This window comes from Dioscorea cayenensis, chromosome 15, assembly GCF_009730915.1.
Source record: "Dioscorea cayenensis subsp. rotundata cultivar TDr96_F1 chromosome 15, TDr96_F1_v2_PseudoChromosome.rev07_lg8_w22 25.fasta, whole genome shotgun sequence".
In the NCBI taxonomy this organism is placed as follows: Eukaryota; Viridiplantae; Streptophyta; class Magnoliopsida; order Dioscoreales; family Dioscoreaceae; genus Dioscorea; species Dioscorea cayenensis.
In genome coordinates this window covers 12,671,202-12,815,380 of record NC_052485.1, presented here as the reverse complement: position 1 = coordinate 12,815,380, position 144,179 = coordinate 12,671,202, and the positions used below count along the sequence as shown (strand labels likewise).

Genomic DNA, 144,179 nt, shown 5'->3' with positions numbered 1-144,179 from the left:
AGCTTGAATACATAAGGCCCAGGCCTTTCATTGACACTATTATCAACAAGTCCACCAAGTGAAGTAAATTGGAAAAGTGAGTTGAATTTCTTACTCCACCATTACCATCAAATAATTGGAACACATATTAAATTTTGGATTTGAAGTAGATTTGGATACGCCAATTCTTTCATCATACCACATGAATGCATTGCCAAATAGGCATTTAAAATCATTGGTTTATTAGCACCTTTAGGCACACTTTTAATTCTTTTATTATTTATACTATGCATTCTTTTAGCCTTTATAATATCCATTCGTCTTATTCTGTTGCATACAACCTTTGATCTACTTACCACTAGTTACAAATCCGTCTTTTTAATATGACTAGGCTTAGTCATTTTTTGAATTCTGCATTAATTTTTTGTAACATAACTGGAGTAAGATGATCAACAAGAAATAAAAAAAAAAATTTAGTATGATACTAACTTTACACAGTATACCGGCTCACAACAAACCTGAAGAAGTGCACACAGGAAATTCTTACCTCAAAAGAAGTTTGCAAACATTGAAATCAGCTTACCACTTCAAATCAAGCTTTTTAATCTGCATGACATGAATGCATTAAGAAATAAATCATCAAATTTGTAATGTAAACACAATAGCATAATTTGATTAAATTATTCTTTATTTAAATACAAAAGGATGCCATATTAACTGAATAAATATATAAATGCATTTTTACATTAATATATTAACATGAATAATAATATTATTAACAATAGGAATAATAATAATAATAATAATAATAATAATAATAATGCATGCATGCATGCATAGCATCATACAACTAAGTATAAATGAGTTAACATAAGGTAAATTATCAAACCTTATCTTCTCTCTCTCTCTCTCTCTCTCTCTCTCTCTCTCTCTCTCTCTTAAAAGAAGTTTTTTTATAAATAACCTATACATCACAAAATTATAATTATTTATCACATTATTACTAAATATATTAAGATAGATAATATGATAATCATTTTTTAATTTAGTCATCATATAAAAAAAATTGTAATATATTATTTATCAATCATAAATATTGTAGGATATTTATTTCTTCATGAGATTCATATTTTATCAGATTTCATGTATCTAATGACATAGAAAATTTCAATTAATGATGTTCTTTCTTTATCAAGTGAGTATTCTCTTTCATCAATAATATTAAATTGTTTGAGAATATAGCTAGTGACATTGAACATTTTTATTATATTGTGCATTTATAATATGTGAAATCCGATTTTACTTACTTAAATGTTATGTAATGATGAGAGAAAGGGAATAACATTTTTATAAAAAGAATTGTTTTTATAGATAACCTATATGTCACAAAATTATAATCATTTGTCACATTATTAAATACATTAAAATGGATAATATGATAATCATTCATTAATTTAGTTATTATTTTAAAAAATTTTGTAGTATATTATTTATCAATCATAAATATTATAGGATATTTATTTCTTCATGAGATTCATATTTTATTAGATTCAATGTATCTAATGACATAGGAAATGTCAATTAATGATGAATTTTCTTTATCAAGCGAGTATTCTCTTAACAATAAAATTACATTCTCAAAATTTTCTTTATCAATTCTCCATCACAATCAAAACCAACCACGTAACATCAACGGAAATAACCATTTTACTATTTATAAACACAATCTACTATTCATGCTATTCTCAAAACCGTTGGAATGAAATCCAACGGTTCATCACGATCGTTTGTAATTGATGCGGCCTCTCTCTCTCTATATATATATATTGTAATTTATTCTTCTTAGTTTTAAATATACAATAATAATAATATAATAATAATTAATAATTACAAGATGATGGCAAAAAATTTCACTCTCAATACTCAATTGTGTTTTGTTATTCCCTGGTAAAAAAATGGGACTTTGAGTCTATTTTCTCTTTAAGTAATTTATTAAATTTTTGAAATGACATTTTTTAAGAAAGGAATATTAATTTTGTCATAAAAAATATCAGAGTATGCAAATAAAATTTAAAAAAATCAACATAGACAAAAGTGCACGCCATTACAAAGTTTATATATCAGGCGGTAATTGTAAAACATTGCTTGAATAAATCTATATATTATAGATTTTGAATGAAAGACAATTATCTTTACAAATTACGTTATATTTTTTAAATCTATTAAAAAGGTATTAATTTTTTTTAATTACTAAAAATCTCTATAATCACCAAACTTAATTAGCATTCAATTATTTGAAGGAAAGAATTCATTTTGGTTCAAATGAAGGTTTTTTTTAAATTTAAAACTATAGATAAGTAATAGATTTATACTACATTCGTAATCTTGAGAGAAAAATAAAACTTTGGGTCCTACTATTTCTACATCTATAACCACTTGTTCTGATTTAAGGTTCATTGAAATCTATAACTTTAAATGGAAAATTAATTATTTTTGTCATGTTTGGTTTTATAATGTGTCCGTAGCCAATGATATGTGTTCGGATGAAGCCAATTATGTGTGTGCACATAATTTTGGTGGTACAGTTCAAATAATAAGTAAAGAGTTGGTCCACTTTACATTGTCAAGAGTAATGGTAATAAATATATGTAAATAAGCCATCTACTTTCATATTAATATGTAAAAAATATTTTAATTACTTAATTGTTATGTAATGGTAAGAGAAAGGGAATAGCTTTTTCATTTTTTTCCATAATATTTCTAAACAAATTATTGTATGTTATGAAACATTAATTAAAGTGGATTCCTATTAATGTATATCTCTTCATCTCTTCAAACTCTCAAACCTCTTCATCTTCTAAACTCCTAAAACTCCTATGACTTTTCATCTTCTCATGTCTCTTTATCTTCCCATATTTATGAGAAAGTCTAATAGATGTGATTTTTCATATTCCTCTCAGCCTATAAATAGAAGATTTGTAATCTTGTATAACATACAGATGGGATACATGTGATAAAGAAGGAAGTGAATAAAAAGTTACCTATTTCTCTTCTCTCCACTTTGGTATGGTTTTTATTTGTTTTCTTTTGTTTGCTTTCTTAATTTTATAACACATTATCAGCACGAAACCTCTATGTTTTCAGCTTCAAGGTAAATTATTTTGATCTTAGTTGTCATAGATCTCCTAATAACAAATAATAGATTATAAATGCTTTTTATATTCATATTTGTTTTCACATGAATTCAATTTTCATGATATTTGATATTATTGGGCTCATCTTATATTTGTGATAATATCCATATGTCGAATCTTGTAAAACTTGAATTTGTGGCTCTTGACATTACGGGGAAGAAGTATTTATCATGGGCGTTAGATGTTGAAATTCATTTGGATGCAAACGTTCCTAAAGACACAATCAAAGAAAGGAATAAAACATCTAACCAAGATAATTCCAAAGCCATGATCTTTCTTCGCCACCATCTCCCTGAAGGAGTGAAAATTGAATACCTTACTATAAAAGACCCACTTATTCTTTGGAATAATCTAAAAGAAAGATATGTTAGAGAAAAAAATTCTTCATTTTTCATGCATCCAACGTGCTCCTACAGCAGCAATACCATGAAAAAAGGGTTTGAAGAAATACTATGAATTAATTTCTTGACTTCTCGTTATTGAACGAAATAACGAGTTGCTAATAAGAAATCATGAGTCTCATCCTACAGGTTCGACTCCATCCCTTGAAGTGAATGTGACGATACTCAATAATTACAATTATAGGCAAACTAGTAATCATATGAATAATCCATGCTATCATTGTAGTGGCAAAGGTCATTGGTCACGTACTTGTCGTGCGCCAAAAAATCTTGTTGATTTTTAACAAGAATTCCTCAAAACAAAGAGAAAAAGATCGACACAAAATGCTCTGATAGAGATGATCTTAATCATATTGATGATACTCATTTGGATATTTCTAACTTCCTGGTCGATCCTGAAGAGAAGATTAATCATTTAATTGGTTATGGGAAATGAGTATCAATTTGGTTAACAACAACATCAATGATGAAAATGTGTCTTGTTGATAGGAGAACAACTCACATCATCCTTAAAGATTAAAAATACTTCTCTTATTTAGTGATGCAAGAAGCCAAGTTAGTATTATATCAAGTAGTACAAAGTTAATCAAAGGCTCTGAAAGAGCTAATTTGTCATTACCTAGAGTAACAAAATTTTACAATGCATTATATTTTCCCAAAGAAACTTGCTAAGTTTCAAGGATATCCGCCGAAATGGATATCATATTAAGGCAACAAATGAGGGAAATATTAAATATCTTTATATTACAAGTTTGATCTCAGGTAAAGAATGCATATTGAAAAAATTACATGAATTTTCCTCTGCTTTGTACTACACATATATTAGCATAATTGAAACATATTCTATCATAAATCACGAGCTTACAAATATATTTATTATATGGCATGACCGGTTGGGCCATCCCGGATCAATTATGATGCAAAAAATATGGATATTTGTTAAAGAACCAGAAGATTCTTCAATATAAAGATTTTACATGTGCTGCTTGTTCCCAAGGAAAGTTGATTATTCGACTATCTCCAGCGAAAATTAGAAATACGTCTCTTATAATTTTGGATCGTATGCAAGTTGATATTTGGGGGCCAGTAGGCCCACAATGAGGACCATTTAGATATTTTATGGTTTTAATTGATGCATCAACTACATGGTCCCATGTATTTTTATTATCAAAACACAACTAAGCATTTGCTAGATTTCTTACTCAATTAATTCAAATACGAGCATAATTTCCTAACTATCCAAGTAAGAAAATATGCTTTGATAATGCTGGTGAATTTATTCCTCAAATTGGAATTGATGTTGAACATCCTGTAGCACATGTTCATACACAAAATGGTCTTGTAGAATCTCTTAACAAGCATTTGCAATTAATTGCAATGCCATTGCTTATGAGAACAAAACTTTCAATTTCTTGAAAGGGACATGCTATTTTGCAAGCAGCAGCTTTAATTCGCATCAAGTAAACAAGTTATCATAAGTACTCCCCTTTACAATTGGTTTTTGGTCAAGAACCTAATATTTTCCATCTAAGAATTTTTGGATGCGCAGTTTATGTTCCAATTGCTCCACCACAATGCGCTAAGATAGGCCCTCAAAGGAGGTTAGGAATTTAAGTTGGATATAAATAGGTGACTTATTCAAAGCGTGATTTGTTGATTGTCATTTTGATGAAGTAGTTTTTCTCAACATTAGGGGGAGAAAATAAACAACTGGTAAAAGAGATTAGTTGGAATGGATTATCATTATCTTGATCCTTATACTAAATAATGTGAACTAGAAGTTTAAAAGATAATTTATTTAAAATGTTTAGATGAACAACTGTCAGACTAAATGTCAAATGCATTTATTGACCCAAAGAAAGTGACTAAATCACATATACCAGTTATTAATGCTCCAATCAAAATTGATGTCCCTGTAGGATAAATTAATATCGGAAATGAATCCAAAGCACGCATGAAATGTGGCAGGCCTGTTAGTTCCATTGATAAAAATCTTCGAAAATAAAAGGAGCTAAGAATCTAGATGGTTAAATCGAGGATGTAATAACTTTAGAAGAGTCTTTAGAACAGTCTCCAATAATGAACAATATTTTAATTCCACAAGAAACTCAGGTACCTAAAATTTATGAAAGGAAAGAGATCTCAATTATGTTCTAAATGGAATAAAATGGAACAAAAATGAAGTCAATATTGACAATAGTTTACATATAGTATAGCGCTAAATGCGATAAATAATGCGGATCATGAGCCAAAGTTTGCAGACAAAAAAATGACTAGCCAAAAAAAGAAAAAGATGCAATAGAGTCAGAATTAAACTTAACTCAGAAAATGAAAAGTTTTTGGACTTGTAGTCCATATACCTAAAAGTGTAAAGCCAGTTATATACAAATCGGTATTTGTACGAAAAAAAAATGAGAAAAGTGGAATTATAAGATATAAGGCACGACTTGTGGCTCAAGGATTTTCGCAAAGACCTAGCATTGACGATGATGAAATATACTCACTTATGGTGGATGCAAGTACTTTTCGATACTTAATTAGTCTGGCAGTATATGAAGGACTCAATTTGCATTTGATGGATGTTGTTACAACTTATTTATAGGAATCCCTTGATAGTGAAATATATAAGAAACTCCCTAAAGGATTTAAAATGCCTGAAGCATGATATTCAATTTCTCGAGAACATTATTTAATCAAATTAAATAAGTTATTGTACAATTTGGACGCATGTGGTATATCCGACTGACTGAATATTTGTCCAAAGAAACACGGAAATAATGAATTTGTTATAATTACAGTTTATATTGACGTCTTAAATATTATTAGAACTCCAAAAGAGATTTAAAAGGCAGTAAATTACTTGAGATAAGGATCTTGGAAGAACAAAGTTTTGCTTAGGGTTGTAAATTGAACATTTGAAAAATGGGATTTTTTGTGCATCAAGAAGTTTACATTGTAAAAGTGTTGAAACAATTTTATATGGATAAATTACATATGTTGACTACCTCGATGATCATAAAACCCTCTTGGACCTTGAGCAAATGATGAGGAACTACTTGGTCCTGAAGTACCATATCTTAGTGCAATCAGAATACTAATGTATCTTGTTGGTCACACAAGACCTGATATATCATTTGTGTTAATTCATTAGCAAGATATAGTTCTTCTCCCACACGAAGACATTGGAATGGAGTAAAACATATACTTCGCTACCTTTGAGGAACAATGGGATGTTTGTTTATATGTGGTAATATGGTCATTTCATGGCGATTTATAAAACAAACTATAGCTGCTACTTCTTCAAATAATGGAGAAATCTTTGAATTCATAAAACAAGTCATGAATGTATTTGGTTAAGATCAATGACACACTATATTCAAGAAACTTATGACTTGGTGTCCCAGCAGGACACACCAACAATATTATATAAAGACAATGCAACTTGTATAGCTCAATTGAAAGGAGGATACATCAAAGGTGACAGAACAAAATATAACACTGAAGTTATTTTTCACACATAATTTGAGGAAAATGACAATATCCATATTCAAAAAATACAATCCAGTGAAAATCCTGCAGATTTATTTACTAAGGCATTGCCTACAAATTTTGAAAAGTTTGTTTGTAAGATTGGGATGCGTTACCTCAGCAATCTTCAATAATGTTCTCTTCAAAGGAAGTTATATACGCGCTGTACTCTTTTTCTTTGTCATGGTTTTGTCCCATTGGGTTTTCCTGGCAAGGTTTTAATGAGGCAGCTCATGAAGTGTATACTAATATTTAACAAATCCAGTAGATTTGTTTACCAAGGCACTTTTCTACTACAATATTTGAAAAGTTAGCCTGTAATATTGTAGTTTATTAACTCAAAGATCTTAACTGATATTATCATGAGGGGGAGTCAATGCGTGTTGCACTCTTTTTCCCTTAACCATGGTTTTTCCCATTGGGTTTTTTTGGTAAGGTTTTTAATGAGGCAACAATTATAGTGTATATTAAGGATAATGTACTCTTTTTCCTTCACTAGATTTTTATCCCATTGGGTTTTTTCTTTTACTAGGCGTCCAAGGGGGAGTGTTATGAAACATTAATTAAAGTGGATGCCTATTAATGTATATCCCTTCGTCTTTTCAAACTCCCAAACCTCTTCATCTTCTAAACTCCTAAAACTTGTATGACTTTTCGTCTTCTCATGTCTCTTCATCTTCCCATATTTATGAGGAAGTTTAATAGATGTGACTTTTCATATTCCTCTAAGCCTATAAATTGAGGCTTTATAATCTTGTATAACATACATATGAGATACATGTGATAAAGAAGAAAGTGAATAAGAAGTTGGCTATTTCTCTTCTCTCCACTTTGGTATGGTTTTTATTTGTTTTCTTTTGTTTTTTCTTAATTTTATAACATTGTAATTATAATATTTATAAACAAAGAATTTTCCATTCGTTAATTGTATAATTTTACAAAAACATATTTGTTGTATATTACTTAGTTACTATGAATATTAAATGTATCCAATGATATGGACAGATTGTGTGAATGATGAATTCTCATCAGTATTCCTCATCAATGAAATAATTATTCATCAATAATATATACTATTTAAGAATATATATATATATATTGGATTTTTTTAATATCAAATTATAATATGTGGGTAACATTTCTATTACTTAATTGTTAAATAATGAGGGAAGGAGCATAAAATATTTTCAATTTTAGGTAATATTTAGAGACTAAGCATTGTATTTTCTAAAAAATTATGACAGTATTATGCGACAAAAACAATCATGTCATCAATTATAAAATGTGTAACATTGTTGTTTTATTAAAAGGGGAAAATACCATTGTATTACAAATATTTAGATCATAATATTTAATTGCAAAGTAATTAGCTTAAAGTCATTCCATTAAAAACAGACAAAAACTATATTAGTGATTAAAATATGCCATTTTTTAAAATATTAAAATCTAAATGTAACATAAATTAAGTAGAAGATTTATATAAAAATATATGAAAACCTTATCATAAGATCGTTATTTAGACATTATAAGTAGAATATAAAGATAATATAGACATGAAAAAGGAGAAAATATTCTTACCTCAAACAGATATGGTAAACATTTGAATTAGCTCACCCATGTTTTTTTAAGCATATGAAACAATAGCAAATGAGATACAATTTCAAGATAATAAAATATTTGTTAATGATATTTTGATAGGAAACTAGATTCATGTTTATTACTGCAATATATATATATATATGATATTTATTATTATTAATTTATAATTTGATGTATATGATATATAATAAATGATATTAAATTTGTGTATATACTAAATATTAATTAAAAAAATCTTAATTTATTAAGTTTGATATGATGTTTATCGTTATTAAATTTATAAGTTTAGTTATTAAAAATAATCAATTTGTATTCTAAAACAAAATAGTTATATATACATATATATATATATATATATATATCTTATATTATATAGTATTTGTATTTAATATTATAATAGTTTTTTATATATGTTTTGCATGGGAAATATTATATAAGAACTTAACATGTAGCACTTTACTTATATATTTAATATAATTTATTCTTATATGATTAATTAACACATATATAAAAATAGTAGCATCTATCTAATAATAATAACATATATAGTGATAGTGTCATACATATAAATGAGGAAGGAATACAAAACACACCTTTTATTACATATTTAATATAATTACTATTGCATTGAAATACTAAACATATCACATTTATACTAAATTAAAATTTATTTTAATAACTAAGAAAACTGTTTTTTTTAACCCACATCCAAGAAAAAAACATGTATTGAAGAATTTTTTTTTTCTGTCAAATCATAAATAAAGCTTGATTACTTTCAGATTATTCTGCTTTATTCAGTCTAATCCTGACCTGCAGCTCTTCCAACTCATTAGAAAGCATTGCAAGACTTTCTGATAATATTTCGATAGCATCCTTTAATTCTTGTAATTCATCTTTAAGCTCAAACAATTCTCTTGATTCACATCTTTAATAATAATATTATAAATATTTTTAAGGTGTTTATAGCATGTCAAGCATCATTATTTTCAGCTATTTTTTGGTATATGCTTCTGATCCACAACTATCTTCAAATATGATTTATGATCTAGTCCATATTTTTCACATTCATAAATTGAAGGTGGTAATATTAATTTTTCCAAAAGTTCTTTAAGTATTATATTAAATTGTACAACAACAACAATATGCCCATCGTCTTCCATTTTTTCCACTTGTTCTGATTTATTTAAGACAAGTAAAAGTTTTAATTAATATAACACGGAAAATATATAATTTTTAAATGGACCAAACTTTATGGGCTATTTAGTGGATAGGATAGCCTTTTATGGGCTAATTCCATATCAGCCCAATTACTTTCACAGGAATAAAATCTACTATGTCAAAGATTTTTTTTACATATCTACTTGTTCTATGTAAAGCATAAATATTATAACAAAATATATTAAAACATGTATTAATTATTTTCACAATTTATCTGATTTAGTCGAAAGGGGTATAAATATCTTTTTACTTGTTTTATGTAAAGCACAAATATTATGACAAAATATATAAAAACATGTATTAATTATTTTCACAATTTATCTTATCTATTTGAAAGGTGTATAAATATCTTTTGCATTCATTTTGATAATAATGGAATAAAAAATAATAGCATTAACTCAACAATATGATTTTTTCATATGCAATGGAAAAAACTCAATATCATTCTTATAAAATAAAACACACAACAAAATATAAACTTTGAGAATGTAATTTTGCTTAACAAATTCACTTTTTGAATTTCATTGATGGATTCAAACAAAGATTAATAAAAAAAACATTTAAATCTATGAACTGTACAAATAATTAAAAAAAAAAGGAGTGCTAAATTTTGCAAGTATTTAAATGGTTATTTTCATGAATTTGAATTATCATAAGCAACAAATAACATTATCTTAACTTCTATAAAAAAGATTTTTTTTTTATTTATCACCATCTTTCTATAACCATTATATTATATTACATTATCTTAACTTCTATACAAAAATTTATAGAAGTTCTATTAAAAAATTATTTTTTTTTGAAAAAATTATATCAACCAGTTGTATAATAATAATAATAATAATAATAATAATAATAATAATAATAATAATAATAATAATAATAATAAACAGCGGGTTTATATGCACCAATGTTCTCTTTGCATTGCTTTAACAAACAAATTCTTTTTTTTTTTGGTTAAACGTGCCGAAGTCGTAATAAACAAATTTCAAATTTTTGGTGGAATAAAATATTATAAGATATTAACCAACAATTGTGGTTATTTTAGCATAATCAACAATTGTGGTTATTTTAGCATAATCAACAATTGTGGCAGATATTTGTCCAAAAGTGGGGCGTTGTAAAATGAATTCACATAGGACATCAAATTAAAATCAATTAAATAAATAAAAAAGGAGTAGATTTTCAAAGATACCTGATTGATTTCTTATTAAAAGTGTACTACCCTATTAACGTGTCGATTCTATCCAGTTCGTGTAATTCAACTTCATACTTTACAAATAGAAATAAATAAATAAATAAAAACAAACCTAACTCCATATGAGGTCACACCCTTGTGCATAAGTGCATGTAATGGTCCCATTAGACGTACTTTGGTTATACAATATACATATATCTAGAAAATCAAAATTCAAACAAAGATCTCTTATCAATTATTCCAGATAGCTAAACACAGCTAACTACTGACATAGAAAAAGAGATATTTGGAGATTTCTTAAGAAGCATAAATTGAAACACTCTCTTACTAATTATTGTTCATGCTTTCATATGATCTACACTTCTAAATACAATGGCACCTAAAAGATTTCTATATTACTTGGCTTTGATAAATCTTATGCCATTAATTGAAAAATGAGTAACATGTCTCTCAAAAAATTTAATTAAGAAAATCAGTACCCAAAAATCCAATATGTGTCAATGTGTGCTTTTCATAAGTGAAAACACAGGAGATTATGGCAATTAAACCAAATAAAAAAAATTATATGCTAACTGGCCTCCATATCACAATACAGTATAGAGTCCATTAGGAGTCTGCTGAGTTTATTATCATATCTGTACACATATACACATGATAAAAAAACATATACAACATATAAAGACATACATCTTAACAACTAATTAGACGTACCAATTTTTGGAGCTCTTTTACCTTAAGGGTCCGTTTGGTTCACGGTAATGTAGAAAGATTACCACGTGTTACGTGGTAATCTAAAAATATTACCACATTTGGCATTGCACATGTGGTAATCTGAATGGTAGTATCATATTACTAACTTATAAATATTACCAAGAATGTTGTTAATCCTATTACCACTAAATTTGGTGTCTATCTTGGATTACCATGGTAATCTTATAACTTTTTATATTTTAGCAAATTATTTACCATGACAACCAAACACTGCACTAAACTATTCCCGGTAATAAGAGTTCCCAACCAAACATGGTTATATCAAATTACCGCAATATTTCCAACCATATAATATTCCCACTCATATTACCATGGTAATCTTGTTATGTGGTAATATGTCGTTACCATGAACCAAACGGCCCCTAAATTCTTCATATCGAGGTTTCTTTTCAGCTCATCTCCATATGAAATAACAACAGAGTCAAACAATGCTTTCCATGAGCTTGCCACTAGTTTTCTACGTGGCCCAGAGTTCCATGAGCTTGTCCCGCCAGTAAGCTGAAGCACATCATTTGTACAACTTTCAAACAGCAAAGATAACTCAAAAAACCAAACAGATAATAGTAAACCACTAAAGAATAGCAAAGCAAACCAAATCAAAACTAAAAACACTATGATTACCTTGGGACAACATTATGTAATGCAACCCTCCTCATCTTTCTTTATTGGTTTTATTCTATGCACTATAACTCGAGGACCATATATATCCACACAATCCTACATTCAGAAAATCACAGCTATAACTAAAATACATTAACAAAAAAAGGTAGCATTTTGGACAAAATATCACTATTTAACAATTGACTTTCACTATACTACATTCAACGGAATTTCATGAGTTATAATATAAAACTATGTATACATATAATATTTGAAGGTTGTTTGATATAACGCAGCTGCGTCATGTTTGGCTCCAGAGGGGAAACTTAGAGAGAACCTGGTTCAAGGAACAAGATTCGGGTTCGAACATCCCGGGCTCTCAGTTCCATCCTGACCTCAGCGGAACCCTTAGATGCATGAACACAACCGCCACCACTGCCTTCAGAGCTGGCTAGAGTTATGGTTCGCTGACTCTCTTCTTTGAGAAACAGCCGGCCGCCTCCCTCGTCTGCAAGCGATGGCTCAACCTCCTTGACTGCCTACGCCGCTGCCTCATCCTCCTTGAATAGTCTTCTCTCCCATGCATCCCTGGTTATTTCCCAGTTCATCTGACGGCTTCACATTGAGAGCTAGGGTTAGAGGAGCAAAAACAACAAAAACAACTCAAAATTAGCGGCGAAAGCTGTGATAGTGGAGTGGCAAAGAGGAAAAGAACAAGGAGAGATGGAGAGCGAGAGAGGAAGGAGGAAATTGAAAAATACTTTAGAGCAAAGTATGTTAATTTGTTGATAACGAGCGTATAGATAAATTGGCATGTGCATACATGGAGAAACAGGTCAACGAAAGCTGTGATAGTGAATTGGCATGTGCATGCAAGGGTATTTTGGTAATTTGGTGGGCGACGGGATTTTATGGTTCTACTGGGTCCAATTGATGGGAAACGGGTCAAGGAACACAAGTCATGAGTGATGCGGATTTTGGCCAAATTCATTCGTTTAGGCCCCGAAAACATTGATTTTTCTATTTTTAGTAATAATTGATTTGGTTATAACTTTGGCTAGTAATCCCTGATTGAGTCTCCGTCTTCGGCAATAGTCTTATTTTGTTAAGTTTTTTATTTTCTTCTGTTATTTGGAAATTTGCCATTTTTGATAAATTTTTCGAATCTTTTAGTATTTTGAATAAGTCTATTGATTGTAAGCCTGAAGGGGGGGGGCCAAGAAAGGACAGTTTTTGAATGAAATGTTATTCTTGAGTAAAACTTGACTCTCATTCTTCCTTCCTGGCTATCTTTGATCAACAGGTTGGAAGGCTTCTGACTGGCATCTACTCTCGGATCAACAGTCTAAAATACACCGCTGCATCATGTGTATTAGCGCACTTTTCAAAAAGTTCAAAAGGTCAGACGAACACCAGAAGATCCACTGAATTGTTCAATCTACCGAGTATGCTCACTCGTGGGCAAAGTATGTTAATGTGTATCAGCGCACTTTTCAAAAAGTCCAAAAGGTCAAACGAACATTAGAACATCCACCAGAAGATCATATACATACATATCAATTGCATGGGTTCCCCACAACCAGCTAATTAAACCCAGCCTTGTAACATCACAATCAATTCTCCATCTAACGGACCAATAAAAGTCTGCTACATATATACTCGTGCATTTGTGTTTCCATGTTTGGATCGGCACACAAGATCCCCTTGGGCGTTTCTCTCTGCATGCTTTCATATGCTCTTTGTTTTTACAACCTTTTTCTTTCATAATTTGAAAATTTTAAAACCAAATCTTCCAATCAGCGTAAGCCAAACGTCTATTAGAAAGAAGGCTTGCAAATGCAAGATCTTTGGGGGATAACTTTTAGTTTTCACACCTTTTTTTCTTTCTTAATTTGAAAATTTTAAAACTAAATCTTCCAATCATAGTATACCACCCAATCAAAGTGAGCTACATGTCCATCAGAAAGAAGGCTTGAGAATGTAAGACCTTTGGATTTTAAAACCAAATCTTCCAATCAGAGTAAGCCAAATGTCCATCAGAAAGAAGGCTTGAGAATACAAGATCTTTGGGGATAACTTTAAAGGGTTGTTTGGTTTACAGTAATGTAGAAAGATTATCATATTACGCGGTAATATGAAAATATTACTATATTTTTCCATTGCACTCCCAATTATATAACTTTCCATCTATATTACCATGGTAATTTCATTACGTGGTAATGTGCCATTATCACGAACTAAATGCCCAAGTATATATTTTAAAGTAGAATCTTACAAGAATAAGCCACTCAATTAAAGTAAGCCATATATTTAGAAAAAAATGCTTGAGAATGCAAGATTTTTTTATTTTAAAACAAAATATGCCAGTCAGAGTAAGCGGAATGTCCATCAGATAGAAGGCTTGAGAATGCAAGATCTTTGGGGGATAATTTTAATAAAATCTTCAAATTAGAGTAAGCCAAATGTCCATCAAATAGAAGGCTTGAGAATGCAAGATCTCGAGGAGATAATTTTAAAAGGAAATATATAGTTCACAGTTTCTCTCAATATTCAAAACAATTAAAATAAAAAAAAGGGAAAACTACTGTTCACCTCTCGTAATTTTCAAAACTTCCCAAAAACCCCCTCCTACTTTTACACACCCCGGACAGCCCTTCCGTTAGTGTTTAACTTCCCTTTTACCCCCTACCGTTCACTTCAAATGGGTCCATGTTGTGAAATCTCATTTTTGGCCTTGAAAATGGTGGGAAAGGAAAGCGCCAAATCACATCATGTTCAACTTTTTCAAGGGCTTTCTGCTTGGTTTCTGATACACAATGCCTAGGAGTTGCATTACATCTTGTTGTTCTCCTCATTTCTCCTCATTTGAGTTGTTCGACTTCAGTTCTGCCGGTTTCGTAATACAGTGAGAATCTCTTCGTTGCTATCAGTTTGACCATTCCGCAGGTGTTTATTATGGCAACTCATTTGTGGTAGTCTGGGTGAAGTTTATTATACCCGAAATATATAAATCGGTTTCTCCAACAGAAAATGAAGTTGATTTCCATCGGATTGGTCAAGTGCACTCCATCTTCAAATGAGCTGTAGTCGATTTTATTTTCGAGGCAGAGCATGTGCCATTGTCGTCTCCGTTTGAAAACGAGTTCATTTCGTTGTAAAGTTCTTCTTGGTTACGGTTATCTATTTGTATATTTTAAATACTGTTTGACTATTTGCTATTATCCGTTTAAATATATTACCAATATGTTTAATAATTGTCATCTCCGTTTAATAATTGTCATCTCCGTTTAACTTTATCTTTACATGTATAACTATTCATATTAACGTGTAAATTCTCAAAGTCTCTGCGTAAAACGGTGATCTTTTTCGTTTGATCTGAATTGTTGGCAGGTGGCATGTGGCAGGTGGCAAGGTTATGGTATCTTGTGCATAAGAATTAATGTATTAATTCTTATGCACGGTAACATAAATATCCGAACACCCGTTCGTTGTCATCAGTCAATGTCGGTCCACTGTGTGTTTAACTTTATTCTCGGATATGAAGAGTCAGCCTGCTTGTGGACTTCACACCATAAATAACCAGGAAGAACCCTTCCCATGGACAACCACTCCTCGTCGCCCTCATCATCCTCCTCCTCCTCCTCTTCTTCCTCCTCATCATCTGCTTCCTGTGTATGATATTCGCTGGAGTCAGACGAAAGTTCGAAGATCAACTCTATCTGAAAGGATGTCTCGTGATCCTCCTTATCTTGAGAATTAATCAGCCGTAATCACGCAACAAGTTAAACTATCTTTTTCTGCCCAAGTCGAAATACTCGCATAATTGCCTGAATGCAGAGGATTCTCCAGCGGTGGATGACGGGCAAGCAATTAAGCGAGCATTTCGACTTGGGTAAAAAAACAAAGTTTTCACTTATTGCGTGATTGCGGAGGATTCTCTAGAGGAGGGAGATCAGGAAACATCCTTTAAGACGGATTTGATATTTATCACTTGAGACTTTTTGTTACCGTTTAAGAACATTACGTCAGTGTATAACTATTACATTCTGTATTTAACTATCAGGATCTTCGCTTAAGTCCGACCATGACACATTGATTAATAGTCATTTTCATGAATGTGTTTGTTTAACCTTTTTTAATGTTGTACGTTGTGCAGGTTCAAGTTGATGCGCATGTTATGCAACCGCTGTGAGTATTCGAATGTACAGACACTTGTTTCGTTCTACGAGGGTCGAGTCGTGAGTGTCCAAAGTCCGAGAGGACGTTGTAAATGTTGTAAATGTTTTATAAATAAAACGAAACAAGCTTATTTGAATGTGAACTTCTGAAATTTAAACAGAGACCTAGTAAAAACAATGTGGGAAACAAAAGAACGTCATTGTAAACAATAGAAAAAGTTAAACAATACTCAAGTTACTCTTTAAACAATGACAACAGTGTTTAAGAAAATACGTAAAAATGTTTAAACAGTGACCCAGGAGGTACCCATCTTCAACGCGATGTCAGTGAAAACATTCAATTTAAACAATAACATATATTTTAAACAGTTAAATCACTATATTTAAACGGTTTACGTATTATTTACATGATATAGACTTTATTTAAACCAGTAATCATTATTTTAAACACTATATGTATCTGTTTAAAGATAAAAAGCTTGACGTTTAAACAGATACTCATGTCGAGCGATACAATATGTCTTCATCGCGACAGTGACATATATTTCCCTTTTTGCCCTTGGGATGGAGGGAAAAATACCGCCCAATCACATCACGTGTAGTCTAACCTCTATGCACTTTTTTGTCTTCATCGCGACAATGATATATATATATTATGCACTTTTTTTGTTTGCCTATCTGACTGTTGTTTGTTGTTTACATCTTCTTCTTCTACTTCTTCTTCGGCTTATTTTTGTTCTTCATTTTATTTGGTTTGTACGATTTGGTTTTCGGCCGATATATTATGGAGAGTTTTTGTGGTATTGCTAGATTCAACGGGGAGGGAATAGTGCTAATGTTCACGGCTCAGACTTCTTGGGAGTTGGTGTTAGCTGAGATATGTGAGCGATGGGGTCTCGAAGTTTCTCTTGTCAGGGTTAAGTTCATCACACCAGATGGATATAAAACAGTTTGTCCAATAGAAAACGATGTTGACTTCCAGCGAATGTGTCACTTGCACTCCATCTTCAAATGTGCTGTAGTTGATCTTGTTGTCGAAACAGAAGATGTGCCATTGTCAAATCCTAATGAAAACGAGTTTTACTCGTTGTAAGTTCCTTCTCTTTTAATTATTCCAGTTGTCTGGGGTCATTAGTGTTTAAATATGTCCGTCACTGGTTAACATCTTGTACTAGTCGTTTATGTTATTCGTTAACTGCTTAAGTATTTAATTTAACGTTTAAATATTGTCATTATCACTTAAACATTATATTCTCCGCTTAACATATTGATCTTTTCATTTGATCAAGTGTTGGCGAAATTCGGGATTACTGCGAGTGCTCCCGCTCATCCCCATGGTGACCCTCACGGTGTGGGATGTCTTCCTTCCTCGTCAGATCATTCTGAAGTGCTGTCGTTGGATATTGGACAACGTTTTGACGGTGTCAAACATTTTCGAGGATGTACTTCAAATCATGCAATCAAACGGAATTTTTGACTTCAAATTCATAAAGAGCGAAAAAAACATCGGGGCGATCGTGGAATGCGCTGCCCGGAGTGGTTGTCGTTGAGCGCCTTCATGCATCAAAAGAGTGTAACAAAAATACTTTCAAAATCAAGACAATCAACCCGTCACACACTTGCGGTGGTGGCATAGGTTCGGCGTCACATCCGAAGCGTCCAAAAAATGGGTTAGCGCACGAGTAATTCAGAAGCTCAAGGACCGTCCTTTGTACAAGGCCATCGACATTCATAAGGACATGTTGCGGGAACATGGTGTCCACATACCATACAAGCAGGCTTGGTTGGGAAAAGAGCATGCCTGGGTGGTCCTCGACGGCAGTGACATCTCCGACTACGATCGCTTTGCTTTGGTATGTGGATAAGGTGGTCGAGACAAATCCGAGCGGCGTTGCGATCGTGGAAAGAGACGATGATCGTTTTAAAGCGTGCATTTTTCTTTCGTAGCGTGTATTGTGGGATTCAAGAGGGCTTGCGGGGCCGCATCGCTTTCTCGATGGTACTCACATCCTTGGAAAATATTGGGGTACACTCATCGGGTGCCACAGGGAAAGATGGAAACAATGGTTTTTTCCACGTCGCCTTCGGTATAGTCGACAACGAGACCGATGGCAATTGGACTTGGTTCATATCTAAGTTAGGCGATGCTTTATACGAGGATGGAGATTATCATGAGATAATTACCTTCGTGTCGGACAGTCCAAGGGCCTTGTGAGCGCAATTGCGAGAGTCTTCCCTTCTTCGCCACATGCATCACGTCTTCGACATTTGGAGGCCAATTTTATGAAAGCCAATGTCAGACTTGGGAAGGCATTGAGGGAGGAGTGCTGGTCTATATGATTCCACATTGCGTGGGCATCCACGGCTAAAGATTTCGATGATACCGTGAATGAACTGCAGGCCACATCACCCGAAGCTCATCACCTGGTTGATTAATAAATCGGATATGGCACATTGGTCGAATTATCCGTTCGAGAGGTGATCGTTGGGGTGAGATGTATTCAAACGTCGCGGAGTCGTTCAATGCTTGGATCAAGGAAGCTGCGTCATTTACGGTGACGAAAATGGTCGACTCCATAAGGTCTGCAGAATGTTGGTTTACACTTAACATTTAGTGTTACCCTTTAAACATTCTCAATCTTTGTTTAATTACACTTGTCTGACTTTAAATATTAATACTTTCGTTTAAATATTTACAATAATGTTTAAACATGTTTACGAATTATTTAACCATCATCGTCTTTTGTTTAACCTTATTTGCCGGGTTCAAGTTGATGTGCATGTTATGTAACCGGGCGTGAGAAAGCGAACAAATGGGAGACCCTACTTATGCCCAGACATACATTCGAAGGTAGAGATCATTGTTGAGGACAGCCGAAATCTTCGTGTTGGTCATTGTGTCGATGATCGTTACGAAGTGATCGACCAGTGCAGCAACTCTGTAGATCTCGCCATCAGAACTTGTTCATGTCGAAGGTGGCAAGTTTATGGTATCCCTTGTAAACACTCTTGCGCTACAATAATGCAGACAGACACCAACGTATATCGATTTATTAGCGGGTACTTCACCGTCGACAATTATAAAAGCTCATGTACAAGGAAGCTATATTCCCCATACCGACGATGACAGCCTTCGGACGGAAATCGTGAGCTTTTATTTTGCGACCGCTGTGGCGAGAAGGCAGCTGGGCGGCCCTAGGCGAAAGAGGCACAGCGTTTGATGTCCATGAGTTACATTCACGGCACGCCATGGATCCGGTCACAATCGTAGATCTTGCAATGAAACTGTCGCCGACTAGGCATTGTAAATAAGCGATGACGATGGCGAAACATTGTGTATTGATGGGCAACTTTCCATATTTAAACTCTTACTCTTTCTGATGAATGCATTTATTTAAAGCAGAGACAATGTTATTTTAAGCGGATACTATCGTAATTTTGAAATATTTCAATTGATGTTTAAACGATATATGGTATATTTAAACAATGAAACGGAAATGTACACAATTACAACGTAAATTAAACAATGAAATGAAACTGAATGGAATTTAACCTGCCTTACAATTGAAAACAAACAAAATTTACATTGAGATATACAAGTCATGTTCTTCCAAAACGAAAACAATGAATTGAATGTCTAGGTTTACATTCAAAAACAAAATTGACATTGAGATATACAAGACATGTTCTTCGGTCACAAAATTTAACCCGCTTGTGATGACCCCCCTTTCTCATGGACGCCGGCTGCCCTCCCCTCCTTAAGTATGCGGGTAACATATCTTAATCTGAGGTAAGGAACGTCTGTCTGCGGTAGCCGTAACTTCTCACCCCAAAGTAATTGCTCGATAAATCGCATGACGTAGACGGCGTAATCGACGCTTCCTTGTTTCTGGCGTGGGGTTTCCATGTCGTGCACGAGTGGGTACTTTGCCGTCGCCGACTCGCCGAACTCCATATCGACACAATTGTCGAATAGATTCTGCTGTCGAGATATGCAAGTTGAGATTAGAATACCGATTAAATACCAAACACTATTAATCGGACATAATTAAAGAACTTACCATGTCCAACGCGTCTTTATCGTACCCCGGACATGAAGAATAATGCCTGTATTCTTGTTTATCATTGTCGGGAGGATGACATGGAAGTGGCCATTCATGATTATCGGGAGGATGACAATTTGAACTTTGTGCAGGTTGCGCACAGCATCCCCGACCATAGCCATAATTGTTTCGTATGCGTCGTCCCCGCTTTGGCATAAACAGATGAAGCGGTCCGAGTGATGGAGGCGCTTCTTGTAAGGATATGGCTCTTTGCTCAACGACTTTTGTATTATGCATACGAAAGCGTCCACATCATCTGTGACCATCTCCTTCCCCTCAAGCATCGTGTACAATTTGTCCCGTGTGATGCTGACAGCGTCATTCTTCCACACGACAGTGTTGAGGTTAAACGATAACAGATATAATAAGACCATATTGTAAATATTTAAATGATATTATCAATTGTTAAATGATATTATATATAATTAAACGTTAAGTAGACAAATTAAATGATAACATAAAGACATTAAACACTATTAGAAAATCGTTAAACATTATAATAAAAACTTTAAACACTATCATAAAAACTTTAGACTTACCCGTCCATAGAGCAGTTGAGGAAGATCCTCATCAACTCCTGCTCATATTTGTTAAGACGAGACAGGCAGCATCTTCCTTCGATGCGAGGACAACGGCGACAGCATCAACTGCAGACACATCCTTACATGGTTGTTCTTGTTGTGGGATTGTGCACGGCTCGATGCGAGACGACGGCGACAACATCAGCTCCGGACACATCCTTACATGGTTCTAGTTGTGGTGGGATTGTGTCCTGCTTCGATGTGGTATCGTTGGCAGCGGCCACTGCGACCACGCATGATTCAGCGATCTTCTCAACCGTGGCCACGACGGCGAGCATCATTGGGAGACACACCGTTAGCTTGTTCTTGATCTGCGAGGATTGTGTCCATCTTTGATGCCGCTGATCTCGGCGACGGTTCCACCGGGTCCATCGATTCATTAAGAAGAGTTAACGACCTTCTCAGCTGCCAGCAACGGCCACATCATCTACGATGTCCTCCACGCGTCACTGACCATGTTATCAACGGCGAGCAGACTCGATAGACATCGGATCGACCGATGGTGTTGCTATTGTTTCATCGTCGTACGCCGGTGGAGACGAGGCGATATTCTCCCTCTTTTCGCAAGTCTCTTTGAATGTGTCGTCTTGGAATGACCTTCCCGGATGATGTCGTCGTCGTCAAATTCCGACGCCTCGCTCGTCCCGGGTGCTCGAGTTCTTTGGAGGGATGGCGCGATCGATGTGAACGTCCCTTCCGGTGCCTCAACATGAAGCGACAAGCCGAGGAAACTTCGGTCGTCAATATCGGCATGCTCGCATAAGAGTTGCGGTGACATCTTCGCCTAATGTCGCCGGTTGGGCTGCCACCGTCGGGGGGGCTGCCACAATCGAGGGTACTATCGTTGTCGTGGTAGGGGGGTTGTTGCAATCTGCCGGGGTGGGGGAGGGCTTCTCCGGCGTCGAGGATTGCGTGCGCGTGGTGGAATGGAAGTAGGAGAACTGCGTCGAGCGCGACGATGAGGTCGCCCTCTCATCCCTCGCCTGAGCAAGTGGTTCCCGGGAGCGATAGCATCCATCCGTCGGTTGGCCCCAATAAATATTTCTTCTTGACGATTCACGGAACCGATTCGAGAAACTAACATATGTAAACCAAACAATTTCAGTGAAATCATTCATTTTTAAACTATAAAAACTATATTTAAAGCAGGTGGTTATATATTTAAACGTTATAGAATATATTTAAAGCGGAGAACAAAATATTTAAAACCCGAGTATGAATAAGTTTTTAAGCAGTAAATACTAAAGTTAAACACTAAATAATATGTTTAAACATTAAAGACTTATGTTAAAATTGTCCATGATTTATTACCTCTTTCCCATCGAGTGATGACAAGCTGGTTTCTACCGTCGCTTGCTTCCGTAAAAGTACTTTTCACCGTAGTACAGACATCCTTGGGATCTTGCCAAAAGCGGACTTTCTTCCCCTGCTCGGCCATTTACAGAAACCAGGGCGTTAAGCGTGACCGAGCAACCCTTAATGTACCCTCGTGTTGGTCTTTTTTTCCCGGCGCATCTATCTTGCACTCGGGCTCCCCGCATGGAATATCCTCCATAAGCCACTTGTGCGTCGCTCGCGCCCGTGCAGTATCGCCCTCATGGGTCGGTAGATCATCGACATAATCAACGATCCGGGTTCGGAACCGAGCATGATGTATTTGGGAAGAGGGACTGCACCCATGAGGTACACCATCGGGAGTTTGACAAAATTATCTTCTTCTCCCTCCGTCGAACAAGTTCGCACTAGAATGCTCTTGATGGAGTCTCTGTGTCTATCGTAGGTTTTTAATAGATACCGCCCTTGAACGCTGACTCGGGTTTTCTTCTTCGAAAGGCAGTGCGTCGCCATCGCAACGCGAGACCAAGAACGAGGGCCACATCTTGAGGTCTCGAAACTCAGCGAGGCTTTCCCCGATCCCGAATTTGTTGGTGCGACCATCGTACCTTTTGCAAAAAGAGAATCAAGAAGGGCCCTCTCTTGGTATATAGCTTCCACTCAGATGAACGCTACTAAAGCGGTGTCCTTCGAATAATCTCCCGATAGTCGAGGGGTCGTGTTATCTTTCAATTCGACTAAGGTCTCCACAACCCGGTGTCAAATAGCATCGCCCATTAACTAGGTTGACCGCTATAATCACAAGCTTGCGACAATAACAACACATTCAACATGCAGTATTGACAAAAGTTTAAGCGGAAATATAAGGTTTTAAACGGTACCTCTCAGTTATTAAACAGAGATATCAAATGTTAAACAGAGACCCATTTTCTTAAACAGAGACGAGAATACTTAAACAGAGACAACAAATTTTAAACTGTAACATTTCATTTCTTAAACGTTAACCTCATTTGTAAAACTGCAACCATATTAAACGAAAGGGGAATGTACATTATAAATATTACACAAATCATAACAATCGAAAAAACTATTTCGATAGTGTATACATACGAAAATGCAAAACAAAACAAAACCTTAGCCGAGAAATCTCCCTGCAGACTAACAAAACCCCAACCGAGAAATCCCCCTGCAGACTTCAATATCTTCCAACAAAAAAGCAGAGCACAAAAACAAAACCGAAAAAAATCTTTCTTTTAGTAATGAACAATTAACATAAAACCATACTCAATACCTTAGATTACAAACTGATGAAATGACAACTAGTTGCGCGGGGGACTTCTCCTTCGAGATACTCGGGTGGAAAGGGAAAAAAAGCGATGAAATGCTAATTACTGGAGGCTTGCAGGTAGAGACAATTTCGGAGACGACTTGAAATGGAAAAAGTCGAAGACGAGAGTTGAGAAAAAAAGCAAGTAAACGGCTCCAATAAATTGTCTCTTGGGGTTACCTTACTGAAACCCACCCCACTTCCTCTCAAACCGCCGAGATGGGCTGCAGCTACGACTCCCCACTGCAAGGGCATTTTTCGTCCATAAAATTTGAAACTCACTCCGCTGACATCCGTTATAGACTTTGGGGGTTTGAAAAACATAAAGTTTTAAAAGGAGGGGTTTTAGGGATTCAAAACTAGCGGGTGTTTTTGACAATTTTACAAACTTAGAGGATGGCAATTTCCACTAAAAAAAAATGATCAAAATCAGCAACCATGGGAGCATCACTCGCAGAATGGGCATGGCAACTCTGACCTCTCTTCATTCCGTTCCTTTACCTTCGTCCACCTCTCCCAGAAAACCACCTTCTACTTCTCTCTCTTCCTCCAGATTCACCAGGCGTACAAGCTCAATTGCTCTTCTCGCTTCTCCTCTTCTCTTCATCAGCGATAACAATGCCAAGGCCGAAGAGAAGAAGGACGAATTCCAGCCAGATGAGGAGGAACGAGTAGTTCGCATCTTCGAGGAGACCTCTCCGTCGGTAGTCTTCATCAAAGACCTGGAGCTGCCAGCAAGAAATCGAGAAGCTGATGGTGAGGACGAATTCAGGGACGCCAAAGTCGAAGGCACTGGTTCTGGGTTCGTGTGGGACAAAATGGGGCACATTGTAAGGATTTCATGGTGATTTTTAGTTGTCAAAATGCCCTATTTGTTTCTGAAATGTTGTTCTTGGATGTTGCCCTATTAGGTTACCAATTATCATGTTGTGGAAAAATTGGCCAATGATAGATCAGGCCTTCAGCGTTGTCAGGTTTGATTGCAGTTGGTGTTTTGGATTGATTTTTATTGTGTTGTTTTGCTTAATTGTGGGGTTGATTCTTGATGTTGCTGTCAGGTATTTTTTGAAGATATGAATGGCAATACCTTTTCCAGAGAAGGGAAGCTTGTAGGGTATGATCCAGCGTATGACCTTGCAGTCTTGAAGGTTGTTTCTTTTGCTGGTTCAGACTAATAGGCATGGTTATATGATGATATCTACTATTGCTGGGCATAGGTTGATGTTGAGGGGGACAAGTTAAGGCCAGCATCGATTGGTAGTTCACGTTCTTTGCTGGTGGGTCAGAGCTGTTTTGCCATTGGAAATCCTTATGGATATGATCACACTTTGACTACAGGGGTATTCTCTTCAAGATTAAATTTTATGTTTTGATACTTTGTTAGTTTGTCAAATATCTCTTGTGATTTCTAGAGCAGATTAGTTTGTAAGATACTGAACTTGTACCTTGGTGAGGAATGTGAATCACACTCTTTAGGACATGTTATTCTTTTTTTCATTGATCACCTTGAAAAAAAATTGTAGGTTGTGAGTGGGCTTGGCAGAGAGATACCATCACCAAATGGAAGAGCAATTCGGGGAGCGATACAGACAGATGCTGCTATTAACGCTGGTAAGCTGCTGCAATCTTCTGTTTATTTCTTTATGAAATATCTTGTTAGATAGGGCAACAAATACATATGGTCTCTAGCATTTCACTACATTAGACAACGTCGCTTTCTTATTTACATTGACATACATAACATGGCACCGCTTTCTACATCTGCAACTCTCCCTACATGTAAAAGATTGCTTTTAAACATCAGAATTATTTCAAGTCCTGTTAATATTTATCAAACTAATGAGATGCTCATCATGAAAGATATATTTTGATGCAATGCTGGATAATAGAGTCCTAGAATAATGCTTAATGAAAAATATAAATCCTTTTTAAGGCCTACTTGGTGAATTAAAGGCATTATACATTGATGCCCATCTCTATTGTTTTGTTAAATATTTGGAAATGAAAGTTTGGAAAAGTTTTTTAGATTCTTTTCTCAAGGGATGTACCTATTATTCCTATGTCAGCTTACCATGAGAAACAAAAATTCACTTCCCTTTACATGATATGCTGACATGAGACACTGCTTCCTGGGAAGGATACTGGACTCATTGATTTCTCTAGTTTGAATTCAAGTGCAAATTTTTCATTTTTGCAATACATATGCAATTTCAGCTTGTGCATTTAAGCCCTTCACTTGATTGAAATGGTTCAAAAGGTGTAACGATCAGTATTTACTAGTATCATTGATTGCTTTATTTGTACGTCCTTGTTTGTTGATCAAACTTATGCAAAATTAAATGATGATGAATAAAATTGGAAATTTGCCCTTGTTCTTAAACCAATATGAATCAGACTTAAAAAATTTTCTGAAATAATCTTGAAATACCTCTCCTATATAACCTTGTTTTGGTCCAAACTGAAATGATAATCAAACCTAGGATTATTGATGTTAATTGCGAGTAAAACATAGATCTCAATCAAGGTGATGAAATTTGGCTGTTGAATTCGTAACTTCTTAGGCACCATTTAGTGATCTATGCAGCTATATTGTAGAAACAAATAAAATAGAACATTGAAAATGCTGTATAAGAATTCCAAAACCAATTTGAAGTTATATACGGAAAACTACTTCGGCAAATTGAGATATTCAGCCTATTGAATGCCTCTTCCTCTTGAACTCAGTGGGCAACAATCTATATCAGCAGTCATCTAGTGTTCTGGGCTGTTGATTAGTACGTCAGTATTTTCATGATTAATCAGCTAATGCCTAGGCTGTTAGCATCTGCTCAAAATTTTGAATGCAGGTGCTTTTAACAGTACTAATCTCAATGTTCTCATAGTGACCTTTTTGGAGCTGTGTAGAGTTGTCTTGATGCTTATATATGCTGGAGTGCTTGAACATGGAACATTGGAGCTAAGGACAGCATGCCTTTGTGATTTGAAAATTTTGGCTTCTTTGTTATGATATCAGCATCTGAAGCATGGTTCTTTATGTGCTGTCTCTTGAGATGCTTGTATTTTGTTACCCAATAAAAAAAAAAAAGAATAGTGTGATCTTTGAGATTAGCTTTTTATTAAAAAAAATAAGCTAACTGAATGACTTTCTGATACATTCTATTGGATGGAGCTGAAAGTGGTATATTGGTATTGTATTTTTCAAAGATGGAAAAGAAGGAAGTGAAACTTATTGTTACTTCTTCTTTGGCGTTGGACTGGTGTCATGGCTTTGGGATTTTTTGACTGTTTAGATGAAAGAATGAATGCCTTTGGCTTGAAATGTAAACATTGTTAAACTATTTTATAAAATAAAATGAAAGTCAAGCGACTAATGAAGCTCATAATGCATTTTTCTCTTTTAGCATTCTGATGTATGGAGTTCAGTGATCAGGGATTTTTGATTTCTGCACACCTTAATTAGAACAATGATCAAATGATCGTGACATATTAGGCTTCCCTTTTCTTTGAGAAGCAGCGTAGAAATGTTTGTATCTTTCTTGAACATAATGTGAGTCCTCAACTAGATTGTATGCAGAACATTTCCTTTTTTACTCATTAGTTTACATAAACATGTCTTTCTTTTAGAGCTACTTGGATGGAGGAATAAGAGGGCTCCTTATTCCTTCTAATTTTCTAAAACTTTGTCGAACACCCCTTGTAAGGCTTAATCCTCTCCTGAAAAAATAACGAGGCTGAATCCAGATTAAGCTACTCCCATCCCACCCTAGGAGTAAATAATTTTGGATTAAAGGATATAGTAAATAATTACCTTTGAACCCTTCTCATATCACATCCTTTTTCTTCTATTTTTAATTATTTTTGAAATAATAAAAATTTGTAAGATTGAAAACTTTTATAATAATTAAAATATTAATACTATTCATAGTAATAATAAAGATATTAAAGACAATGTGGGTAAAAATATCAACTTCGAAGAAAAAATCTCTTTAACCCAAATCCCTACCTCCCTCCTTTCCCAATCACCCATTTCTTATTCCTTCATTTTTCTTCTTTCCATCTAAGACACCAAGAGGAACAAAGGAAGAGAATACAGCCGTTTGATGTTTTAACCTAATACACAATTATTCCTTGTACAAACATTCCCTTGGAATTTAATACAATAAATATTACTTTCTTGTGCTTAAATGAGAAGAAAAATTTCTCTAATGCATTTCTGCATTCCTATTTCACTTGGTTTGCCGGTATGGATAATTTGCATTGGTAAAAGCTGCCATAAACTTGTTTGGCTGATCCTTCATTAGTAGAGATGTTGAAAATTGATTTCCTATAAATAGCATTCCCAAAAAGCGTTTATTTGGAACTTCTATAAAAATTTATATTTCCAGCTTATTTGAATCTAGAATAATTTTTGGTTTTCTAAATATCTGTAAATGTACTTAGCACCACCAAACATGAAAAAGGCGAAACGCACCCTAAGAGAAATCAATTATTTATGTTGGTGGTATACAGTTTACTGTCAATTTACTTTCATTGCATTAAATATCTTGGATGCAAACAATTCTAAACTAAAATTTCTTGTTGATTGTTAAAAAAGGAAATTCTGGCGGACCACTTATTGACTCTTATGGCCATGTCATTGGAGTTAACACAGCCACTTTTACTCGGAAAGGTATTGTGCTTTTCAGAAGCCTAAATGATTTAATAAATACCAATAATTATGCAATATTTATGATCTTCACCAATAAAAATACTTTTCTGATACCTTCACATACCTATGAAAATTCAATATTTCCCTTTCCTTTGTTTTTTTACATGTTTCAGAAGTATTGAACATTGATGTGAATAATGGGATTTTCATCCACTTCTGTTTTCTTCTAGATTCATTTAGACAATGGCTATGTGGTGCAGTTAGCATGTTCAATTTAATATATAATTATGTGTCTTTTTCCCGGTTGGTTTTAAATCTTGTTTTGAAATGATGAGGATATATTTTATTTTCTGGACAGAGGTTCTAAGAATAGATTATCATTTTGGGTAAGACTTAAATTCCTTATATTTAGAAGCTTTTTTGAATTAGGAATTGATGCAAAATGGAACCATCCTTTGAAGACTCATCAAAGGAGAGAGTGATCAAAGACCAAAACCCATGCTTGTGACTTTTGGTTTCCAGTCAAAGTAAAAGTCTATTAATTGTCTTAGAAGTTTTTAAATATTTATTAGGGTGTTTAAGTTTGTTGGTTTCCACGTGCATCTCTTCGGTTCTTGTGAGAATTTATGAGTGTTGGTTTTAGTTCATGTAGTCTATAAAAGGATCACTAATGAAAGAAGGAAGCAATGAGTACTTTCTGAAATATTATCTTCATGTCTTGGTTTTGTGAGATGGAAACCAAGTTTAGGTGTGATGCCTATGAACTTTAGGAGTTATTCCTAAAGTTTTGCTAGTGTGATGCTAGCAATCTATCTCCAACCTAAAGGTCTTTTTAGCCTGCGGTCCTGGATCCGGAATCTTGGCTAGGCCTATTTAACTTGTGAGTTACTCATGCTACAATGCCAAGAAGATTAGTTTGTATTTGATAATATTTCAGCTGTTATCATTTTTCTTTCAATGGGTGATTTTTGTTAGTGAGGGGCCAAGAAGCAAGGTTAGTGTAGCATTCATTGATAGCAAGAGGCTATGTAGATTGTATCCCAGTTATGCTTCTATTACTACATTATCAAAGTCCCCCCTGTTAGATGATGCTTGGAATAATGAGGTATCCGACACTTTATATGTGGTCAATGTCACTAGGACATGGATATGGATGTTGAGTATCCAAGTATCGGAGAGCATTGACGCTTGAATTTCATGAATACCTGATAACTGGGCACGGCTATATACATATTTGTTTATAGACACTATGAACCATATTGTTTTTTGAAAGGTAGAGAACATTGTAGCAAAATAAGTTGTTTTTAGAAAAATTGCACTTAGGACAAGGGATTTCAATCATATCAAAATTTAAGTTATAGTAAGGTAGGATTTTAAAATAATGACAAAGATAACAATCAATTTATAAAGATAAATATATGCAATTTTAAAAGATAAACAAGAGAATTAAAGAAAATAGAAGATTTAAAAAGTAAAGGGAAAAATTAAGATGGTGAGTGAAATGATAAAGAGGTAAGTGATACCAAAACTATGTTTTTCAAACAAACAAGGTAAGATTGGATCACCTGGGTAACATGTAATCTATAAACGTATCCCCAACTTATTATAACATATCTAAAGAAAAGATACCTGTCTTCATATGGATAATGTGGTCATATTTTAGAGTTCATAGTGCCTTTTATATTTGATGCTGGTTTAATCTTATCGCCAAGACTCATGCCTGATTTTGTCCATGTTTTATCTGAATTATAAAACAAGAAAATTATATAACTAGGAAGATTCATGTTTTGATAAAAAAGTACTCGCATTAATGAAGTAGATAATTTTTAAGCCATGGCTCCTTGATGACTTTTGCATATTTTCATCATGGTTTGAACCTAAGGCTAGTCAATCAACTTTCTTTGAAGATGCTGTCATATTCTTCTCAGAAATGATTTTTTTTTTCATTGCCCCACAAAATCTATTTGTGACCACCTTGCCTTTTATTTTAGTGGTTGTGCACCTTGGTTCATAACAAAATTTTGGCATGGATCAAGGCCATCAAGCTCCTTTTCTCTTTGAAGTGCAATGGTCAGTATTGCGACTCACTCCTTGGAATCTTTGGAGTTTGATGCTGACTTGGTATGTTACCATCACACAGCACGCTCAAGCCAAAAGAAAACCATAATATGCATGGTGGGAGAAAAATAACTATGTCTTAAGTTAATAATTTGTGTCATAGATGAGGTTTCTCCGTGACAACTTTCAATACTTCTCTTTTCTGCCCAAAGTGTGCGCTTTTTTGGCATTACTACATACTCCACTAAAACTAAACATTTTCTTGATACACTTGACATGTCTTTTGGCACTGTGCAATGACCGTAAAGTTGATGAGATACTTTTATTTATTTTATCTTTTTTAGTTCTTTCAGCTATTATAGTTAAATTCAACCAATGACACTAGCCAAGTTTCAATTCATCTTCTTGTCTTATTCAAATGACCTCCATGGACTATGTATATACTCTAATTGACCTTTCATGTGCTCCACATTAATAACTGAGACAATTAAAGGATACAATAATACAAGAGTTATGATATAAATTTAGGAGCCACTCTTTGACCTTAACTGGTTGCTTGCATGACCTTGTTCGATGGGGCTTATGAAGGTCTTTGATATTGGTCTTTGATATTGGCATCAAACGATAGTAAAAATTGATGAGATCCTGTTCTGTCTAGTATGTTCAGCTATCTCTGTTAAATTCAACCAAAATTTTCCCTATGCATGTAGAATGAACCCTATGCATACTGTCCATGTTCTTAACCTTTTGAAGTATGAGTAAGGAGGGACATCTCACTTATTGTACATGTAAATTCTTTACTTTACATTTTGAATTGACTTTAGAAATTCTTCACAATAATCTGTGCTCTTCACAAATTTAACGACTAGTCCGCATTTTCAGTCCGGAGCTCCTCACCGTTTTGTTATACTTTATTGCATTAAATGTTTGATGTCTTAACAATTTCATATAGAGCAAGTTGTGTTGATTTAATTTACATGTTTGATGGAACTCCTGTCTCTGAGTGGAGGCTGGTTTATTTGAGCTAAGCCTTACCCAATTATGGCTGTAAAGGCTTATCAAGATATTGTATATGGTAATTTCATCTATATGTGTTTTTATCAAGATGATATTTATTGTACTCCCATATCATATGCGACCAAACTAGCATGGCATCGCTATCCTCATAAAGCTTGAGAAGCTCCTGTAATGAAATTCTAATCTGTTCAAATTGATGCAGGATCTGGAATTTCATCTGGTGTCAACTTTGCCATCCCAATCGATATTGTTTGCCAAACAGTTCCTTATTTAATAGTCTATGGAACCCCCTTTAATAATCGCTTCTGATTTTGTTATTTGCTATTCCAGTAGAGGTAAGTAACCTGATAATTTAAGTTGAATGGTGGGGGATTTTTGTGCCTGTTAATCCTAATTTAGTCATCTCTAGAATGCTTATTTTTATTTTTTGAGAAATTTGAAATTGTAAATAATGATGATTGTAAGCTTGTTTTTTTGGGATGTTTTTTTGTTTCCAAATTAGATAAACAAGATTAGCTTGACATACAGATACTTCAATTATAGAAGTTGCGGTTAGGATCACACTAGGGGAACATTTAGAATTATATCAAGAATTAATATATATATATATATATATATAAGAAGTTTTTTAGAATAAAATTTGTTTGCATATTTAAGGAGCTAACTAATAAAGGGCAATTGACAAATGGATTAGAAGTAGTCACCCAGATAATTGGTTTCATGTAGAATCGTAATATGAATAGAAATAATGGAACGAGATTAAAGTGCAATAGTTTTTCACTTTGTCAGTCCAATAGTATATAAAGAAAATTAATTAATTGAATTCTCCTCAGACTCTAGAGTCAGTATTCATGCACTGTTCATTGGGCTTTAGTAATGTAAAGCACTGTTTATTAGGGCATGGTCTGGGTCTCATGTGGGAGAGGTCGTATTATCTACTCCTCTAACGTTGTATGATGAGAATTTATTATTGTGGGTTTATACTCTCTCTGATATATTATTTTGGGTGTATGTGATTGTTCTTCATTGGCCGTGTGTTATCTTATTTCTCATACTAAATTTTTAGGGGATTGTTAAGCCACTGAAATTGGTGCACCTCTGAAGTTCATTTGATGGTGCTTGTTGCTAAAAAGAATCGATGTAAATAAGCACTCATACGTATATGGTATTTTAATTAATAATAATCTTAAAATTGTTTGGGTTATTTAATGAAATAATAAGGATTAATTATCGAAATATTCCTTGTACCTTTATTTCTCTTCCCTTTGGTCCTTGCACTTCAGATTCCTTCTATTGGGTCTTTTAAATTGAGTAAATCAAGTCCAAATTGTAGATTCCTTCTATTGGGTCCATACACTTTTAAATTGGGTAAATCAAGTCCAAATTGTTGTAGTGATGTCTATTTTAATTAATGTGGTTTTTTTTACAATAAAATGTTATAAATAGTTAGACAGTAATATAAAAACTTAAGTTTCTCCATTCTCCTCCTTCGTCGATGTCCTCCGTTGGCTCGAGCACCGTCTTATCCTTCTCCATCGCTCTGTTGTGTTGGCGTCTTCTTTTTTTTCATTTCGAGAACAAAAGAAAGATAGAAATAGGAGTTGCAAGAACAATCCTCTGATGAGGGTTTAGTTATATATATATATATATACCTATATATCCACATATATTATATTCAAGCTCTCTTTGAGAGAGAGAAAGGGAGGAAAATCATTTTGATTGTTATTTAGAGATGGCAATCTGTATTCTACTCGATAGGTATATTTGTACTTGTTACCATCTTTGACCGGGTACGGGTAAGGGCATTACCCGTTATTTTTTGAGTGGGTATGGGTCGGGTGGGTATGAACCTACCATACTTATATCCTTACCTGTATTCTTACCCATTGAAGAGGGTACCTGTACCCATACCCGTACTTGTACCTTCATATATATATATATATATATAAATTATACATAGATGAGTTACTAAGTTTAGAAACTTAGGGATTTTCTTAAAACTTAATTTTCTAAACTCAGTAACTCATCTATATATATATATATATATATATATATATAATTTTTTATTACTTGTTATGTAATTTTGAATTTATGGACATGTCTTTAAACATGTTATTGTAGTGGATTATGAATTTTTTTTTTTATTATTAGTATTTAAATTTAATTTAGCACTTTGAATAACGTGTAACAAGTGAGATTTTGAAATTAGGATTACTGAGCCTTGACGTGAGTTGGGTATAGGGTGAAGTATTCCCCATAGTTGTCGCGACGGTTGCCACATGCCTAGTTAAGGTTGGGGCGTGGCATTTTTTTTCTAAATATTTTCTTAATGGTGTACAAGTATATACATTGTGCAATCAAAATATAAGATAACATCAAGCTAACTAATGTGATAACAAGAAGTTATCTAAATACTAGCCAACATCTAATTATGAAAAGGTTAAATATAACTATTATATAGGAAATGATAAAGATAAGAGTAACAAAATAATGGGTGTAAGATTATCATCCTATCATGCTATCATCCTAACACCCCCTTGTAACTCCTTGCTGATCAAGAAGTGAAGTTGCTTGCAAAGAGACTAAAAACACTTGAGAGACAAGGGCTTGGTGAATAGATTTCCCAGCTCGTCCTCAAAAGACATCGAAACAAATTGAAGCTTTCCACTTTTACTCTTTCATGGGCAAAATGAAAGTCCAACTCTATATGTTTAGTTTGGGTATAGAAAATAGGATTTGAAGTAAGGTAAATAGCCTAAATATTGCTACAATGTAGCCGAGATTGATGGATAGGAAAACCAAGTTCTTGAGGCAATGATTGAATGCGAATTAATTCAGAAGTGGCATTGGCTATTGCCTTATATTCACTTTCGTTTGAAGGCTGAGCAACAGTCGCTTGTTTCTTTCCTAACCAAGAGATTAATCAATTAGCCAAAACTATAGCAAAACCACTAGTGTACCATCTATCATCAGAATTACCACCCCAATCACTATCTACATAACAATTTAAGTGCAATGACTTTGTATAAGAGAAAAGCAATCCCATACAAGCAGTTTCATTGAGATAGTGGAACAACCTTTTAAGTGATTTCCAATGAACATTACTAGGAAAATGCTTAAGTTGATAGACATAAAAAGCAATGTTAGTCCTAGTTATGGTTGCTGAGAAAATTGGGATGGTGCACTGGATGTCTTTGACTATTGTGGAGTGATAGGCATTGGTGTGAAACATGGGTTAGGTGCTAGTAAACCAGTTTGTACTAACTAATCCCGAATGTACTTAGATTGAGATAAGAGAATTCCTTTCGATGTATGAGTAACCTCAATACCAATAAAGTAAGATAATTATTCAATATCTTTGATTGGAAACTTGGTGCATATAATTTTCATTCAATTATGTAGGCTTTTCTTTTACTCGTGATGAATGAATGTGAATTATTTTGAAATAATTTTATTTATAATCTTATTGTTATTATATTGTAGGATAGGAAGAGAATGATTTGAAGAAAAAACAAATTAAAAGCAAAAAATTGGAGAAAAGAGGGTTAAGTTCAATAAAGAGTGAACAAGACAAACAGAAAATGTAGCGTCTAAGCGCTAGTATGTAGCGCCTAGGCGCTACAACATTAAGAGGTACAAAATAGAAAGTATAGCGCTTAGGCGCTATCTTGATATTCATGTTATAAAAAAGACTAGGGTTTGAGACAAAAAGAGGAGATTTTCAGAGATTAAAAGGCCGAGAGCGAAGATTCGGTGAAGATTCACCGTTAAGCTTTAGTTTTTAATTATTCTTTATTTATTTGATTATGAATGTTATTAATATGTCGAGTTTTGCAATTATCATGTTCTAAATAGTTACCACGTAATTCGTTAGAGAGAAAGTGACTGGAATTTATAAGGTTGACGTAGTCCTAACCTTGGCAGCCTAAGTGGAGGCATTGAACAAGAAGTTGGATACTTTGCCTTTGCCAAGAGTGGCTGCAATCACCAATTGTTATGTTGCGGTAGAGGACATAGCCAGTAGATTGGCCTATCTTAATTGTCACTTCAACACCTGTTGAGCAGGTTGATTTTGTGGGGAATGCATTGAGAGTATAATGTTGTTGGGATCTTATCACTCTAATAAGGGAATTATCATGCGAAAAATACATACCAAAATGCAGTGGATAACAATGTTTTTAACGACAAGTAAACACGATAAAACCCTAACACATGCCAGAACTAGGATTAAATTCTAAATAAATAGATAATTAAAACTTATACCTTTCTTTTGATGGCGATTTTGCACGCACTCTTGTTTCCCTGAAATCGAAAGGGACTGCAAATCGCGACTCCCCTCTACTATCACGTACACATGAACGCTTTTAAGAATCAAGCAGGTATGCTAGTATCTCAAGAAACAACACTTGTTTCTTAGTTTGAATAGCAAGCACCCGAGATTCAAGAGAAAAGGGGCTGTAGGCGTGGTAACGGTGGGTTCCGGCGGCGGGATCCGACGGCGGCGGCCAAGGGTGAAGAGTGGGTGGCGGCTAAGGTTTTTTAAGAGACAATATCTCAATCACTCTATCTTTTTTTTTTTTCATATTAGGGTTAGACCATCTATTTATATTGGAAACCCAAAACCCTAATTTATGAAAAAACCCTTCACTCATAATCAAATTAGGAATCTCTTCTTTACTTGATTAATTAAACTATTTTAATTAACTAAATTGATTAGATTTGATTGACACTTAATAAGATCCAACCCGAATAAGCTATTCGCTCCACCTAATTTAGGGTTTTCACCAAAACCCTAAATAGGTGGTCCAATAAGTAACAAATACTGAACCTTGATCCGGGCATTTTTAGTGTACGATCCTATAGGTCCATTTAACATTGGTAATGAGCTTAAACAATTTTAACGCTCATAAATGATAATTATTTTCTAGCAAGATAATACGATTATCCAATATTACATGAAGGTCAATTTTCGAGAATTAACGGAACCCATCGCAACCTTATACAATCTTTTGCTATTGAATATCTTAATTAGCATAAGGCATGGAGTGAGTCATCCTTATTTTGATGCTAATTAATTTCTTGACTTCTTAGTGAACTGACTAGGTCAAGTAAATGATAACTCTTATCATTTCCCTTGGGCATGGCTACGTACTACTCAGTCTCACTAATCAAGTGGCCGGTGATATTCACTCTCTACAGAAAGGGACAATCCCTTCACTTCACCCATGTCTCTCAGCATGAACCACGACATGCCCAAACATACCCGTACTTGCCACTCTGTTACGAATAACGTTAGGTGTAAGTCAAAGCATGTAAAGATTCATCCGAGATCCATAGTGATTTCAGGTCGACGGATTTGAGTACAAGAATTGCTTGAGAAAAACACTTATGACTTTATAACCATGTAGTGTTCTCAAGAGCGGATCGATCCAGGTACACTGTTCCCTAACATGTATTTATGTCCTTTGATTGATATTACATATCCTATGACCCGTAAAACAAGGTCATCTCACGAAAGATATACTAGTCTTAATTTATTTTTATTCCCATGAAAATAATCGACTGGGGACATTTAGAATATTGTTTTAATTTATGCTTCAAGGTTTTATTATCCAAATCACGCTTTTGATAACTTGAGCAGAATCAATATTTAAGGATATTTTATCTTATTAACTATGCACGCAAATAATATATAAAACGATGCCTCATAATATTTATCCAAATAATAAGAGTTCATACAATGTATTAGGGCTAGGGCTTACACTAACAAATGCAACCCCTATAGTAATACATACAATCAAGGATTGAGGGACCATCTTAACTTTTTGTGGAACAACGAAGGGTCACAAATGCAAGCCACCTTGTCTGGATTTCAACAACCGCCGTTTTCAGAGAGGGTTTTGGAGTCAGAGAAGGTTTTGGCCAAGTTTATTCAGTCGATTGATACTAGATTTTAGAATATAAAGGTGATATTCAGCAATCACACCGTTTCACTGCATAATTTGGAGAAATCAAGTTGGTCACATAGTGAAGACGTTGCCAGAGAGACCCCAAGGTAGCTTGCCAAGCAACACCAAGACTAACTCATGGGAACATGTAAAGGCAATTACTTTAAAAAGTGGTTGAGAGCTTGAAGGGAGACTCCTCACTAAAAAAGCTTTAGAAATACTTTAAGAGAAGCCAAAGGATAAGGTAGAAGACAAAGAGAAGGAGGCAGTTGTAGCACCTCCTACATTTGCACCAAGAATTCTTTATTTGGCGTGTTTAAAGAAGGACGAAACTGATGAACAACAAAAGAAGTTTTAGGATCTATTCAAGCAACTACGCATTAATATCCCATTCGTGGAGGCACTGTCACAAATGTCTTGGTATGCGAAATTCTTGAAGGATCTCTTAACCAACAAAAGGAAAAGAGAAGAGAGTGCAACTGTGGTACTTGATGGAAGTTGCTCTGCCATACTCCAGAAAAGTCTGCCGAGTATGTTGAAAGATCATAGAAGCTTCATCATTCCTTGTGTAATAGAAGTTTTGGGAGAATAGAAGGCACTAGCCGATTCGGGAGCCAGCATTAATTTAATGCCGTACAAATTCTTATAGAAATTGGGGATATGAGAACTAAGGTTGACCCGAATGACATTACAGTTAGCTGATCATTTAGTTCATCATTTAAAAGATATAATAGAGGATATTTTGGTAAAGGTTGATAAGTATATTTTTCTTGCAGACTTTATAGTGCTTGACAGTGATGAGGATGTGGATTTACTACTAATTCTTGGGAGACTATTTCTACGAACTTCCAAGGTACTCATTGATATGGACGGAGGTGAGATGATATTGCGCATTGAAGATGAGAAGCTCGCATACTACCTCACTGAAGTCATGAAGCATTCTCTTAACTTTGATGATACATGTTATTATTTGGATGTTACTAATAAGATTGTTGATGAGTATATGTAGGAATTTTTCCATCCTGTTCCATTTGAGGGGTGGCCTAATATTGAGCAGGAGGAGATGGGCCCACATGTAGCTTAACCAACTTCGGGAATTCAAAAATGAATTTTCTGTCAGATGACAAAGTCGAGATGTTATAGTAAAAAGTACTCTAACACTTTGGGAGATTAGCACACACGAGTAGAGAGCGATACTCCCTCTTTTAGTAACATGCTCAATCACTTTCCTTTGAATCTGCAAAATTTTTATTCATCATGCATGAATATTGCAGGTAAGGAAGTATTCCACCTTTATTAACCTCAATGAAATAAGGAACAAGTACGTCAAGCTAGTGATGTAAAACCATCGTTTTTTGGAAGCAACCAAAGTGTTTGTATTAGTTTTAGCTTAGTTCTGATTTCTTTAGAAATAAATTGCATGAGTGGATATTAGTTTTCATTTTTTGCGAATGTTGAGTTTTTCGTGGTGATTTTTGGTGTTTCTCTGTGTTTACATGGGGGTGCCATGAATTAGGATGTTATTCATGTGTTTAGTAGAGAAATTAGCCATGGAGTTGGGGAATCCATGAATTTTTTATGTACAAATAGCCTGACACATGGGGGTGTGAATCCCTTTATGCCTTCTAAAATTTATAGAAATTAGGAACTTGCGAGCCACCAGGGTACCCACATGGGCGGGTGGATACCTATGTGGCCATACGGCCTTGTGGCCAACTCTACATGACCATGTGACCCAAAAACTTAGATTTTCCAAGTTCCCTGAGAGCCACAGAGGCACTCACACGCCCCTGTAGTTCCCTGTGAACTTTTCCCAGCCACACGAGCACTTAACGCCGTGTGAGTGATGTGCCCTTCTGGCATTTAGAGGCAGCGAGGCACAAGTGCTGACATACCCCTTTGTCCCCATCTGGTTAAGTAAGCCACACGAGCGTGTGAAAATTCCACACTCCCGTGTACAATACCCACATGGATATTTGGCTTGGCCACACACCCATATGGGGTACTTAAACATGAAAGGGGCTACTTTTCATTTTCTTAAATTTCACGCCAATTCACTTTCAACGCCTCACTCTAAGAGATATGTTAGACTTCCGAAACCATTTCTTTGGCTATGTAAGGGGTTTGGAGAGTTTTTCATGTCATTACATCGATTATCCCTCACCAATTCTCACTGGTTAGCTCACGCCCCCTCCTACTCTTGACATACTTTCTAGATTTGTTGGTTTTTTTTAGCATGTTTTATTTATAGAAACCATCATCTCATGTTTTATTAGGGATTTAGGAAGTTTTCGCAAGCTATGGTGACCCAACAATGGTGATTTTGCCATGGTTGGGAGTCCACATAGCTGTATTGATTTCTGCACATGCTGTTTTAATGTTGGATTGAGTTTCTCCTTTTTTTTTTTATTGCAGGAATGACACTATACCAAGAAAGTGGCTTAGAAGCACTCGCTCAGTTTGTGACCCATCTTCGCTTGAAGAGTTGGAGGTTGTGATGCCAGAGCCCAGCAGCGGTTCTAACGCCTTCGAAACCTCAAGTTCGGTCAAAACTGACTTATCGATTGGAAGGTGCTTGATGAAATTTATTTGTCTAATGGGGTTTGAGAGCTTATTGCCATAGAAGGATGGGACCATCTTATTTCTATTCGGGATCCCGTTTATCGTGATATGACTTAGGAGGTCCTTGCATCGTTTGATTTTGATCGATCACACTCTAACTTCGGGAACCTTTCGAGCTTTTGACTAGTACCATGGTATGAGCTTGGTTCACTTCCCTATTTTGATTGGATCTACACAGAGGAATATGCAAAGTTACTTGATTATCCTCCCGGACTTACCCTGAGCCGTTCGTATTGGACAATATGCCCTGGACTCCATTAAGGCCGTAGATCGTCTAAGGCCACCATACTCAGCTGTCCAACCTAAGGTATATTCATGCTATTTTTAGCATGATAATCACGGGCACGCGCGATAGTACCAGAGTGCTTATCTAACTAGACTTTCTCTATTTGTATACCATGATTCAGAGCGAGCATGACGTACCCAAGGTGGGTGAGCTCGCTCTAAATCATAGTGTGCAAATAGAGAAAGTCGAGTTGGCTGGGCACTCTGGTACTATCATTGTGCCCCGTGATGTTCTTGCTATGGATAACATGAATATACCTGCAGGTTGGACGACTGAGTATGGTGGCCTTGGACGATCCATCTTGTGATGGAGTCCACATCACATGGTTTAGTACGTATAGCTTGGGGTGAGTCCTGGAGGATAATCAATAAGTAACTGTGTGCACTTTGTGTGGATATAATCTTTGTTATATAGTCCAAACAAAACAGATAACTAAGTGAAGCTCATATCGTGGTATTGGCCGAAAGCTCGAAAGCGTATAGTGTCCTTGCCGAAGTCGGAGTGTGATCGATTAAAATCAAATGATGAAAGAACTTTTAAGGTCAGATTACGGTAGATGGGATCTCGAATAAAAAGAAGACGGTCCTATTCTTCAGTGGTAATGAGCTCCCCTAAATATCGTTAAACAAATTAATCTCGTCAAGCACTTTCCAATCATTGAGTCGGTTCTGACCGAACTTGAAGTTTCTAAGGCGTTCGAGCCGCTGCTTGTGCTCCGGCGCCTCAACTCTAACTCTTTGAGCGGAGATGGTTCACAAATTGAGCATGGGCGCTTTTGAGCCACTTTCTTGGTGCGTTGCACCATTCTTGCAAAAAGAGAATGGAGAAAAATTCGATTTGGCATTAAAACAGCATGTACATAAATCAACATGGTCATGTGGATCTGGCGGTGTGGCTCATGTTGGGGATGTCTCTAGCCCACACTGCAGTCTCTAAGGTCTACATAGCAAAATTGCCATAGTTTGGCCACCATGGCTTGCAAAAACATCTTAAAGGCCCTAATAAAATATGAGATGATGATTTCCATGAATAAAACATGCTAAAAACACCAATAAATCTAGAAGAAGAAAGCATGGAAAGAGTAGGAAGGGATGTGAGCTTACCAGTGAGAATCTGTTAGGGATAATCAATGTGATGCATGAAAAATTCTTTAAACCCCTTAAATATCCGAAGAAATGGTTTTGGAAGTCCAAGGAATTTGTCTCTTGGAGTGAGACGCTGAAGATGAAATGACGCACAGTTTGGGAAAATGAAAATCAGCCCTTTTATGTTTAAGTAGCACACATGGGTGTGTGGATAAGCTACATACCATGTGGGTGTTGTACACAGGCATGTGGAATTTTCACACGCCCGTGTGACTTACTTAGCTTCACAGGAGCACAGAGGTATGTCTCAACCCTTGTGCTTCCTTGCCTCAAAGTTCTAAAGGTGCACATGGGCACTTACACCGTGGTTGGGAAAAGTCCACAAGGAGTTACATGGGTGGTGGCCGTCCTTGTGGCTCTTAGGAAATTTGGAAAATCCAAGTTTTTGGGTCACATGGGTGTGTGGGCTTCGTGGAAGGCCACATGCGTATCCACACGTTCGTGTGGGTTCTCCTGTGGCTCCCAGGTTCCTAATTTCTGTAATTTTCAGTAAGGTATAGGAGCACTCACACCCCCATCTGCCAAGCCATGTGTACATGCAGAAACTTATGAATTTTCCAACTTCATGACCGATTTTTCGACTAAACACATGAATAACATCCTAAATCATGCCACACTCATGTAAACACAGAGAAACAATGAAAATCACCTTGAAAAACTCAATAACTACAAAAAATTACAATCAACATCCTTTTATGTCACTAGCAGGAGAAATCAGAACTAGACTAAAACTAATGCAAACACTTGAGTTGCTTCCCAAGAAGCACTCTTTTTATGTCACTAGCTGTTTACTTTTTGGAGGCTCATAAAAGTGGAACACCTTCTTACCTGCAATCTTCATGCATGATGAAGAAAAATTCTATAGATTCAAAGGAAAGTGATTGAGCATGTTACCAAAAGAGGGGGTATTACTCTCTACACTTGTGTGCTTATCCCCTATAGTGTTGAGGTGTTTTTTACGGTGACGTGTTGACCTTGTTATTCGATGGAAAAATTCTTATCCAAATTCTCGAAGTTGGTTGGCCACCTATGGGCTCATCATCTTTCTCAATATCATGGCACTTCTCAAATGGTTTAGGGTGGAGAAATTTTGGCATATACTCATTAATAATCTCATCAGTAACATCCAAATAATAAAACGTATCATCAAAGTCAAGAAAATGTTTCATGGCTTCGACGAGGCAGTTTGTGAGCTTCTGAGCACCTTGGAAATTTGTAGAAGTGGTCTTCCAAGAATAAACGGTGCATCCACATCTCATCAATGCCAATCACCACAAATTCTACAGAAAAAATGTACTTACCAACCTTTACCAAAGAATATTCTAATATACTTCTTGCATGACGAATTGAACGACCAGCTTACTGTAATGTTATTTGGGCCGGCCTTGGCTCTCCTCGCCCCATTTTTGAATGAATTTTTACGGTATCAAATTGATGTTGGCACTGAAATTAGCTAATGCCTTCTCTTCTCCAAAACCTCCGATTGCATAAGGAATGATGAAGCTTCTGGAAATCTTTTATCTTATTCGATAGACTTTTCTGGAGTGTGGTTGAGCAACTTCCATCAAATATTATAGTTGCACTCTTTTATTTTCTTATTATTGGTTAAGAGACCTTTTAGGAATTTCGCATATTGGGGCATTTGTGACAATGCCTCCATGAATGAAATATTAATGTGCAGCTACTTGAATAGATCTAGAAACTTCTTGCATCGTTCATCGATTTGATCTTTCTTCAAACGTGTTGGATAAGGAATTCTTGGTGTAAATGCAGGAGGTGCTACAACTACCTTCTTCTCCTTATCATATACTTTATCCTTTGGTTTCTCTTGAGTTATTTCAGCAACCTTTTTAGTGGAGAGATTGCTTTCAAACTCTCGACCACTTCTCAAAGTGATCGCCTTTACATGTTTCTGATGTTGCTTGGCAAGCTACCTTATGGTCTCTCTACCAACGTCTTCGCTATTTGACCAACTTGATTCTCCTAATTATGCAATGAAGCGGTGTGATTGCGGAGTGTTGCCTCTACATTATGAAATCTAGCATTAGTCATCTAAATAAACTTGGTCAAAACCTTCTCTGACTCCAAAAATATCTCCGGAAATGGTGGCCGTTGAAATCCTGGTAGGGTGGCTGGCTTCTGCTGCCCTTTGTTGTTCCACAAAAAGTTAGGATGGTTCTTCCTTCCTTGATTGTATGTATTGCTGTAAGGGTTGCCTTGTCTCATTGCATTCCCCATGAAATCAACATGCTCAACAAGTGTTGAAGTGACAACTAGGATAGGGTAATATGCTTGGTTGTCTCCCCAGTGCAACTATCGCAATTGGTTATTGCGGGTATTCTTGGCAAAGTCAAGGTATCCAACTTCTTGCTCAATGCCTCCACTTAGGCTGCCAAGGCTGGAACAGTTTCAACCTCATGCATTCCGACTACTTTCTTTTTCAATCTTGAGTTTTATTGGTAGCTGTTCATGGTTATGTCTTCAATAAGCTGTAGGGTAGCTTCTGGGGTCTTCTTTGCCAAAGTTCGTCTTGTGGCGGCATCTAACATCTGTCTCGTGCTCGGATTAAACCTATTATAGAAAGTGTGAACTATCATCCACTTAGAAAATCCATATTAAGTGCACCTCCGCAAAAGGTCATTAAACCTTTCCCATGTCTCAAAGAGAGACTCTAACTTTGACTGCACATAAGAGGAAATCTATTTCGGAGTTTCGCTGATTTCTCGGGACGAAAGTATCTGGCAAGAAAAGCTTCTACCATCTTCTTCTGTGTCGTAATAGATGCTCTCGGTGATGATTGGAGCCATTGCTTGGAAATCTCCTTGAGAGAATTTAAAGGTTCTCATTCGTATGGCATTTTTCGTAACTCCGTTAATTTTGTGCATGCCGCACACCTTAAAAAAGTTCTCAGTATGGTTGTTTGGATCTTTGTTGGCCAACCCATTAAATTGCTGCTTAAGCTCAAAATTTAGGCCGCAATGGCAGCCTAACAATGCTCGATTGTGTACTATGAGGTGCAGACCTTGCAAAATCTGGAAGTGTCCTTTGCTGCTTGTTTCGTTATACTATATTTTTAGACTCTTTAACGTCTATCTTAATTGAATAATCATGTTCTTGTTTAGGTTGCTTACCTTTTTTTTATGAAATTTGTGTTTACTTTCAGGATCTTCTTCAACCAATGTGGAAGGATTCCCTCAGATCATAACTTGTAGCCATAATCAATCAAAGAAAACATATAAGAACGATGGAGGAAAAAGAGTGTGAATTAGATAAAAAAAACAATGAAAAAGGCAAATGGATAAAGTAACAAAGTCTTAGTGTTCCGAATATCTTATTCCATGACAACGACACCAAAAACTTAACACAACCCTTGCATGTTCAAAAGTGCATGGTCGTTTGGTAATAACTATACCTAACGGATAGGGTAGTCGAATACACAGAAAACAAAAGTACTAGTATTAGCTGCTTTTCTGTTATCTAGCCTAATGAATGGGATGAACTAACGAGCAAGTAAATGAATGACAAAGATGAATATGCAAGGGTAAAATAGGGAAAAGTCTCAATTAGCAAAAGTGGGGCATCTAGGTGATGCTCTCCCTAGGATTTAGGTATTAGGCACTAGACTTGCAAAGTGTTTCTAGAATGATTAGGTTGAGTCGTGGGAATCCAAAGGTATATTGGTTCCTCCCTCCAGACTACCGATAAATAGTCCCCTACGAGGTCCCGGCGCAGGATTCTCTTGACGCCACTCACACCACATATGACTGCATAGCACTCTAGGGAACCCATAAGATATATCTGATTCCTAAATATAGATCTAATCCTGCCTCGGTGAAAGATCTATAAACCCCTACGAGGCCATGGCGGGGAATTCTCTCAACACTTGTCACCACATATGGTTACTTAGAGCTTAGGCAATACGGAGATATGATACATTAATCGGAAAGTAAAAGGGACACTTCACTATCTCATGGCTTACCATCTCAACTCTTTTCAATCTCGGTAATTCTAGCCCTAATGATGATCTATCTCGTCACTAAGGCGAATAGAACATGTAAACCAATCAACTATAAAGTCAAGAGAGCAAGCAAGTATTAGAAACACAAGATTAAAACTCAACTAAACTTGGATTAATTATAAACACAATGCAAACTGATAAAAGATTAGATTCCTAGGGTTTACATGTCTAAATACCCTTTAGAGGTTTAGCTCTCCATGGAGTGATATATAAAACAAGTAATCAATGAGTAAAAATATTTAAAAACCATAAAAATAAACCCCCTTATATATGTGATGAGACCCCTTATATCTGTGATGATGGTCTTGATGGGTAGTCTCAACGTTTTGATGGAATCCACTTCGAAGCTAAGGTCGCCGATGGTTTCCCTGATGCTACGACGGAGGAGGAATCAATAAAAGTTGGTGAAGAAATGTCCCCTTAGCCTCAATGACCTCTTATACAAACCCTAGCTGCTTTGACTCTCAAGAGCCACTCAAAAGATCATTAAAAATCTTGTAAAGCGACCTTTTATAATCTGAAATCAGGGGCTCACATGGCCGTGTAATGTTCACATGGCCATGTGAAAATTTCACATGCCTCGTGTATGGTAAATTTTCTACGGTAATGTACGTACAGTAATTTTACAGGATTTCTTCTACGAGGCTACATGGTCAGGCACATCCTTGTGTGATAGGGCCTATGGCTTTTTATCGGCTAAAAATATTGAGAATTCTCTTGAAATCTTTACACAAGCTAGAACTTAGGTGACCACCCTTGTGCCCTTCCGGCTCATTAATTGGCTCAAAAATCTTCAGAAGGTGGTATACGCACTCATGTATGTGAATAACCCATGTCTTAATCTTTATATCATGTAAAAGAATCCCAAAATGTGCCTCCACGCCCTATCTTTGTTTTATTCTCTCTACAGACCTTCACAACCTTGTTTGCTAAAAATAAAATACACTCTATAAGCGATAAAATCTGATAAAAGTGATACTCAATGTATGTAAAACCTATGAAAAAATATTTATATTCAATTAATTGTTAATGAGTCGTACACTTGCAGATTAGTGTATTACGATCACACAAACAGATCATTGCTCTCTTTGTATTCCAAAGTGGCAACCTTGTAATCATCATCTTAAGTTCTTCTATCACTCTATTTCTCTGTTTTTTAATTTCCTCTGTAGCTTTACTATGCTTTTCATCGATCTCCTTAATAAGATTTTCAAGGCTATTACTATCATGCTTCTTGCTATTATTCACCATTAATGCTAAGACCAAGCTCTAATACCAATGTTACTAATGAAAACAAGAATGGAGGAAAAAGAAGAAGAAGAAAGGTAAAGAAAAAGAAGAAGAAGAAGAAGAAGAAGAAGAAGAAGAGTTTCATTTATTTGTTGTTCAAAACTAACATTACATTGGTTACATTCCTCCTTTTCTACAAACAATGAATGGCCAAGAATAAATCATGAAGTGGGTTGTCCAACTTAATAGAAATCTACAGCCAAGATCGTGTAGCCTCTATTGAATTGTTACTTACTTCTCATCCAGTTGAGCTTCACCTGGTTGCTAACTTAGCTAGCTACTTACCTGACATTCAAATGTCTGGGAAAATAACTAGAGCTCTTCAGAACCAGCACCTTTTGTTCTTTAGGTACTCATCAAAGATTGTTAGAAACAACTTACTAGATGGTAAAAATAGTTGAATTTTAGTTTCTATTAAAGACACTTTGGTTGTTCCGTTATTAAAGAGAAAGGTTTTTTATTGCTTGCAAATTCACACGTAATTCAATTTTTAATTCAACAGGGGTTTTAGAATGCTTTATTTGTAAATTTATCTTTTTAATTAAATAAAGGTTTTGGTTTGTTTTATTTATATTTTTACCCTTTCGTATAATATATATCCATCTGCATGATAATTCTTCTAGTTTGTGTAACTTTAAGTTAAATTTTTTTTAATAAGTTGTTATTATTTTAGAATAATATTTTGACTATGTTATCTTTTATTATCATGTTTAAATATAATTCAAATATTATATACTTAAAACTTATATCTCATAAGTCTAGGTATTTAAATTTTTGTTGGTAATATTTTTTGCCCGTTTAGAACAATTTTTTTCTATCAAGATCCATACATGCAATGAAACTATTGTATTGATAAGTTCATTGTTTGGTAGGATGCTTAGATTGGTGAACAGAAAACATGAAATATTACGAACTGGTATAATTTTGCTATTCTATCGATATTTAGTTGATACGTTTGGTAGTAATATTTAATTTGTTGTTGTTACCTCCACATGAGTTCAATTTTTGATTGTTGATGGACTCTAGCATTTAATGATCACTTTTATGGACCATTTAAGAAATCCATAGTAATATTGCTCTTATGGTTTTCTTCAGCTTTAAGCATGCCTCAATACTTTGTTATTTTGTAGCTTAATGGGGTGTATCACAAAAATTGGGTTCAATATCTCATGAAGATTTGACAATTATGATATTGGACTTGTAATAAAAACCTTAATTCAAATTATCACTCCATATTAAAGAATATTACATGGTCTTGCATGTGCCTATAAATATGCTCGTGTTTTGTAAGTGCAACATGCATAGCCACGTATATTCTCGTGTTTGCACTATTGTATTATTATTTATGTAATTATGATCTTTTTTATTGTGAGCATAATTATACAAAATTTATGTAAATTTGATCAATATTCTTTTTAGAGTTGGTATGATTTGATATTTATTGTTGCATTAATGATAATTATACCCATTGGTGTAGTATTATCAATATAATTTTATTGATGTTGCATTACAATATTGGTTTTTGGATTAATGTCAATTATGTTTTCATATACCCCATCGGTACCAAAAATTTAAAGTTATTGACTTGTGATCACATGTGCATTATTGTTCTATAGTATGCTTCTTATGTTTGGGATCCATATGCCAGATCATAATAGATAAGAAATCTAGGTATATGACTATTGTTCGTTAGGCATATGAATCATATATTTGTGATTGCATGTTAATAAATTTTGTTTATATGCATATTAAATGATTTTTTGTTGCTTTCTTGGCCCAGTATGTTTTCAAAAAGTCCTTTGATGCTTGGGGTTAGTGGGAATCTAAATATCTTTTCCATTGTTGCATCATTATGATATACTTGATATTTTGTTTGGTTTTACACATGCAACTTATTATTATTATTATTATTATTATTATTATTATTATTATTATATAAAGTATGAGCATTTTAAAATGTATAATTTTTATTCCTATTGAATATGATTTCTACAGTGCTAAATGCTTTACTCCTTTTTGGTTTGCTACTTTAAATAGGTGTTTTAGCGATAATTAATATTCTCAATTATGATAATTCTTTTTTAATTGTAATAATTAACTAATGCTATTCAAGTGGGAGATTTTTGAATAATTTGTGGCAAGCATTCTTTATTATTACTATTATTAATTATGGATATTATTTTGATATGTAACACATAAACAACTAATGGATATTGTATTGGGCTCTGATTTAAACCCATTATGACCAGTTAAATAATAATGATATTTAGGCCGAATAGATAGGTCGAATTGATAGTTCAATTGACGTGAATGCCAAGTTAGCATTTATACTGCCAACGACCAAATAGTCTATTGGTATACGGGTCGCCGATAGAGCTCTTCACCTAGTGGTGAGAGTTCGATTCTCAGCTGAGGGCATATTTCTGGGAGATGTGAGGTGGTTTTGTGCGGGTGGTTCCCGCGCCCATGTGTGCGCGGGCCCCGTCTCCACTTGCTCTACCGAGGCTTGTGCACGCCCCAGACGGTTTAGCTGGGCCTTTGGGCTGTCTGTTCCTCTTGTCAAAAAAATTAGCATTTATACTAGCATCCATGTCATTTTTTCTAGCTCTCATTCTTCTTTTTTATAAAAAAAACTTGGTTTCTCTTTATCATTCAAATCTTAATATAAATAGTAAACTAGAAACCCCCTCTCTAAACTTTAAATAGTAAATAACAAATCACGGTTTACTGTTAAGGGTTTAGTGCTTAGGACTTACGATTTATGTTTTTTGAATTTTGAGTATAAGATTTTATAATATTTGTGTTTAAGATTTTTGGGTATCAAGAGTTTAGAGTTTAGTTTAAATCCCTAAGCTTTAAAAATTATAAACATTAACAATTTAGATTATAAAAAGAAATTAAATTTTTTTTCAAAAAATAGATAAATAAAGAATGACGTTGATACTGACATGGATGCCAACTTGGCATCCACGTCATTTGGACTTTTAACTCAGCTTTAATAGCATTATTCTTATATAAAAGTCATCTCTATTTCTTAATCTAATCTTTTGATGGATGAAATGATTTATGAGATGAGCTCTATGTCACAAAATAAAGTATGGTGCCTAGTACAATGGTTGTAGATCTATTGGTTGCAAATGGGTTTTCACAATTAATCGAGATTTATCTAAAGGTCAATTGGAGCAAGTACATATTTTTAGTAATATATGTTGATGACATCGTGTTTGCTTTTAATAACATTGATCTATTGTTTGAGACAAATCAAATGTTGTTAGCCATTTTGACATGAAAGAATTTAGTGATGTATCTTATGATATGGGTATAAAAAATTTTCACAATAGGGATAATGGTATTCTTAGATTATCTCAAAGGACTTACATTGATCGAATACTAAAAGGGTTTAACATGTAGTCTTATTCTTCTATAAAGACTTCATTTGTGAAGAGTGACAAGTTTTCCAAATCCCAATGTCCTAAGAGTGATGTTAGGAGAGATTAGATGAAAATTGTTCCTTAAGCTATTGTTGTTCATAGTCTGATGTATACTCTATTATGCACACATCTTACTTGAACAGAAACTGAAGAAGAAATAAAAGTTTTTTTTTTTTTGTTATACTGGATCCTGATTTGAATCTCAGGCCTCATTAGACATTTGTGCATGTATTATGGGTAAAATAGTCATTTAGCATTATTGGCATTTTTGCATATTCACACAACAGCTTTGGTGTAAAATTCAACCAAAGCCACTTATATTTCCACTAAATTCAACCCTAAGATTTAGAACACAACCAAATTTAAACCTACAACAACATGTCATAATAGACAATCTCTGTGCTAATCGACATGAACAAAAAAACCTCATCCTTTAACTACAATCTATAGCCAAACTATTCCATCAAACCAATGAAAAATTCCAACATGCCCCACTACCACCTTCATTGGAAAAGCCCAGCATTAATTTTTCCTTGAAAACCCAAACCCTAGACGACATGGTTGATCAAAGAAAAAGGATTAAAAATCTACAATCATAAATTTTTCTAAAATTTGAAGAAGTTATAAAGATCAAAGCTCAGTTTAAGAAAATTACTAACGAAGCAGAATAAATGAAGCAAGTAATTTTAGAAAAAAGGAGACAGAAGATAGAAAAACTGGAATAATATTCAGAACTTATTCCAGAAGTAAAACAAATTATATTTAAATAAGTAATGTCATCTCAATACCAACAATTCATCTCTAAACAAGATGTATTGAAACAATTAGGAAAAGAAGAAACACTTCCTGCAGGATTTGCAATAGCAGAAAATGTATACAGAGAATTAGAACATAAAGATGTAGGGTGCTATTGTGAAGAAGGACTCACAGTTTTAAAATGCTCATTAGACATGTCTCAATGGAAAGATCAAGAAATCAAAGGTGTCTAGATGAAAGCTATAGATCTTCTTAGACATGGATATCTGACCTGACTCATTTTAACCAATCTAGAGCAAGCAAACATTTTAAATGACTATTAGCAACTAATCTATCTTCTTTACAAATTCTTTAAGGGTCTTGGGCCACATATATGATAAGTATGTAAATTTGGTATTAAATTTTATCCCTCAATGTTATGATGAAGGCTGTCCTGATGAAGGAAGATATCATATCAAGATAACTCCTCTTCGTGATTGGAAGATGTCAAATAGCAAATTAAACTATGGAGAGCATATGCACTTTCTACTGATTGGAAGAGGTTAGGCCCTAATATTATTGATAATCAGAGATGGCTGATGGTAGTAGAAATAAAGGTAATGAAGGTATATGTAGATCAGTGTATGTTTCGCATGTATTGTCCGTTTCCAATTTTACAGATGCCAGCCACGGAATATCATATGAAGAAAATTTACTCAGGGGCAAGAAAAAACAGATTTTGAGACTACTCTCGGCTGATTACACCCTCTGAAGTCTTAATAATACCAAGCTTGGAAGACTCTTCAAAATGTTTAGATGACATTGCTGAATGAAATGTAGACAATATGATGGAAGGGCAAGGAGCAACTTGTAACATAACACATCTTGACGAATTGAACATTGCCCATCTCCTACAAAATGAAGAGCTCTTTGTTTTTTTTTTTTTTTAAGTATGCGAAATAGGCTTGTAAACATGTGAGTCTCTGTACGAACATCTGTAGTAGTACTGTAGATAGTGGATAATATATATCCTCCCTATCATATTGATAACTGCTTGTGTGATAAGAATACGAATTGTTCTTTCCTTGTGTTGAGCATTACTTTTCTCGGGTTTTAACGCTAATATGTGTGTATTTATGTTACTTTCATGCAGATAGGGTTGTGAGACCGATTATGAGAGAAAGAAGCCAATATAGGTCGTAATGCACCAATTTGAAGGAAATCTTGCTAAGGTTCAAACGCGAAGACATAGGTCGGGTTTGAGATGCAGGAATGTGTACTAATCTCCTCGTATTCGAGTTAGCACAACTATTTGGAGGGGCACAAGGGCAGTCACATTCAAGCATTCCGATTTGTGCATATAGAACAAGATCTCCATCAACATGTCCGTTATTGAAGAAGCAAAGCGATCCACGACGTAAACGTGTGCCCGTTTGCGTTACCTCGATGAAAGCATGGATTCAGGAGTATTTCGGGCGGTACTGTAGTAGGATATTGTACTGTAGCAGTACTGTTCACAGCCGCCCGAGAAAACAGGAAAACAGAGAATCCATATGGGCGTGTGGAAATTCCACACACTCTTGTGAAAAATCCACAAGGGCGCTCACACGGGCATGTGAATTTCCGATTCCAGCCCTTTAAAAGCCGATTTCAACATTTTTTTTCTCCATCTTTTCCCCAACTTGAGAAAGAGCGGCGGCTAGGGTTTTGAGAGGTATTGGCTAGGGCTTTGGAGAGGTTCTACGGCTCCGACATCGCGCGCCCTTTGGAAGAAGGTTAGTAGGAGAGCTTTCGTCGCACCGATCCGGCGAGGTGTATCCTAGGCCGGACAAAGGAACCCTTGCGACGAGTAGAGGACTCTCGACAAGACCATCACCATGACTAACGAGGGGGTTTTCTATGGATGCTTTGTTTTTACATTCGATTTCATTAATTGTATCTAGCTCCATGTAGAGCTAAACCCCTAGTGGATACTTGGATATTTGTGAACACTAGGATGTATTCCTTTCATTGAATCTTTTTATTATGCTTTCAATTAATTGATGTTTATTGTGAGTTCCAATCTTGTATGTTTGATTGTATGAATAGTCCCCTAGAGTGACACTAGGGTTGAGAGTTCTTGTTGGTAACCCTTCTGAGTGAGTGACACATCATGAAAGTTAGACAAAGCTAGATTGGAGAGGGTTAAGAGGGTGAGTCGAGAGGTAGCGGAGTGTCCCCTTTCCCCTCCGTTGTGATCTATCCTACTTCCACGTTCCAAGAGTTCTTTGCAGCCATAGTAGAGTGAATGGGCTAAGGGATGACCTTTCGCTGCGGCTTAGTTGCGAGTGCAATGGAGTGAAGCGTTGAGGTGATTTTAGCACCTAGGGCTTAATTGTGGCTAGGGATCTTCCACCTGGACCAAAGGGTTAGGTCTATACATAGGAATATGGTTTATCACTTGGAATCCCTAGATCTCATTGCAATTCTATGCGAGTGCGAGGTTGAGAGGTTATTTAATCTCTCCTCCGGGACATGTATGGAGTCAGGCATGGTTAACCTTAGATTTGGGATCATGTAATTAAGGATTTCCACGACTCATAGTTTCATCAATTAGGAAGTATAATAGAGGGTTCTTGCACTTGAAACGATTATCCTAGGCGGATCAATATCCAGGTACCCAATCTTTATCGATTGCCTTACCTTCTCCTTTACTTGTGCTCTCTATCTTGTTACTTTTATTTTCGTTATTTCATATTTTGTCACACATATCACTATTCATCTTCTACATTAGTTAAGAAACAACTTAAGTGTCTTTATTCCCTACTCTCTGTGGATACAATACCCACTCATATGGGATTATTACTTCGACACCTGTGCACTTGTGGTTTACACGCATATTCGGACGTGTCACATATCAATCAAGTCAGGGTCGGCAACTTGGTTGTTTCTTCCCAAAGCAACCTTGAGCCTTATCCAAGTCCCCTCTTTATCTATATAAGGGGCCTTAGTATGTTTGTAAGGACTCACGACTTATAGTAAGGGTTTAATCACTTAGTATAAGTGAAGTAAAATTAAGGGTTTAATCACTTTGTTCTCTCATCCCGAGTTTGAAGTAAATTCCCTTGGATCTCACTTAGTATAAGTCGTGAGTCCTTAAAACACACTAAGGCCCCTTATATAGACAAGGAGGGGGTTTGGATAAGGCTGAAGGTTACTTTGAGGAGAAGCAACCAAGTGGCCGACACCAACTTGATTGACAAGATAGGGAGGACATATATATTCTCCACTATCTGCAGTACTACTGCAGTTGTCCATACAAAAACTCAAATGTTTACAAGATTGTTTTACATACTTAAAAAAACAAATATTGCTTATTTTACACACTAAAAAAAACAAAGAGCACTTCAGTATTGCAGATCGCCAATGTTTAATTCTTAAAGATGTGTCGTTTTGTTATAAGTTGCTCCTTACCCTTCCATCATATTGTCTACATTTGATTCAGCAATGTCATCTAGACCTTCTGGAGAGTCTTCCAAGCTTGGTATTGCTAAGGCTTCAGAGGGTATACTCAGCCGAAAGTAGTCTTCAAATTTGTATTCTCTTGCCTGTGAGTAGATTTTATTCATATGATATTCCATGGCTAGCATCTGTGAAATTAAATTTGGAAACGAACAATACATGGGAAACAAGTATTGATCTACAAATACCTTTATTACCTTTGTTTCTAGTACCATCTGGCATCTCTGATTATCAATAATATTAGGACCTGACGTCTTCCAATCAATAGGAAGTGCACATGCTCTCTATAGTTTTATTTGTTGTTTGACATCTCCTTGGATGATCACATATTCCAATCTAATATGAGTTATCTTTTCTTGATTAGGCTTATGACGTTTGAAAAAGTAGAGAGACTATTTAGAGAATTAAGACCACTATAAAAATGAAAGGAGAAATTTGGAAAACAAAGTAAAAACTTGTGGGTATTGAAGTAGTTCCATGGACTTCGACATCCTTTTTCAACTTATGAAAGATCCCGAAGTCATTTTTCTTTTTTACAGCCGGGGTTATGAAGCACTTCTCATATTGGAAATTATGAGTTCAAATTGGAAATTTACCCATATATATTTATGAAAAAAAAAACAAAAAACGTGTTAATTTATATATACCCATGGGTCCTAAGCATTGTTCAAGCCAAAAAAAAAAATTATCTAGAGTTAAATAATGCTATTTTCAATTTTATTTGAGAGACAGAATATTTGATAATTGGAAAAAAGATTTGAGAAACTAAAAAATTGAAAGAGAAATACATGATGAGAACTATATCAGTGTTGTTATGCTATTAAAACATAAAACATTAGGGTTTGATTTAGCTTTTGCATCTTTGAGGGTTAGATTTTTAATGCTAGATTTAATAGAGTGAGTTAGATTTTTTATTTTTTATTTTTTATGTTTTTAACAAAGTCGAGAAGCTACAAAACAAAAGACAAACAGATATAGAGGTGCACCAGTTACGGTGGCTCAATTGACCTTTTAAGGATAACCCCTAAACCCCCGGCCATGCAACCTTAGATAGAAGAAAGAGAGATATTCCTCACACAGAACTCCCACAAAGAACCCAGAGAAAATGAATTGTAATATGAGAGGCTTTATAACCACGAGTAATTATCACTAGAAAAATCTAATATTAATATTTCCTCAACTGACCACCTAGGGATATTTAAAAAGATTTTTTCAACTTGGCTAAAAATCTAATATTTTGGCATCATAAGTTCAAATTGGAAAATAAACAATCTCATTTGAATTCAAAATAAGTTTACAGAATCCTCCAAAAATGATTTACTCAACCTACAATTCCACATTGGGACATCCTCAAATGAAATTGACTGAACTAAAGAAATTTAACTTATTTGATGGAATTAAGGTCTGATGACTCCTTAAACTAGCGCATCAAAACAAGATACACAATTCCAAATTAGCCAAAAAGATAGTTTGATTTTCATCATTCACATGCTTCATAAACATTTGGTTCCCTTCCAGCTGATTTGAGCAACTCTTTTAATCCATGCAACACTTGATAAATGTCTGGTGTCTTGCAATGCCTTGCATCAAACGAGCAAAATTCAACCACTTGAAATCCTACTTCAACAAAGCTACACCCTGGTAACTTTGCATTGCCAGTATTTCTTGTCAAACATTTGAGTCCGGCAACTTCTCTCCACATTCCTGCCGTCCCATATATATTTGAAAGCACCACATAATTAGTAACATCCTCCGGCTTGAGTTTTATTATCTTATTCATTACAAGTTTAGCTAAATGAACATCATTGTGAACTTGACACACTCCCAACAAAGCACTCCATATCACAGAGTCCGGTTTCATTGGCATCCTCCTTGTAAATTCGATCGCCTCATTGAGCAACCCAGCCCTTCCAAGGAGGTCTACCATACACCCATAATGCTCAATCCAAGGAGTGATCAAGTAATCCTCAGTCATTAATCTAAAATACGAATAACCCTTCTCAACCATTCCTGCATGCACACATGCAGATAAAGCTCCAACAAATGTAATACCATCAGGCCTTTCTCCTTCTTGGAGCATCTGATCGAATAGCTCCAGTGCCTCCAAACCACGGCCATGTGTTGCCAATCCTCCGATCATCGCATTCATAGTTACGACATCTTTAGTTTCCATGCTTCTAAAGATCAGCATTGCATCCATTATGCAACCGCATTTTGAATACATATCTATAAGGCCATTTCCAACATAAAGATTTGCACCAAATCCACTAGTTTCAGCAAAGACATGAATCCATCTCCCTATATTAACAGCACCCAACTTTGCACAAGCAGATAAAACAGCAACAAGAGTAGCATCATTTAGCGTGGCAGTGGGTGATCTCAACATTCGATCAAAAACGCATAAAACCTTGAGAAACCATCCACGGCGCATGTACCCTCCAATCAATCCATTCCACGAGAACACATTCTTCTCCGGTATTTCCTCAAAGAACCTCTCACAAGCCTCAATATCACCGCTATTTGAATAGCCTAGCAGAACAGTGTTCCAAGTCATTACATCTCTGTCATTACCCGGCATTTGATCAAACAACTCCCTTGCTGCCTCCATGTTTCCGCGCTCAATATACCCACATATCATAGAGTTCCAAAGAATTGCGTCCCGTTCATTTGCCCACTCGAAAACAACCTGTGCGATTTCCAAGTCACCAATGGAGATGTAAGCAGAAACCATACTAGTCCAAGCAACAACATTTCTCTCAGGCATTTCACAGAACACCTTACGCGCAGATTCAATAACCCCAACACTCGAGTACATATCTATCAATGTGGTGCCAACAAAGCCATTGGACTCATACCCAGTTTTGATAGCAATGCAATGCACCTCTTCTCCCACTCTCCATCTCAATGTTCTTGCACAAGACTTGATGACAAATGTGAAAGTGTACTCATTGGGCACCACATCTCTCTTTCTCATGCAAACAAAGAGTCGCAGGGTTTCTGCATGGAGCTCAATCTCGGTGTAGCCTTTGAACATGACATTCCAGAGGACTGCATTGGGTTGTTGAATTTGTTGGAAGGATTGAAGTGCAAGGTTGGGTTTTTGTAAGTGAAAGAAGGCAATGATGATCTTGGGAGCAAGAAAAGGGCTCTGGAAGAAGCCATGGGTGATACTCTGGGCTTGAATTTGGTGAAGTTTTTCAAGGTTCCTGCATGACTGTACAAGAGAGATGAATCTTTCTTCAATCTGCCTTTGAGTTTGAGTTTGCAAGAGTTTTGGAGCCAGACTTGCTATTGATTTAGATTGGAAGTACATCAAAGATAGAGAAAAAGGCAGGGAAAACTGATTTGAAATATCAAGAGAAAGCTAAGCTGTGGTCGGATCGCCATTGAATTTCTAGCACAGTGACGAGGAATCGGCGGTGTAAAAACAGGTGAGCTTAATAGAGTTGAGCTCCACTCAGGCGAAATGAGCCAGTGTGCTGTCTCAAAAACCTAGAGAAAAAACATCGAAATTTTTTTAAATAATAATAATAATAATAATAATAATAAAGAAGCATCTGCCTGAGTAAATTTTTTTTTTGTTTAAAGGTGTTTTGCCACTGATTTTTTACAAGTGACATGTTTCAAACCAATTTAGAAAAATTGATAACAGCCAAGTACTATAAGATTGTAGAGGTTGTTTGGTTTGTTGTAAATGAAATAACAGTATAAGTGAAATTACATATAAATAAAAATATTGTATTTAAATTACATAATTATTGTTTGGTTTGCTATAATTTGAAATGTTATATTTACTTTTTATTATTTAGTTTAATGTAAGTTGAGCGATATAGCTAGAATAGTAAAATTTACCCTTATTATTTATTATTAACAATAGTAATTTAATATTATTTTTAAAATCTTTTAATTACCTAATATACTTTAATTTTACATTTAAAGGTAATTAATTAATTTAACAGTTATTCATTAATTTCCAAAATATATAATATCTTTTAAATTTATGTCAAAAAAATAAGTAATTGATTTAACTCTCACTATCTACTATTTAAAAAAAAAGAAAGAGAAATAATTAATTGTTTAATTTAATGATTATTTATTAAATTAAATACGTAACATTTCTTAATTCTATGCCAAAAAATATTTTCATAATTAAAATTAAATCATAACTGTAATTTTTTAAATACAATATTAAATTACATATAATATAAATAACTATATTTTTAATTATATTAATAATTGATAACCATGCATTTTTTCCTATACTTTTGATACATAATGTGAGAAAGGAAGAATAGTGATTTTAAACCTAATATTTTATATTTACTTTAACTTGAAATACTGTCAAAAGAATTAAACTGTAAAACTTTTGACATGTAAAACTCTTTTCATAACAAACAAAACAATAATTTATATGTAAAATTTGTTACATTATAGCTACTTATATGTAATTAAACAACCCCTAAATGCATTCTCATATGTATTTAATCTCTTGTAGTATATAAATTTTTTTATAATATTCACGAATTCAAACTTGAACCACTTATTCAAGCAATCTAAGTTTTTACCATTTCACCGACACTTTTGTTTATGGAAGAATAATTAATCCAATAAGAATTACATTTATAAAGTACTTTATATAATGATATTTGCAATTTACACAAAAGAAATTAATTTCAAACATTTTTTTAAAGTAAATCTATTGTGTATTAAGGATTAATTTTATAATTATAGTTAAATCTGCAATAAAAAAATTATAATTTTACAATATATTTAAACGGCCATTTTCATTTTTTTATGAAAATTAATAATAACATAATATAATGTTCATATTGATATGAAAAATAAGACCAACCAAAAAAAATTCACAAAACAATTCCAAAGAAGAAATAAATAAAAAAAAAAATTGTTCCTTTGTAGTGTGATGAAATATATTTCTTATCAATGTTTATCAATTTTTAATGCAACTTTTCTTGCAGAGTCTTATGGTGAATAACTTAATAGCAGTTGAAAATATCAAAAATAATTTTATTCATTTTGAATCTTATTCTATTAAAACATTAATATATATTTTGATTAGATTTAATGATGAATGATATAAATATAATTTTCACATATGTTTTTTAAATAAATTTAATATTTTTTTATAAAAAGTGTAGTTTCAAATTATGATTCATAAATTAATTTAAAAGCAGATATTCCTTTGTAGGCAACAGGAGAGTAGTAAGAGAGTGACCAATGTCGTATTTAAAAAATTTAAGTATTTAAAAACTAGTTAGGAAATCATAATAAACACATAAAATAGGAGTTATGAAACAGAGTTGCATACATTAATTATTTGCTAAAGTAATGTTAAGTATAAATAAGAAAATTATATGATGTGAACAAAACGCAAACAAAAGGTATAACGGGCACTATCCTTTTAACTACTTCCACCAGCACTCTAGGTGGAACTTTTGGTTACCCCGCAACCGCCATTGCTCCTTCTTCTGGCAAGGCCTTTTCCCGTCACTGGAGGCTTTTAAAGCATGTATTCACTCCTCAGTTGGGAACAGTAACTCTACACTGTTTTGGTTAGATAATTGGTATAACGGGCAAGCTCCTAAGTACCGCTGGTGGGAGGAGTTCCTGTCGACTACTTCCCCTTTCGTGACGGTTAGGGATATGCTCTTGGAACTCCCCTCTGTTGCTATGAGGGGAGATCCTCTGTTGATTGAGCTTAGCTCCAGAATCACCTCTGTGATTGGGGATCTCCCGGATCATAAAACTTGGAAGCCAACTTCTGATGGATTTTTCTCGGTGAAGTCTTTTTATAAATTCCTTATCGACAGGGGGCTGAGATGTAGTATCACACCGATGATCTTCAAGCAGTTTGTGCCACGGAAAATAGTTGCTTTCATGTGGCTGGTCTGGGACAGGAAAATCCCCATGCTTGACACCCTTTTTGCCCGTGGTTGCAACAAACTCCCTACGGCAACCTGCCTCCTGTGTTGCTTTACTACTGAGTCGATTGATCACCTGTTTTTTAGGTGCCCTTTGGCTCGAGACATCTGGGACCGCCTTTCTCTTCCTTTTTCCTTCCCACGTGCCCCCTTGTCCCGTTCGGACTTATGGGGACTGTGGTATCGAGAGCTTAGCCCTCGTCTCAAACTGCCCTGCTCTTTGGTTGCTAGAGTGGTTTTGTTGCAAATTTGGCTTGCTAGAAATAACTGTGTTTTTAGTTCAGTGTTTATTTCTTTGGCTGCTTTATTTTTGAAAATTTGTTACATGTACCTCTCTTGGATTCCAGTGGTTCCTGCTAGGGAGATGCACAAGTTTGAGGAGTCTATTGTTGCTATTCGACGCTGTATCCAGTTTTCAAGCCTCCCTCGAGAGGAGCCGGATCCCGACAGGCATGACGAGTTTTCCGGCTAGTTGTCCTCTTGATTTGCTGCTGTGTCTTGGAGGAGTCCCTCTCTTCTCCTCCCTGTGTTTCAGTGCGCTGTCTCGTCTCTTAGTGTTTGTTTTCCATATTGTGTGCTTTTGTTTCCACTTCTAGTGGAGTTGTTTGTCTATTTTGCTTTCTTTGTACTATTTTCCTCTCTTTTTAATGCAATTGTGGTTTATCCACTTTATCAAAAAAAAAAAAAACACTCAAACAAAAAATATTTATTTAACTAAACATTTTTTTAAAAACACTTCTAAAATCTATTTATGTAATTTCTCATGAGGTTACAATTTCATCAATGAAACATATGAAACATGACGTCTTTCACAAATATAAAAGTATTTCTGATATATTTAAATATAAACACCTTAACTTAGTCAAAGAACGCTTTTAAGCGAAGGCTTCTAGTAAACTTAATGTGTATATATATATATATATATATATATATATTAACAAGCTAATCGAAACAGGCTTTTATTATACAATTTTATTATTGTTTTATTATTTTCAAGTAGTTTAGGTGATCAAGTCCATTACTGCTGAAGATTGCACACGTCTTGGTTTAAGCTTCAAATTAGAATTGGTTTAATAATCTGAATAGTCCCTCTACTTTTTCAAACATGTTTTTTGAGTTTTTATACTTTAAATTGTATGACTCAATTTAAGCAGTATTGGGACTAAAAAGTTACAGGGCTAACATGACTCAATTTAAGCAGTAATAGGACTAAAAAATTACAGTTTAAAATATAAAGATCTAAATGACACGTTTGAAAAAGTAGAGAGACTATTTAGATTAGAATTCAATGTTTTATTTACTGAACTTTGAGCAAGGAACAATGTGATGTACATATATAAAGCTTGCAAATATGACTATAAGAAATAAAAATGATTTATTTATTTATTTTTAAATGCAACAAGCACAACTCTATTAAAAATTTTTTCAAGAACAGATAGATATGGTAGTGCACAAGTTACGGTGATTTATCAATAATTTAAAATTTTATTAACCAGACAAACATCATATGGGGAAACAAAACTCATGCCACATGTACATCTAAAATTTTTTTAGGAAACAAACATAGCTAATAAATTCTCCCATACAATACAATTCTAAAGGAGGGATATAACGTCACCTACAAGAATTTACTAGGCTCATTTACAATTCTAAAAGGAGGGATATAAGGTCACCAACGAGAATTTACTAGACTCATTTGAATAGCATCATAAACAATGATAAATAGTACTATTATATTAGTACTACAATATTTCTTAAAGCTTCGATCTCCCGTGTCTTGCCAATCAAAGTCTTGTGACAATGCTAGTAGCTAGGCTCCTGGTGACTTGTTTTATAATGATTTTTTATTTAAGGCAAAAAAACATCAACATGGTTGTGGACCATCTAATTATCTCCACAATTTTTAAACAGAAAAACCCAAAAAAAAGACATGAAGTTAGCTTGAGATGGAGGGCACCGCCACACTTGGTTTAATTCTCATGACATCAACGTTTGTATCATTCAGTTGGAAGGAGCATAAGATGTGTGGCTCTTCTCACGTTCACAAGGGCAACTGTCTTTGACAATGGATTTGGGAGATGGTCCCTTTTGTTGTTTTCATCCTTTATTTGATCTCATCCGCACCATGCAAGGACCGGTACACTTTCGGTATTGTACCCCTTTACTTATTTACAACGGATATTTATGGATGTGGAAATTGATTACTCATAAACTTATGGATCAAATGTAATAAGTGTGGATAGTTAAAGTTTTACGGATAACTTGGTACTTGGAAAAAATTTGTTGATTGTAAAAATATTTAAAATAATATAAATTATTTAAATTTTTGCTGTGAATTTTTTAATAAAAACAAGAGTTATTAGTTCATGAAATGGAAAATGAGAATAAGAATAGAAACATAAGAATGGAAATAGGAATATAAAAGGATAATTTATTTGAAATGAAAAATGCATAAAAAATTAATGTGATAAAATTAATTTTATGCTTTTAAGATAAATAAATGGTATTATGTATAATGTTAGCGGTTATGTTCAAACTTTTTATTTAGAAAATATTTTGAATATTAATATTTTAAATAGTTGTTATAATTAAATCTCCATAAAGGCAGAATTATCATTTTAATTTAATTATTATAATAATTAAATATTTAAATTATATTATCCATATTAATTATAATTAATTATTTAATTTAATGATTTTTATAATCACGGGAAAAAAGCCATTGTCTCTCTATTCCTAGTCCCTTGGGGCTATGACCAAACATGGGTCCTTAGGAATTACTTTGGTTTAATTGCCATACAAGTTTCTGTAATTGTTTACTTTCTACCTTTTTAGTCTTTATAATAATTTTAGGTATATTTAAGTCCTCATATTTGATCGAGTTGGGACTTGTGAGTCCGCGGCATAGATGGCGTTAACTTTGCCGTTTCTTTTGCGCCGACGTTACTTAGGAAATTGGGAGACTAAAAAGTCTCAAATCGATCAAATATGAGGACTTAATTGTACCTAACGGCGAATGTGACTTTTTTATTACGAAATAGGGGGACTAAAAAGTTTCAACTCGATCAAATATAAGGACTTAATTGTATCTAATAACGAATATTTAAAGCCATGCCAACTCAAAAGAAACAACAAAAATAACGCCATCTACGTCTCAAACTCGAAAGTCCCAACTCGATCAAATATGAGGACTTAAATGTAGCTAAAAGTATTACAAGGGCTAAAAAAGCAAAAAAAATACACAATTGCAGGGACCTGTATGACAATTATACCATTATTCTTTTGAAAGCAGTTTGTTGGGTATGAGATCAGTATATATAAGTTTTATTTTAAAAAACAAAACATAAAAATTATTTCTTTTCATAAAAAAATCAAAAGAATTTAAATTTACACAGGAAATCCAAAGTACCCACTTTTCATTTCTTTCTTAAAATATAATAAAAATTTTATAATGCTTTGAAGGTCAAAATGTAACATAATTTTTCTAATTTAAATTTTTTTTTAGTTCAAATTAATTTCTCGTCACTTCCTCTTTCTCATGGAGGCCCTTTTCTCTCTATTCTCCACCTTTACATTTTTATTGCTGGGACTATTTCCAGAAAGAAACTTTTATCTTTTTTTTTTTAATTAAATTTTGTTGTTAGCATTAGGTATAGATCTCGCTCAAATTTCTAATATCAATATCACTTTAACTATTTCCGCTTAATGTTGTATGGGTAAGCTTATTGTTAAAGTATATTTCATAACTTTACAATGTTATAGATTGTTATTATTTTATAGCAAATATTTAAAGTAGCAATGTGATAGTTCAAATTTATGTGTTTCCTTAATTTAATTAGGTTTATTGGTGATGTGTTCATTGTATATATTTTTAATCATTTCCAAACTCGATAAGTTAAATGTTGAAATATATTTTGTTATTTTGATCTAGTTAAGTTGTTGTATGCTATTAATATTTTACATTAATAAGTGTTCATATTAGGAGGGTAATAATTCAAATCTATATTCCTTTAATGATTTAAATTTATTGCCAAAAAATTCATTCTATTTTTTTAATCATTTTTGCAATGGATATAACTTGTGTTGCAAAAATATGAATAAAGATAAACTTACGATGGATATCTTTTTACAATATAATTCTAATGACAAAAGTAGACAACATTGTGACTAATCATGTTAGGGCTTGTTTTTCATTTACCTCCAAGAACAAATTGAGAGTGTGCCCACACCTTTCACCATTCTAAACAAAACTTTCACTTTTCTTGGACTAGATTGGCTATTACTTTTGACACAAAATTGATTCTCTACATCTTAAGAAAGCTTATAACACCATGGGATTTAGGTGGGAACTACCCCTTTTATAAGCTGTGGATTGTCATCAGGACCAGGCTTAATTGACTAAGCATAGTGACAGCCTTGGGAGCTTCCCATTCCTCTCCTAAAGGCAGCCAGTTCTCTCCTTAGGTGACATCTTTCAAACCTAAGAGAAAATACTCACAAACATGCTCACACTATTCTACACGCCAAATCACCTTTCTAATGATTGTTTCCTCAGTAAGACTGAACTTGTTAAGATAAACATTAACCATCTTAGACCACTATAGAATGTGCTTGAGTTAGGTATATCTTCCATTGAGACTCACTTAAGGTTAATTACTTTTACTCTAACTATTAATTTAGCTTATCAAGACCTAAAATAGTAGCTTTACTTTGGTTCTAATTATGTCTTCACTTATCATATCTCAAGTAGAGGATGTGTAACTCTTAAGAGTCGATCAATAGCATACTAGAATGACGATTTGACTTAAAGATGATATTTTGGGAAAATCTTACACCTACTTGTCGTTCAACATGTCCCAAACAATAACAAAAACCTAATTAATAGATTTCTACTTATCCAAAGTGGTTTTAAGATGGTTTTGAAAGCTAATTGACTTGTAATTCCTGAGGGAAATCATTTCCTAGAAAAAGGCTTTGTATCTGATAGTCTATTTAGACTTATTGTTAGGTAACCTTTTGATTTATCCTTTGATGAATAAGCTTTATATGTTTTAATTTATATGTTTGTTTTTAATGTTGAACCTTGTGAAACTCAAAATGAAATATTAGGACACGTGAATGATGGAATTATTAGGAGAGTAATGAATCTTGATTTGATTCCAAAAATCTGAAATTGATCAAAATTCCAAATTTCAAATTTATATTTAAGCCAAACTTCCCAAAAACCCCTTTTCAAGACATCATAGGAACTCAAATTTGATTGAAATGATTGATAGTGCTATTTGTGATTTAAATAGAACTCCTACTAACGCTAGAAATAAATATGCAATTACTTTCATAAATGATCACTCTAGATATTACTACACCTTATCATACTAGAACTAGAGGTGAGGCTCTTAGCAAGTACATGTTTTTCAAAGCAAAAGCTGAAAACTGACTAGATCAATCTATCAAGATTATTAGATTTGATAGAGAATGTAAGTACACCTCTAGTAACATGTCTCAATTCTGTAAAGAAAATAACATCATCTATGAGTTTACTACTCCATATACATTTAAGCCTAATGAAGTAACTGAAAGGGAAAAAATAATACTAATAGACATGGTAAATTCTATGTTATTAAGTTCTAGAGTACATGAGAACTTATAAGGGTATGTTTTGCTCTCGGCCTACTTCATTCTTAGTAAAATTCTCTTAAGAACCAAGGCACAACATTTTATAAACTTTTGAAAAGAAAGGATCCGCAACTCAACTACTTTAAAGTATGAGGGTATTTAGCTAAGGTTAAGATCCCTGAGCTTAGAACTAGGAAGATTTGTTGAAAAACAAGTGACATGGTATTTGTAGGTTATGCTTTATATAGCAATGTTAGAAGATTTTTAGTGATAAATTCAGAAATGAGTGAAATAGCTAAAAATACTATCAATGAAGCTAGAGATGCAACCTACTTTGAGAACATCTTTCCTATTAAAATAATTGTTTAACTCCTCTTGTTCCTTTCACCTTTGATTCTTCTAGTAGACCCAAGAAATTCTTGTAGAATAACCAAAAAAGAGTAAAAAAAGGTACAATTGAGAAAAATCTAGAAGATGATTTATTACATTTATAATTGAGGATAGGCCTACTAGTTTACGAGAAGGTATGAGTTCAGTTGATTCCCTATTTTGGAAGGAAGCCATAAATGACGAGATTAACTTAATTATGAGTACCAACACATGGATTCTCACTACTCTACTTCCTAGAACAAGCCACTAAGTTGTAAATGGGGTTTCAAGAAGACATTGAGATCTAGTGGATCTATTGAAAAGTTCAAGGCAAGATTAATAACAAAAATATTCATGCAAAAGAAAGTATTGAATTACTTTGACACCTAGTCCTTGTTGCTTGTACTACCACTATTAAGATCCTGATTCCCCTTACTTTTGCATTCAATTTTAAATCCATCAAATAGATGTAAAGACTTTTTGAATGGTGATTTAAAGAAAAAAGATTAACGTAGAGAAATTTGAAAGCTTTGTTGTCCCTAGATAAGAGCATAATTTTTGTAAACTTGTAAGTTCTCTATATAGACTTAAGTAAGCCCCTAGGCAATGGCATGCAGATTGATGCCACCATTATTTCTCATAGGTTGTTATGATTAACTTTAATATATTTATATATTACAAAATTATAGATGGCAAAGTGTCATTATCTATTTATATATTAATAACTTGCTGACATAAACTTGATCAATGATATCATGAATTTCTTACATAGTATGTTTGACATGAAAGACCTAGGAGAAACTAATATGATTCTAAGAGCCAAACTTACTAGATTAGTTTATGAAATTACACTATCTCAATCTCATTACACTTACAAAGTGTTTAAAAAATACGGATAACTTGATTACAGATCTACTACTGCATCTTTTACCACAGTATACATCTTAACAAAAACAAAGGCAAACCTATTGATTATGATCACTATACTAGATTATAAGATCCATTATATATCTTATGAATAAAGTCAGACATGACATTACCCACGATATAATTAGACTACGTAGATACACTAGCAACCAAATTAAGAATATTAAATTGATCTTAAAAGGGTTCTCTTATACTAAAAATGTATTATATCATTTGGACTGAGGTATAATAAATTCCCTAAATGGTTGAGGGATATATAGATGCCAATTGGATATCTAACTCGGTATATCTGAAATCCATCTCTAGCCAACTGCTCTAACTTAAGGAGGGGATCTAATAGAAATCTACTTTGTAGAAGCTTGATACTAGGAGCAACATAGAAGCTGAACTTATTGTACTTCATTCTATATATATTGAAGCTTAATTTATTAGGAATTTACTTTCTAAAGTACCCATTATGCCTTGACAAATACCTCCTATTGCTATTTATTCTAATTTTAAATTTGCTATTGATTTGTATAACTATGAAAGTATTAATGATAAAATGAATAGGTTTATGCTAATCTAACACAAATCAGTGTATGGGCATTTAAAGCGCAACATCATGATTATATAGAATTTATGAAATTAGTGCTAAATCTAATAGATTGTTTGGCTGAAGGTTTATCAAGATAAATGATAGATGAACCATCGAGGGAAATGAGGCTTATCTCATAAAGGTCAATAATAATAGCATCCTACTTCATTGCATGTATGAGGATGGAAGTTCAAACAAAATTAATTGATTGGTTAATTTTAAATATTAGAAATAACTCTAACTCATTCCTGGGAAGAGTTCTTTCATGTGATAGTTTAAGGTTGAACTTGGCTTTTAATAAAAGTAAAAGATGTACTTATGTGAGATATTTTACTATAGATATCTTTTGAGATCTCACAATTGTGGAGGTAGATGTTAGGTCGTACTTACGTGACCACATAGGCATATTCTAATAATCTCCATGTGATAGTTTAAGGTTGAGCTTGGATTTTAATAAGAGTAAAATATGTACTTATGTGAGATATTTTACTGTAGATTTCTTTTGAGATCTCACAATTGTGGAGGTAGATATCAGGCCGTACCTACGTGACCACATATGCATACTCTAATAATCTCCATGAAATGGTATTAAGCATTTGGCCAAGGAATATACTAACCATGATTTTTCTTAAGTCACAAAGATCTTCATTAAAGTTGAATTTTGATTCATTTGTAATATAGTTCAGGACCTAATTCACTATCTATTAGTTGAAAACTTTACTTAAAAAGCTAAGGTAAAAATTGTGTAAAGACACATCAGTTTATGATGTTGGACCATGTTTTTAACCATGCACACATACCACTCGACTAGTAGGTGACTTGTGAGTTGCAGTGGTCCTCACTTCACCATCTACACTTGACTAGGTCTTTGATGAGATGTGCTAATAAAGGTAAAAGGCATTCCAATCTTTAAGTTAGTTGTCCTCCAATGACCGTAATGATACTAAAGATCAGATTTTCTACCTTGGATTTAGTATCTGTCATGCTTGAATTTAAAATTAATTCTTCACCTCCATGAAATAATTCCTTGACCACTCTTGTGACATAGCCTTGTTGGATCATCAATAAAATCATTAATGAATAACTTTTCCTTAATAAATTTTCTCTACATCATTTTTCCGAGTATATGCTTATGACATTTTAAATGAGTCATTTTTCCACTTCTTTCTTTACTAACCATAACATGTGCTTTTATGACCATTTGACTAATTTTGACTAATTTTGATAAATAAAAAAATATAAATATATAGTTAAACTAAAATTTAGTGATGACCACTAAATTACTAAATTAGTGTCACATGCCATAAACATGTTTAAATTATTTAATTTTATATTTATGCAAAACATTGCCATAATGTGAATAAGTTTAAATATATAAATATTTTTTTTTTAATAAAAATGGATAAATCTTATCCAAACAAACCAGAAACACAAGAAGACAAACTAGTCCTTGTTAAAAATAAAATGATAATACAAAAAAAAAAAACAACACAAAAGATATTTATGATCCAAAAAACATAAATATAAACATTCTACGTAACAAGTGGAGAGAGAGACAAAAATAGTGACACAAAGCAAATAATCGGTCATTGAAGATCATCCTTAGTGGCACGAAAGAGAGTTGATTGGTTGAGTATCTTATCCGAAGCTGATATTGGTACAGTCTCCAGAAATTGAAGGTGATTGAGCCAAAAACTTAGACTACCCTCGATAATTGGTTATTTATATATAATATTTGAAATTGCTTTTTGGAACAGATACTCTCCTCCTATAAGCTACATGTTAACAATTTTGGGCACACATACCGACCTTGAGATTGAGTTAACCCATCATACACCATTATCTTTTGGGTTTCCCACCCCTAATTCTTTCATTTTTACCATGTTGCTTTATTTCCATAATTAGATTTTTTTTAACTTCACATCCACATTGTTTTCGTTTTATCATTTATTTTTATTCTTTAAATTATTTTTTATCATTATTTTTTTTAATTTATATTCTAAGTTTTTACTAGTAGATATTTGTTAGTTTTGATTGAATGAATCTAGATTTCAACCAAAAATCCAATGTTTCTTTTTTTTTTTTAATCCACATGTTAAAATTATTTCTAAAATTTTTTAAAATTAGCTTCAACATATAAAACCTAGAAATCTTTTAGATCTATTCATATGCGTTTAAGTTGGAATGAAACCCCTCAAACTTTCCCCTCAATATTTAAATATACATATATAAAATATTAGAGATCATTAATTTAAATAAAAAAACATCGTTAACTGAAGTAAATTTAAATATAGAACCTATTTGTATGTAAAATAATTTATTAAGTATAAATTTTCTTTTTCATGTAAGAATTGAAGATAACTCTCATAGAAATTTATACGGATTTTAAAGCTACTATAAAATGAGTTTGATTGAATGCTCCAAAATAAATTTTATAAATAATTATAAAATTAGTAGTAAAAATTATATTTTAATTTTTTTTTCAAAATTATATTTTTGGAATATCTTATGAAAGCTATTATAGCAAAACATACCTTTTAAATAATTTTTGAAATATATATATATATATATATATATATGAAAAGTAAACAAACCATAATTGATTAAACTAAACAGAAACATATAGACAAAGAAAGGAGAACAAATATAAGATCCACTAGGGGTAAAGACACGTACAAGATAAAGAAGAGAAAAGAAAAAAAAGAACATTTAAAACAACAGAGAAAACACATTTTCATCTGGAGAAGGGTGTGACTCACATGAAAAATTATTTTCTTTTTTTTTTTAAAAAAAAATTATTCTAACAACTAAAAATAAAAAGATGGTCAATAAATTCTCACATGAGAGACTTGGAATTTCAGTCCAGACTCAAGATAAAACTGCAGCTAATATGACAAAACCACATCTAAAATATAATATTTAAAAAAATGCACAAGATCTTTATGTTAAAAAACTAATGATTTTGGGTGCATGCATGCACATGATATTTTTACAAATTTTTTCAAGCAGATACACTCAGTGTTATACGGGAATTTCAAACCTCAGACGTGTTGGAAGCCACACCCTAAATAAACCTATCATGAACCCAGCCCATTCAGCATTTCAACCAAGAAATCACTTTCATACAGCAACCTAAAAAATTTACACAGATCCGAACAGATATGCATTCTATCCAAATCCCTGACGTGTTCACTTTCATATCTTGACACGTACACACATCCAAAAGCCATAATAAATGCAAAAAGGTTGCTGAAGGCGCTGTTGAAAAAACCCACACACAGAAAAGATGATTTATGTCCTGATCCAACAATCATACTATGCAAGTATTTCTACACCAAGCAGCCCATGTGAAATCCCAAAGTCTTCAACAAAACCAATTATTTTGTATCAGATTTACATATAACCTGTCACTTCTCTCATTATAAATACACTCTGTTAGAATAGAGCATGCCCATCTCTAATCTCTAAACCAAGTCAGGTGTTGTTCACTGTTCTTGTAGTGCTTTCAGTTCTGTTCTTTATTATATGGTTTTCGGAGCTTCTCTTCAGAGCTCATATTGTTTCGATCCCAGATTGCTGGATTCTGATCATGGCCAATGTTCGAGCTACCCTGTTTGTGACTGAGGTTGCTCCGCCGAAGGTCATCTCCATTGTGAAGCGTAAGGTGTTGAAGGTCCTTGAGACAATTGCTGAAGAAGAGAAGGAGGCCACTGAGAGTTTTTCATCTTCAGCCAGGCCGGCCTCCTCTTGCTTCGTTAGGATGAAGAAGCTCGGCAAGCCGTTCTTGTCCCATGGTCAGGGATTGCCTCGCCCTGTTCATTGAACCAGTTTAAGGAGAGAAATGAGGAAAGTTTAGAACCGCTTTTGTCCATGGTTGACATGCAGAGTTCGTTGTGTGTGCTACTTTCTTTCAATGGTCTATGATGTTTGAATAATGAAGGGTTCCTTTCCCATTTTGAAAACTTATTGCTAAATAAATGTGGTGAGACTATGATTGTTGATATTTCTCAGTTATGAGCAATAAAAACATGTTTGAGCTTATGCAATCACAGAAAACAAGTCCAAGAGACGTTCTAAGCTGCAGAAGGTTTTGTTCTAATAAAATGAAAAAATTATAATTTATAACCCTCTTCAAAGATTTATTTGGACTACAATTTGATTATCCAGTTTAACTAAATATTAGTAGCCAACAGAGAAAATATTACAATTCTCTCCAGCTTCTGAGACTTCTATTTTACAAATGATGTAAAAAATTATGGTATCAAAGCTTAAACGTCCCAAAATGAGTTTAACCATAGGTCCGTAGACCTCGAGATAATGCAGTAAGTAAACAAGAACACAATCTGAAGCAACAAGTTCCACTTATGTCGAGACAGAAGCGGACCTATTGGGGAAAGTAAATGAAGAATCAAAGCAGGAAAATTCGAAAACTTAAGAGCAAAAGACAATATGCGCATATAATTAATGGTACCTGTTAAACAATTGAATTTAACATCTGTTTTCAGGATACAGTGGGGAATTAACAAGCATGTCCTGGTACCTTACGCATCTCCATTTCCATCTGCACACAAGGAGGAGTTCGGGTCAACATGCGCACAAAGATCCAATTTACATGTGCGACAGAAATAAAATAACAAGTCACATTATATTTTATCTCCTCAATTAGAAAATTTGCTTTATAGCAGAGGGGAAAATGCGTCACAATTGGCTTAATCCAGTCATGAAAAGCTTAACATTGGTGCCCTTGTATGTTTGATGAGCCTTCACCGTTTCCCCTGATTAATGCTATTATCAAATGTTGAAGGAATAACAAAAGAATTAGCCTCTAAACCAAGCATTCATGTGTTAGAAATTTCCAAGTACTAGTGCTAAAACAGACATCATCTAGAATCATACAGATATGCATGTTCATGAGTAGTTTGAGCATGAAAAAGAGAAATGAAAAATAAAAAATGGAACAAAAATTTATTACCTTCAATTTCCAGCATAACGTAATAATGAAGTACAAGACATATTCATGTATAACTAGATCAAAATATACAACACATGCTACCACATTGTAGAAATTAAGTTCATGATCCCACTACTTCATCTTAATCCAGTGGCATCAGCCTTTTGATGCAATGCCCCAAACCAAGCTTGGAACTTAGAATCTTGATATACACAATTTGCTTCAGGTCTCTAACCTAGAAATTCCTTCAAGTTTTACATAAAATGTTCACATTCATTGTTGAACCAAACCCATAGATCCATCAAAATTATTTTCTTTATCAGATCTTAACTCAAACTGTTTACCTTTGAATTTAATCATATTAGGGAAACAACAGGCATCATGCACGCATTGCAGAGTATACAAGCGTCATTATCTTTATGATCGCCAGATCTACTTCATGCTGGTCATTCTAAATTTTTCTTTCTCAATCGAGGAAGTGCCTGCTTAAGCTGCCTCATGCCACTCCTGATTCTAAACAGTAGCCTTGAACAAGGTCCACATTTGGAATGCTATAAAGATTCAATTGATGAAACCCTAGTATTGCAATAGGGCAGGCTATTCACATCTCAAAATATTGCGAAGTACAACCCAGCTTACTCTTTCTATCACAATCATGACATACTACACATATTCTTAGTTTTCTAGTGAACCCTATGAATTCTTCAAAGATTGAAATATAACCTCGAATTATCATGACTATTGGTAAACATCAGTTCTTCAACCAGTTGCAACACTTTTAAGGTGTATCTTGATAACTGACAGAAATTTTGGTTTTCCTCTGCTTAACATTGAATGTAGTCACCTTGCGTTTCCCGACCTTCCTCTGATTTATTCATTCTACTAATTTAAACAACATAATGGTAGAAAATTGAAAGGAAATGAAAAATGAGGAAAACCATAGGCCATCTCTATAATTGCTAAATTCATTTTTACCAAACTCTGGATGTATTCTAAGTAGGAAAATTAGAATGCATTTGGGATAAATTTCTCAAAAGAGAAGTGCCCCATAAATCCCATATGGGGGTAAATCAAATTATACTGTAAACTATACAATTTTAAAATACAAAAAACCAAAACTTTGAAAAAAGAAACCTACATATTTCAGTGTCATTGCACATCAAAACAAGCATTCGTAATTGCCAAAGTGCTGTACCTACCCCTTCCTAAACTCATACAAGAATAAACAACATGCAGTTCCAGTGGTCTCGCTCTGGTGGGAAAAAAACATGCTACAAGCCTACAATACTGTCACAAGGCACAACTTTGAAAATTATTCACATAGATGAAGGGTGTGAAGAAAATCTGATTCTGCTCTATAGGTGTTTTCATGCTTAAAAAACCATGAAAATAGAAAATTTTAATCCATATAAGATGTGAACACTACAAAATGATTTATAACATTTAAATTTAATAAACTAAGAAGGAATAATCCAATTTGAGACAGACTTAATCAATAAGTTTTACTTTCAAACCAAAAGTGCAATAAAAACCAAAGTCTAGAAGTACAGTTACAGTAATTTACAGTGGGAAAAGTCTCAAAGAAAATTTCATGTAAGAATTCAACATATGATGTCAAAAAGATCATGATGAGAACAGGAACAGATAAAAAGATCAATTGCTTTAATTACAGTCCAAATGACTATTCAATGTGCGGTGGCACTAAACTGTAATCATCAAGTGAAAGTTAAAGGGAGTGCTTTGCCAACTCTTCTCAATGAAAGGTCAAATGGGGCTCCTGGACTCAAAACAAAGCTACTAAAAGAACGGATCTAAAAATTTTTTTAATGCAACTCAAAGAAGTTGAGAACTCGTAATTCAAATTAGTGTATTGCAACCACAATAATGAGGATTCTGCTCTAGTTGCAACACTAATTTCAATTTGATTCCACGAATGGATATTCAGTTTTTTGAGGAATCAAAAGGCTCCGCCAAAATTTCTTTAAAAGGGAACTATGAATAGCCAGACACTAATGAAAAGTAAAACTATTCTATAACATGGCAAGGGCATAGAAATGCAGCATTAGCAAATAAGAAATAGATTTACGAAGTGGCGCCAGGTATGCCACTTGATGAAAAGCAAAAACTGATCTTTAGAATCTTCAATACATATTTATATAATCCCAATCCAATCTAATGCATCACCCAGGTTATACTACATCCAACTTCTTAACTTTTCAAACAACTACTTCTCAGAGTTAAGTAATCAACTGATTTCTGCAATGACATACATGGAATTAATCTAATAGAACATTCCATGAAGTTACAAGATGTAAAAACTAACAACTGAGCCCTTCATATATTGTTGATCTAAAATGGTAATCTTGCAAAAATATTAGTTTGGTAGTTTAAAAAATAATACAGGCTCGGAGATGAGGGGATTCCCAACTATCTTGAGTAAGAAAAAAATATCATACAAACATGAATTAAATTAATTAGAAGAAAACAATGGAAATCAAGCACACATCTCCATTTGTTTCAACATTAACATCATACCTATGTGCGAGCAAGCGAAGCATGACTTCTGCTCATTCTATGTTGCAGTAGTACAGCCTTTAAAAAACAATTTGAGAAGGGAAGCCTATCTAATGCCATGTCTTTCACCAACCAGATTAAGAGAGCCACAAAGGTCAAACAGAGAACTAGATATGTTGCCGTACAAAGTGTCCCCTCTCAATAAAATGCAACATCAGCTTTTCTGCTTCGTGTGGGTGCCCCTTTAAGACCAGCCTGCTGCTCACTTTTTGACACAACTTAACATCTGGAATGAGGTTCCTGTGGAACATCCGGCACGCAACTTTATATGACTGCAAAGGGAGACCTTTTCTCAAATAACTTTGCATCATTATGTGGCAGGTCTCAGCATCTATTATAGATGCTGTTCTTAAAACTTTTCCTAAAACTTTGTAGGCTTCATCTAGTCTATCAAATGCACAAAGCTTCTCAATGACCAGATTATATGCACATCTAAAATCTTGCCTTATCAACATTGTGTCTAGCAGCTTGAGGAGGTCTTCCACTCTGCCTTTCTCACAGTACCTATGGATAACAGTCCTATATGTAACAGGTGTGGGGACTAGACCCCTGTGGAGCATTTTCTTAATAAGCTCTGTGGCTTCATGGAACCTTTCTCTCTTTCCCAAAGCATCAACTAGTACTGTGTATGTCACCACATCAGGATGCCTGCTACTCAAATACATGTCATCTAACAAAGAAAGTGCAGATTTTAGATCTCCTTCCTGACAAAATCCATGAATTATGGTAGTGAAGTTGACAACATTGATAGTACAACCTTTGCTCTGGCATGCCTCAATGAACTCCTTGGCCTTCTCTGCCCGGCGCTCCAGGCAAAGAGCATGAATGAGTAAATTAATTTCAACAGTAGTGGGAAAGAACCCATTCTGCAGCATCTGCATTACCAATTCACATGCCTCATCCAACTTCCCTTCCCTCCTCAATCCATGCATAACAACACTATATGTAATGTTGCTTGGCGTCCACCACTCCTCCTCACTCCTATTCAGCAGCTCCATGGCCTCCAATGACTTCCCACTTCTACACAAGCCATTCAACACAGCAGTGTGGGTAACAGTGTTAGGCTTACAACCATGCTTATACATATACTTAAGCATCTTTCGTGCATGACCCATCTTTCCTAACTTGCAATATCCATTGACAATTGCACTATAGGTCACTACATCAGGAACACATCCCTTCAAAAACATCTCATTCACAACCTCTTTTGCTTCATCCATCCTCCCATTCCAACAAAATGCGTGCACAACTGCACTATAACCCACCTTATCAATCCGAAATCCTTTAGCCTCTGATTCTTGCAGGAGCTCAAGAGCTTCATCTGCGTGCCCATGCTTTGAGAGCACATGAATAACAGTGTTATAAGTTACCTGATCTGGCAGTAAATTAGCATCCTTTCTCATCTTCTCCAATAACCCCCTAACTTCTTGAATCCTTTTCTCCTTGCATAACAAGGTCATCACTGTGTAATAGCTTATCTTATCAGGTGGACATCCTCTATTAGACATTTCTTGGATCATCTCCAACGCATCAGCTACACGGTGGGCATTACAAAATCCCTTAATCAAGCAATTAAATGTAACAACATCGGGCCCGATTCCAACCCGCTGCATACGATCCAAGAACCTCAGAGCTTTTTCCAATCTATCAGCCATCACAAGCACATGAATCGCAGTATTGCAAATTGAAAGATTAGGACTACAGCCATCCTTCTGCATCAGATTCAAGACCCTCATTGCACTCCTAAGCTTACCAGCACGACTGTACATGACCATCAAATGTCCAAATACTTCTGGGCGGCGACTGATCCGCCGACGAATCATGAGCCTTAAAATCCTCCGAGCAGTCTGACACAACTTGGTCTTGCTGAGAATCTCAAGCATTGTATAGTAAACCTCAGGAGCATGGCGGTAGCGCCATTGCCGGTCAGCCCAGTAGAAGAAGTTAGCAGCAACACGAAGATCAGCTTGACAGCGGAGGACTGCACAGACTTGCCGGGGTTGCATTGTTCTTAATAGGTGCCGTAATTGCCCCTCAAACTTTGGATTCCAGGATTGCCTGAGCCCAATTAATCTGCAAGTCTCTCTAACTAAAGGGTTCCCTGATTCATCCGTCGCTGCTTGGAAACCTCTCTCTTTTACTAAATTTTGATCCTGGTTCTTCTCAAACAGATCCAAGACCCCAAAATCATCATCCAAGTCCCCGTCTGAGCTCTCAGAGTCTCGATCTGAGCCCTCATTATCATCAAAACTATCAAATTTTCCAAAACTGCAGCCCAAGTTGGCGTCTTCACAGGAGTTAGAGATTTGCGGCAATCCAGTGACTCCTCTCATGCTGTGATCTTCGACTTGTTTCACCAGCTCGTCATGTTCACCAAAATCCGCTTGGACGCTCTTAGGTTCAGGGTTAGGGTTGAAATTAGGGGATCCAGAAGAACAATTTGAGAAAAAAGCAGTATTTCTGCAAAACTTATTGTAGAAAGACACATTCAATGCAGAGATACTGATCGATTGTAAGCATGGAGTTGGAATCATATATTTGGCGCGTTCTGCCAGGGTTTTGTGCATCATTGTCGGGGTTTTTTCGATGAAATTTCTTGAAGGAAAGGGAAATGTTACCTCATTTGTTGCGAAATCGATCAAAGTTCACATCTGTGAAAGAAAATTTCTTTCCCAAAACCATGGAAATTTCTGAAAGAAACGGTGTACACCACAAGCCCCTTTTGTCATTCGAGGGTTTTATCTCTCTCTCGTCACCATCCAAGGCCCACGGACTGGCTTAAACCTGATCCAAACTCAATCCAAAATTAATATTTGACGGATAGTCTAAATTCAGACTAAACAAATCTTATATTGAATATCGATATCATTTTTAAATAACTCAAGCCAAGTCTTTTTGAATTTTGGGCAAATCCAATGGACTAGCCCCATGAGCTGACTCATTGAATTTATTATTAAATACTAACAACAAAAAAATTTTTCATAATATCAAAAAAAATATATAATGATAGAATGAGTAAGTGCCAACTTAGTTGGGATTTACTTATATTTTAATGATACAATATTTTTATGAAGTGAAAAATATAATAATACTAATCAATTAATAAAATTATACATTTATATTTATATTTATATTTTTAATTCATTACAAAGATTAATTAAGTAAATTTTTAAAAAAAAAATAACAACGGATCAATTCAAGTTAAATTCAACAAGCTGATCCTAGCTGATCCAATAATTGATCCAAAAAACCAAACCTATAAACTGGGCCATAGGCTTCATATTTAAAATTTGGCTCAGCTCAGTTTGACCTAAACTATTCATAAGGCTCGTCAGATTTGGGCTTGGGCTAAGCCAAAGTCTAAATTTTCTTGAACTGAGCTAGCCCAGCTTGGCTCAATGATGAGGTGAGGTTAAACAAAAAAAAAATTTCTATGTTTTCTACTTTTTAATAATTTAGATGAATAAAATGATAGTTTATTTTAGTTCTTTAACTTTAAAAAAATGTTTTAGTCCTTCTAACAACCACTATTTGGTGCAGTGGAATGTTATGAGAATAATAAATTGACACACCCAAGATCAAATCCTGAGTTAGTAGTATGACTCTATAAGATCCACCTAATCTGCTTGTCCTTTGACACTTCTTTGTAGGGTGCAACTTGCTACTTTTGTAAAAAAAAAAAAAATGTAATCCTTTTGTCACTTGTTAATGAAGTGGCACAAACTATGTATAGTATTTATGAGGAAGGCATTGCCATGTTATGTATTAATTTTATAAAATATTTAATGCTTTGAAAAAAAAAAGATAAAATTGATAGTGAAATCCTGTGATTCACTATATATATTTTAAATAAAAACTATATGTATATTTATTTATTTGAATGGAAAAGCAGCCATCATTAAACAGCAAAACAATCATACATAAGGGCTTCTATAATATGCAATGGAGGCTAAAACTGTGGCGATTCCAGTAAGGTTTTCTCAGGTTTTCACTGAGGAGAAGAAGACAAGGGATAAGCTAGGAAAAACAAAAAGGGAGGAAGAGAGAGAGAAAAGAAAAGATAAGAAGAAGGCAACTATTGGCTGCCCTTTTCCATTCATGATTGGTGGCTCTTAAAGCCTTACAACATAACAAACTTGGAAGCGAATTATCCCATTAGTGACACATTACCCCACTACCCCATATTCTCACCTTTAATCCTAATACAAATCATTAGTGCCAACACCCATACATTTAGTCACATAATATAGTTCTTAAGCATGGTGACTTGTGCCGCATTCTAATGGTATGTGTGAAGCGCCTTGGGGGTCGAACTTCATCCTTTTCTTCTATGCAAGCTAAAATTTTCCTCCCTTGACTATGTTGACTCCTTTGACTTAGTCAATCAGTACAACAGTTCCCCCTTAGACCTCCAGCTTGTCCTTAAGCTGGAACCGAGAAAAGTTTTTTCTCAACTTCTCTTATGTCTCCCATGAAGCATCCACAAGAGACTGTTGGGAACTGAATGACGAACAAGTGTGCAATGAGAGGTGTTCGACGAAATGCTTGAGGTTTCTCTGGTTTAAGTGAACACACAGTCAACAAGTCAGACAGATAAATTTGGGAGATAAAAGGGTTGATCAGCCAATCACCCACTTCCACTAGCTTCAGGATATATATATATATATATATATATATATATATATATAATACTACAGACAGGGAAACACAATACACAAAAGCTATTGGGCAAGATACAAAACACTTTCCCATTGGTCTAAAAACCATCCTCACTCACACACCCCTTGGCCCAACATAAACACCCAGAGATCTCATATTAAAATATTAATATATTCAAAAACGGGTTCAACTGCTTTAACTGCTCTAAAGCTCAGCATCCATGCCCTGCATCTTTGATCTCCATTCTCAGTAGTACAACGCCATCCCTGATTGCCTCTCTACTAGCGCACCAGCTTCGTTCAACACCATACACTTCACTTCCTCACCATGCCACTAGTCCCGGTCTTGTCTTCAATCATCCTTTCAACACTTCCCCTTGATTGAAGCTCAAGCACTCCAATCAGGCTTCTCATCATAGCATGCTTCTCAGGAGGGAGTGGTTTAGTAAACAGATCTGCGAGTTGGTCATTGGTTGAGCAATGTTGAATGGAGATTACCCCGTCACAAACCATGCTTCTGATAAAATGGAAACGGACGTCGATGTGCTTGGTCCTTCCATGGTGAGCAGGGTTCTTGGCTACAGCAATAGCCGATTGGTTATCACACCAGAGACAGATTGGTTTTTTGAAAACATGCCCACATTCCTCTAGTAGCCTCTTAAACCAAACAATTTGATAGGCATCAGCTGTCGTAGCAATATACTCTGCCTCTGTGGTTGATAGCGCTACAACTTCTTGCTTCCTAGAGCTCCATGATATGACACTCATTCCCAAACGAACCAACATTTCGGTCGTGCTCTTCCGGTAAGCTAGAGATCCTCCCCAGTCACTATCTGAGAAGGCCTCGAGCACACCTCAATCGTCCCGGGAGAACCACAGGCAGAAGTCTTTGGTGCCCGCGAGATACCTCACTACTCGCTTTGCTGTAGTAAAATGTGAATTACAGGGTGAACTCATGAATCTTGCTAGATAACTCACAGCAAAGCAAGTGTCTGGTCTCGAATGAGTAAGGTACAAAAGCTTCCCGATGAGACTCCTGTACATCAACGGATCAGTGAGCTCAGTATCAGTGCATCTGACTGTATTCTCATTTACTACCATATGTGTCATAACAGGTTTACAATTCACCATATTTAGCTGTTGTAAGATCACCTCAATGCAAATCTTCTGTCTGATAAAAATCCCACTTGATTCTTGTTTAATTTCAAGCCCGAGAAAGAAACTTAACTCTCCCAAGTCAGACATATCAAAAGTCTTCATCATGTCTGTCTTAAACTGCTTCACAAGTGCATTAGATGAACTTGCATAGATGGGATCGTCCACATAGAGACTCAATAACAAGATGTCCCCATTTTCTAACACTTTTCTATACAAAGTATGCTCGAATTCACTTCGAATAAACCCATGATTGTGAAAGTGTTGATCAATTCTTCCATACCATGCACGGGGGGACTGCTTCAGGCCATACAGTGCTTTCTTCAACCTATACACTTGATTTTCTCTCCCCTTGACTTCATAGCCCTCTGGTTGCATTACATATACCTCCTCTTGAATATCCCCATTCAAGAATGCCGATTTCACATCAAAATGATAGACTGCCCAACCTGCATGAGCTACGAGTGCAAGCACAAGCCTTACTGTCTCCAACCTGGTTACAGGAGAGAACACCTCCTCATAATCCACTCCTTGCCGCTGTGAATATCCCTTGGCGACCAACCTTGCCTTCAGTTTTGCAACCTCTCCTTGTGCATTCATTTTGAGCTTGTATATCCATTTTTATCCCACAGCATGCTTCTCGGTAGGCAGTTCACACAGTCCCCAAGTGCTATTCTTTTCAATCGATGCTAACTCAGCATCCATGGCCTCCTGCCACCCCTTATATTTCACAGCTTCTTTGACATTAGCTAGAGCACTAGCACACAGAGCGAATGTGCACCTGCTGTAGATGTCTTCCAGTGAGCGTGTCTTCCTTGGTGGTATTTCATCAGCTTGTGCACCTTGTTCACCTTGCCTTTCTGTAAACTGTTCAGTAACCTCTCATGTCTCAATTACTGCATCACCAGTGCCACTAATTGCACTTTCAATGGAGATTTCAGGTCCTTCATGAGGACAATCATCCCACTTCCACCGAGTCTCCTCATGAAACACAACATCCCTGCTTGCAATAACTTTACAGGTAATGGGGTTAAACAGCTTGAATGCCTTGGATTCAAGGCAATACCCAATAAATACACACTTTTCAGATTTGTCACTGAGCTTCTGCAGCTTCTGTGATGGAATTAAGGTAAAAGCAATGCAGCCAAACACTCGAAGATGACTTACAGATGGTTTGTCTCCATGCCAAGCTTCATAGGGAGTCTTGTTATGCAGCACATGTGTTGGTGGTCTATTGATGAGATGCAACGCAGTGGACACTACCTCTCCCCAGAACTTCACGGGCAATCCTCCACTTTTGAGCAGCCCTCTGGCCATTTCAACGACCGTGCGGTTCTTGCGCTCCACGATGCCATTTTGCTGAGGCGTGTAGGGGGCTGTGAATTCCCTCTGAATGCCATACTCATTCCAATAGTCTTTGAATTCTCTTGATGAGAACTCACCTCCACGGTCGCTCCTTACTACCTTGAGTTTTAGCCCGGTCTGTCTCTCCACAGAAACATGGAATGTTCGAAACTTTGTGAAGGCCTCAGACTTGTTTTTAATAAAAAACACCGTACTCCACCTGCTAAAATCATCAACAATTAGATAGAAATACCTGTTGCCTCCCAGTGAGCCCTCACTCATAGGACCGCAGAGATCCATATGAACTAACTAAAGGCATGCGCTAGCTCTTCGTGCCACTCCACTAGGAAAGGAGGTTCTTGACTGCTTCCATGCATAATCCTCGCACTGCAATCCTTGCTATAGTTCAGGCAACTCGAATACCAGCTTCTTGTGAGCCATGGACATCAAACTGTTGTAATTCAGATGCCCCAACCTTAGATGCCACAGTTCCTCCAGAGTTCGACTCCTTGCATTCATCACTAAGCTTCCAATCTTCGCAATATCGAGTGGGAACATGTTGTTGCTTGATCTCAAGACGCATATTGCTTGACTCTTCACTTGATTATCAGAGATAACATACTGATTCTTCTTGAACACCACGGAATACCCTTTGGTGAGCAACTATCCCACACTCAGGAGATTGTGTGCCAACCCCGGCACATATTGAACCCCTTCTAGCCTCTTCTGGGTTCCCACGCTTGTGTTTACAGCAATGACGCCCTCGCCACATACCTTTATCTCCTTATTATTTCCCAATCTCACAGTGATGCTCACTGATTCATCAAGACTACTAAATAGAGATTTGTCCCTAGTCATGTGGTTCGAGCACCCGGAATCTATAAGCCATACAGTCCTGGATTGTTCACCCATGGAGCAACTAGCCATGAAGAGATTCTCGGTGCTTTCCTCCTCTGCAATAAGACCGACACCCTTCTCTGGTTGCTTCTCACGAGCTCTTTACTGGGCCTTCATGTGGCCGAATTTCTTACAGTGAAAACATTGGATGTGACTTTTGTTATCAAAGCCCCTTCCACGACCTCCTCAGCCTCGTCCTCTTCCGCGTATAAACGACCTGCCGCAGCCTCGGCCATCTCCCCATGAGCTCCAAGCACCCCCAACTTTGCTGTAGTTTGGTGTAGAATGCTCAGTCTTGACATGGAAAGCTTTCTCAACTGTTTTCCCAGCTGCACAATTCACCCTCACCTCGTGAGCTTGTAGCATTCCACAGAGATCATCCAGCGAGAGCTTCGCAATATCCTTCGACTCCTCAATCACGACTGCAACCCAGTTGAACTTCGGTGCTAGACTCCGTAACACCTTGGAGACGACTTCTAGATCCTAGAGCTTGTGCCAAAGAGCCTTGATCTGGTTGGTGATCATGATGACTCTTGAAATGTATGCCTGGACTCCCTCGGCGTCACCCATTTGCAGTGTCTCAAAGTCTTGCCAGAGGGCTTGGATCCTCACAAACAGCACTTTGGACGTTCCCAGGCAATGCTTCCTCAGAATCTCCTAAGCTTCGTGCGCTGATTTGGCCTCAGCGATCTGGTTGAGATTCGGCCCGTCTACAGCCTGTTGGATCAGGCACATCGCCTTTGCATCTCCCTTCCGGTTGTCCCTCTCCACCGCCTGATCCTTCGACTCCGTCACACCGTTCTCCACCAAGTCCCACAACTCCTGGGACCTAAAGACAGTCTTCATTCGCAGGTTCCACCGCCCGTACTCTTGGCTGGTGGACACCGGGACCAACAGCTGAGAAAGACACACTAGAGCTCCCTCCAGCGCCGATGAGCTTTTGGTTGCCATGAACCTGGTCTTTGATACCAGTTTGTTGGGAACTGGATGACGAACGAGTGTGCGATGAGAGGTGTTCGACGAAATGCCTGAGGTTTCTCTGGTTCAAGTGAACACATAGTCAACGAGTCAGACAGATAAATTTGGGAGACAAAAGGGTTGATCAGCCAATCACCCACTTCCACTAACTTCAGGATATATATATATATATATATATATATATATAATACTACAGACAGGGAAACACAATACACAAAAGCTATTGGGCAAGATACAAAACACTTTCCCATTAGTCTAAAAACCATCCTCACTCACACACCCATTGGCCCAACACAAATACCCAGAGATCTCATATTAAAATATTAATATATTCAAAAACGGGTTCAACTGCTTTAACTGCTCTAAAGCTTAGCATCCATGCCCTGCATCTTTGATCTCCATTCTCGGTAGTACAATGCCATCCCTGATTGCTTCTCTACCAGCGCACCAGCTTCGTTCAACACCATACACTTCACTTGTTCACCATGCCAGTAGTCCCGGTCTTGTCTTCAATCATCCTTTCAACAGAGACTGGTGTTTTCATTGCACTAAATACTGTTTCATCGGTTGTCCGCAAACTAGGATCACCTGAGAATGGAGAAGTGCAACAAGTCAAAAAAAGACGGTTGTTGTTCTTTGAAAAGTTTAGGCAGTAGTAATTGTTAGATCATTAGATCACCGGTACAATGCTTCAGGTAGGAGACATGAAAAACATCGTATAGTTGGACAATCGGTGGTAATGCTAACTGGCACACCATAGGTCATATTTTCTCCAAGATTTTAAAAGGGCCAAAGAAGCATTTTGAGAGCTTGTGGCTTTGTTGTCCATGGAGCTCCTTTTACCAGAATGGTTGTAGCTTTAGAAACACCCAGTCATTGTCTTGGAAAGATACAACTGTCCACTTGGTATTTGCTTGATTCTGCATGTGTAGTTAATAAGCTCTTGCTATGTTCTCCGTCAATGTTTAGAGTATGGATGTTCTGTCAGTGAGAAGATCATCCACTACAGCTACCTCGGAAGAGCCCACCAAGAAGTCGAGGAGTGTGTGAGAAGGCTGGCAAATACTGCTTCAAATGGCATCATCTATATTAAATAGTGCCAAGCGGTGTTGTCATGCCACTCCGCCGATAGAAGGTAATGTACACACTACCAAGGTTGCTCTCCGGTGAAGCTTTATAAATAAACTTTAAAATAGCTGTTTAAGATCTCCATTTGTCCATCTGACTATATATGACAAGTACCACTCATGGCCAACTTGGTTCCTTGGAGTTGGAATAGTTATTGCCAAAATTGGCTCATAAATAATGGGTCATGATCGGAGATGAGAGAACTGAGAATGCCGTGAAGCCTAACTATTTCCCAAATATAGATGTTTGTTATCTAAGAAGCTATAAAATTTGTTACCAAGGCTATGAAATGAGCTTGTTTAGACAAGTGATCAACCATAACTAATATTGTTGTTTTCTCGCCTAGACCGCTAGATGTGTGATAAAATCTACTGAGGTGGAATCCCGAATTTTCTTAGCATGGGTAGAGGTTTTAGAAATTTTTTGTGGAACCTAATTAAAGGGTTTCACAGTTTGGCAAGTAGTGCAGCATTTTACAAATTCCCGGACATTGTGTTGGAGATTCGCCGAAAAGAAATTTCTTGCAATGCGATGGTATGTACACTGAATTTCGGCATGTCCCCCAGTGGTCATATTATGGAATTCAGCTATGAGGAGTTGTTGCAAAGCTGAATTGGAAGGAACGCATATGGAACCTTTAAACAATACTATTCCATCAACGATGTTATACTTTGAATGTGCTTGTGTGTTAGTTGAAATAGAGTGTAATAGGTCCACTACTTGTTTGTCAGTTTGATAATGGTTGATGATGGCTTCTATGATTGCTGCTTGTGGTCTGAATATCAAGAATGAACAGTGTATTGGAAGCTAGTCCTTATGTAGTCGTAAGCTTCAGCTTGGGTGTTTTGTGTTCCAAGTCAATAGATAATGTTAAATTCGTAACCCAACAGCTTAGTGAGCCACTTGTGTTGCTCCGATATCTATACTATTTGGTTGATCAGGGACCTCAGACATTGATGGTCTGTGTAAATTAAAAATCTTTTGCTAAGAAGTTACTACCACTAGTGTCTAATGCTCTCTGTTATTGCATACATTTATTTGGCGTATGCTGAAGAAAAGCGAAGTCTGGGGGACAATTCCCTGGGGTCCCAAGATCTGCTATTACTTCCTCCTAGGTATCACTATCTAGTCTACCAAAACAAAGATTGTTGTTTCAAAAATAGAAATACAAAAATAAATAAAATAATGAACTATAAACAAAATGGACTAAGGCACATCATGTAAGAGATTTAAAGGGCAAGTTGTAATGAGCACGAGAGGCCTTGGGCGAGGATCCCCTTGGGAGAAGAACAAGTAAGGATAAATTTAGAAAATTGAGTGCTAAGTTAGCTAGGTTTGATCCGCTAGACTCGAGAGTCGACTACCCCAGAACCTCCGTACTGTAACCCTAATCTAATATGGGTTCCTCCATCTGGAAGATACCCCTATAATGTCTTTGGGAACAAGGAGTCTTGGTAAGGGTAATTCTAATGCTTGCTTTTGGCTAAAATTACCCTAACCTTCTAGGGAGCTGCTGGCACCAGGAACCTTTGGTGTACTAGCATGGTGAATCCCCCTTCAATCATTATGCGACCTAATACATATAAGCATTCCACTGTACATATACAATTCATAAATCAAAACATACGGAATCCATCTATTGTAGGTTCAACATCATAACAATATATTGAAATCAAACAAACATGCTAACATTCGATTAACAAAAGAAATCAATCATCCATACAAGTTCCTTTCCCAAGGTGCCCAGTGGCCTTAGGAGTTTAGTTCCACATCACAAGGAGAGTATTCATAGATAAAACAATACAAAAGCTTATAATCAACTTCCCTAGGATGTAGGCTAGAAGATGGAGATAAGAGCTCGTCAGATCAGCGTCGTCGAACTCCTTGATGTTCTTCCTTGGGGGTGACCTTCTCTCTATTGAGTTCTTGCTCTTCAAATCGCCTTCCAAAACCCGGAGTAGTTTGTCGGCCGGAGTAGTTCTCCGGCTGACGAACTACTCCAGTAATGGTGGTGGAGAATGATGGAGATGATGGTAAAGAAGAGTGGAGGAGATGGTGGCCAAAGTCCCTCTCCCAAAAGCCCAAGTTTCCTTTTATACACTAAAACATGTGTTTTTCCCAAGTGTGTGTGGGTCACACATTGGCCGTACACTACTATAGTGAATTGCTACAGTATGTTGCATTAACCATTGCTACAGTGATCGGTGCTTGAAAATCCACTATTTGTTTTTGCCCAGAGCCTGATGATGTGTGTGAGCCTTGATAAATTCTTTGATTTATGCTAAATGAAGTTCATTAATGCTCTAGATGATCCTCTGATGTCCTGAAACAATAATAATAAACAAAAAATGTAAAAGGCATCGGAATTATACGAATACGCATGAAAGTGCATAAAATATATATAATAAAAGTGATGTATTTAGACACTTATCAAGCACACTTGATTCTCTTGGTAAAAAGCTTATGCTTTCAAAACTGTGATAAGATACTTTGGAGGTGATCAAGATGTGATGCCCATGTTTCACTGTACAAGAGCACATTGTCGAAGAACACCAACGCAAACCTCCTCCACAGTACTGACTGAAACATAGATTGCATTAGTGCTTGGAAAGTAGATGGAGCATTCGAGTGATCAAAGGGTCTTATGAGAAACTCATAATGTCCCTCGTGTGTCCGAAACACAGTCTTTTCAATATTCAGAGGGTGGATATGTACTTGGTGGTAGTCGGACCTGAGGTCTAGCTTGGACAATATCTGTGCTCCGGTGAGCTCATTCAAGAGTTCCTTAATGGTTAGTATTGGGAAGTGTTCCTTCACTATAACTGTATTTAATGCTCGGTAATCCAAACACAGCCTTTTCAATAATTGAAGGTGCATACACACCTGGTGGTAGCCTAATTTGACGTCCAACTTAGAGAACACCTGAGCTCCGGTGAGCTCATCTAGGAGTTCCTTGACTGTTGGTATTGGGAAGCGATCCTTTATGATGATTGCATTTAATGTTCAGTAATCCACACAGAATCTCCACGTTCTATCTTTATTCTTGACGAGAATCATCGGCGATGAGAATGGACTCATACTCACCTGGATCACCCCGTCCTTAAGCATCTCCCCCACTAATCACTCTATCTTTGTCTTTTAAAAATGAGGGTATCGGTGCGGCCGTACATTGATCAGCACAGTTCTCAGCAAGAATGGTATTCAATGATTAAAGTCATAGACCGGCTGAAGACTGTTGAAAAGGGGAGAATATATCCTCATACTTGGTAAAAAGCTAATGCAGTTGGTTAATAAAAAACTGGGGTGTGCTAAGCTTTACAATAGCTAGAGTCTTCATTTGCGGATTCAATTCCCCTGAGTCAAGTGAGATAGATAGATAGAGAACTTGACTCACAGTCTGGTTATGAGTATTTCTCTTTAGTGAGGTATGTGCGGTATCTTGGAGGTTCTGATCCCTCAAGCCGTTAAGGCGAACACGAGCTCCCTCAATCTCAAACTCTATCTAGAGTTGTTTATAGTCGAAGATGGTCTGGCCTAGTCCTAATAGCCAATAAACTGCTATGATGATATCAGCTCTAAACATCGACAAGAGTAGTAGATCCATCAGAAATATGGCATCTTCTAGTTATAGAGGTATGCTTTTGTCTTCTAGTAGTAGATCCATTGGAAATATGACAAGAGTAGCCTGGGTGAATTTCACATCATAATTGAAGCAAATGCCATGCTTTTGTCTCGCCATCATCTATGCAGGGGTTAGCCTTTTCATAAGAATCGAGTGCACTAGAGGTGGTATCTAATTGGGTGTTACGGTTGTTACAGGTGATGCTGCTTGAATTAGGGCTTGTGGAAGTAAGAAGCATTGTTGTTGTGGGGTTTGTGCAGCATTACACTTGCCTTCCAAGAGATTGCCCATTCCCATGGCCTCATGGATAGTCTGTGATAAGTGCTTGTGTGTTAAGAATGCGAAGTATTCTTTTCTTACGATGAGCATGACTTTTATCATGTTTAAGTAGTAATACATGTGTATTTGTGTTTTTTTGCGCATGTAGGGTTGTGAAGCTAAGTATTAAGAAAATAAGCCAAAAGTAGATTGTGAACGCACTATTTGGTGGAATCTTGGAAGCAACAAACGCGAAGACACAAGTGGGGCTTTAAGATACGTGAATATGTGCCAACCTCCATGTATTCAAGCCATTACAATGAGTTGGAGGGCTACGAAGGCAGTTACATTTGCGTATCCCAACTTGTGCAATAATAGTAAGATCTTCACCAATGAACCCGTTTATTGAAGAAGCGACGTGATCTACGGCATAAATGTGTGCCCGTTTATGTTACCCCGATGAAAAGTGTGGTTTCGGGAGTATTTTTGGACGGTACTTAGCAGGTCACTATAGCAAGTTATTGTTCACAGCCGGCCGAAAATCAGATTTTTAGAGAATCCACACGCATGTGTGGAAATTCCACAGGGGCGTATGGAACATCCACAGTCCCGTGTGGATACCCGATTCTAGCCCTTTAAAAGTCGCGATTCAACCCTGATTTCATCATCTTGTTTTCCATCTTTTCTCCAACTTTTGAGAGGCTTGCGGCTAGGGTTTAGAGGGGTTTTGACAAGGCTTTTGGAGACATTCTACGGCTTCAACACCACGCTCCGCTTGGAAGAAGGTTATTGGAGGAGCTTTCGTCGGCATCGATTTGGCGAGGTGTGCCCTAGGCCGGACAAGTGGACCTTTGGAGAAGATGAGGCTACTCCACAAGACCAACGACATGAATACCAAGGGGGTTTTTCTATGGATTATCTTTTTTCACATTCGATTTTAATGTTGATTGTAACTAGCTCCATGGAGAGCTAAACCAGCTCCATGGAAGGCTAGACCCCTAGTGGGTACTTGGATTTGTGAACCCTAGGATGTATTTGTTTTATTAATCTTCTATTATATTTTCCTTAATTGATGTCTTTAATTGAGTTTCAATCTTGAATGCTTGTTGCATGATTTCTCCCTTAGAGTGACACTAGGGTTGAGAATCTACATTGGTAACCTTTGTGAGTGAGTGACACACCATGAGGGTTAGACATTGCAAGATTAGAGAGGGTGAGTCGAAAGGTAGCAGAGCATCCCCTTTCCCCTCCGATGTGATTTATCCTATCTCCACGTTCCAAGAGTTCTTTGCGGTCATAGTAGAGTGAATGGGCTAAGGGAAGACCTCCGCTGGGGCTTAGTTGCCCGGGCAACGGAGTGAAGCGTTGAAGTGACTTTAGCACCTAGGGCTTAATTATGACTAGGGGTCTTTCGCCAGGACCAAAGGGTTAGATATATACATTAGAATAGGGTTTATCAATTGGAATCCCTAGAGTGTCTTACAACTCTATACATTGTGAGGTGTTGAGATTGATTGATTTCTCCGCCGGGACATAGTGTAGAGTTAGTTACGGTTGACCTTAGGTTTGGGACTGTGTGTTTAAGGATTTCCATGACTCATTAAGCGTCAATTAGGAGATATAATAGTTGATTTTACAGTTGAAGCAATTGTCCTCGGTGGAACAATATACAAGTACCCCACTTCAATCGATTGCCTTACCTCTCATCTATATGTACTTCTCTCTTTATGATAAGTGCTTGTGTGATAATAATGTGAAGTGTTCTTTCCTTATGATGAGCATTAGTTTTATCAGGTTTTAGCACTAATATGTGTGCATGTATGTTACTTTCATGCATATAGGGTTGTGAAGCCGAATGTTAGAGAAAGAAGCCAATGTAGATCGTGAATGCACCATTTGGAGAAAATCTTGAGAATGATCAAACACGAAGACATAAGTCGTGTTCAAGATGCCAGAATATGTGCCAACATCCTTGTATTCAAGTTAACACAATGATTTGGACGGGCACAAAGGCAGTCACATTCAAGTATTCTGGCTTGTTCATGTATAGCAAGATCTCCACCTATGTAGCTATTTATTGAAGAAGCAAAGCGATTTACAATGTAAACGTGTGGCCATTTACGTTACCTCGATGAAAATATGGATTCAGGAGTATTTCGGGATGGTATTGTAGCATGGTACTGTAGCAATTCAATGTAGTAGGTACTATTCACAACCGGAGGAGAAAAGTGATTTCCCGAGAATCCACATGCTCGTACATTAATTCCATTGGCCCGTGCGGTGAATCCACAGGGGCGTGTGGATTCCCGATTCTAGCCCTATTTATGGCCGATTTTAGCCCCAATTTCATCATTCTTTTCTCCATCTTTTCCCAAACCTGTGAGAGGGCTGCGGCTAGGGTTTTAAGAGGTATTGGCTAGGGATTGGGAGAGGTTCTATAGCTCTGACATCGTGCTCCGTTTGGAAGAAGGTTAGTGGGAGAGCTTTCATCGGCACCAATCCAACGAGGTGTATCCTAGGCCTGACAAAGGGACCCTTGGACGAATAGAGGCTTCTCCACAAGACCATTGTCACGACTATCGAGTATTTTTACATTCAATTTCATTGATTGTAACTAGCTCCATGGAGAGCTAAACCCCCTAGTGGGTACTCGGATTTGTGAACCCTAGGATGTATTTGTTTCATTAAAACTTATTATTATGCTTTCATTAATTGATGTGTTAATTGAGTTCCAATCTTATATGCTTGATTGTGTGAATACTCCCTTAGAGTGACACTAGGGTTGAGGATTCTTATGGTAACCCTTGTGAGTGAGTGACACACCACAAGAGTTAGACAAAGCTAGATTGGAGAGGGTTGAGAGGGTGAGTCGAGAGGTAGCGGAGCATCCCCTTTCCTCTCCAGTATGATTTATCCTACCTCCATTTCCTCGAGTTCTTTACTGTCATAGTATAGTTAATGGGCTAAGGGATGACCTTCTGCTGGGGCTTAGTTGTAGAGACAACGGAGTTAAGCGTTGAAGTGATTTTAGCACCTAGGGTTTAATTGTGACTAGGGACCTTCCACCTGGACCAAAGGGTTAGGTCTACATCTAGGAAGAGGATTTATCACTTAGAATCCCTAGAACTCATTGCGATTCTATTCAAGTACGAGGTCGAGAGATTGTCAATTTCTCCTCCGGAACATGTATAGAGTTAGGCATGGTTGGCCTTAGATTTGGGACCATGTATTGAAGGATATCCACGACTGATTAATACATTAGTTAGAAAGCATAATAGAGGGTTTTACACTTGAAATGATTGTCCTAGGCGGAACAATATCCGGGTACCCTATTTATATCAATTGCCTTACCTCCCCTTTACTTGTGCTCTCTTTCTTGTCTCTTTTACTTTTGTTACATTACATCTTGTTACACAACTATTATTCACTTTTCGCTTAGTTAAGAAACAATTTAAGTGTTTTTATTCCCTACTCCCTGTGGATATGATACCCACTCATCTGGGATTTATTACTTTGACAAACCCGTGCACTTGCAGGACATACGCAAGGGGCGTTGTCACTTTATTATTTCTTTTATTCTTGCTTTCATTATATTTCATCAACAAAATCATTATTCCTTCTTCGCTTAGTTAGATAGCAATCTTGGTATTTTTATTCCCTACTCCCTGTGGATATGATACCCACTCACCTGGGATTTATTACATCGATAAACCGGTGCACTTGTGGGTCACACGAAGGGGCGTTGTCAAGTTTTTTGGTGCCATTACTGGGGAATAGGCATTTAGAGATACTTTGCACTTTGCTATTTTAGCTATTCATCATTCATTCTATTTCATATTTTCTTATTCTATCATCGTTCTAAATTTTCTTTTCTTTTTGATTGTAGCTCCATGTTATGACCCGAGGGAACCCTTCACAAATTGTTGAAGGAGATCCTGAGCTTGAGCGTACACTTAGAAGAAAGGGAAAAGAACCTGTACAAGAACCATCAATCCGAGCCGAAGTAGAAGGTCAAGGGTCGGATAATATAGCAGAACAAAATGAGCAACAGAGAACACTTTCTGACTATGTTAGACCTTCAGTTTTGGGCACACAATCAAGTATAGTGCGAACCCCGATCACAGCTCTGAACTTCGAGCCGAAACCAACATTCATTCAAATGATTCAATAGTTAGCGCAGTTCAATGGTTTGGCCGATGAGGATTCGAACAATCATATTGAGAACTTCTTGGAAGTTTGTGATATGTTGAAGATTAATGGAGTGTCGGATGATGCTATCAGATTGAGGGCTTTCCCATTCTCTCTCAAAGGAAAAGCCAAGCAATGGCTTCATTTATTGCCAAAGGTTTCCATCATGACTTTGAATGAAATGGTCGAAGCCTTTCTTGCGAGATACTTTCCCCCTGGAAAGTCAGCAAGGTGTCGTAATGAGATATCCTCATTCATATAGATGGAGCTCGTATCATTGTTCGAGACATGGGAGCGATTCAAGGACCTCTTGCGGAAGTGTCCGCAACATGGTTTCCCCGACTAGATGATCATTCAAACTTTTTACAATAGGTTGAATCCAAGTACAAGACAGCTTCTAGATGCTGCCGCAGGAGGTACAATGGGGAACAAGACCCCTGATGAAGCCCGGCAATTGATAGAGGAAATGGCCATAAACTGCTACTAGTGGAACCCGCGGGAAAGGAAGAAATTAGCCGGACTCCACGAAATCGATGCAGTTACTTCTTTGGAGGCCCAAGCGGAATCATTGAGCAAGAAGTTAGACTTTATAACTTCTAATAGATTGGAGGCCGTCACTACTTGCACAGGTTGTGGGGAAGGACATGCTCCAACCAATTACCCTATTTTTATTGGTGATGCATTTTTAGTTGAGCAAGTCGATTTTGTGGGTAATGCCATGTGGAACCAAGGTAATCCATATAGCAACACCTACAATCCGGGTTGGAAGAACCACCCCAACTTTTCATGGAGTAACCACTAAGGGCAGTAGAAGGCCATAGCACCACCGGGTTTCCAACAACAACAAGAAGCCACAAACATGGTGAATCATGTTTCAGGTTTGGAGACCTAGATGAACGATTTAGAGAAAGCTTTGACCAGATTTGTGTAGACATTGGATAATCGGTTTCAGTCGGTCGAAGTTACACTTCGCAACCACACCACTTCATTGCATAATCTAGAGAATCAAGTGGGGCAAATTGTGAAGTCTCTATCAGAGAGACCACAAGGAAGCCTACCGAGTAATACTGAGACTAATTTGAGAGAACATGTGAAAACGATCACTTTGAGACGTGGTTGTGAGGTTGAGGATAGACTTCCGAGTGAGAAGACCAATGTTAAAGCACCCGAGGTCGCGGAGGTTGAGGAAAGTGCAAACAAGGAGAAGGAGGTGGCACCCCCATCTTACAAGCTAAGAATTCCCTACTCTTCAAGATTGAAGAACGACCAAAATGATGAGGAATACAAGAAGTTCCTGGGCCTATTTAAACAATTACACATCAATATTCCTTTTGTGGAGGGATTGTCTCAAATACCTCGGTATGCTAAGTTCTTGAAAGATTTATTGACCAACAAGAGGAAATTGGATGAGAGTGCATCGGTGATCTTAGATGCCTCTTGTTCGGTGGTGTTGTAAAACAATATGCCGAACAAGAAGAAAGACCCCGGAAGCTTCATCATCCCATGAAACATTGGTAATATGGGTGAAGAATGGTATTGGTGGACTCTGGGGCTAATATCAATGTCATGCCATATACCTTTTTCAAGAAGCTAGGCTTGGGAGAACCTAGGCTCACTAGGATAATATTGCAATTGGCGGACCGAACAATGAGACATCCGAAGGGCATCATTGAAGACATACTTGTCAAGATAGACAAGTACATATTTCCTGTAGACTTTATAGTGTTGGACGTCGACGAGGATGTAGATTTTTCTTTGATACTTGGGAGGCTATTCTTGCGCACTTCCAAGGCATTAATCGACATGGACAGCGGGGAGTTGACACTGAGGGTTGGAGATGATAAGCTCACATACCGCCTTGACAACTCTCCCTCTACCTACAAAATACTATATTCATCGTGCTTCCAAGTCATGGGTAAGAGGGAAACCTTCATCTATGATTCCCCGTGAGGTAAGACAAGGTACGTCAAGCTAAATGACGTTAAACAAGTGCTTCTTGGGAGCTAACCCAAGTCTTTATTGTTTTCCTAGTTTTTAGTTTAGTGTTTGCATGAATAAGGCTTTAAATGTTGGTGTCTTGATTCTTAGATGCTTTTGCTGTGATTTTTCTTGTGGACATTATGGTGTTATCATGTGCCTAATCGTGTGTGACGAAGAATCTTGGTCGTTTGAGCATGTTTTTCGTGTTTTCTTTGGTTAAAATTGCATTGTTAGGCAGGCTCTAAGTGATATTTGTGTCCAGAAATTTTCTGCAGAGACTGCAAAGTTTTCTAAGTATCCAGAGAAAACACACGCCCGTGTGGAATTTTCGCACAGGCGTGCATTTTCATTCAGAGGCTCATCCAGAGATGGCACAGGGGTGTGGACTCGCCCCTGTGAGCGACCTTGTGATGGTCCATGCCCGTGCAGAATTTTCACACGGCCTGTGTTTCCCTGTAGAGACTTAGAGATTTTTCCCGAGAAGACACAGGGGTGTGGACTCGCCCCTGTGGATAATTTTTTCAACAAACGCATTGGCGTGGGTAATTTCCACACGCCCGTGTGATTCTCTGCAGAGAATTTCTCCTCCATCCTGAGAATTCACAGGGGCGTGCATTTGCCCCTGTGATTTGGCCAATAAGGATCCACGCGCTGTGAAATTTTCGCATGGGCGAGTGAAACACTTAGAGAATTTTCTTGGTTGGACAGAGAAGCCACAGGGGCGTACGTCTACCCCTGTGGATGCTCTCCTATGGAGCCACATGGGCGTGGGTAATTTCCACACGCCCGTGTGGATCTACAGAGAGACAAGAGGCACGAGTTTCCTTTAAAGTCTCATCATGTTTCTTCATTCTCACACTCCTAATTAATCTGAGAGTGCATTCTTACTTTCTCCCGACCTCGCATCATCATTTTAGAAGGATTTTTACTTGTTTTTGACCGATCTTACTCAAGATTCGACAGTGTCGATGCTATACAGTTCAGAGCACTTGAACATCATTATAGTATGAGTGTTACACAGTTCTCCATCCGTCTGGGCTTATATGATGACGTCTACACAAATACAGAGGAGTATGATCAATTAACCACAGATTATCCTGGCAGTTTGACACCCCAGAGAGCATATAGGACACTTTGTGGGCAGGGCAATATGAGGCAGGAGTGTCCAAGGCTACTTGCTTTTCTCGGCCAGCATACAGATACATCCACACCATTCTTAGCCGATTAGTGAACAGACGTGGTGATGGCACAGGAGTATTGAGCAGACATGAGCTACTATACCTGTAGTCCATGGTGCAGAGAGAACCAATTCATCTGGGGTATATTCTGGCTGAGTACATGCATTACCAGAGCTAGTAAGCCAGAACAGGAGTCATTTTCTCAGGCCCATATATCACGAGACTCGTAATGGATATGGGTCTCCTGGACGCGATTCGAGGGGTAGAGAAAGAGAGTATACCTGATCCCCTGGGCATAGAAATGATGAGGTTGACGCGGATGGTTCGCAGGGTTCAGCCAGGAGTGTATGCTTTAATTACACCGGCCCAGAGATAGCCGAGGGTATGGGTGACGATACCGATGGTTCTCAGCCTACCCCCGAGCCTTAGCCTGCACTAGTGGAGATCGAGGCACCTCCTGCGACACAGGAGCCACCTTCGGTGCGTGTGTTTTCACCATCTCGAGTCCATGATCGATTTGAGAGGCTCGAGAGTGTGGTAGGGGTGCTACGGACTAAGATCACCGAGGTTTGGGCGACACAGGTTACGCAACATATAGAGTTCATGGCACATTTTGACATTATACAGCAGCTACTAGAGCGAGACATGTGATCACTATTTGTGATGCGACCATGGACCCCTCCAGCTCCTCAAGCGGTATCATCACCGGCTCATGCACCGATCGATCCACCTAGTCCACCACCACCACCACCAGCAGTAGAGCCGGCATAGGATGACACCGACGCTTGATGCGTATTTGCTTTACTTTGTGTTTATATTTTTCATCTTTCTTTCTTCATTTTATTTTGGACTTGTATACTCAGAAAGGATCTTCCTCTTGAGTTTATCTTTTATTTTTGTCTCGTGCTGTATTTCATTGCCTTATCTTTTATATACTTTCGCTGTTTTTGTTTTTATTGAACTTCACTGAACCTCCTTGTATATGCGTGCAAATGGTCTTGTCAGTATGGCAATTGAGAACTAGTCATGGACACGGCTAATATGGGCCTTGTGTGCTTCACAACCCATTGGAACTTTACTCCCAAGGATTTAACTCCATCAAATGTAATATTAGGAGCTAGAGGAGTATTGTTTCAATTTCCCACTCCATATATTTACTTGATTGCTATACTTTCTATTGTGCTTTCATTTGTACATTGAGGGAAATGTACATCATAAGTGTGGGGGGACTTCACTTTGCACATGTCTTTTACACAAGTTTTGATTGACATACATGGTCACATAGCCAATGGCGGTTCATCTTAGTTGCAATGTTTGTATTCTTGAGTGAGTTTCATGTGTATTTGTGTTCTTTTGTGCATGTAGGGTTGTGAAACCAAGCATTGAGAAAAGAAGCCAAAAGTAGATCGTGAACGCACTATTTGGTGGAATGTTGGAAGCAACAACCTCCATGTATTCAAGCCATTACAATGAGTTGGAGGGGTACGAAGGCAGTCACATTTGCGTATCCCAACTTGTGTAATGACAGCAAGATCTTCACCAATGAACCCGTTTATTGAAGAAGTGACATGATCTACTGCATAAATGTGTACTCGTTTATGTTACCCCGATGAAAAGTGTGGTTTCGGGAGTATTTTTGGCCAGTACTATAGCAGGGTACTGTAGCAAATCACTATAGTAATTACTTTAGCAGGTTACTGTTCACAGCCGATCGAAAATCAGATTTCCAGAGAATCCACACGCTTGTGTGGAAATTCCACAGGGGCGTGTGGAACATCCAGAGGCCCGTGTGGATGCCCAATTCCAGCAATTTAAAAGCCATGATTCAGCCCCGATTCCAGCATATTCTTTTCCATCTTTTCTCCAACTTTTGAGAGGCTTGTGGCTAGGGTTTAGAGGGGTTTTGGCAAGGCTTTTGGAGACATTCTACGGCTTCAACACCGTGCTCCACTTGGAACAAGGGTATTTGGGGAGCTTTCATCGGCATTGATCCGGCGAGTTGTGCCCTGGGCCGGACAAGTTGACCTTTGGAGAAGATGAGGCTACTCCACAAGACCATCGACATGAATACCGAGGGGTTTTTTTAATGGATTACCTTTTTTCATATTCGATTTCATTGTTGACTGTAACTAGTTCCATGGAGAGCTAAACCCCTAGTGGGTACTTGGATTTGTGAACCTCAGGATGTATTTGTTTCATTAATCTTCTATTATATTTTCCTTAATTGATGACTTTAATTGAGTTTAAAACTTGAATGCTTGTTGCATGATTTCTCCATTAGAGTGACACTAGGGTTGAGAATCTACATTGGTAACCTTTGTGATTAAGTGACACCATGAGGGTTAGACATTGCAAGATTGGAGAGGGTCAAGAGGGTGAGTCAAGAGGTAGCAGAGGGTCCCCTTTCCCCTCTGATGTGTTTTATCCTATCTCCACCTTCCAAGAGTTCTTTGTGGTCATAGTAGAGTGAATGGGCTAAGGGAAGACCTCCGCTGGGGCTTAGTTGCATAGGCAACGGAGTGAAGAGTTGAAGTGACTTTAGCACCTAGGGCTTAATTGCGACTAGGGGTCTTTTGCTAGGACCAAAGGGTTAGATCTATACATTGGAATAGGGTTTATCACTTGGAATCCCTAGAATGTCTTGCAACTCTACACATTGTGAGGTATTGAGATTGATTGATTTCTCCACCGGGATATAGTGTAGAGTTAGTTACGATTAACCTTAGGTTTGGGACTATGTGTTTAAGGATTTCCATGACTCATTAAGCGTCAATTAGGAGATATAATAGTTGATTTTGCAGTTGAACCAATTGTCCTAGGTGGAACAATATCTAAGTACCCCACTTCAATCGATTGCCTTACCTCTCATCTATTTGTGCTTATCTCTTTCTTGTTTCTTTTATTCTTGCTTTCATTACATTTTATCAACAAAATCATTATTCCGTCTTCGCTTAGTTAGATAGAAATCTTGATAGTTTTATTCCATATTTCCTGTGGATACGATACTCACTCACATGGGATTTATTACTTCGACAAACCCGTGTACTTGCGGGTCACACGCAAGGGGCGTTGTCAGTCTGCAGCCTCAACAGGTATAGTTCCCATTGTATATCCTTACTTAGGCTCGATGGGAAATAATTCAGCAAGCTTTTGGGCTCAAGCCTTGGATCCAGGGTAGATAAGCGCTTGAACTCAGAAAGATAAGTTGCTATAGCAGAGTGCTGCTTGAGCTTGAATAGTTGAGCTTCATGATTTACAAATGAGGATGGTCAGAACTGGAGCTCAGCTTGCTTCACAAAGTCCTTCCACGATGATAGATGCTGAGTTGAATACAACCAATGATACTGGTGTAAAACCTCTCCAGCCATATACAACATTGAGATATTAATCTTCTGCTCCGGTGAGGCCTGGTGAAAGATGAAGAAATGCTCGATTTGGGAGATCCATGACGACACTCTTTCACTTGAAAATAAGGGTACCTACAGTTTTGGCAGCCTAGCCAAGGTTGAAATGGATGGCTGTGTGGTTTGGGTCATACCAAAGTATGACTGCATTAGTTGATTATTCATAATCGGGTATGGGAGAGTGAAGTTAGTAGAGGTGGAGAGGGGTTTGATCTCTCTAGTCGTGACAGCTTTACCATCATATCGATCATGATGGACTACTGAGCGACCAACGAGCAGAGGCTTTCCACCTTGTTCATCATGGAATTATGGTGATTGTTAAACAACACCAATTGCTCCTTCATTTCCCGAGATCGTGTTTGAACACCGTCAGTCATAAATAGGAGATCTCAATGAAAGCACCACTCGTGGCGATTCCAACAAGGTTTTCTTAGGTTTTTACTGAAGAGAGTAAGACTGTGGATAGGTTGGGAAGAATAAAGAGGGAGGGAGGGAGGAAGGGAGAGAGAGAGAGAGAGAGAGAGAGAGAGAGAAGAAGAAGAAGAAGAAGAAGAAGAAGAAGAAGAAGAAGATATGAGAGAAATCCAACTATTAGTGACCCATTTCCATTTATGATTGGTGGCTATTAAAGCCTTATAGCTTAACAAACTTGCAACCGAATTATCCCATTAGTGATACATCACCCCACTATCCCAGATTCTCCCCTTTAATCCTAATACTAATCATTAGTGCTAACACCTATACATTTGGTTAAATAATATAGTCCTTAAACCTGTTGATATGTGTTGCCATTCTACTAGTACATGTGAAGTGCCTCGGGGGAAGTGCCTCGGGGGATGAACTTCACCCTTTTCTTTAGTACAAGCTACTTGGAATTTTTCTCCCTTCATTATGTTAATACTTTTGACATGGCTAACTGATAAACGCCTGAATGTATGTGTTTTATATGTATTTGTTGTGCATCATTTGTGTAATTTCTTGATGAATCGATGCCTTTTTATGGGTTAATTGGTTTCATTTGTGTTATAGGCATAAAAGAAGCCTACGTAAGCTTGACAACATGATTCAAGAAGAAATCAACACTAAAAGAAGCGTTTTAGAGCCCTGGCACTGTAACAACCATGTAGCTACTTGTAGTACAAAGACTTGAAGAAAAATGCCAAGTCTAGAATTCCTCACGGGCAACCTTATGGCCGTGAAGATGACCACAAGCTAGCTGTAGCAGTTTTACTATAGCAGTCACTGTAGCAGTGTGATTGAGGACGTCATGACCCATTTGTTGACTGTAAGCCAGACTGCAAGCCACCCTAAGATGATTTTTTAATGGAATTTTACGGTATCTTTTGAAGAGGGGAGAATGCCTTGTTTTGGAGCTCATAACCACCATTCTTGATCTGAGGTAGAAGAAGGCAAGAGAGGGTATCTCTGAGGTGGTAATTGACGAGAAGAGTGTAGTTTGGCATGATCTACTTCTAGGGCACATTTTGAGAAGGTTGAAGATAACAAGGGAAGGCACTTGTTGAGTGGCGTCCGTGGAAGCCTTTCTACGGGGGGATCCCAAAGCGCCATTCTGACTCTTACCTTTGAGGGAGTTTGATGTTGTTTGAATTAGTTGTTTTCATAGATTTCGTCTTGTATGTTGCTAGTATGAACAACTAAACCCCAAGGTCACCTGATGTAGGTGAACCTTGGGGGTGAACTTGTGTAGATTGGATGCTATGACTTGTTTTCTTGTATTTGGTGTGTTTGTGATCCATGCTTGGTGTACTTTAAGGTATTGGTATTCATGAGAACTTTGTGTATTGATTTCTAGGTTATACTAGGTTGCATGACCATAGCCCTTGTATTAAAGATGCCTAGCTTGGAAGGGATACATGTATGAATATGCCGTGATCATTGAGTATTTTATACACCTCCAACATTAGGGTTGTACCTAGTTTGTGTTTTGATCCTAATTTGAGAAGCCCCTTATCCTCATTGCAATCATAGGAGAATTTGGTCGGAAGAAATTTTGTATCAATTCTCATACTGGATTAGGGGGCAGTTGCCGTGACCATCGGGTTGACCTATCTTAGGATTTTCTTGGTCCAAATTACCATTTCCATGATAGTTGTAGCATCCTTCACACTTTAGTAGCCCTAAGGGGTATCTTCATCAGTGACCACTTTCCCTTCTTGACTCTTACCCATGATTTGCCTTCACTGTAAACATCTAAGTAGAGTTTTTCTTATTGCTTTGTAGTTTCAACACATCACTAAAATTTGTAGGTTAAACAACACGCGAAGAGGAAGTAAGAGTAGCTTCTTGGGCCCTGGGAATACGACCTCCTAGTGCTCACACGAGGGGTATTACTTGACGACCTATGCACTTGCGGGATCAAACAAAAGCTTGGCTTTCTCACTGAATGATCTACTAAATGTATGAGTTTGTCTACTTTCACAAGCACATCTTCAACTACTCCTCTGGGCTTTCTCACTGAATGATCTGCTAACTGTAGGGTCATCCTTTTGGGCCTCAGATCTTCTAATCCTAGCTTCAGGAACAAATTATAGGGCATTACATTTATAGTAGCCCCTGAGTCTGCTAAAGCATTCTCTTGAATTCCTTCCCCAATCACTCAAGGAATGATAAAACTGTTGGGATCAGTTAGTTTTTTTGGCAATTTCTTCTGAATCACTGCTGAGCAATTTCTAGAAAGAGTCACTATTTCCAAGTCTTCTAATTTCCTCTTGTTGGTGAGGAGATCTTTCATGAACTTCGCATACTTGGGCATTTGTGAAAGGGCTTTGACAAGAGGAATGTTTATGTGAAGTTGTTTGAAGATGTTGAGAAATTTCTTGAACTGAGCATTTTCTTGTCTTGCTTAAGCCTTGATGGGTATGGCACTGAAGTCTTGTATTCAGGGACCCTTGAAGTTAGAGATTGGGGACAAGTTTTATCTTGTTTTATCCCACTCTTTTTACTCACATTCTCAATCGGGCTAGGGTATCCCTGAACGGTTACCCTTTCGTTTGTGGCACTTGGCCCTTGTTAGCCCTTGCCTCCAATTGCTTCCCACTCCTTAAAGTAACGGCTTTCAAGTATTCCCTTGGGTTATTTTCAGTATTGCTTGGTAAACTACCCGAGGGTCAATCAAAGTTTACCTTAGCAAGTTATCCGACTTGGGTTTCAAGAGATTGAATGGAAGCTTGGACATTTCTCAACACTATGACAAACTCATCAAGCTGAGTGTTTTCACCTAGAAACTTTACTTTTGTGTTGATCATGAACTTGGTTAGAACGTATTCAATGGTGTACTTTCTCTTTTGTTACGGAGGTGCTAGATACTGATTTCCTTGAGGTGGTGGTGGCCTATGTTGTGGTGGCCTTTGATTCCAAGAAAAATTTGGGTAGTTCTTCCACCCCGGATTGTAGGTATTACCATAGGGATTTCCCGACCCTCTTGGTCCTCCACTAACATAGTCTACTATCTCTACTGCTATCAAAGAAGTAACAAGAATGGGGCATTGTGTCATTGCATGTCCGACACCACATATTTTATAGGCCAAAACCGCTCCAGAATTTGAGCTTGAACCCAACATGAATTGATCAAATCTCTTTGTCAATGCTTCAACCTTTACGACAAGTGTGATGTTATCATTCACTTCATAAATACCCACTACCCTTGGTGCTTTCTGTCATGTGCTCTAATAACATTCGTTATTCGCCATATCTTCATTGAGCTTCTTGGCATCTTCAGTGTATTTATTGCTCAAGGTATCCCTTATCGCAGCATCAAGGAGCTGACGAGTTTGATAGTTCAAACCATTACACAACATCTATACCGTTATCCAAGAAGAGAAAACATGATGAGGGCATTTACTCAAAAGGCCTTTGAACCTTTCATGTGCTTCAAAAAGTATTCTAGAATCATCCTGCCTAAACACAGAAATCTCTTGTCTCAGCTTGGATGTCTTGCTTGGTAGGAAGTATCTAGCAAGGAACTTCTCCGCCATTTCCTTCCATGTGGTAATCAATCAGGGAGCCAAGGAAGTAAGCCATCTGTAAGCTGCCCCTCTTAGACTGAATGAGAATAATCTAAGTCTGATTGCATCATCAGAAACTGAATTGATCTTAAAGGTCGAGCAAATCTGAAGGAAATGGGATAGAAGAGCATGTATGTCTTCATTGGACAGACCATCAAATTGCACTGAATTCTGTACCGTCCCAATTGTTCTTGCTTTAATCACAAAATTATTTCCTAGCATTGTTGGTGCTTGTACACTAAACTCTTCACCAGTGAATTGTAGCCTTTCATAATCAGATAAAGTTTTTCTAGGCTTGACCATAACTGAAGGTTCACTAGATTCAACCTGAATTTCTTGTTGTCTTGAACTCTCAGCCCCTTCTCTTAACCTTTGATGCAATGTCCTCTCAATCTCTTTGTCGGGCTCTACTAAGTTCGCTTGACTTGCATGTGTTATAAGATGGATACCTTGTACAATATTTAAGGCCAACACTTAAACATTGAAAATAGAGTAAGAAAAGCAAATAAAAATAAGATAATCAAGATATATATACATAAACAATAAATAAAAACAAGATAAACAAATAAATGAAACAATGGTCAAATCAACAAGCTCTATGTTTTTCAAGTATTCCTCGTGGGTCTCCCACAACAGTGCCAAAAACTTGGCTATTCAATCTCGCAAGTGCAGGAGTTGTCAAGTAATACTCCTTATGCGAGCACGAGGGGGTTGTATTCCCAGGGCCCAAGAAGCTATTCTTACTTCCTCTTTGCATGTTGTTTAAACTACAAATTTGAGTGATGTGTTAAAACTACAAAGTAATAAGGAAAACTCTACTTAGATGTCTACAGTGAAGGCAAATCACATGTAAGAATCAAGAAGGGGAAGCAGTCACAGATGAGGATCCCCTTAGGGCTACTAAAGTGCAAAGGATGCTATAACTATCATGAAAATGGTACTTTGGACCGAGAAAATCCTAAAATAGGTCACCTCATGGTCATAGCAATTGCTTAATCCAGTATGAGAATTGATAAGGAATTTCTTTTGACCAAATTCTCCTACGATTGCAATGAGGATAAGGGACTTCTCAAATTAGGGTCAAAACACAAACTAGGTACAACCCTAATGTTGGAGGTGTACAAAATACCCGATGATCACGACATATTCGTACATATATCCCTTCCAAGCTAGGCGTGTCTAATACAAAAGCAATAAGGTTGCTACAGTAAAACTGCTATAGTCGGCTTGTGATCATCTTCACGGCCATAAGTTGCCCATGAGGAATTCCAGATTTAGCATTTTTGTTCAAGTCTTCATGCTACAAGCTACTACAGTGTTGCTACAGTGCTACGGCTCTAAAAAACTATTTTTGGTGTTGATTTCTTTTTGAATTGCGTTGTTGAGCTTACCTAGGCTTCTTTTATGCCTATAACACGAAAGAAACAAATTAAACCATAAAAGGGCATTGATTCATCAAGAAAATACACAAATGATGCACAACAAATATATATAAAACATATACATTTAGGCATTTATTACCAACCAGTACAGAAACCATTAGACAAAATTATCAAAAGAAATAAAAGACATAGCTAGACCATGAGCTACAAAATTAGCTCCTCTACTAGCGTAGACCAGCATGAAGCTATTATCCGAGGGCAAGTTAACACAATCTTGATTGGTTAATATAAACTCAGAGATATCATTTGTATTTTGGTGAACAAAATTGACCACTATCTGGGCATCCATTTAGATAGTTACATTAGACATTGGTAAAGAAAGGATCTAATAAATTGCTTAACATAAATCCGCAACTTCTGACTCCTTAGTAGTAAATAATTCATAAAACTAGCAGGAAGCACATGTTATGTGTCATTCAATCACAGAGGTGACAAGAGAAATGCGTATGGAAAGAGAGTTGGAGAAGAAGTTGATGGGAAGAAGAAGAAAAAGAAGAAGAAGAAGAAGAAGAAGAAGAAGAAGAAGAAGAAGAGTGGAATTAGAATGAAAATATTCTCTACTATCTTTCATTTCATTGTAATCATATATAGTGACAACCAATAAGTGTCCCTCATTACAATAACAACTTTTGTGAGGCATTATAACAAACATGTGATATACCAGTATATGTATCACTCATCTCTATGATTGTTAATAACGACCTTGATTTCTGATCACATTACATTCACTACTAATCAATCATTGAACTAACATAATTCATCTTGCATCATTAACCTATAACAAAATTAGCAAATTGTTTGGGTCTAATCATCCCTTTACCCATCTGACCATTTCTCCTAGGGGTTTTTTTTGTAGCGGTGCCCATACTTGTGCCTGCAATCATACTTCCTCCATTTAAATTCACCTTGTCCCCAAGACTTGTTGCACTTGTTGACCATTGAGCAAGACTGTACGTTCTCCTAAGAAAGAAATAAGCCACAAGATAGGGTGATGGTCCTCAAAAAATAAAGGTAACGAGACCCATTGGGGCATCGGTTCTCTCCAACATTTTTGAAGCTTTGAGACATGAAACATGCTATGATTTTTTTGGGGTTGCCAGAAGGTTAAGGTGATGTGCTATAGGTCCTATTCTTTCAATAATTTGATATGGGTCAGAGAACCTATACTCTAACTTATGGAAAGGTCTATGAGTCAAGGTGGATTATCGATATTGTTGCAACCAGAATGAAGACCTAATCACTGGTTTCAAAGACAACATCGGTGTGCCCCAAATTAGCTTGAGCACGCATCCTTGTTTGCACTCAGAGCAAATTTTCCTTGACAGTATTGAGAACAAAGCATCATATAGCAAAAAAGTTATCAATGGGCTAGATCATGAAGTTCAAGCAAGATAATTAATTAATGACCAGACACCGCTTGCAATAATGTCATTTGTGTTACTAATTGCTAGGTTGTATTGTAGTGCCAATGGACCAAGGAGAGATACTAAACCCACTGTTAAACGTCTAAAAGTACATATTTTGCATGTATTTGTTTTGTATTATTCTTTACATTTATTTGTTGAATCGATGCCCTTTTGGTCTAAATTCTGTTATTTTTATATTTCAGGCCTAATAGAAGCTCTGGGTGTCTTGACGACGTGATTGGGGATGATTTCAGCATCAAAACAGTGTTTCCGAGCCCATGATTACCGTAGCATAGTACTGTAGCTGTTTTATTGTAGCGGTTACAGTAGCTCATCACGGGCTTCTCGGCAAAAAACTGGAAATCCCGAGGGGTCGGCATATGGCCGGTATACTGACCTATTTACCCATCGGGATCTGGGTGTTTAAAGGCTTTGAAGGGGCTACTTTTGGGAAAGGGGGGATCACCTTCTTAGAGGGAGGAGGCTAGGGTTTGAAAACCACTTCCACACCACCTTGAACCAGGGCTTTTGGAGGGCAAAAAGAGAGGAGATCTGAGCATTCCTCGGCGGGGAGAGCAACATTTAGGAGGATCCACTTGAAGGACTTCATTGCTTGGAGGTTGAAGACAATGGGAAGCCACCCTTCGAGTGGCATCCTCGGAAGGCCTTCTCCGGGGATTCAAGCGTCATTCGGTCTTCACCTTTTGAGGGAGTGTTCCTCATGTTTCTTTTAGTTGTTTGTATGGATTGTTTGGTTGCTTTGTTGAACATGAACAACTAAACCGCAAGGTCACCGGATGTAGGTGAGCCTTGGGGGGTGAACTTGTGATGTTTTGGATTATTTGAGTAATTTATGCATGATTGGCTTGTTGTGATTCTTGTTTGGTGTTCTTGATTGTTTTGGTACATTTGATTGAGTGATGTACCAAATTCTTGGTAGCACTTTGTAGCATGACCATTGCTTTAGTGCTAGACTCCACCAAACTTGGAAGGGATTATTGTGTAAATACGCCGTGACCATTGGGTATTTGTACCCCTCCATTCCTAGGGTTGAAAACTACTAGTGTTTCTACCCTAACTTGTGAAAGCTATCATTCTCCTTGCAACTGTGTGAGAAGTTGGGTAGAAGAAATTCCTTATTTAACACTTGCATCGGGTTAGGGGTCAATTGCCGCGACCATCGGGTTGACCTAAGTTTCGGCTTTCTCGGTCCAACTAGCCACATGCTTAACTTTTCAAATATCCTACTCACTTTAGTAACCCATTGGGGATCCATATCCGTGACCGTTTTCCAACCTTGAGCATTTCCTGTGTTTTGATTTTGTCATACTTCTTAAGATTTTCTCTTGCTTTTCATTTTGTTTTCTTCTCCTTTCTTTTCTCTTGAATTGGAATCGGTGAGCTAAACAACAAGTAAGAAGTGAGTAAAGTAGCTCCTCGGCCCCTTGGGAATATTACCCACTCATGCGTGCACGAGTGGTTTATTACTTGATGACCCCGTGCGCTTGCGGGTGTTCACACTCTGTTTCAATTACCCACTGATAGGGATGATCAGCCGTTAAACAATAGAGGTAATCCTCTAGGTAATGATTGAAAGCTTCGGATTGGGCATCCATTTGGGGATGATACGCACTACTCATGGCCAATGTAATGCCCTAAAGTCAAAATAATTCTCCCTAGATAGTGCTTACAAAAAGGGAATCATGATCGGGATAATACTCGTCGGAATTTTATGAAGCCTAACGACATCATAAATGAAAATCTCAAGAACTTTGGTCACCGTGAAATGAACTCCCAGCTTTGAGAAGTGTGCTTTCTTAGACAGGCAGTCGATGATGACTATAATTGTTGCTTTCCCAGTAAATGGTGGAAGGTGAGTAATGAAGTCCATAGCCACAGATTCCCAGAGTTGGCCAGGGATATGCAAGGATTATAATAGGCCTTGTGGCACTCGATTGAAAGGCTTCTTAGCTTGATAAACTGAACATTTATGGATGAACTTCCGAACTATCTCGCTGAACATAGGATAGAAGAATAGAATTATGATTCGTGCTAACGTCTAGTGAGCTCTGCCATGCCTCCTTATTGGGGAATTATGATATTCTGCTAGAATCAATGGGTGTAGTACAGAATCTTGGGTACCCAAGCCCGACCATAGTAAAACAAGGTCCATTTTTAATGGAATGGTAAGGGTGCTCAGTAGGGCTCATCTTCATTGATGTAATTAGTTCAAAGGTTGCCTCATGAGAACTCTCTATTCATGTTATAGTGCATCCCAAATAACTTTAATTAGCTTTGAAGCTGCACAGAGCACTTGAAATGAAAGCACTTGAAATGAAGCTCTTAACAATCATGATAGCTCATTCGTTGGTCCATTCTACGCAATAGGTTTGAGTATGATGTCAAAGTCGTATCCAAGAAGCTTGGACAACCACCTCTGTTGATCTATTGCTTGAATAGTTTGGTAAAGCATGGCTTGAAGACTCTGGTGATCAATGCGGATGATGATTCATCGCCCAAGCAAGTAGTGATGTCACTCTGTACAGCCTTGGTGATGGCATACATGTTTTATGCATATGTGGAAGCTGATTCCAGGCTAAATCTCAATTATTTACTGAAGTATACTAGAGGTTAGCCACTCTTTGTCAATATTTCTCTAATACCCATTCCCAATGGATTAGTCTTCATTTTGAAGTGTTTGTTGAAGTTGGGCATTTAAAGCACTAGTGTGCGAGTGAGGGAACTTTGAGTTGTTGGAAAGCGATAGTTGCTTGATTGAATCCTGCAAATACACGGGTCATCAAGTTGTGCAAGCACGAGAGGATCATATTTCCTAGGGTCCCAAGAGATGCTATTACTTTCCCCTAGATGGCATTGTCTATTCTAACAAAGGTAGATTTAAAAACAAAATAAGAAAACTAACAAGAGAGATAACTATAGACAATTTGGACTAAGGCACATCATGTAAGAACATTAAGGAAGCAAATAACAATGAAAGTACGAGTCCCCGGGTGAGGATCCCCTCAAGTCTTGATAAGTGCTTGTGTATAAGTAATATGAAGTATTCTTTTCTTACATTAAGCATTACTTTTCTCAGATTTTATCACTTATTCGCGTGTATATGTGTTCTTTTGTGTATGTAGGGTTATGGAGACAATTGTGGGAAAAAAAGTAGATCAGGGACGCATTTGTTGATGAAGTTCTTGGATGGAACAAACGTGAAGACACAAGTTGTGCCCAAATACATGTGGGTGTGTGCCAACCTCCATTGTGCTCAAGCGAATAAGGAAAGTGGAGAGGCACAAAGGCAGTCACACTCACGTGTTCTGACTTGTGCAATAATAGCAAGATCTTTATCAATGTGATTTCATTGAAGACACAACGCGATCTACTGCATGGATGTGTGCCCATTCATGTGGCCTGAATGATAAGAGTTGATATACAGTAAATTTGCTCCAGTGTTTTGCTACAGTACTTTGCTCAGTACTTTTCACAAAATGCGGTCCAAACACTCTTCTCTTGAGGCCACATATCCAGGCACACGTCCATGTGGTAGGCTATAAAACTTCTCTTCATCGACGTATCTTTGAGAGGTCTTGTAATCTTCACAAAGAGAAGGAACATGAAGATGTGGCTGCCTTTGTGCCCTTCCAACTAGTGAATTGACTTGAATCTTCTTGGAAGTTGGCACACATCTCCAAAATTATGAACTCCTCTCATGTCTTGGTCCTTGAATTGAACAAGAACTCCCAACATTGTGTCTTTATAGCCTATCTTTGCTTCCTTTTTACTCTTCAAGGCATTCACAACCTATATGCATAAAAGAACACCAAATACACAATATGAGACATAAAACATGGTAAAAAATGATGCTCAATGCATGCAAAACATATATAAAAATATGTCTACTCAAGCACTTATCAAGCGGAACATTCCCTTTCCCTTTCGGTGTGATTTATCCTCCCTCCACATTCCAAGTAACAGAGTGAAGTGTTGAAGTAATCCTTAGTGGTGGGCTTAATTATGACTAGGGGTCTTTCGCCTGGACCAAATGGTTAGATCTATATTAGGGAATAGGGTTTATCACTTGGAGTCCCTAGAGCTTTAAGCAACCTTGCATAGTGTGAGGCGTCGAGAGTATTCCTTTCCCCCAGGGCATAGTATAGGATTAATCACGGCTGACCTTAGGTTTTGGACTGTGTGTATTTGGATTTCCATGACTCATTAAACATCAGTTAGGAGGCATAATGATTAGTATTTTCTTTATTTTTATTTGCATTGATATTCACACAACTCATTAATTGTTTTCATAATAGTTAAATTGCAATACTTGTGTTTCCGAGCTTTATTCCCTATGGATATGACTACGCACTCACCAGGGTACTTTATTACTTCGATAATCCGTGCACTTGCGGTACAGACACGCAAGGGGTGTGTCTGGACTACTAAAGCTAGAAGGATGCTAGAATTACACAGGCAATTGTGGTTTTGGCTCGAAACCCCATATTTCATACAAGTATTAGCTCAAAATCTCTTCCGACCAAATCCTCTTATGATTGTATTACAACTAGGGTAATCTCTAATTAAGGTCAAACTCAATATCTAGGTTTATCCCTAATGGTTGGAGGGGTACGAAATACTTGATGGTCATGATGTATTTATACATGAATCCTTTCCAAGCTAAGTGTGCCTAGTACAAAGGCGATGGTCACGCAACCAAATACAACCTAGAAGTTGAACCACAGAGTTCTCATGCAATCAAACACATAACACATCAATGAACACAAAGTTTGAACCACAAACCAAACCAAATGCACTAGAGGTAAATCACAACATCCATACAAGCAAACTCATTCCAAGGTTCACCAGCATCCCTGTGACCTTGGGAGTCTAGTTCAACATGAATAACAAAGAAATCTCAAGATACATATAAAACATGAACAAAACCAAAGAAACTCCCTTGAAATGTTGACTCGAAGGTGGTGACAAGAGCTTGTCGATCCGTGCCGGCAAATTCTTTAATGATCCCCTTGATAGCAACCTTCTTCTTTCCTTTGATCTTACTCCTTAAATTAGCCTTCTTCAACCCCTTGAAGCCCTAGAAGATGATGGTGGAGAAAGGGTGGCCAAAGACCCCTTCAATGATGCCCCTAACCCCTTTTTTAAAGTGCTTTCGTAATGGCTTCATGGTTGGGTTCACGGGTATGAAGGAACCCATGAGAGCCTTGAGATTCCTGTCAAAATTTCCATAAAGTGCTACAGTAAAACACTACAGTCCTACTACAATAAACTATAGATTTATCAATCGGGTATCTTCACAGTCGTCAGGTTGCCGTCAACAAAACCTAGGACTTCATAAATTCTTCATCCCATGTTCTATAGTGTTGCTACAATACCTTAGGCCCTAAAATGCCGTTTTTGGTGTAGATTTCTTCTCGAATATGTTCTTGGGCTCATTTAGGTTTCTTTGATGCCTAGGTTTCTTTGATGCCTGTAACATGAATGAAACCAATTAAACCATAAAAGGGCATCGATTTATCAAATAATACATGAATAGTGCAAAAGTTATACGTATAAAATAAATACATTTAGGCATTTACCATCACCATCGCCGTTAAGAGAACGCATCTTTACATAGTAAATTGGTCTAAGGGGCTGCTAATAAAGAAGACCTGGAAAGAAATCACTGATAGTATCCGGTAATCCCTAAAAATCCTCTCAAGGGTCGAATGGAAGCCGAAAGTGGCAAATCAAATGCTGATGACACCTTCTCTGGATCACCTGAGACTTCATCACTAGAGATACGATGATCGAGGTACCTGATTTCTTTACTCTCGAACTCATATTTTGTCATCTTAAGCACTAGATGGTGAGATTATAGGATGAAGAAGACATGTTTTTGAACTATTTGTGAGATTGCGGGATAGTTTGATTGAGTAAGTGCTCGACATGGGATTCCCAAGATTGGCTAAATATTAGTATATCATTAAACAATATGAGTATGTATTTACAGAGTACTTGCGTTAATGTTGAATTTATAGGTGCTTAAAACATCAATGGAGTGTTGGATAATCCGAATGACATCAAAAGAAATTTGAAGTGCCCGTCATGAGTTCAAAAGTTGTCTTCTCAATATCTGACGAATGGATCTTCGCCTAGTGGTAGCCGGTGTAGTGGTCCAACTTGGAGAAGATGCCAGTATTGATAAGTTCAACCATAAGTTCAATGATGGTTGGTTTGGGAAAGTGATCTTTTATGGTCACTGCATTTAGAGCTTAGTAGTCAATGTAGAAATGACAAATGCCATCTTTTTTCTTCACTAATAGTACTAGTGAAATGAACATACTGGAGCTCGGATGAATGATTCCTTCCGCTAACATCTCATCAATAAGATGTTTAATTTCAATATTCTATAATTGAGAGTAACATAGGGTTTGACGTTGATTGGCAGTGTGTTGGGAAGAAGTGGAATGCAATGATCATGGAGGCATGGAGGGCGGAGTCCAAGTGGTGGAGAAAAAAATCTCATTAAATTGGTTCAATAGTCGCTAGATATCTGAGGTGAATGAAGAAGAAAGATCTTTTCCTAGTTTTGGTGATGGGAGTGGATGAAGTGGTTCCATCGATACATGTAAGTAATGTGCCACTTGACTCGATCATACTTGTTCACATAAGGCTGAGTGGGATATAACATTAAAGCTTAGAATTGGCAAACCATGTAATTGGGTTCTATCCCCATTGATGTTCATTTCCATCCAGAATTGTTTGTAGTCAAAAAACATTGGGGCTAGTCTAACTAGCCATTGGACCCCTAAAACCATGTCCGCCCCATATTATGGTAGAAAAAAGTAGGTCTACTAAAAAAGAGGCTTCACAAAGATTCAATAGAATGGCTGAACACTTGCTAGCTTATGAGAGACCTTCACCATTGCTGTTTGTCACTCGTAAATGTGGGAAACACTTCACTATTAGGTCAAGATGAGTGGTTAACCTAGATTGAATAAGTTATTATTTGAGCGACTATCGTCCAGCTAGATGATATCATGCCCATGAATGCTTTGGGCAAATTTCAACATGGAAGATAAGACTAATCTTGTCAATGTGTGGAATGAAATGCATGACATCTCCTTGACAATACTTTCACCATGCAATATAAGATTCTCAGTCATCAACTCTGGTGTCAGGGGCGTTATGTGATCAACAGCATACTCCTTATTTGAATTTGTTAGTAGACTCAGGAATTAGGGTGGACTATATTGGTGCCTGGGGGAAACATATAATCACAATTGAAGCATGATAAGTGCTTGTTTATAAGTAATATGAAGTATTCTTTTTTTACATTGAGTATCACTTTTATCAGATTTAATCACTTATTCGTGTGTATTTGTGTTCTTTTGTGCATGTAGGGTTATGGAGACAATTTCGGAAGAAAGGAAGCAAAAGTAGATCATGGACATGATTCTTGATAAAGTTTCTTGAATTGAACAAATGTGAAGACGCAAGTTGTGCTCAAAGACATGTGGGTGTGTGCCAACCTCCATTGTGCTCAAGTGAATGCATAAAATGGAGAGGCACAAAGGTAGTCACACTCATATGTTCCGGCTTGGGCAACATTAGCAAGAACTTCATCAATATAGTTTCATTGAAGATGTGACATGATCTACCACATGGATGTGTGCCCATTTATGTGGCCTCGTTGAAAAGAGTGGAATTCGGGAGCATTTTGGGGAAGTACTGTAGCAGTTTACTATAGGAATTCAATGTAGTAAAATTACTATAGTAGTTACTGTTTACAGCTCGCAGAAAACTATGTTCTGGAAATTCCACATGCCCATGTGGATGCCTGATTCTAGCCCCTATAAATACCACATTTTGAGGATTCTTTAGGCATCTTTTTCCCATCTATTGCCCATATTTGGAGGCGCTAGCAGCTGGGGTTTGGAGAGGCTTTGTCTAGGTTTTTGGAGCTGTTCTACAGCCTTCGACATCGCGTTCCTTTGGAAGAGAGCTATTAAGGGAGTGATAAATGCCTAAATGTATGTATTTTATATGTATTAATCTTGTATTACTTGAGTATATTTTAATGAATTGATGCCCGTTTAAGTATAATTTAGTTATTTTGGTGTTGCAGATCTTAAAAGAGCCGAACGAAGATAAAAAATGCAAATCGGATGAATTCGACCGGCATTTTTGGGGTTCCAGCAATGTAGCAAGCACTGTAGTGTTACTGTAGCGGGGGTCACTATTCATGCTGCGGGCATTCGACTGTGAGCTTCACAGGCCCCATGAGCCCGCATGGAGCCCGTATGAACCTGACGGGATATTTTTGGACTGAACTCTTAGGACAAAGGGAGGAGGTTTTTGGAGAAAGCTTTTGGGGGAGTTCTTGGAGCCGACTTCCACCAGTTCAGAGGAGGCAAGATCACACGTTTTGGAGAAGGGGAATCAAAGGGAGAAGCTTGGTTTGGCTAGATCTTCATCGATCTCTTCTTTGGGAGCTTGTAGACGACAAGGGAAGCCGCCCCGATCGCGGCGTCCGTGGAAGCTTTCCACCTCACTTGGCTTGTCATCTCACTCCTATTGTTTGAGGGAGTTTTCTTATGCCATTTGTAGTTGTTTTCATGGACCTATTATTTGTATTTGTTTGCATGGACGAGTAGACCCCAAGGTCACCGAATGCCGGTGAACCTTGGGGTGAACTTGTGTATTTGGATGATCTAATTTTTTTTATTGCAATTGTTGTGTGTTTGTGATTCATTCTTGGTGCATTTGATGTGTTGCTTACATGAGAACTCTGTAAACTAACTCCTAGGTTGTACTTGGTAGCGTGACCATCACCCTTGTACTAGACACACCAAGTTTGGAAGGGATTCATGTACGAATACGTTGTGACCATCGGGTATTTTGTACCCCTCCAACATTAGGACTAGACCAAGTCCTGTTCCGTCTCTAATTATTGATTTCCCCCTTTGTTAATGCAATCGTATGAGGATTTGATCGGAAGAAATTCCGTATCAATACTTATACCGCATTAGGGGTCAATTGCCGTGACCATCGGGTTGATCTAATTTAGGAAATCTCTAGGTCCAAACCCTCAATTGCATGACACTCTTAGCATCCTTTACACTTTAGTAGCCCCTAGGGAATCCTCATCCGTGACCATTTCTTTCCCCTGATTTTATACCCTTGCCTTATTTTAGACTCCACTTGTAGTTCTTTCATTTAAATTAATAGATTAGAGAAACCCTTCGAATCTTTCGGCTAGATAATACGCAAAGAGGAAGTAATGGTAGATCCTTGGGCCCAAGGAATACTACCCTCTCGTGCTCGCACGAGAGGTATTACTTGACGACTCCGTGCACTTGCGGATCTCGCATTAAGTTTTTGGCGACGTTGCCGGGGACCCGCAAGGAATACTTGAAAAACTTAGAGTTTATTTAATTCTGTACTTTTGTCTCTTTTTATTCCTTTTTGCACATATTTTTCCTTTTACTTGCCTTTATTTTATTTTACTATCATCCTCTTATTTCCTGATCATTGACTCTCATTACTGTGCAAGGCACCATCTTATGACACGCGCCAATCAAGTAGATCTGGTAGAACCTGTCAACGAAATCAAGAGAGCCTTGCATCAAAGATTGAGAGAGGTGGCTGAGAGTTCAGAACATCAAGGAACGCGAGTTGAGATTAGTGAACCTTCATTCATGGCAGAACCAAGGCGAACCTTGTCTGATTATAAAAGGCCTCAGTTTACTGGTGAGGAATTCAGTGTGCATGCTCCCACCGTACCTGCTAATAACTTTGAAATCAAAGCAAGAACAATTGGGATGGTCCAAAATTCCGTACAATTTGATGGGCTAGCTGATGAAGACCCGCATGCTCATTCGTCTCGCTTCCTCCAAATTTGTTCCACATTCAAGATTAACTCAGTGCCAATGATGTGATAAGATTGAGATTATTCCCTTTCAGTCTAATGGGAGCAGCATATAGATGGCTCACTTCATTGGCTCCAGGATCGATCACCACTTGGAAGGAAATGGTGGACAAATTTCTTGCTAGGTATTTCCCACCAAGCAAAGCAGCTAGATTAAGGCAAGAGATTTCTGCGTTCCGGCAAGGGGACTCCGAGACACTTTTCGAAGCATATGAGAGACTCAAGGATCTCCTACGCAAGTGCCCCCATCATGGTTTCTCCTCCTGGATGAGGATCCAGATGCTTTGCAATGGCCTGAATTATGCTACTAGACAGCTCATCGATGCTGCAGCAGGGGGGTCATTGAGTAGTAAAACCCCTGAAGATGTTGAAATTTTGATTGAAAACATGGCAAGTAATGAGTGTCATTGGTCTACTAGGCAAAAACCCCCTACGGCAGCTGGAATTTATGAGATAAATGACAACACTGCGCTAGCCGCCAAGGTTGAGGCCCTAACAAAGAGATTCGATCAGTTTGTGTTGGGTTCAAGCTCAAATTCTGGAGCAGTTTTGTCTTGCGAGACCTGTGGGACGGGGCATGCTACTATTCAGTGTCCAATCTCAATAGCCACAGATGCCCCAATTGAGACAGTTGATTAAGTTGGGGGAGCTTCCAGAGGCCCGGGGAATCCCTATGGAAACACATATAATCCGGGGTGGAGGAATCACCCAAATTTTTCATGGGGTCAACAACAGCAACATCGGCCCTCACAGTCACAAGGACCTCCACATCAATCTCCTCAGCAGCCCGAGAAGAAGTTCACCATTGAAGATGTGTTAGCGAGGTTTATGATCAATACCGAGGCGAAATTTGTGAACATCAACAATCAATTCGCTGAAGTGAACACTGTTTTGAGGAATGTGCAAGCCTCCATTCAAACATTGGAAAACCAGGTTGGGTAACTTGCTAGGGCAAATTCGGAGCGCCCACCGGGTGGCTTACCTAGTAACACTGAAAATAATCTAAGGAAGCATTTGAAAGTCGTCACTCTCAGGAGCAGGAAACAGGTTGAAGCATGAGCCGAGGAGGGCTCAAGCACTAAACATAATGGGGTAGCCGTACAGGAAGACCCTAAGCCATCTGAGAGTGAAGTTGAAGGGGTAAAGGAAAAACAAGATACCCGAGTACAAGCCGGTGATTCCCTATTTGGCTAGGCTGAGGCAAGATAAAAACGAGGCTCAATTCAAGAAATTCCTCAATGTATTCAAGCAGTTGCACATAAATATCCCTCTTGTTGAAGCGTTAACTCAGATGCCCAAGTATGCAAAGTTTATGAAAGACTTGCTGTTTAACAAGAGAAAATTGGAGGAATTAGAAACAGTTGCATTACCACGGAATTACTCTGCAATGATTCAGAGGAAACTCCCTGAGAAATTGACTGATCCCGGGAGTTTCATTATTCCATGTGTGATTGGGGAAGGCATGCAAGAAAAAGCCTTGGCAGATTTTGGGGCCAGCATCAATGTAATGCCCTACAAGCTATTTTTAAAATTGGGATTAGAAGACATGAGGCCCACAAGAATGAAATACAACTTGCAGATCGTTCTATAAAGAAGCCCCGCGGTGTTGTTGAGGATGTGCTAGTTAGAGTAGACAAGCTCATTATCCCGGTGGATTTTGTTATTCTTGATGTGGATGATGATGTTGAACTCCCATTGATCCTCGGGCGACCATTTCTTAACACCGCCGGTGCCCTCATTGATGTAAAAGTGGGGAAAATGACGTTGAGAGTGGGGGATGAGGAAGTCATTCTCACTCTTCCCGCGGCCATGAAACACACCTTGGACCATGACGATCCCCTCTACTTTACTGATGAAACTGATATGATTATTACTGATTGTGTGCAGGAGGTCTTGGCGATTAACCCCTTGGATGAATTCTTGGAATGAATGGATAGAGATGAGTACAAGGAGAACAACCCACCTCCCACACAAGTAAAGTATGTAGGCTATGTGGGGACATTTCCGTGGTTGAACAATAAGAAGAAATCAACCACAAGGAAAATTTGGTGTAAGAGGGACAAGAAACAGAAATTGGGGATGAATTGCAGAAAATCACCACCACGGGAGATCGATAGACTATTCTTCGAGGGGAAGGGTAAATTCCGTGTCTTTTCATGCCTCTCGATGAGTTTCCCATCTTAGAGCACTTCTCTCGGGCCTGGAGGTAAGTCCCCACCATTTGATCCACCATGAGGTAAGAAAAAGGTACGTCGAGCTAATGACGTTACACAAGTGCTTCTTGGGAGGCAAGCCAAGTCTTTTAATTCATCATCTTTAAATTTTCGTATTTCTTTTAGTTGCTTAGTTTCTTTATTGTGGTTGAATGCTCATGTTTGTGAGATTTTTGTATTTTTCTTTTGTTGTTGTTGTTGTGCTCAACTCATGCTTAGGCTTGCTCGCTTATCTTTGGCCTTGAATTAGTATTGTTTTGTTGTGTTTCATTGTCATCTCGGCGTTTAAATGGTTGTAATTCGTGTTTTATTGAGTTTGCAAGAAGAACCATGCCAATTTTTCGATTTTCCAGGTCCATACGGGCTGCATACGGCCGTATGGATACTTGTGGCATGATCCATGGCTTTGCGGGCATCATTGCGGCCGCAAGAGGCCCCTCGCGGGGAGCCTTGCTCATGGGCTGTGGGTCTCAAGGGCGCCATGCGCCCGTGAGGCTCTAGGCCTCACGCTGCGCGCGGGCTGAAAAGCTCACGGGCGCCATGCGCCCGCATGGTGCCCTTGAGCCTTTCAGGCTGATATTTTCCAGCCTATGCGGGCACCATGCGCCCGCATGGGACCCGCATGGGCTGGGCAGCCCATTAAAGGGGTGTTTTTCCCCTTTCTCTCTCTACTCCACCCTCCACCTTCTCCTCTTAGTTTTCTCCCATTTCTCTTTCACTCTACCTCATTTCTCCACCATTTTTCTTGTTTTTTTTTCTTCTCTAATCCCCTCTCCTTCATCTAGCAAACTCAACCTTGGAATTTAATCGGAGTTTTACCATCTTTTTCGTCGGATCCCTTCATTCCAAGCTTTCAAGCCCTAATTCAAGGTTTTGTCACAAACTTGGGTTTTGTTGTGTTCTTATTTTATTTTTGAAGCTTGAATGACATATTTGGTTGTTGTGATGTGGTGTATTCTTAATTCTTCGAGTTCTTCCTTCATTTGTAAATTTTGGCAAGCTCCATGTCTAGGAGAAACTCTTGCAAATTTTTTTTTCACGAGTTACTGTAGCAAAGGCTGAATTTTTCATTCTTCACATTGAAAATGTTGTGCACTCAATTTTTTCTTCATCATATGATGATATGGATACCCCCTATGGTTATATTCATGAAAATTGTGGTTTGATCTTGTGTTTTTGTTGTTTAGGAATGCCGGTCAAGCGTGTTTTATCAAAGCGTCCTAGACATGATGCGGCACCTAGTGGAGTGCCATCCTTAGCCTCGCCGCAACATAGGGCACGCTACAACCTCTTGAAGTCCAAGTCCTTTGGTATTATTTGGACAATTGACTGCAATGACCTCGAAGTTCTAGGTTTGGCCGAGGCCGTGGAGGAATTAATCAATCATGATGGATGGGACCGAATTTTCTCAATTAATGATCCGGGTTACCGTGAACTCACCTTGGAGGTCCTAAGCACAATAGACTTAATAAGACCATCCGAAATAAGTTTCTAAGACTTTGGGACAATGCACACCATTAGTGACACACAACTGGGTTGTTTCTTGGGCTTGTATGAGGAGGGAGTTGTGAACACACCCGCATTTCATCGTCTTCCTACAGATTTTCCGGCCACCATGACTCACACACAGTTCTGGAATATTATCTCAGGCCGACGCACAAATGAGTCAAGGAAAGCATCTCATCTTCACAACCCCACACATCGATATGTTCATGCACTCTTAAGTTGAGGTATTGGAGGCCGGGGTGATAGCACTGGGGTAATCACGCGCTTTGACTTACTAATGCTATACAGCATCATTGAGCGCTACCCAATCCACCTTGGACACCTTTTTGCCGAGATGTTTGTTCATCAGGGTACTTACACACGCCTTGGATCTATTTTCGCTGGGTCGTATATCACACATATGATTCGAGGTATGGGTTTAATCGAGCACACCCGGGCCATGCACATTGTTGGTGGATTTTCACCCTTGGTGATGGCTACTATGTTTTCTATGGGGATAGTGGAGAAGCACGGTGACACATATGCCATTCTCCGGTACTCCACCACAGGTGAGCGCATCCCTGCTCCTCCACCACAGTCCGATTCTGAGCCAGACGACGCACCACTTTCAGTTGAGCTTCGCCTTCAGGAGATTCAGAGTGAGATTCATTCCCTTCATCAAGGACATCAAGAGAATATTGAGACACTTAGACAGTTGGCAAGGGATATGCGTGAAATCCTTTCTTTTGTACGTGGGTCTTCTTCATCCTCTGGCACCACCTCAGGGACTACCACATCTTTTGCACCTGTTGCACCTACTGACGGACACCACCCAGCCTAGGAGCACGACTTTTATGGACTTGAGTTTATGTTTTGTATTTTGTATTGTTTTGTGGCTTGCTAGTTGAACTTCTTTTGTTAGCATGGGTTCACTCCCTGCTAGGCTTGTTTTACTTTTATTTTGACTATTATGCATGTTTTCCTCCCCCTTGATTTTCATAAGTGTCGTGATCGCCTTACTTATTTTTGCAGGACTTCTCGCAGATTGTGCCTTTCCTCCTCTACTCTTTGCTGGCTTTGTTGCCCATTGACTATACTTTCACTGAACAATCTTCATCAACCAAATGGGGCAGTCTCTTTACCCTTCTTTTTCATGCTTCATTTATTTATTATGAATTGTACACCATGTTCTGCTGATTCATGTACATTGAGGGCAATGTACGATTCTAGGTGTGGGGATGGGTTATTTGCATGCTTACTTTACCGGTGATAGCTATGATTTATTGTTAAGAACCTCTTGGCTTGAATGAATGATAGTAATGAGTTGTAGTGTGTTATTTGTGCTTTAAGGAAGTCATGTTTTCTCTCTAGTGCTTTCTTCACAACTTTGACACTGTACTTCTACCTTGTTTGCCCCAGCTAACGTACTGCTTTGATTTAAAGTGTTAGAGTGGTAAATTTTTCCCTCAATGGTCTTTTAAGAGCTTATGGTTCTATTGTTCATTTTGCTTTATCCCTAAGTGAAGTTTTGCATGAAGGTGCTCAGGAGACATGTATATATTTGTTATCTTGAAAAAGAAAAAATTAGTCTATGTCAGTATTCCTCTGCTAATTTAGCATGAATGCGTCTATGTAGATTGTAATCGAGTAAGTTGGGTGGCTCTTGTGCCTAATCAACATGTGCATCCCTCTGAAAGATTATAAGATGTTTTGTGCAATCTACGTTAGGCAGACTCGGGAAAAAAAAAGAGTATTTATTCTCCTTGACTCAATTATGCATTCACTTAGATACTAAAGTGTTGAATGTGGACCGAAGGACTCTTGACTTACTATTAAGGGTGTCTTTAACATTTCTAACACCGGTAGTCATTGAATGTGGCGTGAATAGGGAGAGCGAGGAATGAAGTATGCGCATACTCACGAGGAAAGCACTTTAGAGGAATCATGACTATCTCTACTGAGTTGGTTATTGTGCAACTCATTTTCTTGATTTCATTTCATCTGTGCCTATGGGGTTCTTCACTATTTGAGCTAGAGGTCGTACATTTAGCCCTTTATCTTCTTGCCCCTATTCTTTCATGTGTGTTTGCTTGGGGACAAGCAAACGCTTAGGTGTGGGGATGTTTGATAAACGCCTAAATGTACGTATTTTATACGTATTAATCTTGTATTACTTGTGTATATTTTAATGAATTGATGCCCGTTTTAGTATAATTTAGTTATTTCGATGTTGCAGATCTTAAAAGAGCCAAACAAAGCTAAAAAATGCAAATCAGATGAATTCGATCGGCATTTTTGGGGTTCCAGCACTGTAGCAGCACTATAGCGTTACTGTAGTGGGGTCACTATTCATGCTTCGGGCATTCGGCTGTGAGCTTCACGGGTCCTATGCGCCCGCATGGGTACCCGTGAGGTTTGCTGGAGTTTCACAACTAGGGGTACTATAGCAAAAACATCGTAGCAAAAGCACTGTAGCTGAGTGCTGTAGCACCGACATATTTTCTGGGCAAAATGGCAGTGAGCCCGTATGGACCTGACGGGATATATTTTGGACTGAACTCTTAGGATAAAGGGAGGAGGTTTTTGGAGAAGGCTTTTGGGGAGTTCTTGGAGCCGACTTCCACCAGTTCAGAGGAGGCAAGATCACACGTTTTGGAGAAGGGGAATCAAAGGGAGAAGCTTTGTTTGGCTAGATCTTCATCGATCTCTTCTTTGGGAGCTTGTAGACGACAAGGGAAGCCGCCCCGATCGCGGCGTCCGTGGAAGCTTTCCACCTCACTTGGCTTGTCATCTCACTTCTATTGTTTGAGGGAGTTTTCTTATGCCATTTGTAGTTGTTTTCATGGACCTATTATTTGTATTTGTTTGCATGGGACTGAGTAGACCCCAAGGTCACCGAATGCCCGGTGAACCTTAGGGGTGAACTGTGTATTTGGATGATCTAATTTTTTTTATTGCAATTGTTGTGTGTTTGTGATTCATTCTTGGTGCATTTGATGTGTTGCTTACATGAGAACTCTGTAAACTAACTCCTAGGTTGTACTTGGTAGCGTGACCATCGCCCTTGTACTAGACACACCAAGTTTGGAAGGGATTCATATACGAATACGCCGTGACCATCGGGTATTTTGTACCCCTCCAACATTAGGGCTAGACCAAGTTGTGTTCCGTCTCTAATTATTGATTTCCCCCTTTGTTAATGTAATCGTATGAGGATTTGATCGGAAGAAATTCCGTATCAATACTTATACCGGATTAGGGGTCAATTGCCGTGACCATCGGGTTGATCTAATTTAGGAAATCTCTAGGTCCAAACCCTCAATTGCATGACACTCTTATCATCTTTTACACTTTAGTAACCCCTAGGGAATCCGCATCAGTGACCATTTCTTTCCCCTGATTTTATACCCTTGCCTTATTTTAGACTCCACTTGTAGTTCTTTCATTTTAATTAATAAATTAGAGAAACCCTTCGAATCTTTCGGCTAGACAATACGCAAAGAGGAAGTAATGGTAGATCCTTGGGGCCAAGGAATATGACCCTCTCGTGCTCGCATGAGAGGTATTACTCAATGACTCTGTGCACTTGCAGATCTCACATCAGGGAGCTTTCATCAGCATCAATTCTACGAGGTGTGCCCTAGGCTTGACAAAGGAACCTTTGGAGAAGACGAGGCAACTTCACAAGACCATCGATATGGACTACAAAGTGGTTTTATCTATCGATTACTTGCATTTACTTTTGATTTCATTTTTGATTTTACATAGCTCCTTGGGGAGCTAAACCTTTAGTGGGTGCTTGGACTTGTAAACTCTAGGATGATTTTGTTTCATTGACTTTTATTATGCTTCTTTACTTGATGTATTAATTGAGTTTCAACCTTGAATGCTTGATGTATTGATTTTCCCTTAGAGTGACACTAGGATTGAGAATCCCTCTTGGTAATCCTTGTGGATGAGTGACACTTTATTAGGATTAGACAAAGCAAGGTTGAGAGGATCGAGAGGGTGAGTCAAGAGGTAGTGGAATGTCCCCTTTCCCTTCCGACGTAATTTATCCTACCTCCACGTTTCAAGAGTTTTTTGCAGTCATGATAGAGTGAAGTGCTAAGAGACAAATTCCACTGGGGCTTAGTTGCGCAAGCAATAGAGTGAAGTGTTGAAGTAATCCTTAGTGCTGGGGATTAATTGTGACTAGGGGTCTTTTGCTTGGACCAAAGAATTAGATCTATATTAGGGAATATGGTTTATTACTTGGAGTCCCTAGAGCTTTAAGAATCTCTAGATAGTGTGAGGCGTTGAGAACATCATTTTCTATCAGGTATAGTGTAGGGTTAGTCATGGTTGACCTTAGGTTTGGGACCGTGTGTCTTTGGATGTCCACGACTCATTAAACTTTAGTTAGGAGGCATAATAATTAGTCTTGCACTTGAAACAATAGTCTTAGGGTGAGCAATGTCCGTGTACCCCATCTTTCTATCGATTACCTCTCCTTACTCCTATTGTGTTTCCTTTCTCTTTTCTTTATCTCATTTGTATTAATATTGTTCACTCAAATCACAAATTGGTTCACTTGATAGCTAAAAGGTATCACTACTTGCTTTATAACAACTATTCCCTGTGGATACGATTACCCACTCACCGAGGTACTTTATTACTTCGATAACCCGTGCAAAGCATAATCCTAATTCTCGTCTAGATGCAGGGATTTAATAAGCAATGGCGGTAGTCAAGTGTGGCTCATGTCGGCTATAATGACAGGGCCTTGAAGATAGTTGTTTTGCTTGCATGTGAAGGGGTCTTTCTAGCATAACATTTATCCTCATTGAGTTTTACCATTCCCATCGCCTCATGTAGTAATTGGAGTTTCAATAAATACATCTCTTGCTGGATATCACCCGATAAAACCCAAAATGAAGTAGTTTAGTATACTTTCTGAGCTCAATCCAGTTATGCATGTTGAGAGACATTTGAAGTAGCTTAAACAATATGTCATCATTGATGTTTACCATAGCTTAAAGAGTTGTGCTTTGTGGTTGACAAAGGTTGAAGGTCTAAAGTGAATTATGGATTTCTTGATAAAATCCTCCTATAATGTTAGCTACATCATCATATACATCTAGTGGTCCACAAGAGTGCCTAACCAATCATGTAGAAAACAGCGATAGACAACTTCTATTCCTAAGAAACTTGGTGGTAAACAAAGAAGTGGCTGATATGAAATAACATATGAGCACATTTTCTCTTGTGAAGAGCAGCACTTCTAGCTTACGTAACCTTGTCAGAGTTTATGGTAGGATAGGATGGAATGACTGAGCTATGGGAATCCCTAGTTGGTTTGATGTAGATGTTATTGCAGTGGTTAACAGAAGCATAGGGGGTTGAGAAACAACTTTGTCCAGCCTTCTAATCTTGACCATCATGTTAGCCATGATGGACTGTTTCAATGCCAATGATCTCTATGGCATGACGAAGCCTTCAATGTTGTTGGACCAACATGCAGAAAAAATCCAATTTATCTAGGTGATCATGAATCATGTTAAGTTGTTCCTCCATTGAATTGGCTCTAGTCATCCTTCCATTAGTCATCAAACTCAATGAAAGCCCCCAAATATGCCATTTAACCATAGAGGTGACAAGAGAAATGAGAAAAGGAAGAGAGCTAGAAAAGAAGTTAAAGGGAAGAAGAAGAAGAAGAAGAAGAAGAAGAAGAAGAAGAAGAAGAAGAAAAAGAAGAAGAAGAAGAAGGAGAAGAGTGGAATTATGATGAAAATTCTCTGCCATCTTTCATTTCATTGTAATCATATATAGTGACAACCACTAAGTGTCCTTGATAATGATAACACCTTCTGTAAGGCATTATAACAACATGTGATATGGCAGAACATATTCCACTCATCTCTATGATTGTTAATAACAACATTGATTTCTAATTACATTACATTCACTACTACTAATCAATCATTGAACTAATATAATTAATCTTGTATCATTAACCTATAACAAAATTAGCAAATCATTAGGGTCCAATCATCCCTTTGCTTATTCAACCACTTTACCTAAGGGTTGTTGTAGCGGTGCCTATACTTATTTTAAGCTTGGAACACTATAACATCAAAATTTAAACATTTGTTAATTAAAGAAGAACACTTAGGCCTGCTTTGAGGCTTGCATTTACCATAAAACCAATGACACACCCTTGTATGTGTGTATCGCAAGTGCACGGGTGTCGAAGTAATAAAGTGCCCAAAGGATGGGTAGTTGATGAGTGCAATTCATATCATGTTTTCTTACCCTCAATTCATACTTTTGCTTGTCTTTTAGAACTTCTTTGTATATATTCAGCGCTTTCTAGGTATGTTTGTTAATGATGTAGGAATTGAGGAGCTAGATGTAACTAGGAGTAAATCAAGTCATCGGATGAAGGAAAATAGAAAAAACACCAAGTGTTCAAGCTCAACACGGATAGAGCACAGTCATGCTCTGTCCCCTGAATCTCCTAGTCTAGTGCTGATCAAGTGAAGAGAATACAACCATTGCAACTAAGGTGAACCGCCATTGGCTACATGAGCATATATAATGAGAACATGAGTATAGAACATGTGTAATGTGAACTCCCCAATACTTAGGATGTACAATGCTGACAATGTACGCATATAAGCACAATAAAATATAAAGCAATCAAAAGAAACATATGTGGAGGTGGCCATTTGAAACAATACTCCCCTAAACTCCTAATGGTACGTTTGGTGGAGCTATATCCATTGAGAGTTAAGTTCTAATGGGTTGTGAAGCAGACACGGTGATAAGTGCTTGTGCGATATGAATGGGAAGTGTTCATTCCTTATGTTGAGCATTACTTTTCTTAGGTTTTCACACTAATATGTGTGTTTTTATGTTACTTTTGTGCGGGTAGGGTTGTGAGGCCGAGTATGAAGGAAAGAAGCCAATGTGGATCACAATGCACCGATTTTGGAGGAAATCTTGCTAAGGTTCAAACGCGAAGACATAGGTCGGATGTGAGATGCTAGAGTGTGTGCCAACCTCCTCGTATTCGAGTTTGGCACATCAATTTGGAGGGGCACAAAGGCAGTCACACTCGAGCATTCCGACTTATGCACATAGAACAAGAGCTCCACCAACTTGCCTATCATTGAAGAAGCAAGTGATCCACGATGTGAACGTGTGCCCGTTTGCGTTACTCCGATGAAAGTATGGATTTGGGAAAACAAGAGTTCACAGCCAGCCTAGAAAATAGGAGTTTAGTGAATCCACACGGGCTTGTGGAAATTATCCACGCCCGTGTGAAAATTCCACACGGGTGCATGAAGCATCCACGCCCGTGTAGTCGCCCGATTCCAGCCCTATTTAAAGCCGAATCAACCCCGATTTTACTATTTTTTTCTCCATCTTTTCCCCAACTTGAGAGAGGGCTTCGGCTAGGGTTTTGAGGGGTATTGGCCAAGGTTTTGGAGAGATTCTACGGCTCCGACATCGTCATTCCTTAGGAAGAAGGTTGGTAGGGGAGCTTCCGTCGAGGCGTATCCTATACCGGACGAGGGAATCCTTGGATGACGAGTAGAGGACTTTCCACAAGACCATCGACATGACTATCGAGGGGGACCTTGTCACACGGCTATGTGAATATCACATTGACCATGTCTATGACTATTCCTCAATTTTCATACTCACAAGACCATCTGCATGTATACTCAAGGGGGTTTAGTGAAGCTCAATTAAAACCAAAATAAACTCGAGTCTATAAAAATAAATCAATGAAATACAACTCGAAAGATTGAAAGTAAAAAATAAACTCAGAAGAAAGATATTTTCTGAGTAATACAAGTCCAAAATAAAATGCAGAAATAAAATACTAAAGACATTAAAAAATAAAGAAAAGAGGCATTCAGTTCGGTGTCATCTGCTGGCTCTACTGCTGGTACTACCAGTGCTGCTGGATCAACTGGTGCTGCTGGAACTGGTGATGGTGCTGGTAGTGCTGGGGGATGCCGGTGGAGTCCTAGGTCTCATCACAAATGGGGAGGTCGCGTCTTGCTCGAGGATCTGCTGTAGGATGTCTAGATGAGCCATAACCTCTGTGTGGTTCACAGCCTGGGTGGCACGAACCTTTATCAAGTCTACCTATAACACTCCTACAACACTCTCAAGCCTCTCAAATCGATCATGGGCTCGAGTGGGAGAAAATATACACACAGGAGGTGGCTCCTGTGCTGTGGGAGTGCCTCTGTCTCCATCGGCTCCTGTTGCGGCTCTTACGCAGGCTAAGATCCCTCTGCTCCCTCTCCCTCTTCCTTGGCTTTCTCACGTAGGAGATTGATTACAACATAGACTCTATCTCTGTACCTCCTGATCATGCCCATAAGCCTCATAGACTCCAAGCTAAGGGAAGATGGCACATTGATCTTCTTGGCTCCCCTGATTGCATCCATAAGACCCATACCCATGATGAGTCTAGTGATGTATAGGCTTGAGAAGTGAACTCCAACTCTGGCTTACTGCCCCTGGTGCCGCAAATACTCGGGTATGATGTGCCCAAGATGAATCAGCTCGCTTTGTACCATGGAGTACAAGTATAATAACTCTTGTCTGCTCAATACTCCGGTGCTGTTACCACGCCAGCTCACCGATGGGCTTAGAACGGTGTGGATATATTTGTAGCTTGGTCGGGAGAGGCATGTAGCCTTGGACACTCCAAGCTCATATTGACCCTGGCCATATAGTATTCTGTATGCTCTCTAAGGAGTCAAGCTACCTGGATAATCGGTCGGTAGTCGATCGTACTCCTTAGTATCTGTAAACACTTCATCGTACAAACCTAATCTGATCGAGAACTGTTTGACGCTCATACTGTGATATTGTCCTAATGCTCTGAACTGTATAGCTTCAATGCTGTCGAAACTACTATAAGACCGGTCAAACTTGAATGAGGCGAGTACCTCTAATGTCAACATGCGGATAGCCGGCTCTCTAATAAATAATAAACACTGCCAACTACCCACCGAAAGTAGCTAGTCAACCTCATCGGCCATGTCGTCCACTAACTGGATCTTCCTGATCGCATTCAAGTTAGGGAACCGCGTCTAACCAAACTTAAGCTTCGAAAGTTGCTCAAACTGAGCCTGGTGGTCAGGAATCACAAACTCCATATGTTATGGCTCATGGGAGTGCTCTCTAGGACCGCTTTCTTTGTTTTGGGAGCCATATCTGCAATAATTGAAAATAAAATCGATCAACTAAACTCAAGATTTAATACTGCAGAAATCCACATGGTCGTATGAAAATTTCACACTCACATGCCCCTGTGTCTTCTTGGGATGGAGGAGAATTTTCTGCAGAGATTCACACGGGCGTGTGGAAATTACCCACGCCCTTGTGTAATTCATAGGGTCACCCACAGGGGTATTCACACTCTCCTGTGTCTTCTCGGGATGGAGTCTAAGACTCTGCAGAGAAACACACGCCCATGTGGAAATTACCTATGGGTGTGTGACCATCACAAGATCATTCACAGGGGCAGACACACGCCCCCATGTCCTCTAGGGATGAGCTCTGAATGACAACACACGCCCGTGTGGAAATTGCACATGGCCGTGTGTCTTCTTTGGATAACTTAGAAAAATTCACAGACTCTGCAGAAAATTTTTGCACACTTACACACACTCAGAGCCTGCCTATGCTATGAAAAAATAACTAGATAAACATGGAAAACATGCTCAAATGACCAAGAAACTTTTCCAATCACATTTAAGCACACAAAAACACCAATAATCCATTAGAAAAACACAGCAATAGCATGAAAGATTAGGATATCAACACTAAAGCTTTCATTCATGCAAATACTAAACTAAATCCTAGAAAAATAGTAAAAACTTGGGTTGCGTCCCAAGAAGTACTTGTTTAACGTTACTAAGCTTGACATACCTCTTCTTACTTCATGGGGGCTCATAAATGAAAGTTTCCCTCTTACCTACAACCTGGAAGCATGATGAACATAATCTTTTCAAAGTAGAGGGAGAGTTATCGAGCTTGTTACCACACAAGGACTCGTCATCCTTACTCCATGCTTGCACAACCCCATTAGCCTTGGGGCGCTTCCTGTGGCGTCTCCTTGCTTGCTACATCTTTTGAGTTTCTTGTGTTTAATCTTGTGTTTGTATATCTTGATGGCTTAAATTGCATAGTGGATTTGGTAATTTAGTTATCTTGGCATAACTTGGTGTGCTTGAGAACCATAGTTGCAACATTGCTTTAGGGCTCACACTTGAATAATGGAATGTACCTGGTAATCATTGTAATCAAGTTTACATAGTATATCTCATAGGGATTGTTCCGGGATATTGTTCTCTTGTAGTTGAAAACACAATCCTGATCTCCCGATTTCTAAGATCATTCACTTTTTCACTATTAGTTCTTAATTAAATCTTTTACCATTCTTTCTTTGACTGAACATCAAAAGATAGATTAGTACTTTTAGTCCAGCCCCTGAGGTTCGACAACCCTAACCCTAATGGGGTACCACTGTATTACTTGTGTGCAACCTGTGCACTTACGGAGAACACATCAAGTTTGGGTACCATTGCTTGGGACTGGCAACCTTTTGAAAAATTTGGATTCTGGTGATTTAGTTTGTTCATATAGTCTATATTTGTGAATATTTGTGAATACTTATGAATATTCATAATTTATCTTGCCTATCTCTTGTTTTATTTCTTCGGGCACTTCGTGAATTTGTGCTAATTTATTTTCCACTTTTTTTTCGTGGAGGAACTTCTAGCCACATTGCGGAGTCACTTGTGCGAGCATGGTTATCATAAAATGGATGTTAGTGGCACATGTGATATATAAGGCTTGGCAGAATTTATCTCAAATTTTTGTGAATAGATATCCCATTTAGAGGAGGAAATGCACTTGAATGTGGGTTTGGTCCATGTTGATCAGTTGCATGAGTCGAGTGTCAACCAAGCCATGACCATTTCAGCTGATATTATCAATGATGCTTATAAGGAAGGGATTGTCAGCTGTGTTGCCAATGGAGATGAAACTACAGGCCAGGTCACAATAGTAGATGATGTGTCAGTAAAAGTTACAAAATTGGATGACAGGAAATCGATCGATGTTGCCACTGATCCAATGCCTCTTGATCTTCTGACACTTGAACTCAAGGAGTTACCGACACATCTATTGTACGCATTTTTGGGGGAGAGGGACCCACAAATGGCAGCCAATATTTTATCCAAGATTGATACTGAGCAAAAAAAAAATTCTTGGAACTACTTCTCAGGCATAGAGAGGCCATCACTTGGAGCATCTCGTATATTAAGGGAATAAGTCCATCTTTCTGCATACACAAAATTCTAATGTGGGTAATATTCGACTCAGAGTTCAACCACAACGCAGATTAAATCCAAATATAATGGAGGTGGTAAAGAAAGAGGTGAAGAAACTGTTGGATGCTGGTATAATTTATCTAATCTCTGACATCTCTTGGGTTAGTCCGGTTCAGGTTGTTCCAAAGAAAGGAGGAATGACTGTGATCACCAATGAGCATAATGAACTCATCCCCCGAGGTACTATTACCGGTTACCGTGTTTGCATAGATTACAGGAAACTAAATGATGTAACTCGCAAGGATCATTTCCCTCTATCATTCTTTGATCAAATGCTGGAACAATTATTTGGTCATAGTTATTATTGCTTCCTTGATGGAATGTCTGGATATCTTCAAATTCCAGTCATCCCAGAGGATCAAGAAAAGACTATCTTCACTTGTCTGTATGGTATATTTGCATATCGACGTATGCCTTTTGGCCTGTGTAATGCCCCAACAACTTTTCAACGATGCATGATGGCAATTTTTGATGAGTTCATTGAAGATTTCATGGATGTGTTCATGGATGATTTCTCAGTATTTGGGGATTCATTTGATGGGTGTTTGGTGAATCTGGGGTGAGTTCTCTCCAGATGTGAAGAAACAAATTTAGCCCTAAATTGGGTGAAATGTCACTTCATGGTCATAGAAGGAATTGTGTTAGGCCATAAAATTTCCAGTGCGGGGATTGAAGTTGATAAGGCCAAACTAGATACAATTGAAAAGCTTCCACTACCTACTTCTGTGAAAGATGTATGGAGCTTTCTATGGCATGTTAGGTTTTACAGGAGATTTATTCAGGATTTTCCCAAAATCTCTAAACCCATGACAAAGTTGCTGTGAAAAGATTCACCTTTTGAATTTGATCACCACTGTCTTAGTTCCTTTATTATGTTGAAGGAGAAGCTAGTCCATGCACCAATTGTGAAGGCTCCAGACTGGGAGCGACCCTTTGAGCTTATGTGTGATGCTAGTGACTCGGCAGTTGGGGTAGTACTGGGGCAAAGATATGATAAGCAATTTCATCCTATTTATTATGCCGGCAAAACATTGAATCATGAACAGGGGAATTATACCATGACAGAGATAGAAATTTTGGCTATGGTCTACACTTTGACAAATTCGGACTCTACCTTGTCCTCTGACAACGCCCCTTGTGTGTGACCCGCAAGTGTACAGGTTTGTCCAGTAATAAATCCCATGTGAGTGGGGTATCATATCCACATGGAGTAGGGAGTAAAAATACTTAAATTGCTATATAACCACCTGAAAGTGAACAATGATAGTGTCGATAAATGTAATGTGAACAAAGATAAAAGAAACAAGAATAAGAGGCACAAGTAAGTGAGAGGTAAGGCAATCGATAGAAGTGGGGTACTCGGACAATGCTTCCCCTAGGATTAATGTTTCAAGTGCAAGACCAACTATTATACTTCCTAATCAATGCTCAATGAGTCGTGGAAATCCTTAAGCACACGGTCCCAAATCTAAGGTTAACTGTGACTAACTCTACACTATGTCCCGGCGGAGAAATTGCTCAGTCTCAATACCTCACACTGTGTAACGTTGCATGGAGTTCTAGGGAATCCAAGTTATAAACTCTCTTCCTATGTATAGACCTAACCCTTTGGTCGAGGTGAAAGGCCCTTAGTTACATTTAAGCCCCAGAAACTAGAGTCACTTTAACGCTTCCCTCTATTGCTGGCGTAACTAAGCCCCAGTGGAGTTCATCCTCTAGAACTTCACTCTATTGTGACCGCAAAGAACTCAAGGAAATGGAGGTAGGATAAATCAGACCGGAGGGGAAAGGGGATGCTCTGCTACCTCTTGACTCACCCTCTCAGCCCTTTCCAATCAAGCAATGTCTAACCCTCGTAGTGTGTCACTCATCTACAACGGTTACCAAGATGGACTCTCAACCCTAGTATCACTCTAAGGGAGAAATTATTCAACAAGCATTCAAGTTTGGAACTCAATTGAAACATCAATTAAGGAAAGCATAATAAAAGATCATTGAAACAATAACATCCTAGGGTTTACAAAATCCAAGTACCCACTAGGGGGTTTTGCTCTCCATGGAGCACAATATGATCAATAATGAAATCGAAAGTAAAAACAAGTGTTCCATAAGAAAACCACCTCGGTTATCGTGTTGATAGTCTTGTGGAGTAGCCAAGTCTTCTCCAAAGGTCCCCTTGTCCGGCCTAGGGCACACCTCGTCGGATGAGCCAATGATAGCTCCCCCAATAACACTCTTCCAAGTGGAGTGAGCTGTTGAATCCTTAGAACCAGTTCAAAGATGTGCCAAAAGCCTCTCTAAACCCTAGCCGACGGCCTCTCGAAAGATGGATGAAAGTTGGAGAAAAGGGGAAAAGAAGAACCCAAAAATTGGGCTGAATCGTGGCTTAAATAGCGCTGGAATCGGGAATCCACATGCCCCTATGGATTTTTCCCACGGGCTTATAAAATTTCCACACGGGCGTGGGGAATTTCCACATGCCCATGTGGATTCTCTGGAAATCCTGTTTTTGGCTAGATGTGGACAGTAACTGCTATAATATCCTACAGTGTTTTACTACAGTACAGACTACAGTACTCTGCCAAAACACTCCTAATTCCACACTTTTCATCGAGGTAACATAAACGGGCACACGTTTACGCCATAGATCGCACGTCTTCTTCAATCAAAAGATTCATTAGCGGAGGTCTTGTTATCAATGCACAAGTCGGGATACGCAAATGTGACTGCCTTTGTGTCCCTCCAACTCATTGTAGTGACTTGAATTCATGGAGGTTGGTACACATTCACGTATCTTGGATTCACGTATCTTGGAGTCCCACTTGTGTCTTCCCGTTTATTCCTTCCAAGATTCCACCAAATAATGCGTTTAAGATCTACTTTTGGCTTCTTTTCTTAATACTTAGCTTCACAGCTCTACATGCGCAAAAGAACACAAATGCACATGTATTAATGCTTAAACCTGCTAAAAGTAATGCTCAACATAATAAAAAAAACACTTACCATTCTTATCACACAAGCTTTTGCTTGTCCTCAAGCAAAAATAACACATTGAATCATAAAAGAAGGAAATATTGAAAGTGCTCGGCCTTAGGTTCACCGAAGCATGCAAGGAGAGCATTCTACAAGTAAGGGAAATTTCAACACTAAATAAGAAAAATCAATGCTCTAGCTAAAAACTTGAATAAAAAAGGACAACCAACCTGAGATCGTGTAAGTGTGTGTAAACTCACTCAAGTAAACCCAAAGTATACTCCTCATTGTTCCAAGTACAAGGGACTTATTTAATTACAAAACGCAACAAAACAAAAGGATGGTAGTAGCTTCACACATCCTCTAAGGTAGCTCTTTCCGAAGCGGCCGCTAAGGTGGCTTTCCCACTTTCGAGGTGGTAGCTCTTTCTACTGGGATGGTAGCTTTCACTCATCCCATGAGATAGCTTTTTCTCTTACTAGGCATAACTAGTATCTGACTTATAAGAATAGCTTCACACTTTATAGGTGGTAGCTCTTTCCACCCAAAAATGCACAACTAAACAATATATCTATTTTTTTTCTTTTCTTTCTTTTCTTTTTCCAATTTTTTTTTTTTGCAAAATAACACAAGAAACAAAACTAATTAGTAACTTAAAAGACAAACTTGAGTTTCCAAAAGAGTTTCAAGAGTGAGTAGTGCAAAAAGTATCAATCAGGCAAAAATTCCAAGAAATTCAAGAACAAACTCAAGCATGAAAACATTCAATGTTAAAATTCTCCTAAACTCAAGAATACAATCATTTCAACTAAGGTGAACCGCCATTGGCTACGTGAACATGTATGTCAATCAAAATTTATATAAAGGACATGTGCAATGTGAACTCCCCCTCACACTTAAGATGTACATTGCCCTCAATGTACACATGCAAGCACAATAGACAGTTAATCAATCAAGTACATATGTGGGAGTGGCAATTGAAACAATACTCCCCTGACTCCTAGTGATGCATTTGATGGAGCTAAATCCTTGGAAGTAAAGTTCCAACGGGTTGTGAAGCACACACGGCCCACATTGGCCGTGTCCATGACTAGTCCTCATTTACCATACTGACAAGACCATCTACATGCATACACAATGGGGTTTAGTGAAGCTCAATAAAAAACAAAAACAACTTGAGTATATAAAAGATAAGTCAATGAATACAACTCGAGACGACAAAAGGAAAATCGAAGATAAACTCAGAAGGAAAATCCTTTCTGAGTGTATAAGTCTAAAATAAAATGCAGAAGTAGAGAAGAAAATGTATCAAGTGTCAGTATCGTCCGGTGTTGGCTCTACTACTGTCATTGGATAGTCAAAAGGTGCCGGTGGATTAGGTGATGGTCAGGCTGGTGGGGCCGGAGGGGTCCTCGGTTACAGGACAAATGATGAGGTGATATCTCGCTCTAAAATCTGCTGTAAAGTGTCAAAACGTGCCATGAACTTGGTGTACTACATAGCCTGTGTCACCTGAACCTCGGCAATCTCAGTATGTAGCACCCCCATAGCATTCTTGAGCCTCTCTACACGATCATTGGCACGAGACGGTGAAAACATACATACTGGGGATGGCTCCTCTGCCATAGAAGGTGCCTCGGTCTCCATCGATGTCGGGTGAGGCTCGGGAGTGGCCTGAGAAACCTCGGCATCATCACCCTCACCCTCGGTTGTCTGTAGAGTGGGCGTAATCAAAGCATATACTCCGGACTGGACCCTACGAACCATCCCCATTAGCCTTATCGTCTCTATGCACAGGGGAGCAGGTATACTCATCTTCTCGGCCCCTTGAATCGCATCCAGGGGACTCATGCCTATGACTAGTCTCGTGATATATGGGCCTGAGAAAATAACTCCTGCTCTGACATACTGGTACTGGTGGCGCATGTACTCAGCCAGAATGTGCCCTAGCTGAATCGGCTCTCTCTGCACTATAGAGTACAAGTATAGTAACTCTTGTCTGCTCAGTACTCCGGTTCTATCACCACGCCCGTTCACTGATCGACTAAGAACAGCATGGATGTATCTATATGCTGGCCGAGAAAGACAAGTAGCATTGGACACTCCTGCCTCATACTGCTCCTTCCTATAAAGTGTCCTATATGCTCTCTAGGGCGTCAGACTGCGGGGATAATCTGTGGGTAATCGATCATACTCCTCTGGATCTGTGTGAACATTATCATATAAGCCCAGATAGACGGAGAACTACATAACACTCATACTGTAATTATGCCCGAGTGCTCTGAACTGTAAAGTATCGACACTATCAATTCTCTAGTAAGATCGGTCAAACTCAAAGGTTGAAAGTACCTCCAAAGTGAGCTGACGAATAGCTGGTTCTCGGATAGACAATAGATGCCTCCAGCTACCCATAAACAACATCTCTTCGATCTCATCTGGCATGTCTTTAGCTGACTGAACTTCCCTGAGAATGCTCATATCCAGAAATCGGGTTTGACCAAACCTGAGCTTAGACAACCGCTCAAACCGAGCCTGATGCTCGGGAATATCAAACTCCATGTGATCCGACTCAGGGGAATGCTCACGTGAATGCTTGTCAGCTTTCTTCTTCGAACGGGGGGCTATTCCTGCAAGATTTGAAAAGAAATTTGATCATGAATACTCACGGGTTAATGCTGCAGAAATCCACACGGTCATGTGGAATTTCCACACGCATGTGTGGATCTACGGGGCGTGAAAAACGCACGACCGCATGCTAAGAACTCACAAATAAATCATTAAATCACTTCTACATTAGTTCTAAGCATGCATACCACTTCTAATTGTAGAAACAACACAATATTTACTAGTTTTAACAATTAAAATCACGAATTAAGGAATAAGAGAAGGGAAGAGGGCTTACCGACGAGTTGAAGATGTAGAACTTTGAATTAGTCAGAAAAATCAAGTAAAATTCTTCTAAAATGATGATGCAAGGTCGGGCGAGTGAGTGTGTGTGTGTTTTCTAAGCAGTTGAGATTGTGAAGGTAGACAAACTCAAATAGATTTTAAAGAAAACCCACGACTCTAGAGTTTCTGCACATCCACACGAGCATGTGGAAATTACCCACGCCCATGCGATCCCACAGGAGAGACCACATGGGCAGATGCACACCCCTGTGCACTCTCAGAAAAACACTTTTTTGCCTCTAAATGCATCCACATGGGTGTGCAAAAAATACCCATGCCCGTGCGCCCGACCCACAGGGGCATCCCCATGCCCATGTGGCTTCTCTGTCCAACCCGAGAAAACTCTAAGTGTTTCACACACCCGTGTGAAAATTCCCCACGGGCGTGGACTTGTACAGGGCCAACTCACAGGGGCACTCGCAAACCCCTGTGTCTTCTCGGAATGAAAGAGAGCTACTCTGCAGAGATCCATGCGGGTATGCGGAAATTACCCATGCTCGTGTGTTTATCACAGGGTCATCTACAAGGGCGAGTTCACGCCCCTATGTCTTCTCGGGAAAAATCTCTAAGTCTCTGCAGGAAAATACATGGCCGTGCAGAAATTACCCACGGGTCTGTGAATCTCACAAGGTCATTCACAGGGGCGAGTCCACACTCTTGTGCCTTCTCTGGATGAGCTCTCAGTAAAGACAGACGGGCGTGTGGAACCCGTGCGTTTTCTCTGGATGCCTTAGAAAACTTTATAGGCTCTGTAGAAAATTTCTAAACATATAAAAACACTCAGAGCCTGCTCCTAGCATGCAAAATATGCCAGAGAAAAACAAGAAATATACTTAAACGACCAACAACTTCGCCATAGACATTTAAACATACGATAACACCAACTCATCCAAAAGAGAATCACAGCAATGCATCAAAACATATAGACACCAACACTCAACGTCTTATTCATGCAAACACTAAACTAACAACTAACAAAAGAGTAAATGCTTGGGTTGCCTCCTAAGAAGCCCTTGTTTAACATCACTTAGCTTGACATACCTCTTCTTACCTCATGGGGGCTCATAGATGAAGGTTTCCCTCTTACCCATGATTTGGAAGCATGATGAAAATAGTCTTTTGAAGGTAGAAGGAGATTTGTCGAGCTTGGTACCACCTAGAAAGGGTTTGTCAACCTTGTTCCGTTCTTGCACATCCCCAATAGCCTTGGGGCATTTCTTGTGGTGTCTTCTCACTTACTTCATCTTCTGGAGCATATTTTTCATGATCCCCGTAGTAGGTAGTACTTTCTCCTCTAGACCAAGCATCATCAACTCCTCGTTCTCCTCGTCCTGGTCTAGCAACCCCTCGTATGGGTCCGGATTTAACATTTCCTGCACATATTCATCGATCAGTTCATCAGTAGTGTCAAGAAAATATAAAGTATAATCAAAGTCAAGAGAATATCGCATGCCTTCAGTGAGGCTGTATGTAAGCTTGTTATCTCCAATCGTCAGTGTCAACTCCACGCCGTCCATGTCGATCAATACCTTGGAAGTGCACAAGAATGGCCTCCCAAGTATCAAGGGAACATCTGCATCCTCATTGACATCCAACACTGCGGAGTCTACAGGAAATATACACTTGTCCACCTTGACAAGCACATCTTCAATGATACCCCTCAAATGTCTCACCGTTTGGTCCGCCAATTGCAATGTCATCCGAGTTGGCGTAGGCTCTCCCATGCCTAGGGTATGAAAGAAAGAGTATGGCATGACATTGATACTGGCCCCTGAGTCCTCCAATGCTATCTCTTCACCCAAATTGCTAATATTGCACGGAATAATGAAGTTTCCTGGGTCTTTCTTCTTGTTCGGCATATTCTTTTGCAAGACCGCCGAGCAAGATGCATCTAAGATCACCGATGCACTTTCTTCCAATTTTCTCTTATTGATCAAAAGATTTTTCAAGAACATAACATACCGAGGCATTTGAGACAACGCTTCTACAAAAGGAATGTTGATGTGCAATTGCTTAAATAGACCCAAGAACTTCTTGTATTGTTCATCATTTTGGTCGTTTTTCAATCTTGAAGGATAAGGGATTCTTGACTTGTAAGGTGGGGGTACCACCTCTTTTTCTTTGTTAACTCTTTCCTTAACCTCCACGACCTACGGTACCTCAACATTGGTCTTCTCACTAGGAAATTTGTCCTCCACCTCATGACCACTTCTCAAAGTGATCGCCTTCACATGTTCGCGTGGGTTAGTTTTAGTATTACTAGGCAAACTACCTTGTTATCTCTCCAATAGAGACTTCGTAATTTGCCCCACTTGATTCTCTAGGTTGTGCAATGAAGCGGCGTGGTTGTGAAGTGTAGCCTCAACCGATTAGAACCGTGTATCCGATGATTGTACAAATCTAGTCAAGGCTCTATCCAAATTGGTCATCCGGGTCTCCAAGCCTGAAACTCTATTCTCCATATTCAGGGCTTGTTGTTGTTGGAAACCCGGTGGTCCGGTGGCCTTTTGTTGGAAATTAGTAAACTGTGCGGACTGCTGTAACATGTGGATGAATGCCGGCTTTAGCTCAAAATTCTGAGCTGTGATTGGGGGCCGTACAATGCTAGATTGTGTCCCTAATACCAACAGTCTAGCGTAATCAGAAAGTGTTCTCTGTTGTTCATTCTATTCCACCATGTTTTCTGACACTTCAATGTCTATTTCAGCTTGATTTAACGGTTTTTGCACAAGTTCTTTCCCCCTTCTTCTGAGTGTATGTTCAAATTTAGGATCACCTTAAAGCAATGACGAAGGGTTCCTTCGAGTAATAACCTAGAGCAGCACAAAAGAAACAAAAACAAATCATAATGATGAAAGAATAAGAAGATGTGAAATAGAACAAATAAATGAATGAATAGCCAAGATAGCAAAGTGCAAAGTATCTTTAAACTCCTACTCCCCGGCAACGGCACCAAAAACTTGACAACGCCCCTTAAGTGTGATCCGCAAGTGCACGGGTTTGTCAAGTAATAAACCCTAGATGTGTGGGGTACCGCAAAGAACTCAAGGAAATTTAGGTAGGACAAATCACACCAGAGGGGAAAGGGGATGCTTTGCTACCTCACGACTCACCCTCTCAACCCTCTCCAATCAAGCAATGTCTAACCCTCATAGTGTGTCACTCATCTACAACGGTTGCCAAGATGGACTCTCAACCCTAGTATCACTCTAAGGGAGAAATTATTCAACAAGCATTCAAGTTTGGAACTCAATTGAAACATCAATTAAGGAAAGCATAATAAAAGATCATTGAAACAATAACATCCTAGGGTTTACAAAATCCAAGTACCCACTAGGGGGTTTTGCTCTCCATGGAGCACAATATGATCAATAATGAAATCGAAAGTAAAAACAAGTGTTCCATAAGAAAACCCCCTCGGTAGTTATGTCGATAGTCTTGTGGAGTAGCCAAGTCTTCTCCAAATGTCCCATTGTCCGGCCTAGGGCACATCTCATCGGATCGGTGCCAATGAAAGCTCCAACAATAACCCTCATCCAAGTGGAGCGCAGTGTTGAATCCTTAGAACCACACCAAAGATGTGCCAAAAGCCTCTCTAAACCCTAACCGACGGCCTCTTGAAAGATGGATGAAAGTTGGAGAAAAGGTGAAAAGAAGATCCCAAAAATCACGGCTTAAATAGCGCTGGAATCGGGAATCCACACTCCCCTGTGGATTTTTCCCACGGGCTTATGGAATTTTCAAATGCCCGTGTGGATTCTCTTGAAATCCTGTTTTCGGCTGACTGTGGACAGTAACTGCTACAGTACTTCCTACAGTGTTTTGCTACAGTACATGCTACAGCACTCATCTAAAACACTCCCGATTCCACACTTTTCATTGAGGCAACATAAACGGGCACACTTTTATGCCGTAGATCACATGTCTTCTTCAATCAAAAGCTTCATTGGCAGAGGTCTTGTTATCAATGCACAAGTCGGGATACGCAAATGTGACTGCCTTTATGCCCCTCCAACTCATTGTAGTGACTTGAATTTATGTAGGTTGGCACACATTCACGTATCTTGAAGTCCTACTTGTGTCTTCGCGTTTGTTCCTTTCAAGATTCCACCAAGTAATGCGTTTATGATCTACTTTTGGCTTCTTTTCTCAATACTTAGCTTCACAACCCTACATGCGCAAAAGAACACTAATGCACATGTATTAACTCTTAAACCTGCTAAAAGTAATGCTCAAAATAAGGAAAGAACACTTTGAATTTTTATCACACAAGCACTTTTCATCCTCTCCACGGTAATTGTGGACACTGATCAAGCAGCTATTAGGTATCTTCGTTCTAAGATAGATGCTAAACAATGGTTGATTAGATGGATTCTTCACCTACAAGAGTTTAATCTTGAAATTCATGACAAGAAAGGATCAAAAAATGTGGTGGCTGATTGTTTATCATGCTTGGTACACACTGATAAAAATAGTGGCAGATCTCAATTAATTAATGATGCTTTTCTAGAAGATCATCTTTATTTTATCTAAATGAGCTGAATTAAGATGACGAGTGCCCTTGGTTTGTCGACTTTGCAAATTATTTGGTCATACAAATTATCCCTTCATAGTTTTCCTATCAGCAACGGAAGAAATTCTTGTCCGATGTTAAACATTACTTCTTGGAGGACCTGTTCTTATACAAACTCTGTGCTGATTTGGTTGTGCGATGCTGTATTTCTCATGATGAGGGATGGAAGATCTTGGGGCACTACCACTCTGGCATAGTGGGAGGGTCATTTCAGTGCAAATCACACTGCAGAAAAGGTTTTAGAGGTAGGATTCTTTGGGTCGTCACTCTTCAATGACACTCGGAGGTTTGTTACTGACAATGCCCCTTGCGTGTGACCCGCAAGTGCATCAGTTTGTCGAAGTAATAAATCCCAAATGAGTGGGGTATCATATCCACAGGGAGTAGGGAATAAAAAAGACTAGAATTGCTACTTAACCAAGTATAGATGAATTATAATTGTGTTGATAAAGTGTACTGTAAGTAGAAACAAAAGAAACAAGAACGAGAGGGCCAAGTAAGTGAGAGGAAAGACAATCGATAGAATTGGGGTACTCGGACAGTGCTCCCCTAGGACTAATGTTTTAAGTGCAAGGCCTACTATTATGCTTCCTAACTAATGCTTAATGAGTTATGGAAATACTAAAGCACATGGCCCCCAAACCTAAGGTCAACAGTGACTAACTCTACACTATGTCTAGACGGAGAAATCGCTCAGTCTCAACACCTCACACTGTGCAAAGTTGCATGGAGTTCTACGGATTCCAAGTGATAAACCCTATTCCTACATGTAGATCTAAGCCTTTGGTCCAGGCGGAAGACCCCTAGTCACAATTAAGCCCCAGATACTAAAGTCACTTCAACGCTTCACTCTGTTGCTCACACAACTAAGCCCTAGCAGAGTTCATCCTTTCGTTCTTCACTCTATTATAACCGCAAAGAACTCTAGAAAATGGAGGTAGGATAAATCAAACCGGAGGGGAATTGCTACCTCTTGACTCATCCTCTCCAATCTAGCTTTATCTAACCCTCATGGCGTGTCACCCATTTACAAAGGTTACCAAGATGAACTCTCAATCCTAGTGTCACTCTAAGGGAGAAATCATTCAATAAGCATTCAAGATTGAAACTCAATTAGAAACATCAATTATGGAAAGCATAATAAAAGGTCAAAGAAACATTAACATCCTAGGGTTTACAAAATCCAAGCACACACTAGGGGGTTTAGCTCTCCATGGAGCAAGATATAATCAATAATAAAATTGAAAGTAAAAACAAGTAATCCATAGAAAAACACCCTCGATAGTCGTGTCGATGGTCTTGTGGAGTAGCCTCGTC

At 37.7% G+C, this 144,179-nt stretch overlaps 5 protein-coding genes and 2 non-coding genes across 8 annotated transcripts; 3 read left to right on the top strand and 4 right to left on the bottom strand.

Moving 5' to 3' along the window:
- The first annotated feature begins 24,448 nt into the window (after positions 1-24,448).
- Positions 24,449-32,215, top strand: LOC120276762 (protease Do-like 5, chloroplastic). 2 transcript variants are annotated; one of them, XM_039283452.1, is made up of 7 exons: positions 24,449-24,842; positions 24,924-24,986; positions 25,071-25,160; positions 25,230-25,352; positions 25,536-25,623; positions 28,607-28,681; positions 31,938-32,215. In XM_039283452.1, exons 1-7 carry the CDS (start codon positions 24,471-24,473, stop codon positions 32,042-32,044), a joined length of 918 nt encoding a protein of 305 aa, XP_039139386.1. In that variant the 5' UTR covers positions 24,449-24,470; the 3' UTR covers positions 32,045-32,215. The 2 variants fall into 2 exon arrangements, with proteins under 2 accessions (XP_039139386.1, XP_039139387.1); XM_039283453.1 differs by lacking the exons at positions 28,607-28,681; positions 31,938-32,215 and adding an exon at positions 26,917-27,043.
- A 6,150-nt stretch (positions 32,216-38,365) lies between these two features.
- LOC120277701 lies at positions 38,366-40,898 on the top strand. Its single transcript, XM_039284556.1, has 5 exons — positions 38,366-38,611; positions 38,693-38,758; positions 38,958-39,022; positions 40,099-40,228; positions 40,713-40,898. Exons 1-5 carry the CDS (start codon positions 38,366-38,368, stop codon positions 40,896-40,898), a joined length of 693 nt encoding a protein of 230 aa, XP_039140490.1.
- A 15,125-nt stretch (positions 40,899-56,023) lies between these two features.
- On the bottom strand, positions 56,024-58,185 carry LOC120276903 (pentatricopeptide repeat-containing protein At1g08070, chloroplastic). The gene has a single exon (XM_039283636.1). The coding sequence runs from the start codon at positions 58,022-58,024 to the stop codon at positions 56,192-56,194; it is 1,833 nt and encodes a 610-aa protein (XP_039139570.1). The 5' UTR covers positions 58,025-58,185; the 3' UTR covers positions 56,024-56,191.
- Positions 58,186-71,828: 13,643 nt separating this feature from the next.
- LOC120277288 (pentatricopeptide repeat-containing protein At5g16640, mitochondrial) lies at positions 71,829-78,376 on the bottom strand. The gene is made up of 3 exons (XM_039284071.1): positions 75,626-78,376; positions 72,611-72,700; positions 71,829-71,951 (listed from the first exon to the last, which is right to left on the bottom strand). The coding sequence occupies exon 1, from the start codon at positions 78,232-78,234 to the stop codon at positions 75,772-75,774; it is 2,463 nt and encodes an 820-aa protein (XP_039140005.1). The 5' UTR covers positions 78,235-78,376; the 3' UTR covers positions 71,829-71,951; positions 72,611-72,700; positions 75,626-75,771.
- Positions 78,377-83,227: 4,851 nt separating this feature from the next.
- On the bottom strand, positions 83,228-84,288 carry LOC120277700. Its single transcript, XM_039284555.1, has 4 exons — positions 84,265-84,288; positions 83,936-84,201; positions 83,516-83,818; positions 83,228-83,420 (listed from the first exon to the last, which is right to left on the bottom strand). The coding sequence occupies exons 1-4, from the start codon at positions 84,286-84,288 to the stop codon at positions 83,228-83,230; spliced, it is 786 nt and encodes a 261-aa protein (XP_039140489.1).
- A 20,006-nt stretch (positions 84,289-104,294) lies between these two features.
- Positions 104,295-104,401, top strand: LOC120278382. Its single transcript, XR_005541713.1, has one exon. It is a non-coding gene; the product is annotated as a small nucleolar RNA R71 (small nucleolar RNA).
- A 13,010-nt stretch (positions 104,402-117,411) lies between these two features.
- Positions 117,412-117,518, bottom strand: LOC120278320. Its single transcript, XR_005541656.1, has one exon. It is a non-coding gene; the product is annotated as a small nucleolar RNA R71 (small nucleolar RNA).
- Between the last annotated feature and the right edge of the window lie 26,661 nt (positions 117,519-144,179).

Bases quoted from the DNA above. Each gene is read 5' to 3' on its own strand.
- LOC120276762 (XM_039283452.1), top strand. From the start codon at position 24,471: ATGGGCATGGCAACTCTGACCTCTCTTCATTCCGTTCCTTTACCTTCG. The intron at 25,161-25,229 runs GTTGTTTCTTTT...TGCTGGGCATAG, and splicing joins ATGACCTTGCAGTCTTGAAG to GTTGATGTTGAGGGGGACAA. The intron at 25,624-28,606 runs GTAAGCTGCTGC...TTGTTAAAAAAG, and splicing joins AGATGCTGCTATTAACGCTG to GAAATTCTGGCGGACCACTT.
- LOC120277701 (XM_039284556.1), top strand. From the start codon at position 38,366: ATGACATTACAGTTAGCTGATCATTTAGTTCATCATTTAAAAGATATA. The intron at 38,612-38,692 runs GTCATGAAGCAT...GAGTATATGTAG, and splicing joins TCGCATACTACCTCACTGAA to GAATTTTTCCATCCTGTTCC. The intron at 40,229-40,712 runs GTCAAAACTGAC...ACCATGATTCAG, and splicing joins CCTTCGAAACCTCAAGTTCG to AGCGAGCATGACGTACCCAA.
- LOC120276903 (XM_039283636.1), bottom strand. From the start codon at position 58,024: ATGTACTTCCAATCTAAATCAATAGCAAGTCTGGCTCCAAAACTCTTG.
- LOC120277288 (XM_039284071.1), bottom strand. From the start codon at position 78,234: ATGATGCACAAAACCCTGGCAGAACGCGCCAAATATATGATTCCAACT.
- LOC120277700 (XM_039284555.1), bottom strand. From the start codon at position 84,288: ATGGGTGACGCCGAGGGAGTCCAG. The intron at 83,819-83,935 runs GTCGTTTATACG...GGCCCAGTAAAG, and splicing joins GATGGCCGAGGCTGCGGCAG to AGCTCGTGAGAAGCAACCAG. The intron at 83,421-83,515 runs GTTGGCACACAA...CTGATAATCAAG, and splicing joins GGGGTTCAATATGTGCCGGG to TGAAGAGTCAAGCAATATGC.